Source organism: Colossoma macropomum, unplaced genomic scaffold, assembly GCF_904425465.1.
Source record: "Colossoma macropomum unplaced genomic scaffold, Colossoma_macropomum, whole genome shotgun sequence".
Taxonomy (NCBI): domain Eukaryota; kingdom Metazoa; phylum Chordata; class Actinopteri; order Characiformes; family Serrasalmidae; genus Colossoma; species Colossoma macropomum.
This window is the reverse complement of record NW_023494784.1, coordinates 1,513,778-1,657,956: the sequence shown is the minus strand read 5'-3', so window position 1 is coordinate 1,657,956 and position 144,179 is coordinate 1,513,778. Positions and strand designations below refer to the sequence as shown.

Here is a 144,179-nt window from a genome sequence, read left to right as displayed (position 1 = left end):
CACTTAGCATGGCTGCAGAGGGATTATAGAAACCGGCTTTATTGAGTGTTTTCGTTTTGTCTGAAATATTCTCTACATGCAGATGACGCAAGATTACAATACAGAACTCAATGCCTCTAGAGACCAAACCAGTTATTTAATCAGATCAAATCAAATCTAGACTTGCTGTGCTCTTAAATGAATCTGGAATCAAAATTACAGAGGAATTCCACCCATCTTTTAAAAATTTAGGGATGTTAGTCCATACATACATTCAGTCTATAACATTAAGATAAAAAGATAAAGGATTTATTATTGAAGATCAGTATTAAAATCTATGTGCGTAAAGAGCAAGGCAGAAATCCAACATTGAATGCTAATGATCTTTGATTCCTCAATCGTCACTGCATTAAACACTGACATGCTTTTGTAGTGAATTTAACCATGTGGGCTCAGGAAAACTTCAGATAACCCTTGTCAGTAAACACAGTTTGTCATTGTATCTACAAATGCAAGACTCCACTACGTGAACCAGAAGCCATGTATCAACAACATCCAGAAACGCCGCCGACTCCTCTGGGCTGAAGCTCATCTGAGATGGACTGACATGAAGTGAAAATGTGTGCTGTGGTCTGTTTTTGGAAATAATGAGCACTGTGTTCTCTGGGATAAAGAGGAAAAGGACCTGATTGGCATTGGGGTTGATTGATAAATGTCAAACAGTGCTGCTAACTAGGAGAGAGGAGCTGGTTAGTGTTAGCTTTGTTGCCATGATAACGGCTCTGCCCACCACAGAATATTTTCCACTGGGGCTAAGTTTAGATGATTAACAGTAATGATTGAAATCTGAGTGGCTTGGTTGTAGCTAACATTGGTTGGAGCTTCCACACCACCAATCAGTGACCCCTCTAAGCTATAAATGGGTGGAATGTGTTTATTTTTCCATTCAGGCATGGAATGGATGTTTGGCATGTTGTAATTTTGACATCGTCATCATTTTAAAATATTGTCATCATGTTTACACACTGTGGTATACCATGTTACCATCATACTGCCCAACCCTAGTCATGGTATGGGGGTGTGATAGTGGGTAACTTGCACATCTGTGACGCTGAGGGGTACATACGCATTTTGGAGCAACATATGCTGCCATCTAGACAACGTCTTTTTCCAAGACGTCCCTGCTTGGTTCAGCAACACAATGCCAAACCACATTCCTCATGTTTTACAACAGCGTGGCTTCAAGGTAAGAGAGTGCAGGTGTTAGACAGGCCTGCCTGCAGTCCACACCTGTCTCCCATTGATAGCATGACGCATTATAAGTGCAATCAAAGTCCTTATAGGAAAGTCTGTTCACTCTGCAGCCATCTTTGCACAACTGCTGGGCAGTTATTTCCAGCTATTAAAGGCCAGGCTTCTATCTCGTTCAACAGGGAGAGACTTAAATACTCAAAACTGAAGGTCAAATTACTGTTTCAAAAACAGATTTGAAATCACTGATCAAATCTAACAAAAACATAATAAATAGTTTGCCATGTTTGGCTCAATAACACAAAAAAAACGTTTTTTCTTTTTTTTTCTGGCTACTGCGCTTGCACAGATCTCTATAATGGGAGGAGCTTTCCCGCTTATGGTGTAACCAGCAAGCTGGCTCTTTCTCTTGAGGGGGAGGGCTTTCCCTGCAAACAGATGCCATGTTGAGTGTTACAAGCTTTCCCATACATATTTCAACCAGTGACCGGTCCTTAATGACGTCTCTGGTGCAATATAAAGGAGGTAATTATTAAAACATTAAATATTTCACATTGAGACAGGTTTTCAATTGCATACTGATCAACAAGGATGTGCAAATTATTGCTGTCTGTTTATTTACATTTTCCCTACTGTCCCAACATTTTTGAAATTGAGTTTTTACATTTAAGTATAATAAAATGAGTGTTTAATAACTGTGTGCCTGTAAGGGTTAAATGGACGTGAGTGACATAATCTGCACTCCATACTGTACACATTAAATATTCATGTCCTGCTACTTTGTGCTCGTTTTAATGCTGGTGTGCGAACACAAGCTGAGAGCATCTGTCTGTTTCACGGGGTTTTACCTCCTGGAGAGTCAATCATGGAAAGGGAAGACAATTTTCCTCAGTTTTTTGAAGTTCGATGTAGTTTATAAGCACCGGTAAATTTTCAAAATGTAGCACACTCCTCAGAAAACACACTCCTCAAAATGTACTCCTCAGTCCATACGTAGAAACTGAGCTGCAAAAACAGGCCTTTTTGAATGCATGGCTTCTGTGATGTCACAAAAACCAATACATTTGCATATCTGCCTATTTGGCCTATGGCAGTTTAGCTCCACCCATTCACACTGAAGTTATGAGGAGTGTTTCAGCCCGGGCTGATTCCTGAATTAGGCAACACTACAATGCAGCCAATCAGAACAGAGCTCATTTACTCACAGAGCAGGCACTATTTGGGTGGTGGATCATTCTCAGCACTGCAGTAACACTGACGTGGTGGTGGTGTGTTAGTGTGTGTTGTGCTGGTACGAGTGGATCAGACACAGCAGTGCTGCTGGAGTTTTTAAACACTGTGTCCACTCACTGTCCACTCTATTAGACACTTCTACCTTGTTGGTCCACCTTGTAGATGTAAAGTCAGAGACGATAGCTCATCTGCTGCTGCACAGTTTGTGTTGGTCATCCTCTAGTCCTTCATCAGTGGTCACAGGACGCTGCCCACAGGACGCTGTTGGCTGGATATTTTTGGTTGGTGGACGATTCTCAGTCCAGCAGCGACACTGAGGTGTTTAAAAACTCCAGCAGCACTGCTGTGTCTGATCCACTCAGACCAGTGCAACACACACTAACACACCACCACCACGTCAGTGTTACTGCAGTGCTGAGAATGATCCACCACCCAAATAGTACCTGCTCTGTGAGGGTCCATGGGGGTCCTGACCACTGAAGAACAGGGTAAAAGGGGGCTAACAAAGTATCAGAGAAACAGATGGACTACAGTCTGTAACTGTAGAACTACAAAGTGCACCTATATAGTAAGTGGGGCTGATAAAATGGACAATGAGCGTAGAAACAAGGAGGTGGTCATATCGGTGATCAGTCCTAAAGGCACCGTAACAAAAGCAGCTTGTTTAATTCTAAGGGATTAAGAGAGGTTAGAAAAGGTCATGTAAAAGAGAAATATGATTGTTTTTGGCACATAAAACCACACAAATGTTCTAAATGGACCTCAGAGGGAAGAATATAATAGGAAGTGTATGATATGGACCATCAAATACAAATATATTGAAATAGCTGCAGCTGTTAGTTCACTCTGTTTGTGTGAGACTGTGAAGGTTCACATGAGGCTCCCAAATGGATTTAATGATGACGTTTCTTTAATAATGACCCTTTTTTGTCCCTAAAGCTTTTATTTTCCCATGAAGAGCAGCCTAGCGTCCACACAAACATAAACAAACAGACAAACAGTCAGCCTCTGGCGCTCTAACACAGCAGCCGGAGTGTTTAATTTAGCTGTAATTATGTGTAATTGTGCTTTTGGGAACAAAGTAAGACTTTCTCACATCAGTGACAATGATGATGCTACATTTATAACACATTTACTGCACACAGCTGTAAATAATAGCAATAAGGATTATGATGATGACGATACAAGAGAAGCAATTACAATGACTAATTATTAATAATAAATGAAATACTATGTCAAATATAATTATATCATGCTACATAACATAGAATACATACATAGTAGTAATACTGTGCTATGGAAAAGTCAGAGACCTCCTTCATTTATTTAACCTCCACTCAAACTGACCATTGAGAACAAATCATTTTCAGTGTATGGAAAAAAGCTTAATACAGAAAAATCACACAGACACACATCATTTTCTGAAGTAATCAAACACATTCAGTGGTGTTGAGGTCTGGACTCTGGGGTGGTCAGTCCATCGTTCAGCTTCTTTGTTTGATGTGTCCATCTCCTTTTCTCAGTGAGGTTCTTCTTGACAGCTACACATCCTTTCAGACCCACAGCGCTGAGTCGTCTTCTCACAGTGGAAGGATGGACAGAAACACCTGTGGATGTTTTCAGATCTGAAGCAGCTTGATTTTCTCCTCTCTCTCAGAGATGAAAGCTTTAAGTGCTGTTTATCTGATGGGGGCAGTTTTGGTGTCTATCAGGTCTTCCAGGTGGTTGTTAGGAGTCTCATTTTCTCTGTATAACTTAATGATTTTTTGAACTCCAGATTTGGAAATTCCTGTTTTTTTTCACTTATTTTCCTTTGACTTTCTCCTTATTTAGTGCTTTATCTCATATCTAACCTCTTCAGAAAGACCTCCTTAAAAATGAATGACTTGTAATGGCTGTTTTGACTGTAAAGTCTGTAAAGTAAATAAATCATTGGCTCTCCAGTGCCGGACAGGAGTGGGTAATCGGGTGAGTCAGGAGAATTTCCAGAGGTGGCTTTTGGGCCTTTTACTGTGATCTAATATGTAAACAAGACAAACTATAAATGTTACATCCAAGTGTGCGTCTGTATTAATTTGGGGGTTAAACCAGCCCCCCCCACCACCTCAAGTGGTTCAGCCCCGGTTTGCTGATTGTAACTGTCCACATCAAATGACGTGGCAGTTCCATCCAGATGCCTGTATGGGTGCAGGAGCAATACAGAGTTTGTGGTTGGCTGGTCTGCATTATGTAACACCTGATCTGAGAATAAGTCTCACCCTGACCCCGGGGGTCTCTGACTTTTGCACAGCCCTGTATGTCAATATTAGTATAACAGTAAAGAACATCATAACAATAACGATATCAAATAACCATAAATCTCCTTCACCCTGAAAAAAATGTATCTAGAACACCACTATTGTCCTTTATTGATTCAGAGTCTGTGCTGAAGCTCCTGCTGGAGTTCTGTTTTAATTACACCAGGACGGACGTCGGCTCACTGGTCAGCGTAATGTTATTTAGAGGAATCAGAGTGGCTCAGTATGAATGGTCACCGGCGCGGCTCTACCTCCCTTCCCTCATATCCGTTTATAAATAGATACTGAATTAATGTTTTCTCGTGTGCCAGATTATGACCTAAAATAGAGAAACAAATCTCAAAGCTCTTTTTAGAACAACAAAAGCCAGAGAACGAGTTTCAATAACTTTGGAGGCCAAATAACAAGCTGAATGAATGAACAGATTATTATTATTATTATTATTATTTTTATTATTATTATTAGCATTAAGTGACCTTTATTAGTCCCACAACGGGGAAATTACACCACCACATTTTAACCCATCTGTGCAGTGAAACACCACATACACACTAGTGAACACACACTCAGGGGGCAGTGAGCACACTTGCCCAGAGCGGTGGGCAGCCCTATCCATGGCGCCCAGGGAGCAGTTGGGGGTTAGGTGCCTTGTTCAAGGGCACTTCAGTCACGCGGCCTTGAGCAAGGCACCTAACCCCCAACAATTAGCACAATGCTAACTGGTGAAAGTATTCAAGGTTTCTCTCTCTGAAGTTTTCTTTCAAGTTTCTTCTCTCTTCAAAATCTGATCTTCAGCATTGACTGAATCAAAGCGTTCAAACATTGAAAACTATTGTTTTTGATGTAGGTGCACAAACTGGAGGCGACTTTGCCGTCAACGCGCAGCGGCGCTCGGTGAATCTTAGCACTGTTTGGTTTCTAAGTGCGTCACAAATCACCGCTCAGCATTTTGTCATCACTGTGTTGAGTAAGACCCAGAATCAAACCACAGAAAGCAATAGCAGATCACACGCAGCTTGAAATTTACAGAGAAAGAAGCAGACAAATGCTAACGGTGAGTTAACTCAGCTAACGCTGCTAGCCTCGTCTTTTTTCAACTCGTATCTTTCAGCTTGAAAACACTGAGTTTGTGAAGAGTTAATGAACTAATACCAATGATAAATGGCGTTTGATGTCATTAACCTCTTAAAATCTCAGGCTTATTACACACAAAGCCTTATTATTCAGTCACTACAGGGACATCGGTGCAAACTGACTGAGCTATTCTTAGATTATAGAAGTGTTTAAGAAATTTACACTGCAGAAAGTTTCTTGTCAAGTAAAATGACCATAAATCTATATTATAATAAGTGCAAAACCATCTCAAAAGAAGAAATATTGGATATATCGACTAGAATTAAGATAATTTCACTTGACAAGACACTATTTCTTGCACTGTATACAAATAACCTGTAAAAGGTTTAATTTCAGCCCGTAAATATGTCAGGTCATGCAACATGTGCCCATGTTTGGCGTTTATTAGCTCTCACTGTGACGCATTCTATGTAGTGAAGCAGTGCTTTGTAGTGTACCTGCTATGATGCAGCGCAGTGTGGCATGTCCATTGTGTAGTGGCCTTAATGGAATATCTACTAAAATATGGAATTTAATCCATTTGTATTCTATTTTTTCACAGTGACCTCAGAATAAAGTCGGTCACACCAGTGACTTCAGCTAAAAGCTTCATATGAAATCATGAGCTGAATGAGAAAATCTCTGATAACTGAAAGACACAGTGGACTCACCATGAGCTTTTCTTCATAGATCCTTAGAAAACAGGTAAAAGGAAGTCAAGTGATGTCATCAGTGTGACTTTTATTTCAAAATAAGAGATTTTTGTTAGGCGGTAACACCAGTGACACGACTCCTGGGGACAACTTTCATTATATATTTTATAATATTTATTTGCCATTTGTTTTCCTTATGTCATTTAAACCATATATTTCATAGTCAAGTATAGATTATTGCAGTTAAAATTGCAGAAAAATGTGTTTTTACCTTAAAATATGGCCTCAGCCTTCACACACGACTGTGAGGACGTGCTCTTCTGTGGTGCATGGAATTCTATATGATTGATTAAAAAACAATATTGCTCAATTTATGGTTCAAGAAGGTGTAATTGTTGAAATAACTTATTGTTTTATTTTAAAATCTAAAATAAATTCTAACGTTTTTTAAGTGTAATATATCTGTAAACGCTAGGGACACAGAAATGGACGTTTCTGTAGAATGACTCAAAAACAAAGACACTGCTGATACAGCAACAACGCCAAACACTACCTTACCGGCAAAAACTGCAGTTATAGAGCAACAATTAATCGTGTATCCTAAAATAAATCCTGCAGCACCTTGTTTCCTCATCACCTGAGCTTTTCTATGTTATGGCTATAAATAAGAAGCCAATTTCAGCTTCACAAGCAACTCGTGTTGGTTTGTTTATGCAGCTGGTAAATATTGACGCAGGTGTCTGAATTCATTCACTTCATTAATTCACTGATTTATGAGTTTTACCGCTATATAGCACAACATTAATAAAGGGGGAGGGATGCATTCTGGGCACAGTCTCTCTTAAGCTCCTGGTAATAAGTGTGAGAAACGGTAGTGCTGCAGTAAAAATAGCACATTGACTCACTAACACATTCTCAACCACAACCTGCTCAAACACAGGTGTTCGCCTGACAGTACTACACACCTAAAAATGATGTTCTTCAAGGGTTCTTATAGTAAAGAAAATGGTTCTATATAGAGCCAAGAACACTCAGAGAACCCTTTGTATGATTAATGGGTTCTTTGCATCATGAAAAGGCTTTTCAGACGGATGGAGAATGCGCTGTAGATGGTTCTATATAGAACCCTTTTGAAAAGGGCTCCATTTAGCACCAGAAAGGGCTCTTCTATTGTTGGAAAGTCAGGCTTGTTATAATAAAAGAACCGCCTTTTTGGTGCTAACTAGAAACTAAATGCTAATAAAGCTGTTTTGCAGTTTTTTATTAGCATTTCTATAAGCATTTTAGGTTGTATGTAAAATTAGGACACTTAAATGTGAGTTTTATTCTTTTTATTCAGTATTTATTATGATTATTATGATTTGTTGTTCTTTCACTTACCTAGAAGCACGATGCTCTACACCTACACAACACTACAAGCTAAATGCTCCATGCTGAACTAACACAGTACTGAGGCCCTGTGAGCTTCACACTCCAGCTTTAGATCATCAAACCTTTCTGTTCCTGTTGATGCTGTTTTTGGAAAAATGACAGCATCAAAAATGAGAGTGCACTTCCTGTTTTCAGGCCAGTCAGAGGGCACTCACTCTGTGAAAACAAAGATTTCAGACAAATAGCCCATCTGTTGATGTACAGTTTGTTTTAGCCGTCCTCTAGGCCTTCAGAAGCTAACCAATGATGAATGGGGTAGAGGGGGCTAATAAACTGTACTGCAACAGATAGTGGAGCTATAAGGCAGGTGTTTCTAATAAAGTGGCCAGTTAGTGGGAACATAAGGTAGGTGTTTCTAATAAAGTGGCCACTTATAGGAAACACAAGGTAGGTGTTTCTTATAAAGTGGCCCTTCAGCGGAAGCACAAGGTAGGTGTTTCTAATAAAGTGGCCACTTAAAGGAAGCACAAGGTAGGTGTTTCTAATAAAGTGGCCAGTGAGTTGAAGCGCAAAGTAAGTGTTTCTAATAAAGTGGCCAGTGAGTTGAAACACAAATTAGTTGTTTCCAATAAAGCGGCCAGAGAGTGAAAGCACAAGGTAGAGGATTATAATGAAGTGGTCAGTGAGTGGACATTCAACAGTAATGTTGTCACATCAGTGTACTGCAGTGCTCTGGGTGAACATGGTGCTGGACTGCGAGTGTGACTGCGTCTCGGCCTGAAAGTGTGAAGAAACGTCATGCTGCCGCTCACGCTCACACCTGTCTGCTGCCATGGCAACAGAGAGAAGAGAGGGAGCTTGTGTATATGTTTGAGAAGGGGGGAGGGGGGTAGCTTTCACGGTTTGTGATCCACAGCCACCACATTCAGAGCAGAGGTCATTTCCATCACCTCTTAATAGAGATCCTCACTCACCATCCGCCTTATTCAGGGCCGGAACCAGGACCAACATTTTAGTGAGGTCCATTTTGCAGAAAAGTGACGTACGCGTCATGGTGACTAAAAAAAAAAGAATAATATGAGTATTGCACAAACCGTCAGTTCCTCCTTTTCTGTTTGTTTTGCTTCTTTTGCCCATTCATTTGTCACCATTTCTCCATTTCTCTGTAAAATGCTGTGGCTCCATGAACAGATTTGAATCCAGTTAGACTGTTTGAATGTATTTAATCATTTAACTACTTATTTATATTATTTACATTTATTTTCAGCTGAAAATAACCTGTATACTAAATCAGGTGATAGTTTCACATTGGTTTTATTTTATTTACCTCTCTCTCTCTGCTCTTGCATCTCTGTCCTCATTGATTACTGATCGCATTAAATATACGTCATAAAAGTCTCTACCAAACTCCAGCTAACAGGAAAGGTAGCTAATCATACCGTTAATGAGATAAAATACAGCCTAATGTACCTGCTGATGTCTGAATACTGTTAGCTACATGATGCTATACCATCAGTATGCTAGTTAACAGTGAACCTAGTTACTAATACAACTTTAATTTCTCATCTAATCGCTTATATAGCCAACGACAGAGCTTATAGACTAAACTGAGCAGCTACTGGAACTAAATTAAAACATCCTAACCTGGCTGGCAACATTATGAGTGGTCCAAACAAAAAAATTAAACAGAGCAACGTCCTCATAAACATGACAGGCGCTATTAATCGTGCTAATTAGCCGTCCGGACCAGCAGGAAAGTATTCAGTCTGCACCTGACGTTAAAAACCTGGTTCAGCGCGAGAAACACAATCAGACACATCAGCAAATCCATCAATGTGTGAATCACTTCTAATCTTAATACACATAAAATAAAATAAACCCCCAAAACACAGTAAGAAGGATGAAGCTGAAGTTGGCTTCCTATTTGCCAGCTTCTTGTTAGAGTTTTCCTGTTCCACCTTAAATGGTGCAGCAGTTACTGGTGCCTGAAGCTGCACCATTTAAGGTGGAACGAGAAAATTCGAACAAGAAGCTGGCAAATAAGAAGCTGACTTCAGCTTCGTGTAAGAAGGTGCTAACGCTAATCTATTATGAATATCTACACGGATTAAGGAATGCTGTAACTTACTGAGCTACAAAGCTTTAACCATCACTGTAAATAAATAACTACTACATAAAGTTAAGATCCTGAATAGACTATTAAATGAAATAAGCTTCATATAAAACCAGAGGAAAAACAATCACATCAACAGGTTCTCTGTGCCTCATTAACCACACGACCATATCTACATAAACATCACACAAACAATACACATCACACAGACATGAGTGTGGATCACTGCGTTCACTCCGTCATATAATCCCATCCCACTTTCTGAGTGTAATATTATTGAAATACTGTAATTTTAGACAGTATCTTTCTTGACCTGTCGCTCTCTAACGGTTCTGAATGCAGTCCAGCAGCGATGTTGACCGCCCTAAAGTGGCAGCACCGTTGACGTGTCTGGCTGGACCCAATGCGGCATATAGGTCTGTATATCTAAGCTCAAGGCTCTGAACACTGCATCTAAAATGATGTGTTAGCTTAGCATGGCAAATCAAATAAATTTCATAATTTGCTCTAATTGAAATGTTAATACTGATAATATTGTAATTTAATCAAAAAACAACACACTGAGCAGATTCCACAGATAAGCAAGTGTTGCTGGCACAACATCCAACCTCTGATTAGCATATCCGCCTTATCTGTTGCTCAATAGCCACTTTTGGTCAGTTTGTCAATCACAAGGTTTCAAAACGTGCCCCAAGATTGAATGCCACTTCACCACTTCAGCAAAGACCTTCCTGTTTAGAGCCTGCAAGCTAACAGTGTCCACCAACCACAGCAGGACAGTGCTGTTCAAGGAGCAAGAGCCTAAAAGCTGTCCAGCTCATCATCCTGGACAGCTGTTAGCCTCTTGCTAGCCCCTGGTTTGGATGCCCTCGCTGTGGGAGATGAAGAAACGTCCTGAAGCTCCAGGATCTGCTGGAGGACGGATGTTTCACCGCACGGCGCTTCGGCTAACCCCAGTTATTCTGGTCAGCTGAACTTCCTCCACTGCTTATAGCGCTGAGGGTGAGAAATCTCTCTCACCTCGTCGTCCTTCTTGTTTTCCCATCTATTTAAATGCCAAGGTCCTCTTTTCTGAACAAAGGCAAACGGTCAGATAAGAGGAAATTCACAGGGCCTTTCTCTAATTAAAGGGCATAATTATCACAGAAAAACGAATTTCCCTTTTATTAAATTGAGCTGTAATATGTAAACATTGTTGAAGTTTCAGAACATTCACTCCTCAGTCCAAACAGCCCATTTACGGAAACTAAACTGCAAAAAACTATTTTGAATCCACTTTTTTTAAAAAAAAATTGTGACGTCAGAATAACCAACTCATTTACATATATCTACCTATTCAGCCTACTGCAGTTTAGCCCCGCCCACTCAAGTGAAGTTATAAGGAGTGTTTCACCCTAGACCTTTTTTTTTTGTGAGCCACAATACAGGGTAGCCAATCAGAACAGAGCTCATTTACATATGTCAGTCTTAAAGGGACAGTAACAAAAGCAGCCTGTTTAATTCTGGGATAAGGAGAGGTTTGAAGATGATCATGTACAAATGAATTATTGCTGTTTTTGGTGCGTAAACATTAAATAAATGTAATATGTGGACTTCAGGGGAAAAAATAAGCCATAGACAAATGGTATTGAGTTAGAATTCTTAATTATAATATATAATGAGTAACTTTAACTGTAAACTAAACTGTATGTGCACTTTATTAGTTACAGAAATAGCTGCATGATGATTAATAACACAAACACATTAATATTTCCAGCGTTGTGTGGGTCACGTGGCCCATTTCATTCAGGAATACAGACTTTTTTTGTCCACCCTAAAACTAAAAGCGAAAAAGAAAAAGTGAAAAGCATATTTTTCGGCATTGCAAATATTGGAATTGTGATGTCACAAAAACTTTTGTAAATCTGCCCCTAAATTTGGGAAGTAAAAAAGAAAAAGAAAGTCAAGGAAAGGCGAGTTTATTTATACAGCACCTTTCATACACTGCTGTCATTCAAAGTGCTTTACAGATGAGAAAATATAGAGTCAGAAAATACAGAGTCAGAAAATACAGAGTTGTATAAAAAAAAGTGAACGAGAACAGAAATAAAAAAAAAATGAAGAAAACAACAGATTCAAAAGAGAAAATCATTAAATTAAAAATCAAATTAGAACTGGAATTAGGATGGTTTAAAAAAAAATTAAAAATTAAAATAGGAGTGTTTTAAAGGACTAAAGTGAAAGTATAGGAGGTCTCTAGCTGATCTATTGGTTGTTGAGGTTTAAGGCTAGGGTTGGGTTAGAGGTGTATATTTAGTTATGGTAACAAATAGGTCAGTGGAAAAACCCCACACAAACACAGAGAGAGAGAGAGAGAGAGAGAGAGAGAGAACTGGCTGGTCTGATGCGCAGCCGTCATCACAACACTGGCAGATGGCTGCACAGCACCAGCACTGCCGGCCAAACTCATCACAATCACTGCTCAGTCAGACTCACTCACATCGCTCACTATGTAAACAAACACTTAAAGGGCCCAAATCACAGGAAAAGGAATTTCCTTCACTTTTTAACTTTTTTTTTTTTTGAACCAAGAGTGTTGCTGGACAAACTGAAAATATGTCAACATTAAACACTTTAACTGTGTTGTCTTTATGTAACTATGAGGTTCAGTGAAAGAAAACTGTTCATGCTGAGTGAATGAGAGAATTCAATTCCAATGAAACTGAAATAAATTGCACTGAAATGTTGAATTTTTTGTTGCAAAGTCTTTGTATACGGACTCTACTGTGTTTGAATGAATGGAAATAGTTGAATTAAGTTCATACAACGGGTTAACTTTTTGTGTATGAACTGCAAAAAACAGCCCATTTTGAATTCTTTGTTTTTGTGACATATAATGTAAATATTGTCACAGCGGTTTAGCCCCATCCTTTCATGCTGAAGTTATAAGGAGTGTTTCAGCTTGCACTTCTTTTTTAAGTGAGGCACAATACAGGACAGCCAATCAGAACAGAGCTCATTTACATACAGTACTGTAGAAAAGTCAGCACATTATTTAAACTGTTTATTTGGGCAGTATGTGTGATATTATATCATTAGAATAAATTCATATAAACAGTAAAAAGTAACAATAATTTCTCATTTTCAAAAAGGTCTCCAGCCATCGCTTCAATTAACATACTGAAGTGTTGATCAGATAAACCAGGTACTGGATGACTGATTAGATAAACCAGGTATTGGATGATTGATTACATAAACCAGTTATTGGATGATTAATTACATAAACCAGTTATTGGATGATTGATTACATAAACCAGGTATTGGACGATTGATTGGATAAACCAGGTATTGGATGATTGATTACCTAAAGAAAGTATTGGATGATTGATTAGATAAACCAGGTATTGGATGATTGATTAGATAAACCAGGTATTGGATGATTGATTAGATAAAGCAGGTATTGGATGATTGATTAGATAAACCAGGTATTGGATGATTGATTAGATAAACCAGGTATTGGATGACTCCTCAAACAGAGAAAATGGTTGAAATGGTTAAATGAACACATTGACATACATTTGCCACTTATTGTATTAATATTATTAGATTTTATTCTAATATTAGTGCTTTTCTGAGCATATAAACACTTCCTGAGCAGATAAACAGCTTTTTAAATCTATCATGTATATTATTTGCACAGTACTGTATGTTAGTCTTAAAGGTAATTAAAGCCTTAATTCTAAGGGAGAAAGAGAGGCCACGTAAAAATGAATTATGTCTTTTTTTGGTACATAAAATGACAGAAATGTCATAAGAAGATGTCAGGAAACTAAATAGGATACAAGAAAAATGTAGGAGATGGGCCTTTCAAGGCTCTCTCTCACTGAACTCTGGTCTATTTTTAAATGTAGTCGTTTTGAAGCACCTCGCGCTCAGAGAAAGAAGCAGCGCCGTCTGTGCTGGTGTGAAATTTTTTCAAACAGTCAGTTTTGTGGAGGAGAATACACTCATTATCTCTTTGTGACACACACACACACACAAACAACACACACACACATATTATTCTCATCTGCAGAGAATTCGTCAGCGTGAATGACGCAATTCACTCTCTGCCAAGTGAACCAGCACTGTGAATTGGCTTAAAGTGCTTGTGATGTGACGCTGGTCATGCTAGTCTTTGATTAAGCTGTAGTACATTAATGTAAACGGTATTCATTACATGTCAACTTACATATCTGTAGCTTTTATTTTATTTTTATTAAACAGAATCATTACGCTTGCTGTATTTAAGCTCTGTTAGTATTGTAGGAACACTCTTATTTCAATAGGAAGTTTTTGTTGGAAACAAAGGGGTTAACATCTTGAAAAAACTGTCCAATCAGGACTGTTTTCTCTGTGATATTTAGGTACATACAGCCAAGCGAGCTCTCCCATTGGTTAGGACTTCGGGACCTGAACTGAAGGCCGTACACGATTAACGACTAACATAATTAGGAAGTGACAGAGGAACCAACCAATCACGTTTTGATTTACAATGGGACCAATTTAGTGAGTAAACCCATCACTCTAGGCCTTCTGGAAGTTCTAGATATGTCACTGAATATGAATATGAGCTTAGTCTAACCAGATTTCAGTCAGTTGTTAGAATTAGAATCAGGATCAAGCTTTACTGGCCAGGTTTGCTTATACATACAAGGAATTTGGTTTTGGTTACAGGAGCTCACTGTGCAGAGTATCAGACAGACATTTACATGTAGTGAATAAAATAAAATAAAACATGCATTCCTACCATCACTCACTCACACACACACAGTCATACCTGTAAACCTTACAATATGCAAAGTATGTGTCTTAAGGTAAAGTGCTGAGTGCAGCAGTTAAAGGGTGTATAGTGGCAAAGAAAGGAGTCAGTGAGGTAACAGACAGGTAAGTGGGGTAATAAGGCAGGTAAGTAAGATGTTAGAATAAACACTGGTCTGTGACGGAAGTTTCAGAGGATGGACTGTTGACTGTGATACTATATACCAGTATATTTACATTTAGGAATGGAAAACAGAGACGGCAGCTCTACGCTAGGACTCTTGACCGAAAGAGTCACTGTAAAGCTACATACAAGATCAGATATATGATAATATCTGGTACAAGATTCAAATATAACATCTAGAATGTCTTTTACAGGCTTCCCAGATAGCAGCATATATCGGTCCGCTGGCTTGATAAGGTCGGCACCCTGCTGACTGTTTGCCATTGCTGGTCCCCCCTCGGACCACCCAGATTACTGTCCTGCATACAAGCTCTAACTCGTTTTTAATCTCCTCATTTTAAATGCACAGAGACTTTTATTTTAGAAAATAAACTTAGACAAATATTACAAACAACTGAGAGGAAATAAAATAATGACTGAATGAAAGTGTTGCTGACGCTGAGCTGGATTAAAATGATTTACTAAACTAATTTACAAAGTATGACTAAAGAAAGGAAGGAGGGAAAAATCAGTTAATTGGACTGTAGGTGAAAAATGAGTTATGATGAGTGGCATTTTGTCTATGACTCTGCTTAAACACCGGTGGGCCGCCCAGAAAACGCTGAGCAAAACACCAGTGGACCGCCAGCTCTGCCATCAGCGGGCCGACAGTGGTCCACTGTCCTCTTGCTATCAGGGTTCATATATCTATGTTTAATCTAGAACGACTTGTGCACCAATGGGGTTAGCAGAAATTAGCATTCTCATTAAGGTTTTTGACTGTTATGACCCAAACTGAATACCTAGCTTTAATTCACTGGACGCCTTATGGTACTGATATACCTGAAAATCATGAATGCTAGTATGCTAGTATTTCAGAAAGTGAAAGCTGCGTCTATCAGCAGATAAAACACACGTAAGCTTTATTCAGCTGTAAAAACTGGAGGATGTTTCCTGCTGTTGGCTGCTCTGTGTGTGTAAATCCAGTTCTCTCATTGAAGCTAATGGGCATGCTATAGCATTAGCGTCTTGTGTTAGCATGGCACCACTGCAACTCGTGGTGGGGCCGAAGGTCTCCGCTGGACATTGTGTCTGTGCACAGAGGAATGATTGTGTGTGAGTCTAAAGCAGCCACACTGAGCTTAAAACATCCTCTGTTCAAGTTCCAGTATTTATAAAACAGCAAATATTCCCATCGTCACTAAATACTGCATATCTAACTAGCCGAATTACTGCTTACCCTTCACTGTCCTTGGCGTTTTCTACGGCCTGCTGTATGTTTTGCTCTTTTAAAGTACTCTTTTTCTTGCAACTCCTTAGAAACCCATTTTTAATGCAAAAATAAACACTTACTCACATTAGCCCTCGCTATACTACATTACCCAGAGTGCACATTATCCAGATTGGCCCAGAAAGTGCTACTAGCATCTTTTACAGTCCACTCTCTCATGCCTTTCTCTGGTTTTAGCACCTAGCCTACTGAATGAAAGAACCTTGCCTATTAGCATGACAACAAGGAAGATAACAGTTGGAGACAACTTATAATTACCTATAACACTTCAGTAATTTCCTGTAGTAAACAAGTAATTATAAGAATCTACATCAGAAAATCAGAAGTATTACTATAGATCTTTTTATAAGGAAAATTCTCCCAGACGCAACAATTCCACATCCCAGATAGCACCATGTATCGGTCCGCTGGCTTGATAAGGTTGGCACCCTGCTGACTGTTTGCAGCTGCTGGTCCCTCCTCAGACCACCCAGACTATTGCCCTGCATACAAGTTCTAACTTGTTTTTAATCTCCTCAAACAGATTTTGAATGCACACAGACTTTTATTTTAAAAAATAAACTTATATAGTAAGACATTATAGAAAAATATTACAAACAATCGAGAGAGAAAAGAATCATGACTAGGCCTGATATAAAATGATTTTATAGAAAATGTTGTTGCTGATGCTGAGCTGGATTAAAATTATTTATTAAACTAATTTACAAAGTATAACTAAAAAAAGGAAGGAAGGAAAAATCAGTAAACTGGACTGTGAGTGGAAAATGAGTGATGATAAATGAAATTCTAATAAGTCTAATAAGCTGCTTAACCACCAGTGGACCGCCCAGAAAACGCTGAGCAAAACGCCAGTGGACCGCCAGCTTTGCCATCAGTGGGCCGACAGTGGTCCACTATCCTCTTGCTATCAGCTAACACCAGTAGCATTAGCACAAAGCCTGCAGCCATAGCATCTGATTCAGCGTCTGTTGCTGCCTTTAACCATGTTAACAAATATAAAATACTGTATCACCACTACATTCTAAGCACTTCTTTCCACTTAATGCACTGCCTTTTCGAGGCATTAGCGCTGGTCGCGGTGCTAGCGGCTGTAGCACTGGATTGTTATTCCTTGTTTATTGTCTGTGAGAATGAAATGGTGAAATGGGATGATGCTCAAACCGAGCTGTTTGGTTTGAGAGGGGATTTAAGGATGGCAGGCTGATCCTGTTGATCCTCCATGTCTCTCTCTCTTTCAGGGCAGCCAGCGCGAACGCCGGGTTACAAAACAGACGGTTTTTACAGGGGTAATACAAGGTGGGATTATATTTCAACATAAACCTTGAAGCTCCACACTTCAAAATGTAGAAACATCCCAGATCTAGGATTAAAAGGAGTTGGATGTTATAATGAGGACCGCGTTAGTGTCCCAGGATACCCTCGGCAGACTCAGCACCTTAATATTCAGCACCATCACTAGCACACATTACATAAACTGCAGCAATCTCTGAGCAATCTATTCAGCTCAGTTAGATGTAAATCAGCAGTGATAACCCACCTCTCAGTTCTTTAGCATTAGCATTGTCCTATCACACAATGCAATCTGGCCTCTGAGCCCTATTCACTTGCTTTTGTTTACTTGATGAGGTCATTTGTTTATTACAACGCGCCTCCATCTCCAAAGAGTGACCTCACACTCTTTCAGGATTCTTGAATGGTGTTACCAAAGATATACATACCTAGATGCCACGTTGGGTCCAGCCAGGCACGTCAACGGCGCCGCCATTTTAGGAGGGTCAACATCGCTGCTGGACTGCATTCAGTACCATTACAGAGCAGCAGTTTAATAAAGATACTGTCCAAAATTACACTATTTCAGGAATATCACTCTCAGACAGTGGGACAGGATTATATAACGGAGGGAACGCAGTGATCCACACTCATGTCTGTGTGATGTGTATTGGTTGTGTGATGTTTATGTGTAGATATGGCCGTGTGGTTAATGAGGCACAGAGAACCTGTTGATGTGATTGTTTTTCCTCTGGTTTTATATGAAGCTTATTTCATTTAATAGTCTATTCAGGATCTTAACTTTATGTAGTAGTTATTTATTTACAGTGATGGTTAAAGCTTTGTAGCGGTAAGTTACAGCATTCCTTAATCCGTGTAGATATTCATAATCGATTAACGTTAGAACCTTCTTACATGAAGCAGAAGTTAGCTTCTAATTTACCAGCTTCTTGTTTGATTTTTCCTGTGACTGCTGCACTATTTAAGGTGGGACGGGAAAACTCGGACAAGAAGCTGGCGAATAGGAAGCCAACTTCAGCTTCGTCCTTCTTAGTGTTTGGGGGGGTTTATTTTATTTTTAAGTGTAGATTAGAAGTGATTCACACATTGATGGATTTGCTGATGTATATATATATATATATATATATATATATATATATGTGTGTGTGTGTGTGTGTGTGTGTGTGTATATGCATCATCGAGCCATCAGGCTAAAGTTCTAAAACATGGTGTGAAATAACTGAAAATATTTTCAAACCACCTGAAAAGCTACTACTATACAGGTATGAAACTGAAGCCCAAACCTGACCAAAACTGGTACCGCTAAATCTGACACCCGACCTGCATGCATACATAAAACAATAAACATAAAAATCACTACTTAATCACAAACCTGAGCTCAATGCACATAAATAATCGCCCCAAACTCAGCTCGAAACCTACTATATTGAACCGTGTCAAGCTCAGACGTGGTGGCAGACACAGACTCTAATACCAAAATCTCATTCATAGTAGGGCCTTGTTAAAAAAAAGAGAAATTTTTTAAAAAGATCCGAAAAATGAACCCAAAATGAAAAAAAAACCCCAAAAAGTTGTAAATAAACTAAACAAATTTAGGGAACAAATTTACAGATCTTCACTCATGGTGTGAAGATTCCAACAAACGGTCATATGAAAACAATGGCTAACCACAGCTGAAAGGAAGTGAGAGAGAAAAGGAGGAGGAAATCATGCCCTGCATGAGTTATATCCTCAGATATGAACAAAGACGTGAGAAACAAAGCAGTTTCTGCATTCACACGGATCATCGGCCATGAATAATACAAAAGGATAGAAAACAAGGCTGTAAAGATGTATAGATCTAAAGGTTAACTGCATCAAATCTGAATTTATAAATCTCAATTTATTAGACTGAATATAACATTATTCCATAAAGTATACACATTGATTGTTTGGCCAAAACAAAATTTGAAAGCTTTAAAAATCCCAAAATTTAGATTATTTTACTTACACTGTATTTTATTGCCACCTTTTTTTGTTTTTGGTGAATTAAAAAAAAAAAAATCTGTATTATTCCAACATAATAGTGCAGAAAATTTAGATTAGCCGATTCACTGAATAACTTGCTCATTCAAAATCATGTTAGCTACGTGAAAAATGAAAGTGTATTAACATTTTATTACCATCTTCACCAGTCATGTGAAATCAGCCACGGGACTAAATGGTTCCAGCTGACCTTTCCACTGGTCGCCTGGCCAGCTAGAAAGCGGTATGCAAAAACAACCCTTATAGCATAAAGGCTGCACCACTGGGTCAGATTAATACATCATTAAAGCTAACCAGCTTAGCACCAATCCACTTATCTGGGGAAGCACCAGTAAACCAGCCTAGTTTGTGCTCCAGTTTAGCCTGATCACAAAGCTGGTGCTGGATAAGCCTTGTGAACACAATGCTGCTGTAGCTGTTAGCCATGCTAGCTGGATGCTCTGTTAAACTGCTAGCTAGCAGGCTCACAGCACAAGGCCAAAGCCTCTATTAGTCATCTCCACTGAGGATCCTTTCCCAACCTCGGGAGACGTCTGTTTGCTGGCAACAGCACTTAAAATACCAGAGGGAGTTAGCATGAGTAGCATGATTAACATGGTTTTGACCCTAAGTGTAGCGATGAGCACGTCCTCTCAGGAGAATCTGCTTACTGGCACCTTTAATGCTCCAAACCCAGACAGCAGCCTATATCGGTCCGCTGGCTTGATAAGGTCGGCACCCCACTGACTGTTTGCTACTGCTGGTCCACCATCAGACCACCCAGATTACTGTCCTGCATATAAGCTCTAACTAGTTAGTATAACAAGTTAGCTAGTGTAAAATGATTGTATAGAAAGTGTTGCTGACGCTGAGCTGGATTAAAATGATTTACTAAACTAATTGACAAAGTATAAAGAAAAGAAGGAAGGAGAAATCAGTAAATTGGACTGTGGGTGGAAAGTGAACGACGATAAGTGAAATTTTGTCTATTACTCCGCTTAACCACTGGTGGACCGCCCAGAAAAAGCTGAGCAAAACACCCGTGGGCCACCAGCTCTGCCATCAGCGGGCCGACAGTGGTCCAGTGTCCTCTTGCTATCAAGGAAGGAGCCAGTTCAAGTGCGAACATTTCGATTACACAATTATATTTCGAGCAATTTGATTTGCTAGCAGTTTTGATTTGCTGGCATTTCCATCTAAAACGTATCAAGCAAACATATTTCTGTAACCCTGTGAACAAGCAGCAGCCCAAAGTTTCCAAACCTTTCCATGACCTCCTGTAGCTGTTGGTGTCACGCAGGGAGGCACTGCTTTGAGGCAAGGCTCAACCGCTAAGCCCTTACGTTGCAGTTTGCCCTGGGACATTTTTCTGGGTCAGTTGGGCAAGAGCAGGGTGCCAACACCGACGGCAAACCTCCTCATCCACTTACACAGCGCAGCGTAAGGCCTGAATATGTGTCAGTCGGACAAAACACAAGCTCTACTATCATCTGAGCTTAGCGTCCGAGCTCACAGGTGAATAAATCGCTGATGACGGAACAAAACCTCATATCTCCATTTTTATCGTTTTTTTAGTTTCTGACATAATTTGAAAAAGCCTGTTGTCCTTTACATTATGGGTGAAGTTCGAGATGACTGGACCAAAAGAATCGGCCCAAAACTTCTCTGAAAAAATTCTGGTTCCATTGACTTGCATTAAAAGTCTGTTTTTTCCTTCTCCTGTAAAGTTACCATTTTAGATGTATGAGGTTTTGTTCTGACAGCAGCGACATTCTCTACAAATCTGACTAATGTATATCTTGCATGCAATTTTTTTAAACCAGCCCAAAGCAGAAAATGCAGTGAACCTTTAAACATTTTCCCAACCCAAAAAAGCCAGAACACACAAATTACAGTTTTCTGTTCTTTTTATTTGCATACAAAACAAAATTGTGCATTCCAAGGTTCGAACTTATACAAAAAACTTTAAAAGAAACAAACACTGCATGACTTGAAAGCATTTGACACAAGTCAACCCAGGTCAAGCCCGAGATAGTGAACATGTAGGTCCCTGGAAGTTGTCGCTCAAACTCTTGGCCCCGCCCCCTCCTCTTGCCACTCGATGTGTCTGAGGCTGAAACGAAACTTCGCTTCCACACTATCGGCACTGCTGCTTCCTCTTCTTCCGCCGCACAAAACATCTGACAGCTTTCGCAGTGGTGCATTTTCTTTTTTAATATTTCAAAACACAACATTAAAAAAAGGGAAGGAGGTACGGGCCGTCTCGGGGCTGTACAGTCATTTATTCGTTTGTTTTTTTTGGTTTGGTTTCGTCCAATCAGAATGCAACTTAGGTTTGTCGAATTGGCTTTTGTCGTTTCCCATTACAAAGTTAACAGCTAAAAGGTGAAAAAAGAAGGCAATGTGGAATGTACAGTGCATAGTGGAGTCTTGAGGTGGGGCTTCATGATGAGCCCGCCTGCTTCTCCTGTTCAATGGCTGAAAAGGAAAAAAAAGACATTAATTACATCATTTTGTCTTTCATTTGTGTTTAAATCTGGACATCATATACATATAATTGCAAACCCAAGTGCCTATAGATGACTAAACATATTGCAAATCTAATAGGCCATACTAAGGTACTTACTCTCTTTTGATGGCAAAGGGTTTTTCTCCTGGGTCTCTGTCTTCTTCAGCTTGCTCTTGTCGAAGCTGGTGACTTCCTCCAGGTTTGGTTTGTCAGACATGTTTGCGGTTGGTCTGAAACAAAAGAGAACATGCTGAGCATCTCAATTCTGTCCTCCAGAGCCCAAAAACTGACCTGTGACCTCAAAACCTGGCCCAATTTATACCCTACTAAGATTCCTACCACAGACAAAACATTTCCAAAGGCCATAATTCAAGATTTTTTTTAAATGCATTCAAGACAAACAATTAAGACATCTGGACACATCTGCCAATCCGTCACTCAGACAGACTCTCTTGCATTTCGCAAGCGCTGCCCTGCAAAAGCCGTCCAGATTTCAGAGATGGACCAGCACGTTTCCGTGCGTGCTCACATCTCACACAGTTGCATGCATCCGTAAGGCTGCTGCATATTTCCATGCGCGCTGCTGGACTGGGCGCAGCTGCCCGAACAAAGACTGGACAGCTCATGCAGCTTTTGTCTGACGCACAGTGACGAAATCTTCCTTTAAAGCCACTAATAAGCTGCTGTGCTTGCTATGAAGTCAGCATTACTGCGTGAAATGGAGCCCTGCTCTCGGAAGGCCCAGAAAGAAAGCCAGAAAATAAAATAGTGCTGCCTTAAATGAGGCCAGGAATAGAGTGTGCATTAAAATCATGTACATTTACAGTATGTGGTGATGTGGGGAAGCTGAAATATCATATAAAGTGCACTTACCAGGTGGTTGCTGGTAAAACAGATGATGTGGCCTTCTCCAGATAAAACTGCACTGTGAGAGAGCGGAGCTGGGCACCACCTTATATAGGGGCCGTATGCAAACGAGGGGCGTGACGTCACACCCGCCGATTTCGAAATATCTGCTCACGGGAAAACAATCCCGTCGCGAGAGGCTTTAAAACGTGCATTTGTGTTAAAATGAGAGTAAATAGTTGTGACTGTATTTTTCAAAAATACGCGTTTTTTCAGCACAAAGGGACACGACGTCATCGCTGCACAGCACCGAGTGGCCAACGCCCTCTGCGCGGCTGAAAGGCTGTGAAGCAGTGGCACCTGGCGGCCGCTGGTGGTACTGCAAGTTGGAATATGTTTACTCCACAATGCTCTGGCTAATGATTCCCAGCTCTAGATCTGTAGTCCACCTGCACTGCGCAGCGTTGTTTTCCTGCCCTGACACAACTGATTCAGCCCTAGAATCACTTATGATGTGAAAACAAACACAAATTTGTACAGATGGAACTACAGGACTGGAGCTGGAAACACCCACGGTAAAAATTTGGGAACATTTGTACTGTTTCACTTTATTATTTCATGCAGAACTGGTTTATTTTTATTATTTCCTAAACTGATCAGGCATAACATTCTGACCACCTCCTTGTTTCTATGCTCATTGTCCATTTTATCAGCTCCACTTACTATATAGGTGCACTTTGTAGTTCTACAGTTACAGACTGTAGTCCATCTGTTTCTCTGATACTTTGTTAGCCCCCTTTTACCCTGTTCTTCAGTGGTCAGGACCCCCATGGACCCTCACAGAGCAGGTACTATTTGGGTGGTGGATCATTCTCAGCACTGCAGTAACACTGACGTGGTGGTGGTGTGTTAGTGTGTGTTGCACTGGTCTGAGTGAATCAGACACAGCAGTACTGCTGGAGTTTTTAAACACCTCAGTGTCACTGCTGGACTGAGAATAGTCCACCAATCAAAAATATCCAGCCAACAGTGTCCTGTGGGCAGCATCCTCTGACCACTGATGAAGGACGAGAGGATGACCAACACAAACTGTGCAGCAGCAGATGAGCTATCGTCTCTGACTTTACATCTACAAGGTGGACCGACAAGATAGGAATGTCTAATAGAGTGGACAGTGAGTGGACACAGTGTTTAAAAACTCCAGCAGCACTGCTGTGTCTGATCCACTCAGACCAGCGCAACACACACTAACACACTAACACACCACCACCACGTCAGTGTTACTGCAGTGCTGAGAATGATCCACCACCCAAATAGTACCTGCTCTGTGAGGGTCCATGGGGGTCCTGACCACTGAAGAACAGGGTAAAAGGGGGCTAACAAAGTATCAGAGAAACAGATGGACTACAGTCTGTAACTGTAGAACTACAAAGTGCACCTATATAGTAAGTGGAGCTGATAAAATGGACAATGAGCGCAGAAACAAGGAGGTGGTCAGAATGTTATGCCTGACCGGTGTATATATTACCACTGTTACAATAATAAGGCAATAAATTGATGTACTCTGCCTCCATTGTGTGTGTGTGTGTGTGTGTGTGTGTTAATAATGTGTGAATGGTAAGGAGGGGGGCAGATTTTATTTCCAACCTTTATTTAAAAAAAAAAAGCAAAGACAATCAATTATTGAATAACTTTTTACAGCATGTCAACCCCCAATATGAAACTCATATGAAACTTATACTTTAAACATTACAGATTCAAATCTATTCTAAAAAACGAATATCACTTTAATTGACAAGATGTATAAAGATTTGCATTGCTTTCAGGATTTTTATACAAATATGAAAGAACAATATAAACACAGTAGAAAGTTTGTGATAACCTTAGTTTTAACACACAAACGACAGGAGAAAAGAATGAATGAATGAATGCAGTTTACTCTTCTTTTCCCGGACATTAAACTTTAAACATTAAACATTCAGTTTCATATCTGAATCAGCATCAGCAGAAGTCGATATTCTGATGATTATAAGTAAAATATGAAGCAAAAATACTGAACAAACAAGAGGAAACTCACAGCTTTCACACAAACAGCTGAATGAACTAAACTCGTGGTCTGTGTGAAAACAGATAAGACCTCGTTCTGGACTGGGTTACAGTGCACAAGTCCTGTTTCAGTCTAGCAGCCATCACTGTCGGCAGAACATTGTTAAAAATGACATCTTGGAAAATTAAATCTTGTCACTATATCTAATATCTAGTGATGCACTGTAAGAATGGTATAGGATTATTCAACTTACTTAAACACACGTTTACTTAGCAAAAGTAAGCACAGCAGCGATATGAGCCGAGCAGAACTCTCAGATCATTAGGAACTGGTCAGTCAGTCCTGCCGAAGGTGGAGACTAAACATGGAGAAGCAGTGTTTAGATACTGTGCTGCTCTTAAATGGACCCAGTGGACAGAGATCATTAGAAGAGCCGACACTGGACACTTTAAACCAGCCTGAAAATGATCCTGTCTGAGCAGCTTTCAGCTCAGTTCAAACACTGTTAGCATTTATAGACCCTTTTCTCTGTAAAAGCACTTTATTATCCTTTATTATCCTAATTTAATGTTTAATTTTTCATTTAATTTTTATTGTTTGAGCAGCTTTCAGCTCAGTTTTAAACACTATTAACATTTCTAACCTTTTTCTCTGTAAAGGCACTTTATTATCCTTTATTATTCTAACTTTTAATTTGATTTTTATTGTTTCAGTAGCTTTCAGCTCAGTTTAAACACGGTTAGCATCTCTAGCCTTTCTTCTCTGTAACAGCACTTTATTATCCTTTATTATTCTAATTTAATTTCTAATTTGATTTTTAATTTCACAACTTTCTCTTTTAAATCTATTGTTTTAATCCAGTTTTAATAATGTTTTTAATTTCTATTCTCCTTAATGCATTTTTAAATGTATTTTCTCATTTGTAAAGCACTTTGAATGACAGCAGCGTATGGAAGGTGCTCTATAAATAAACTTGCCTTGTCTAGTATTAATAGTAATGGTGATTACATTTTTAAATTGCCATATTCTGTTGGAAATCTGCTTTTTTTAAAGACAGAAACAAGCAGTAAGTGGAGTAATCCTGCAATGTTCTTACAACAATCTGAAAATAAGAAATATTACAGTATATCAGTTAGACTTAAGCTGACTTCCTCTGCCAAGACAGTTTTCCAGTAGAACTGGTCCCCATTTCAGTCTTCTGCCCTCCTGCTGGTGAAGTATCTGGAGTAGATTTGGCTGTACATGGCGCTGTTCTCCACCCGGATGGCGTTCCGCAGACACTGCCAGAACCACGGTTCTGCGGCTGGCGCCCGTGGCCACTCGAGGACACTTCGGCCACACAGGCGCCGCCGCAACCGCAGGAAGTGAGAGTTCTGGAGGACGGGCTCCAGCAAGATCAGCACAATCACATCCTCACTTTCCTCCAGTAGCCGCTGGTGGGCCAGGTACACTGCCATCTTGAAAGAGCCACTGTTGACGTAACTGCGCGTGAGGACAAAGACAGTCTTGCGGCTCTGCTGGATACTCTGGGTCATGTTATCCAGCAAGGGGCAGCCTGGCACCCAGTCCCGCTCCTCCAGGCACACGGGTAGGTACCGCTCCCCCTGTTCCTCCAGCTGTACCCGCAGATGGTTCAGGACCCATTCGGATACCAGTGGGTCCTTGGTGTCGTAGGTCACAAAGGCATCGTAGATGCTGTCCACAGAACTCAGGTACTGGTATCCTTTGAATTTGGCTTTCATATAGAAGAACAAGTACGAAACATCCCAGTAGAACAAGTGCATTATGGTTGAGATGAAGGTTACACAAAAAATGAAGAAGGTCGTGAAGAAGTAGACCAGGAAGGCAACATCGTTGTCAATGCATTCCTTGATGTCGAAATGCACCACTGCTTTCCCTTTGACGGATTCAGGAATGTTGCATTTCACGGAGGTGACAAGATTTGGGATCGCCACATCGCTGCTGTCAATCCAAAGGATGAACTCGATTATGTCACACGTGCAGCGGAAAGGGTTGCCGTGGAGCCACAAAGTGCTCAGGTGGTTCTCTTGCTTGGACGGGAAGGTGGACTCATTGACGATGGCCAGTCTGTTCTGGCTGAGGTCCAGTCGCTTGAGATTCACAGCACCGATGAGAAACCTGTCGGTCAGTTGAGAGATCCTGTTGTGCCTGAGGTCCAGATACTGCAGGTAGGGGGTGCTCACGCTTATGTTATTGGATACATTTGTCAATCTGTTGTAACTAAGGATGAGCTCCTCGAGTTGTGTGAACCTTTTCATCAAAGTCCAGTTGAAACTCGTCAGAGTATTGTGGGCCAGTCTGAATTTCTTGATCGTGTGAGGCAGGTGGGCGTAAACTCTATCAGGGATATCTGTCAGCTCGTTGTGCGAGATGTCGAGGTACGTCAGGTTTGTCAATGATTCGAAAAGCTTGTCATAAGTTTTATCTTTCCATAACTTCTGGAGCTTGTTGCCCTGGAACTGGAGCTCGTTGAGAGATTTGCTGTACAACCTCTTTGTTGTTAAGGTAAAGATGCCGTTGGAGCTCATATTTAGGACTCTCAGCTTGTGCAACTTATTTAAAAAATATAGATTATGGGTAACTCCAGGCACAGTAAAATAATGTGTGTTGAAGCTGAGGTCCAGCACCTCCAACTTCTCCAACTCTTTAAAGGCGTTATCATAGGCCAAATCAATTTTGTTGTAAGACAAGTCTAGATATTTCAGCTGGGGCAAAGCTGTGAATTCGGACCCATTCGGAGCTGCTGCAAAGCCGTTCCTGGACAGGTTGAGGCAGGATATGTTCTCGTATCCTTTAAACTGCTCAGGGGAGATGAAAAAGAGATTGTTCTTGCTTAGATCCAGCACACGACCAGCATTGTAACACTCAGGTTTGACGAGCCTGTTGGACACCTCAAAATTTTGTTCCTTTTTAGAGCTGGACCCTGACAGTCCAGGAAGGGTGAAAACTGAACCAAAAGTGCTGCCCAACTGCCCGACCTCAGAGGTGCTAACGGGATAAAGACGGTTTTCCGAAAGATAGAGCAGTTTCAGACTCTGAAATTGCCTGAAGAGGTCTGACTTTGCACGTACAATGAAATTTATCCCTAAATCCAACACCGACAGATTTTGCAGGTTGTAGAGAGGACTCAGAGTTTCATTGTCAATTTCTTTGAAAACCAAACCTTGAATGTGGAGGATCTTAAGAGAGGTCAAGTTTGCAAAAGTAGGTGCTAGTGTCACAGATTGGGGATAAGCTTTCAGGTCGTAGTTAAATGAGAGATCAAGTTTCTTCAGTAGCGGCAGATTCATTAAAAAATGTCCACTCTCAATTTCGTGCATCAAGAAATTGTACGAAAGGTAGAGCTCCTGAAGCTTGACTATGTTATCAAACCATGCTTTCTTCATGTGACAAATTGAGTTCCCAGCAAGGTGCAGCAACTGAAGGTCCCGGAGATTGTCAAAAGCTCGTTCGTGTATCTCAATAGAACCATTCCGACATGGGATGCAGGGATATGGAGCGTTATGGCAGCGTGGGCAGTTCCCCTGGATTTTAAGAATCAACAGATTTTGCAGTTGTTTGAAATCATCCTCCCCAATATATGCGATGCTATTGGAAGCGAGTTCAAGCGTCCTTAAGGAGACGGGCAATCCTCTGGGGACATGTGTTAGATTATTGAAGGACAGAGACAACTCCCTTAACTTGGAAAGATTGGAAAAGCTTCCATGTTCAATCGTAAAAACTTTCGAACAAACATTCCAGTAGTAGCAGTTTTTGGACAAGTTGAGATGGAACAGGGCCATCGTGTTAGAGAAGCTGGTAGCATTTAGTGAGGTGATTCTGTTTTCTATCAACCGCAGATCTTTCAGGCTCTTCGGAAGTTGTTCAGGTACATGTGTCAGACCAACTCCACTGAGCTGTAGCTTCTTTAGACCCGTCATGTTTGCAAAAACTCCTGCTGTGATGTTCACATCGTTATTTTTATTCATCCAGTTGAGATTCAGGTCCTTTAGCTTTTGCAGTTTCCCCATTTTATCCAGTGTTAAATTCCGGATTCTGTTCTCAGACAGATCGAGGCTGGTGGTGTTTGTAAAAACTGCTGGCACCTCTTTCAGTCCCCGTCTGTGGCAGTCGAAGACCACTGTTCCTTCGGTGGTGTTCTGGCTCACGTCACATGGCTGAGAATTCAAGAACTTCTTGTCCAGATCGTTGGGATCTGGGCTGACTGGGAATGCCACCATCACCCAGCATGCTAGCCTGAACCAGTATCCAGTAGCATCCTGTAAGTGTATGCATAGGAGAACAATTGAACTGGGCAACTTTTCAGTAAAACCTTACTTGAACACTAATACATATAACCATGCCATAAACATGTCATATGCTGTTATGGCAGATATCATAATCTTTAATGTTATGAAAGCTTATATCACATGCTAATTGTTGTTAAGTATACTCTAGTTAGTCATCACAACATCAAACATTATTAAAAATACCAGTAATGATAACATGACACTTACTGGACATAATCTGTAATAACTCAATATAATGACAACATATCAGAAATGCCATTACATGTTTAATGCATGGTTATGTCAATGTTATGTAACATTGTTTACCCCCTTAACATTCCAGGTTTATTATATACTACGGCTTATTATTCAGTAACTACAGTGACTTCAATGCAAACTAATGGAGCTGTTCTTAGGTTATAGAAGTGTGTAATAAACCTGGCTTGTTAAGGGATTTACTGTTACCAGTTATTTTGAGTTCATAGGTGAATAAAGTGTCTAAAACATGCAAAACCAGGTTGTACGTCTTTTGAGAGTACAAAGCTAGATCATAGTGTCAAATCGGGCCAAACACACACAATAACATGCAATACAAGTTTTAATATTAGCTATTTTAAGAGATTATAAAGATAAAACACAAATCTGTTTCCTTACCATGTTAGCGATGCTCCATATATAGTTCTTGCAGAGTTACAGGACTCTTACGACTGAATGACTGGTGCTGCAGGATTCACAGAGAGCTGCCTCGATAAAAAAGGAAGTCTAACTGCCAGCAGCAGTGTCTCTAGTGTATGTGTACATATCTATCTATATATATATATATGTCTATCTAGATAGATACAGAGGTCTTCACCACCTGGCCATTCACATGCTAATATTCAACGTTCCGTTTCCCAGCCAGATCACATAGTGTATCAAACATAACTACCTGTTTAGGGAGTTTGAGGGACAGCTCATTGGTCAGACTCTGATCAGTGAGATACCACAGAAGCTATTGTTTTATTTTTGCACCTCTAAGTGTCAGTACATAAGGGGAAGTGCTGTTGACTCACTTCCCTTTTCTCTAGCATATATGTATCAGTCACATGAAAGTGTAAACCGATTTCACTGAATTCTGTCCACAGCTGAGATGTTTGTTTTTCTATTGCATTGGTGAAACAGACAGAGCAAAGGTCAGTTTTGTGCACATTATAATTGTTTGAACTGTAAGAGCTGAAGACTGAAGAGCAGGGATGGTTCATGACACTCAGAAGGCTGCAATAGACCTTATTTTGGACTGTAATGTTTTGATTTATTGTGGCATAGTTTCTTGTGGTTGGTATGAGGATCAATCAACACAACTAGAAGCCAGTTTGCAAAAAAATGTATTATACACATGTTCAAAAACAAGACTCAGCACAATTCAGTAGCTGATATGGAAATAAAAGTGATTCAGAGTGGTTTGGTGTGAAATGGTTCAGATGTCTTTACAGTGGTGGTGATAGGAACCAGGGGTCACCATGACTACAACACAAATATAGACATTTTATTTACTATCCAGAACCACCAGTGAACCTACACGAGTCTTCTGAGTTTATATGGAATGTTGATGATGGAAAATAGTGGAAAATCTGAAATAATAAGTTTTCTTTGGGGACTATTTTGCCTCACAACACCCTGTATATTATGTATCCCTCCACCATGAATGGAGTTTAAGTTCTCAAAACTATCATAAAACAGTGTCTCAGTCATCAGGCAGTGAATTCATAACCGTTTCATGTAGGAACTTTCTGTGAGGGAGCTTTTAGAGGTGGACGTCTGGTTCCTATCACCAACACTGTGAACAGTTCTGACTCAGTTTATCTAGAACGGAGCGTTTCACACCAAACCACTCTGAATGACCCTGTTTACAGCTAAATCTCTTAAATATACAACAATTTTGATGGCAGTCAGTGGAATTCCTCTTTAAGATGAGTATAAGACAGTAGTGACATTTTTCCCAAACTAGTGCCTGAATTTAAATTAAATGCTTTGAAAAAAGAGAAACACAATGAAAAATTCAGGTATTCTAATAAGTTTCATCTAACCAGATGTCACTTCGTTATGTACTTTAAATAATAAATGGGGAATTTGGGTACTTTTCATGGGACATTCTGTTTCACACATTTTTTGTGTGAGTCAAAAGAAAGACAGCATTAAGTTTCAAAATTGTCTTTAACATGGGCACACAATAATTACAGCAATACTCATTTAATAATAATTAATTATAAAAAAAGTTTATGTTAACTATAGAAGAAAAACAAAAACATTTTACTTTACAAAACATTGTCTTGGTGACCGAAAACGTCTTAAATCTTGCCAATATATCTAATATTTCTCATAACGAGACTGTTCAGAGAATATTATAAAATTATTTAATCTGTTTTTGACTTGTTTTTTAGTTATTTCATCTGAACTGTCTTATTCAAATGGCATATAAATCAACAAATTATTAATAACAATAGATAAAATTAGAAAGTGAAAGTAAAGTAAAAACATGTAAAAATGAGCTGAAGCATCTTAAAATATTCTTACAGCACTTTCAAAATGGGATCTATTAGATATATTAAATATGTATATACTAAATGCCAGATGATTTCACTGTTTACACTGTAAACAGCTTCCTGAAGATCTGAACTGTCACAGAGTTTCCTGAAAGAGTTTATTGTAGTGCTGCTGGCCCTCCGCTGCCATGACATTCCTGACACAGAACCAAAAGTACCGCTGCGCCTGAGGGTTCCTGGGCCATTCAAGCACTGACCGCTTGTACAGTCTCTTTCTGAGCCTCAGGTACTTGGAGTAAGCTGAGGAGAACTTCTCCAGAAAGATCAGGATGATTACGTCGTTCTTCTCATCCACAAGCCGCTGGTGGGCCAGGTAGAAGGCCGTCTTGAACTGGCCACTCCGGATGAAACGGCTGGTCAGGATGAACACGGTGCGCTTGCTGAGCTGGATGCTCTGAGAGAGGTTCTCAATGAGGGGACATCCAGGAATCCAGTCACGGTCTTCCAAGCAAAGCTGGAGCTGTTGTTCACCTCGTTCTTCCAGTTGGACACGGAGCTCCTGCAGAACCCAGTCGCTCACAGCTTTGTCGGTTTTATCGTATACGATGAAAGCGTCGTAGGCCGTGCTTTCTGAAAGAAGGCGACGATAGCCCTTGATTTTGGCCAGACAGAAGTGGTAGATATACCACACATCCCAGAGGAAGAGGTGGCTGGAGATGGACAACGTGAGAACGCTCAGGATCATGGAAGTTGTCAGGATACTCAGGATAATGGACAGGGAGCTGTGCTGGCAGGCTTGAAGGTTCAGAAAAATCACACTCTGACCTCGCTGAGTGCCTGGAGCAGCACAGTTGACATCGGTGGCCAGCCTGGGGATATTCACGGAGGTGCGATTGATCCATCTGACGAACCATGTGGCGTTGCAAGAGCAAACAAACCTGTTGTTGTTCAAATGGAGGACCTGCAGATTGTCTCTGACCCCCTCAGGAAAGCTTGATTCTTCAATGTACTTGAGCTGATTGTAACTCAGATCTAAGTTTTTCAGGCTGAAAGCATCTTGGAGGAAATTAGGAGTAAGGCTTGCAATTTGATTCTTGCGGAGAATCAGGGTCAAAATAGATTTTGAACAGTTGGACAGCTTTGCAGGCACTGTTGTCAAGTGGTTGCCACCAAGATTTAAGACCTTCAGTTTCTTGAGATTTTTAAGACCCTCCCAGATAAATGATTTCAATTTGTTGTTTGTAATGTGTAATTCTGTGAGTGTTTGTGGCAAGCCTTGGAAAACCTGCTTGGGAATGAAGTTGAGGTTGTTATTAGAAATGTCAAGCATTTTCAGATTCACTAGCTTTTGGAAGTAGTTGACATATCTTAAATCACCATCTCTCCACAGCATGTCTAGACGGTTGCCTTTGAATTCCAGATGTTCCAGAGAGAAACTTTCCATCTCCATGTTGGTGGATGTTGATATTTGATTGTGGTTCATTATTAATTTAGTCAGCTTGTTCAGATTCTTGGTGAAGTTCAGCATATGAGTTAAACCTTCAGCTTCAAAATAGTGGTTGTTGTAACTGATGTCTAGAACAACTAAATTGCTCAATTCCTGGAATGCGGTGGAGTACATCAGATCAAGGCGATTGTGGGAGAAGTCAAGGTACTGCAGATTCTTGAGATAAACAAACTCAGAACCATTTAAGGCTTGGCTCATGGCATTTCCTGATAGATTCAGGCACCTGAGCTCTTGAAGATTTAGGAATCTTGAATGCAAAAAGAAAATGTTGTTTCTGCTGATGTCCAAAGTTTTCCCAAAAGAACTGCACTGCGTGTAAAAAGGGCTCAGTGTCCCAAGTTCCTTATCCTTGTATTTGCAGCTGCGTGCATATTCATCATACTTGAAATAGTGAATCTCTCTCACTTCCCCACTTTGGTACTGAGCACCTCGCGACATTGGGGAAGTGTTGTCCTGTTTGGGAGCACCTTGTGCCATCGCCAAAGCAGCTGCAGGTCCAGCCTCAGAAGGAGATGATATTTTGTTGTCCGACAGGTTGATGATGTGAAAGTTTTTCAGCTCCCTAAGGATGCTTAAGTTTGTTATCTTTATGAAGTTCGTGCCAAGGTCAATCATCTCAAGTTTCTCCAAACTCGTCAAAGGGGAGATATCTTCACGTTTCAGTTCTTGGAACACAAAACCTCTGATTCTCAGGATCCTGAGAGACTTGAGTGAAGAGAAAGCTCTGGAAAGGTTTAGCGAAGAAGGATACCTCTGGAGCTCATAGTTAAAAGAGAGATCTAGTTCTTCTAGAGAAGGCAAAGAATGAGGGAAGGAGGTGTGTGTTATTGCTTTTGCCAGGAAATTGCTTGAGAGGTCTAACACCCGGAGATCTTTGCAGCTCTTAAACCATTCTCGTTGCACTGATGTGAGAGAGTTACTGTGGAGTCGGAGAATTTTCAGTTTTGTCAAATTCTGGAGGGCATTTTTATCAATCGCAAAGGCTGCATTGTTAGGGCAAGGAACACACGGAAAAGGTGCGTTATAGCAGCGAGGACAGTTGCCGCTCAAATCAAGGATCTCTAACTCTGTCAAATTCTGAAAATCCTTTTCCGTCACCCTGTGTATGTTATTGTTGTACAGGTACAGCTCCTTAAGACTGGATGGTAGTCTTTGTGGCACAGAGGACAGATTGTTTGACTTAAGTGAGAGCAAGGTCATCTTGTCGAGGTGCAAAAAGGCATCCTCTTCTATATAGTATGTCCTGTTGCATGGGTTTCGGAAGTAACAGTTTTGACCGAGGTACAGAAACTCTATGTTGGGTATTTCTGTAAGATTTTCCTTCAGAATCGAGGAGATGCTGTTAACCTCGAGACTGAGAAGCACAATGTTTGGAGGAAGTCCTTTAGGTATGCTTGAGAGCTGATTTCCATCCAGGTAAAGGGACTTCAGGTTTTTAAGTTGCCAAAAGCTCCCATTATCAATCGTCACACTTTGTGTGCACATGCGGTCCTTCGGGCCGACCTTGATGGGAACACAGTTGCAGCGCAGGTCGATCTCAGTGATATTGATGAGGTCTTGGAATGAGGTGTTCTGAATGTGAGGAATGTGGTTGATGGTGAGGGTCAAGTTGGTGGTATTTGATGGGATTCCCATCGGGATATTGGTCAGGCTTCTGCTGGTGCAGTCTACGGTCACTTCGGTTCCGTTGCTGGCCCTGGAGACATCACACGGCAGACTTTTGGGATACCATTCAGTCGCTAACCACACAGATGGACAGAAAAGAATCAGGCTGGAAATTGTCATGAACGTCCTCCCTTCCATCTAAGAGGTGGAGACAATTTGTATTACTCAGAGATCATAACAGAAGGTGGCAATGAAGTAATAACCTAAACACAAGATAATTCCACCCATTTTCAAAATTTCAGAACTGTTAACATGTAAACAAAGTCATTTGGAGTGGTTTGATGTGGTTCCTAAGAGTTTAATGCCTCTAAAATCACAGAAAGCTTTTACATGAAATAGTTTTGGCCTTTATTCATGATGGAGTGGTGCATGCAGGGTGTTGAAAAGCAAAAATCCCCAAAGAAAACATATTTTTTCAGATTAACCACTATTTTACCGTCAGCAACATGACTTATAAAAACTCAGAAGATACTGTAGACATCATGACCCCTGGTTCATATCACCACCACTGTAAAGAAGTCTGAGTTGGCAAGTTTCACTACCTTGAACAATTTCTCAGTAGAGATTTCACATGGGCACATTTAAGAACCTTAAAACTTACTGACAAGTGAACAATGCTCTTATTCACACTAGCAAAACAGGCATTATCATTCAATACTTCGGCTAACAATCTTCACCAGAGGATACACCTAAAACAAAATTGTTGAGGGAAAGTTTTCTTCAACAGTTCTGTGACTGGGGACTCTCCATTACATGACCACTCATCACGCTATTGAAAGTCATCGTGGGAGAAGATTCTTATCTTTCAGCATTAAGAACAGACTAGATTTAGAGAAGGTAGAGCTACTCACCACCTTTTTATTGGGCTCTGTCCTCAAACCCAGTGTCGTATCTTCTTAAACTGCCCTCTGTAAGCATAGAAGTTTCTGAGCAGACAGGCAATGTGGTCCTGAAAAGCCTTTCTGTGTGTTCTACATGCTGTGCTCTTAACCATGAAGACACAAAACCATAAACGCAAGTGAGAGTGGCTAAATTTAACCTGCATAACTTCCTCATTACTTAACCACCTAGATGCTTGAGTTCACGACAAATCCCCCATATAATATTCAAAGATGTGAAATTCAGTTTATTGCAAAGAGGGATATATTAATAAGTGAAATAATCTTAAATCTAGTCAGCATGTCTAATATTTCTCATTATAAGATTGTTGTAAGATTATTATAAGATTGTTCAATCTTGTTTTAGATGTCTGGTAACATTTTATTGTAGAGTAGTGTTAATCAGACACTAAAATGACAAAATAATTACAAACATTTGGAAAATAGTTGAATAAACTTCGCACAACCGTCTCAATAAAATTAAAAGCATTAGATATATTGGCTAGTTTTAAGATTATTCCATTTGTCTCAACACAGAGTCCTCACCAAATACTGAACCGTGTAAGTTTTTGTGAGTATAATCTGAAATCACTTTATCTCTTTTAGTTAATTATTGACATATTAACCAGCACACAACTCATTAAAATTCCATTACAAACCACAGAGGCACGTTTAGGTTTAATTTTCTTTCCATTTAAGAGATCAGAAATGTAAAAATAGCATTTAAAGTGTTCTGCCTGAGCGCACTCAGCTCTGATTTTCACATAAACGAAAGCAAAACCTCACGAGAGGAACTTCCCTTCCATTACATCAGCACTGAACATGTTATGAAAAGATTCATATTTTATATTAAAACAAACCTCTTGATAATAATAATAATAATAATAATAATAATAATACAGAAAAAATAACAGTTTAGGATACTCAAGCATTCAAAAGTTTGGGATTGCTGCTTTCAATAAAATAAAAACAAAATTGCTGAAAAATGTATAATATGATTATAATATGACGCTGATGCTCTACAGCTCCATAGATGTCAACTACTTAGTATGAAACTGTAAATAAAACCTATGAAATGTTAGATGTGTCCAGAATGATGAACAGAGCTGTAGAAGGTTCTAAATTGACTTAGAAAGCTGTAGAACATCAAAAATGAAATTCTGATAAATTTAGATCCAGAATGGATTTTGAACAAAATTATCCAGAATGAAGTTCTAAAAGAATTAAAATCTAGAAGTACTAATAAAATTAAAATCAAGAATGAAGTTCTAAAAGAATCGAAATTTAGAATGAAGTTCTAATAAAATTAATAGCCAGAACAAACTAATAACTGTATGCACAGAATATAGTTTTAATAAACTGATTGATCAATAAAAATTGATATTCAAAATGAAGTTAAAAAAAAACAGAATAATGTTCTGATACAAACGTCTCACATTTAAAACATGGTCAGAAAATCTCCAGCAGATAACTTTTTAAAAAGTTAGCTTTAAAAATAATTACAGTTTATTATTAATATTGGAATAAAACATTTAAACACCTCTGTGTGTCTAGATTAGTATATCAATCTACAGTCTGCGAATTATTACTGAATAAAATTCAATTCATTAATTATGAACATAATAAGTGCCAATACTTTTCAAAAGAGTAAATCTGTTCTGCATATTCTGTCTATTATGATATAATGTATGTAATTGTGTAAGTTTAAATGATGACAGCACAATACTGTGATGACTGGAAATATTTAATATGCTTGATAATGCAAATAAATCACATTTGACTGTAAGATGTTCATAAACCTCCTTATGCAAAAGATTTTTACACTGAATTAGTGACGTCGTCTGAAATTTCTTATTGTTTTCAACATGTTTATTTATATGTCCTATAGTTCTGATGGAGTGAGGCGTCTGTACATAAATAATCCGCTGACCAGACATTTATAATATAATCATAAGAACGCGTCTACCAAGGTTTATGAATAATAATATTTTCGTCTTTTAAAAATTCTATGTGTTGTAGAATTCCCTCTCTTTATTTTACATATTACACAAAATATACACAAGGCATGGATTATCAAAGCAGTTCACATTGGCCAGATTAGCTCGGTTACTCCGGTCACCGCTCCGTGTCTGGTGGTCAGATGTAACCGTGTGTCTGTGTATGGCTTTGAAGTAGCTGAAACTCAGCTGCGTTCTTTAGTCTAAAGTTTCTGAAAGAGGGTCTCGAGTGCTGTTGAATGACCACGAGCCAGATGTTGGGATGATGGCAAATGCAGAGGTGCTTTGGTCAGCGGCGCTTGCTGCCCGAGGTTTGGCCCAGAAGGTTTCAGCAGGTACAGCAAGCATGTCATGACCTTCATCTCCATCTCTTGTGCTGTGGTGACATGCAGGACGTGTTGCACCATCCAAACAGCTGCACGCAGAAGTTTGGGCACTGCTGGTCACAATTTATTGATTTTCTAAGTGAAAAGGAACTTAAATGTGTCACATTTTCCTCAATGCACAATTATAATATTGCTGAATTTAACACTGTTACATCCCGTGTTTGGTTGTCTCTCTCAGTGTTTTTCAGTTTGCTGCATTACTGACGTCCTTCTTTTCCAGGCATGTGATTGGCTGTTCCTGTCGGCGGAGGCTACTCAGCTCCCCTTGCTGTCCGCCAGTTGACAGACCAGTTTTGTTAGCTGTGATTTGCTGGCCTACAGGTACACTGCAAAACAATAGCATCTAGTCAAGTAAAATTATCTTAAATATAGTCAATAAATCTAATATTCGTCCTGTTGAGATTGTTATAAGCTTAATTTAAGATTATTTACCTTATTTCTAGACATTTTTTACTTGTTTTAAGTAATTTTATCCAGTAAAATTATCTCACTATCCTGGCAGATAATTTTGCTTGTTTTTGCTTGAAACCAGCAAAATTAACTGCCAGTTTAGTTAATTTAAAATTACTAAAAACAAGTAAAAAGTCTGGAAATAAGCAAGATAATAAGTCCACAACCATCTCAAAACGGGTAATATTAGATATATTGACCAGATTTAAGATCACTTAACTTGACAAGATACCATTTTTTTGCAGTGTACATGTGGGTACATAAAAAAGTTATGTTTTTTTTTTTTTTAATAAAGGAAATGAAGGCGTGGCCTGCCTTTTTTGTTTGACCTGTTGGACTTTGTTTATCGGTAGTGTAGTGAGGGTAGTGTTTTTGTAATTTTCTTTTCTTTTTTTTGGCAGCTTAGCTAGTTAACTGTAACAACACAATGGACAAAAATAAAATAGATCTACACTTGGCAAGGTGTTCCTTTCATCAGATGCTGCTTTTTTCATGCCTTTGGTGATGATAGTTTAAGAGTTCAATTTTTCTTTCAACAGACCACAACACTTGTTTCCAAAGTGGCTCTGGACACGTGGCACATTTTGTTTCGACTTATTTGTTTGTTTGTTTATTTAATATATTTATTATTGCAAATAAATGACAATTGTGCATTAACATTGAAAGAAGTGTGTCATATTTAAGTTGCATGTATATGAAAGTGCATGTGTACTTCAACAAAACATGCCGTTTGACCAGGGTGCCCAAACTTGCATACAACCGTATGTCCACTTAGCCTCAAAAATGAAGTCTGAATCCTTCATTCCACAACTGTAGACTCCCGAAGTGTACCCAGTGTCCACCGATGTTTCACGAATACCACTAATGCAGCTTCCTTAAGTTGGTAGAGCTGTTTGGACTGGACTGACCTCACTGATCTCCAGAGTTTGAGTGGTCATTCTTTGCTTTTTTTAGTTGGTAACAACACAGAAGCCTGTGCTGTGAGATTGAGGCAGCTTTTCTGAATTTTGTAACTCCTCTTTGTGGTCTGAAGACTCGTCTATATGAGTTTAGATTCTTTCAAACAAACGTTCAAAGCTCCCTGAGCCAATAAATGATTTTTTCAATGGAAATTCCATCTTGAGGCAACCAGAGTGGGGGTCCTGTGACGGGGAAGTATCAGGGGAAGCTCACAAGAAGAACGTCAGAACCTCCAGAGACCTCTGGTTTGGCACCTAAAACTCTGTGCTATGCATGAATGGTTAGGATCGGTGCAGATGTACTGAGTGCAAAACACAAGCTTCACCTTCGTCTTCAACGTGCTACACTGTGGGAGGAAAAGCAGAAGGAAAGCATGATCAAAACATTGTTCCTCTCAAAGAAACTGCGTGCGGTTCAGTTTCAGTTCTGAAACAGCTGACACTGTCAATGTCAGATTTTCCAGTTTTCAATTTTCTCCCTTTTCTCCTTACTTGAAGTACACTGTCAATCAGAAAGTATCAAGACTCACTGTCTAATGAGCGAATTCAGCTACTTTAATAATGGAATTCCACAAAATTTTCAGAATTTCTTGATAACGAAGTGGTTAAGATGATTAAGTGGTTCGGTGTGAAACGCTCTGTTCTAGAGAAACTTAGAGTCTGAATTGTTCACAGTGGTGGTGATAGGAACCAGACTTCCACCTCTAAAAGCTCCCTCACAGAAAGTTACTACATGAAATGGTTATGAATTCACTGCCTGATGACTGAGACACTGTTTTACGACAGTTTTGAGGAAGTTTTGGTCTAAAACATATTTTAAACCCATTCATGGTGGTACTGTGTGCGTTGTTAGTCCCTAAAGAAAAGCACTGACCAATAGAATGGGACGCTCTGGAACATCTGCACATGATCCTAAGGTCTCCATGCCCAATGCCAAGCGTGGGCTAGAGGGGTATAAAGATATGAGTTGGAGTGACCCAGAACTGACCATCCAACATCAGTACCTGACCTTACTAATGCTCAATCAGATCCTCACAGCAATGTTCAACATCTAGTGTAGAGCCTTCCCAGAAGAGTGGAGGCTGTTACTGCAGCACAAACTCACTATTAATACCCTTCATTTCAGAAGAAACGCTGGATCAGCGAGTGTCTACAAACCTTTGGATATTTAGACACTGACCCAGAAAAAGGCTAAACCTGGACTAAAGACATTCTGCTGATGATTGGCACTGCAGTTTAGTCCAAGGCTAAGCTTAATCCATGTCTGGGAAACCAGTCCGTAGTATATAAAAAATGAAATTATTTCTGCATATTCAAATGAGTTAAGTATACAATTACTGTATTATCATTTACTCTACCTTACAGTAAAACGTTATATTAAAAGAGAACATTTTTTATAGTCTATGGAAATCAGTGTGGTATAAAGACACTATGTACGTTAAAATAAAGTACCTCTCCGCCATGCATGGTGTTTAAAAAGTTACTTTTCATGTCAAAACCTTCTCAAAACTATTGCTAAACAGCGTCTCAGATATCAGGCAGTGAATTCATAACCATTTCATGTAGGAACTTTCTGTGAGGGAGCTTTTAGAGGTGGACGTCTGGTTCCTATCACCACCACTGTGAACAGTTCTGACTCTAGAATGGAGCATTTCACTCCAAACCACTCTGAACGACTGTTTCCATCTTAACCATTTAATCATGCAGAAATTTAAAAAAAATTGAACTGAAGTCAAAGATTGTATCAGTAACTTTCTCCCTTCAAACCATTCAAAAAGCCCTACCTGTAGTTTCTCTAATCTTGGGCATCCTTTGGCAGCCCTCCCGTCCTGCACCGCTCGGTGGCTCTGCAGCAGGTGGAGTGTGGTGCTTCCGTAAAAATGTAGGATCTACATTCTGATGGATGAGTTTGCTGTGTGGGCTTTGGCTGTAGACTTTCTCGTCTGTGCTTGGGAAGCCGAGACCCTTCAGAGAGGACTCGGAGAGCAAGTGGACGTTCTCCGCGGTGCAGAGTGGCGAGTCCATGGGCGTCACGCAGCTGCTGCTTCCGGTGCTGCAGCCGGCGTCGATGGAAGAGCACTGGGAACTCTGCAAAGAGTGAATACCTTCACTCTGGAGCGAAGACATCCTCTTCGTCAAGTGGTACTCGTACAACCGCGTCACCTCCTTCTCAGCCGGGGAAGCCTTCATTTGCTGCTGCTCGTTGGCGGCTTGCTCAATTAAATATGCTTCTTCAGCAGGAGAGCGAGCATTCGGGTCCATCCCGGGTGCTCTGGGTTTACCCGGGTTTATCGTGCTCGAGTCACCAGACTCTATTTTGTTGCTCTTTTTGGGTGTCAGGTTTGCACAAGACATGCTGCCGTCGCCGATCAACTCTGAGTAAATGTGGTCCTTCGGTTTGTTGTCTAGAATCTGTTGTCTGGAATCCTGAAACGGAAACGCGTTGAAGTTGTTGAACCTCCCAACAATGTCCTCTGCGGTCTTCATATGGCGAGGTTCGTTTTCGCCAACCCCACAGGTCCCGTCATCAACCTTCCCTTGCCGCTTGCCCATCACAGCATCCATGTGCATTTTGTTGAAGTACTCAGTCAGTGATTTGGTCTCCATGGTTTCCGGTTCCATCTCCAGGTGGTCCGAGCGGAGGGTCTGAGAAGGAGGAATGCCGGTGGACTGATGCTCATCCTCCTTGCTTCTGGATATGGCCCTTGCGTCACAAGCGGTTAACCGAAACTCGGTCTTCTCTTCGGACAGCGTTTGATACCCTTCAGCTGTAGCTACAAACATTTTCAGAGGGTTTTCGGAGAGTTTCTGAGCTGTCGCCAGCTCGGAGCTCTCCGTCATTTCAGAGGAATTTGTCTCATTTCCAGAATCTGAAGCGGACTCGGGGCTAAAGGACCGAGATATTTCTACACCTGTGTGCCACAGAGAGACCAGAAAGACAAATAATTTTTTAGTAGTCACACCGTACGACTCGCCTCACACATATTTTAAAAGTTTTTATTTGTACAAAACCTTTTGAAGACTATGAAACCAACAGATGTGTACATAGATAATGAAATAAATGAACAACTGGTTCACAAAACAAACAAAATCTCCAAACGAAACAATGAGTTCACGGTTATGTCGCTAATGAAAAACACACAATATAGAAACGTAGGAAAATGTGGGGTGGAAAAAAAAGGAGGCTGGGAAGTCAACAGAAATCAATGGCTGGTGCACTGTCAATGAATGAATGTTACAATAGTGTAAGAACCTGAACTATTGTCCGATTGTGGGTGCGACTGGTCTTCGGATGCCGCCAAGGCCTCCAGTGCCTGCAGGGTGGAGACCACGGCGTCATCCAGAACTTCTTCCGTCCCCCTGCTGACCTGCATCGGCACAGCATCGATCAGAGACACCGGGATGTCGCTCTGGTTCTTCCTGTCCCCCGCTTGTGTCCCCTGGTGCTCATCTTCATCCGAGCTGTCCCTGAACCCCGGCGGCGGGGCAGCTATGGCCAGGTTTAGCGACTGCAGGAGGACGTCGTTGTCTTCCTCGTCGTTGCCCTCTGGTGGCGGTGGGAGGGAGGTCAAATCAATGATATCGTCGCTGGATTCAGAAAGGGAAAGCAGCGAGGATGCTTTGTCCCTCAATTCCCCCATCATCGTCATGTCCTCTTCACAGCTGACATCATCTTCGTCCTCAGCATCGTCCGTTGTTTCGGCATAGCAGATGTCGTGCAGCAGTGGCTCCTCAATGCCCTCGGTGGTGCCAAAGATTTTAGCGTCGCCGTAGACCATGTGGGCGCCATACTGGAAGCCGTCCACCATGTCCATCGACGGATCCAAGGGCTTATAGTCCTCCTGCTGCCCATACACGGACCTGTGCTCGTCCAGAACCTCTGGGATGTCCTCCATCAGCCTCTGGTAGCCCAAGTTCTGCGGGTTCACACTGTCCAGCAAAGGGTCCCCGAATATAAAGGACACCTTTGCGCTCCGGGGAGACTCTTGGGGCTTGGGTCTGGCGGTGCTAAAAAAGGGCTGAGGGTGCCCGTGGGTGTGGGCATGGCTTCCCCTGATCGCCCGCTGTGATTGGTGGAGCTCGGTGATGTAGATTGGGGCGACATTACCGTCTCGCCTCCCACAGACGCTGTATTCCGAGTCCGGCTCTGACAGGTCCCTGCTGTGGTCCTCGCAGCCGCTACACGACCCGTAGTTCCACTCAATCGCCTGGTAGTTGTGCTTTTCACGGGAGTCATGGCCTAAAAACAGAACAGACACAAAATTTTCACTTTTTTCCCAACTTTACTGAAAATTTTCAATTGTCAAGTAACTTCCTGCGAAGGTTTGGTAGCATAAAACTATTTACATATAATACTTACTACTATATTATTTACATATTTATATTTATATATACTAATATGTATAATTAGATTAAGCATCTTTCTCGGTATGAAGAGCAGGTTTTGAGTAAATAATGATTTAACTCTAACTTATTGTTAAAAGCACATGTGCTGCAAATGAGATCTCAGCAAGTGAAATCATCTTAAATCTAGTTGTTATATCTAATATTTGGGTGTAAGAATATTAGAATATTTTAAACTTATTTCTAGACAATTCAACTTGTTTTAAGTGATTTTAGATAAATTATTATATTCTATTGTCAGATAATTTTGCTTTTTTCAAGAAATAATGCTCATAACAAGCAAACTGATCTATATTTCACACAAAACATTACTTAAAACAAGTGAAAACATCCATAAATAAGTTGAATCTTATAATATTCCTACACAATTTCAAAATGAGAAATATTAGATATATTGACTAGATATTTTAATTTAAGATGATTTTACTTACCGAGATGTTACCAAAGGTTTGAGTGCTTTCATCACAATAAGGGAGATAATGTGTGTTGCCCCAAAATAGAGCTTATAGCAGACATTTCCTCATGTTTGCAAAAAACATTCATTTATTAAAAACATTTAAATAAGCTAAGTGTCCTAGTTTAGGTCGATCTTAGCAACGATCTAATGCTTCGTCGGTCTCCCTGTAAGTGGCTGAGATTATGAATTGTCTCTTACCCCCTGTGTTGTTGTTGGCCATGTTAAAGATGGAGCGCCGTGAGTCCACCAGCAGCCTGTAGTAGCCAGCGGTCAGACACGCCAGGTTCATGGCATCACTGGACTCCATTATAAGTGTGATGGGCTGAGAAAACAATGAGAACTTTGTGAAAATGGAAAGTAGAGGAAAAACGACTTGCGGACAAAAACCCATTAAGCCATGCTTCCCGTCTGAAAGCAGAAGGAAAATTGTTCTGTTAAATTTTGTATCAAGAATCTGGCGAACAGCTTCATATCACTGAAGAATTAGGGGTGGGTGATAATAAATAATTGCCCCCCTCTTTGAAGATCATATGATTCCCTAAATGTAACTAAAGCCCAGCAGTGAGGAGCTGAACTTTACCCTCCTCTGCTGTCACTGCAGACTGGCAGGGTCGCCTATAGAGCAGCGCTGGTAGCTGTTAATGAAGTGATGCTCTTTTTATTTGAGGGTCCCATTTCAGAGGTCAACCACTACCCTGTAACTCAGTCCTAAGGGGCAACACTCGAAAACAAGGGGTAGAACGTAAGAAGAAGTAAGAAATGGGACTGGGCCTAAAACTTCAACCTACATCAGACTTTCTTGCTTATGTTAACAACTAGTTTCTTCTTAAGACTCTAGTAGAAAAGCTTTAGCTTGTTTTTTTTTTTTTGTTTGTTTTTTGTCGATAAATCGTAAAGTGCCTCTTTACACCGTGGTGTGGTGTAATTCTATTTGGGGATTAAGCCTAAAAAGTCTGCACTGAAAAGGATCTTCAGTGGTGAATCACCATTCGTACAGTAACTAGTACTTATCCTGAGAAACCCTGTTTGCAGTGCTGCTGCAGACGATGAGATTTGGATCAAATTAAACAGATCAAGCTTTCTTTATTCATCCATATCTGTCTCCATCCAAACACACCTTCACGTCCAGCACGTGTAACTCCACCCTGACGTTCCTCTCGTCCTCCGTGTACATCTCGATGCGGTTGACGTGGCTGAAGTCCGCCAGCAGGGCCACCAGGTTGGTTTTGGTGTTGATGACGTGGCTGATGCCGTGCCGCGGCCCCACCAGCAGGGTCACCTCCGTGTGTTTTTCACCTTGCTGGTGACAGAAACACAGACACCAACGTCAAAACTAGTATCTAGCACTCGGAACACGCTGTGGTTTGGTCTTGTATGTCATTAGTATTCGCAAGACCTATAAGAAAATCCTACGGGCTGCTTTTTAAGCAGGGGTTCTCAACCTTTTCCCCCCAAGGCCCACCTGTTTATGACTGCAACACATAGCAGGACAACTAAAATCAACCTTTTTAAATATGATTTTCTTTTTCTCACTGAAAACCTGAGAATTAAGGCCTGAAAAAGATCAGATTGTCCATTCCGGTTATCAGTAGATCTGCAAAATTTGCACTTACGTTAAAAAAAAACATATGTTAAAATAATATTCAAAAAGAAAAACAAAGAAAAGAAATGTACGAGGTAGATGTGGACTATGATCTGGAGCTGCAGTCCATCATATGTTCCCTGAAAATACTCCACTGGCTTCCCCAAAAGAGGAATCGCTTGGTCTCTTTAGTTTTAAGGGTTTTAGCGCCTCATCTGAAACAGTCAAACCACACTAACCGCTCCACTCAGCCGGGCTTACTTGATATCTGCTTCTTTCATTGGTTCATCAGTTTAAACACTCAGGTCACTATGATTTTATGGCCCATCCACTGTTTTTAACAGCAGCTCATGCTGAGAGTCTGTAAAGAATCAGACATTCAAACAGGCAGATTGTGCTGAAAGTACAGCGGCGATGTGCTGCTGGAAGAGGAACGCAGGTTCTGTTGATGAATTCAGAGAACGCGCTCCCACCGAGAGGGTTCGTTTGAAAGCGAGTACGAGGCCTGCGAGTTTTGCCAGAACACAGTTCAGCTGTCTGCTGCAGTACGGGTGGAGTGTTCACACATATCAAAACGGAGCAACTAAGTAAAAAGGTGTGATGAGTCCACGCCAAACAAGCAAGGTGTGAACGCGCCCTGAGAAACTTCTCCATCTCCAGCTCGCTAACTGTCTGCATTGCGCACCTGTGGCTGCGTTGGCTCAAACCGATGATGTTTAATGAGCTGCGACTGCAACGTTTTTATTTGTACGTCTCTGCTGTCATTTAAATCAGTTAAAATTTGATTGTTAGATTTTTAATTATTATTATGACTTAAAGTGATGTTACCAGCCCACCGCGAACTGCTGCCGCCACCCTGTTCTTCAGTGGTCAGGACCCCCAAGGACCCTCACAGAGCAGGTACTATTTGGGTGGTGGATCATTCTCAGCACTGCAGTAACACTGACGTGGTGGTGGTGTGTTAGTGTGTGTTGTGCTGGTACGAGGGGATCAGACACAGCAGTGCTGCTGGAGTTTTTAAACACCTCAGTGTCGCTGCTGGACTGAGAATAGTCCACCAATCAAAAATATCCAGCCAACAGCGTCCTGTGGGCAGCGTCCTGTGACCACTGATGAAGGACTAGAGGATGACCAACACAAACTGTGCAGCAGCAGATGAGCTATCGTCTCTGACTTTACATCTACAAGGTGGACTGACAAGGTAGGAGTGTCTAATAGAGAGGACAGTGAGTGGACACAGTGTTTAAAAACTCCAGCAGCACTGCCGTGTCTGATCCACTCAGACCAGCGCAACACATGCTAACACACCACCACCACGTCAGAACGCTTCTCAACCAATCAGCGTGCGTGGCCGGAACAAACTGTTGTATATATATATACACACAAATACAGCTTCTGCTATGAAACTTTGGTGCTGGCAATGATTTGGTTTGTGGGTAAAATTATTGCTATATATTAGTTATTCAGCAGAAACCACCAATTTGCTGGGTCAGTCCAAACATTTCCAGTGACTTCAAGCTTAAATTGCCCATATTCTACATTTTTCCTTTTTTTTCTTATGATGTTTGTGTGGTTTTATGGACCGATAACTATTAAACAGGCTGTTTTTAATGACTGTGCTTTTAGGACAGGTACATAAATGAGCTCTGAGTGTATCATATTAAATAATTAGTAGGAAAATAGAAAGCGAGCTGTAAAAAGATCAGGAAGTGTTGTCCAGAATGATGAACAGAGCGGTATAAGATTCTAAAATGACTGTAAAAACTGTAGAACAAAATACTAATACTTATAAACTTCACTTTTTAGCCACGTCTTGATTGAAACATACAAACCAAAGGACATTCCACATTTTAATAATTGCTTATCTTTCACAGTGAAAAGGCTGTGCTGTCTTTTATCCTACGTCTCTGATACCGACCTAAAATCCTAACATGAAGTATTTTAACTCTTTCACATCGTTATTGCAGTGTTTCATTCTGCGCATGTAGATTCAGTGAAGTGATCACAGACTCACGAGCAGAGTGGACTTAAAGACTCTCCCTCCGTACAGCCTGAGGTCACAGAGATACTTCAGGTAGTGAACCTTCGCCTGCAGAGCCGTCAGCTGGAAACAGAACATCCACAGTGTTTAACAGAGCTGAGGAGCGTGACATCTTAACAACAGCAGAACCCTTTTTGGTGCTTTACAGAACCCTTTTCAAAAAGGTTGATTTTCTAAGTGTAAGTGAACACGTCCTCTACAGAGACACACTCCTGCACACCTTAATACACAGTCACTGTTCATTTACTGAATTTAACACATCGGGAAAAAATAAAACATATGGCACATTTTATATTTATGTTTTTATTAAATAGGAAGCGAAAATTTGCAGAAAATTGTTTAAGTTTGTTCACTGTGGAGGATGTTTTATATTTTCACTTAGAAAATAAACAAAATGCGTAAAATAATGTAATGTTCAATGCAATGTTCAAACCTTTGCATATGACATTATAAACACACACACACACACATACACATATTATATATATATATATACATACATATATACACACACACACACACACACATATATATTTATATATATACACATCTCACTGCTGTCGGAACAAAACCTTGTATCTCCATTTTTGTCGTTCTTCAGTTTTTGACATATTTTGAAAATGGCTGTTGTCCTTTACAATGTCTGTAAATTTCATGATGAATGGACCAAAATAAACGGCTCAAAAAGACTTTGAAAAAAGTCTGGTTCCATTGACTTACATTGAAAGTAAAGTATGTTTTTTCTTTCTCCTGTAAAGTTACCATTTTGGAGACATGAGGTTTTATTCAGACAGCAGCGATATATATGTGTGTGTGTGTGTGTGTGTGTGTGTGTTTGTGTGCTTGTGTGTGTGTGTGTGTGTGTGTGTGAGTGTGATTTATTTATATTTCTATTGTTATTGTTTTTTATAATAATATACACAGCCCAAAACACTCAAGCACCTCTAGCAGCAGCATATCAAAAAAAAGAGGAACAGTCCACAGAGTTTATAAAAATAGTATTACGCAACTACAGATGAGCTGAGTTTGAGAAATCTACGGTTTCGTTCCACTTTTCACAGCTTTCAGAGAGCCATGCACTTCCTGTTTTCGCAATTTGATCTCATGAAAACATCACAGAAGTACATGAAGGTTCATGGTGGAGGGATACATGCAGGGCACTGTGAGGCAAAATAGTCCCCACAGAAAACTTATTATTTCAGATTTTCCATCATCAACATTCCATATACATTTAGAAGACTCGTGTAGGTTCACTGGTGGTTCTTGATAGTAAATAAAATGTCTATATCTGTGTTGTAGTCATGGCGACCCCTGGTTCCTATCACCACCACTGTAAAGACATCTGAACCATTTCAGACCAAACCACTCTGAATCTCTCTGTTTATATCTTAACCACTAAATTATGCAGAAAATTGGTGGGAACAGATTTAAGCAGGATGGTATTAAAGTGATAGTTCAGTGAAAATGTATATTAGATGTTACTTTATATGATTCAGGCATGCAGTTAGCACCATGCTAATTGGTGTACATTATCTTTTATTATCGACTAAATTTAGTGTAAGTGGTGGGGTGTGGGGGGCAGGGGGGCTTGTTTTGTCTCCAAACCATCGCTTTAAAAGGCTTGAGTGAGGAAGCTGCCTAAAGCTGTGAGCACTGTCCTTGTCTTTCCACAGATTTTGATGAATAACTGTCATTAGGAACGATCCACTGCATATTTTTAGGTGTATTTATGCCTGTAGATAGGGTTTTTTGTACACATTCTTCTTTTCATATTGTATGTATTATTATAACTGTCTCAATTTGTCTAAATTTCCTTCGGGATCAATAAAATATCTATCTATCTATCTATCTATCTATCTATCTATCTAATACAGAGTAATTTTTTCTCGGTGCAGTCTGCAGAAGTTCCACTAGGGGGCAGCCTGCGCCACATCAGCCCCTTCAGTGATGAGTCACTACAGCTGAAGATTCTGTAGTGTGAGCTGCTACAAAACATAAACCATTCCAGCTTGTGGTTTTCTCACGTTTCCTCTTAGTGTGCATTCCTAGCTGCATCATCTGAGGCATGTGCAGCGCCTCCTGCTTTAAAAAGACAGATTAATGGTAATAATCAGGATACAGTGGAAATGGGGCAAATCTGTGTCTGTGTGTGTACAGTAAGAGAAAACCTCATAAAAAAGACTTATAAAGTGCTAGATAACAAAAAACAACAAAATGGTCACAATACCATTAAAAACACTAAAGGACCCAAATCTTCCAATTATCTTTATTGTTTAGCATTTAATTAAAACTCTACGTCTCGTGGTGTTTATCTTCTAATTTGATCTAATTTGATTTCTTCTGATTATGAATAAATATTAATAATTTCTTGTATAACTATGTTTTGTCATTTGTCTGTGAAGCACTTTGAGCTGCCACCAGCATGAAAAGTGCTATATAAATAAAAATTATTATTATGATTTTTTCCTGAATTCCTCTTATAGTTTATACTGCTATAATTCATTTTCTCTCTTTATCCCTTATAATACAAGAGGCTGTTTTCCCTACGATTCCTTTAAAATTGATATATGTAAATGAGCGCTGTTCTGATTGGCTGTCGTATTCTGCCTCATTCAAAAAGCAGTCTGGGCTGAAAAACTCCTTATAAGGTCAGTGTGAGTGGGAGGGGCTAAACTGCTGTGGGCTGAACAAGTGTTGGTTTTCATGACATCCCAAAAACAATGAATCTGATAGGCTGTTCCTGCAGGTCAGTCTCCTCATATGGACTGTATTGTTTGGAGAGCGAACAGTATATTTTGAAACTTTGTCCCAATCCCATTTCTTACTTTTACCCTATCCCCTTGTTTTTTTACAGGGTAGTGGTTGAAATCTTCCCTCTGAAATGGGATCCTCAAATAAAAAGAGCATCACTTCATTAACAGCTACCAGCGCTGCTCTGTAGGCGACCCTGCCAGTCTGCAGTGACAGCAGAGGAGGGTAAAGTTCAGCTCCTCACTGCTGGGCTTTAGTTACATTTAGGGAATCATATGCCTTCAAAGAGGGGGGCAATTATTTATTATCACCCACCACTAATTCTTCAGTGATATGAAGCTGAAGTCAGATATTCATCAGATTCTTGTTCGAATTTTCCCGTTCCGCCTTAAATGGAGCAGCAGTTACATTCTGGCGCTTCAGGCGTCAGAACTGCTGGACTATTTAAGGTGGAACGGAAAAGTTAGATAGCTAGCTACCGAGACATTAGCACTGTTAGCGATATTTAATGCTTGTTATGAAAAAAAAACGACCAAAATACACTGAAACGACATTAAACTAAGATAATAAGATGGTTATTGTAATTTTTTAACAGAGAAAATTCTCAAATTTTTGGGTTTCTTTGGTCTCTTGTTCTCCATCTTGCCAGTTTTTCTTTTTTTCCTCATAACTCTCTGTTTGGAGTTTCTGAAAAACCTCAGTTTGGAGGGTCATGTAGTCCGAACACTTCACCTTCCCCCTCTATCTCAACAAGAATCAGGACACCCTACCCCTAGACGTGAACATGTAAAACAGAGGGGTAGGGCGAGGGGTGAAATGGGATTGAGCCTTTCACAATGTTTACATACGAAGTCTTAAATTTAAAAAATTATATCAGTGCTCTTTAATGATTTATTTCTTTATTTAGTTTACCTTTTTACCAGGTGGCACCAGGTTCTGGTTGGTTTTCAGGATGTGTGTGATGGCCTTCTTGATGTTTTTCTCCTTCATGCTGGAAAGCACTGCTGGAGGAAGGAAGAGAGCCAAACCCCATTCTTTCCTACAGAGAGAGAGTGAGAGAGACAGAGAGAGAGAGAGAGAGAGAGAGAGAGAGAGAGAGAGACAGACAGAGAGAGAGGCATAAGAGACAATATATCCATAGAGTTCATCAGCTGCACTAGATGAATGTATTTGTAATTGAAAACATGTAAGAACATTATTTATTTTTATTAAGTCCTCTTATAACGTCTGTGTGGGTTTATGTACAAAAACATAATTTATTTTAACATGAGCATTTTACAAACCTCTCTTGATCCCTTAGAATTAAACAGGATGTTACGTTACGTTACTGTGACTGATATATTTAAATAACCTCTCTTCTGATTGGCTGTCTTGTATAGTGTCTTGCTCTAAGCTTTCAAATTAGGACTGAAATCCATTGTAGGCAGAATGGGTGGGGCTAAACTACTGCTGGGTGGGGCTAAACTGCTGTAGGCTGAATGGTGGAGCTAAACTGCTGTAGGCTGAATGGGTGGGGCTAAACTACTGCTGGGTGGGGCTAAACTGCTGTAGGCTGAATGGGTGGGGCTAAACTGTTGTAGGTTTAATGGGCAGGACTAAACTGCTGTAGGTTACAGACTGTATGGACTGGGGAGCGAATGGTTTGTTTTGAAACATGTTTACGTACCACATCAAACTCTTATTATAATAAAAAGTTTATTAAACATCCTGTTTTCCATTAAAAGGGCCCTCTGATCTCTGGACTGAGCTCTGTTGTCCATTATCTGCCAGGCGAAGCTCGGACATCACTGAGCTCCTCCAGCCTGGCCTTTAGTGCAGCGCGCCTGCTGTGCCTGTGTAATTTAATGAGCTCCCACATTGTCTGAGACGGTCAGTGATATTTCACTGAATCCAGGCGCTTCTGGATGTAAGAATATAAATCTAGCGAAGCGTTCACACACGCCTTAATCAATTCAGATTATTTTGGGAAACTGCCAGTGCAGCGGAGAGCACAGTGACGATATAAAGCCATGTTGTGTAACATTAAAGAATCTGTTTCTATACTAAATCAGTTCAAACAGGATACATTCACATAATTACTGAATTATTTCTGACTCATAGCTCATAGAAACAAGTGGAGAAATTGTGTGGAAAGTGCAGACTGTAAATATTCAATCCACACCACATCTGAGTTTGTAAGTAGAAGAGAAGGTCGTTTTGATGAAGTTAGTCTCGTTTTGCAGAAAGAAAAGTTTCTCATTTGTCGTTACTTTTTGACATTGAAACAATCAGAAAACAGTGCAAACTCAAACCTGTTCATAAAGAATGTAAATAAGTGTTTTGCCTTGTCGCCTCCGTCTGTCTCCCTCCTTGTTTACGTCCTCACTGCTCTGGCCATATGCTCTTTGTTTGGGTTTTCTGTTTCATGTGTCTCTCCTGTGTTTAGTCTGTAGCCCTGTGTTCTCATCATTACCTCCAGGGCCGGACTCACGAAGGCTTTCTTAAGAAAAAACTAGCTCTAAAAGCAGCCTGGACTGAAATGTAGGCTGAATGAGTGAAGCTAAACTGCTGTAGGCTGAACGGGTGGGGCTAAACTGACGTAGGCTGAATGGGTGGGGTTAAACTGCCATCGGCTGAATGGGTGGAGCTAAACTGCCATAGCTGAATGGGTGGGGCTAAACTGCTTTAGGCTGAATGGGTGGGGCTAAATTGCCATCGGCTGAATGGGTGGAGCTAAACTGCCATAGCTGAATGATAGAGCTAAACTGCTGTAGCTGAATGGGTGGGGCTAAACTGCCATCGGCTGAATGGGTGGGGCTAAACTGCTGTAGGCTGAATGGTGGGGCTAAACTGCTGTAGCTGAATGGTGGAGCTAAACTGCTGTAGCTGAATGGGTGGAGCTAAACTGCCATCGGCTGAATGGGTGGGGCTAAACTGCTGCAGCTGAATGGGTGGAGCTAAACTGCCATCGGCTGAATGGGTGGGGCTAAACTGCTGTAGGCTGAATGGGTGGAGCTAAACTGCCATAGCTGAATGGTGGAGCTAAACTGCTGTAGGCTGAATGGGTGGAGCTAAACTGCCATAGCTGAATGGTGGAGCTAAACTGCCATCGGCTGAATGGATGGGGCTAAACTGCCATCGGCTGAATGGGTGGAGCTAAACTGCTGTAGCTGAATGGGTGGAGCTAAACTGCTGTAGGCTGAATGGGTGGAGCTAAACTGCTGTAGCTGAATGGGTGGAGCCAAACTGCTGTAGGCTGAATGGGTGGGGCTAAACTGCTGTAGCTGAATGGGTGGGGCTAAACTGCCATCGGCTGAATGGGTGGAGCTAAACTGCTGTAGCTGAATGGGTGGAGCTAAACTGCTGTAGGCTGAATGGGTGGAGCTAAACTGCTGTAGCTGAATGGGTGGAGCCAAACTGCTGTAGGCTGAATGGGTGGGGCTAAACTGCTGTAGGCTGAATGGGTGGGGCTTCATGTGTCTCTCCTGTGTCTAGTCTGTAGCCCTGTCTGCTCATCATTACCTCCAGGGGCCGGACTCACGAAGGCTTTAAGAAAACCTTGCGAAGCTCCTTAACCCAAACACTAAGAGGTTCTCAAATTTTCTCTTAAGACAATCTTAATTAGTTCCTTTAGACTCTATACTGTGGTACCTGTGTGGGTGTCGTCAGTGAAATTCCCTCTGCTAGCTGTGGGAACCATGGAGTGTGTGGGTGTGTGTGTGTGTGTGTGTGTGTGTGTGTGTGTTCTGTGTTATGTATTGATTGTAAAGCGTCCTTGAGCACAGGAAAGGCGCTATATGAATAAAAGTGATGATGATGATGATTTTAAGCTCACCGTAAATGATGACGAGATACATTTTGAATTTGTATTAACTGTTATTTCTGTTATTTGATCCACTCAGAGGAGCAAAATGGAGAAAATACATCAACTAGAACAAGAACTAGAGGTGATGGAGGAAGAAACAGCCAACAGGAAATGGGGTGACGGAGGAAAGCGAGAGGACGAGGAGCAGCAGAGGCAGCGCTGAGTTTGATGAATTTAGGTACTGACCTCGTCACTCACAGCCTGAGATGAGTAAGAGTCTGTCGTAAGAAGTGAGGGATGTTTCTGTACTATTGTATTCTGGGTGTGGGTCAGTCTGGAGGTCCTGTCAGAGCTCGGGGCGACAGAGGACTGAACTTTCTACATTTGTAAAAATAAAGGCTGCAGCATCAGTATGAGGGCATGAGTGTGTGTCTGAGAGAGGATGTGAAAAGAACAGCGAGTAACAAAGTGTTCACTAACTTCAGCCACAGATCACAATCATCACAGTAACATCATCAGCTCAGCGTTTAACAGCGCTACAAACACGTAAACTAAACGCTAACAGCTAAGCGCTAATCACTGCAGCTACAGACGAATAACCAGAGAACTTGTAGAGAGGAGAACTTCCACTCTGCAATGTCATCCGGGTTTCTCAAACACTAGAGGGCGCATTTGAGCAAAATCATAGTTTATAAATGCTGAAACATTTTTAATGTAAAAGAATTCATTTATTTCCTGAACAGCATAAAACATTTTAACACTGCTGTTATATTTTTAAGAGCTTTTAAACTTGAGTTATAGGAGTTTAAAACGGCGCCTCATGTACATTCATGACGTCTGTGAGCGCGAACAGCCAATGAGCTGCTCCGCTCGCCAACCAATCAGCACTCAGTAGCAGTAATGCCCGCCTTCTGCTGCCCAAAACCTGTTTGCTGTAGAATAAAGGAAAAATACAGGTGAGATTTCTTTGTTTTTTTAGTGAAATCCATCCTTCTACTGTCTAAAATTAAAGGAAAGTTCTGGTTCAGTGATTAGAAACTATTTTAACACTTTGTTTTTAGCCGTTGAGCTCCATTTACTCCCATTCATTAAGGACTCACTCGTGGGCGCCCTCTGCTGTTTAGCAGTCCTGTTTTTGATATAATGGGGGAAATAGGAAGTGGCCAGACTCCTCATAAACTGGCTCTGGAATAACTCCCTTAAACTGAGAGCTAACCCGCTTTTGTGAAAGTGAAACTAACTCGAGTACTCGACTAACAAGCACAGCACGGCAGCGCACAATAAACTGAATTAACTCCACTGCTGAGAGTTTCTCCTGAACGTGAGGTGATCAGTTTATTGAGGTGATGGAGTGTGAATTTGGTGATTGTGCACGTTGGAGTTGAGGTGGCTCAGAGCCAGACTCAAACCGGCCGGTGTACTGACTGTCCGGAGTTACCACTGCACCACCGGGAAGCACAGGCAGAAATGGGAAAAAACACCTCAACCAATGGGAAATAAAAAAAGGCAGGAAAAAGGCAAACAAAGGGGACGCTGAAAGCAGCTCAAACAAAGGCTGAGATAGAAAATCTGAAATAAAAGATAATCAGAAAACAACTAAACATCTCCTCTGTGATTCTGAGAGGAAGGTCAACTTTATGTTTCACCTGTTTGCTCTTTGTGGAGCGAACACTTTTGTTTGGCTTGGAGCCGCTTCTTATTTAAGCCTTCTTTTTGGTTTCTAAGTAGTTTTGGGGCGATTTCTCTCTTTTGTTTTTCCAGCCTTCTTTTCTATTCTTTTCTTTTCTTTTCTTTTCTTTTAAATACCCACCTGGGCTAAGTACCGTACCGGTCACCCCTCTACAGAGGTCTGACAAAGGGCTGCTGTTTGCCACAGCCTTAAGTAGAGGGGTCCACAGGTGTGCCAGGTTGGGCCTAATCAGCCCGAGGGCTTCTGGGAATTGGAGTTCCCTGAACTTACGGCACCTCACTGCCGTTGCCCTCTGCTGGCGGCCGGCGGCGCAGGCTGGGCCCTTACAGTTCCTTCTCTAATGCAGCCTTTTATGATAAAAGAGTAAAATACTGATCTACTAGATCTCGAGTTTCCCTGTGCTGGAAGCTGTCTGTGTCGCCTATATTAGGAAAGTACCTGTATAACTGTGCGGCCGACTGATTAAAGCAAGTAAAGATTAATGTCGGAATTTTTTGACGTACCCTTAGTGTCATTCGACTGGGAACCACTGCTTTATATTATATGGCTACTGTCTTGTCTCTCCTCAACTATTGGCCACACTGACCCCAGAATTTGTGGTGATGTTTTCAGAGAACGTGCATATGTCCGTATTTAACGTTGAGCGTAAATGAGCCTTTAGCCCTTCGCAGGTTCTGTTTCTTGTTCACAGTGTTCTGAAGTATGCAAGATTCTGATCTTCTTGCTGTTTAGTGTTTTTCATTTATAGACTTCTCATCATTCTCAGTCACTTCCTGCACTGTTAAATCTTCAGAAAACAAAACCATCTTGCACTGTGATTCTGCTCCTGCGTCACTGCAGTCAGAGCTAACGGTTTAGAGGAACTCACTCGATGTATTTGAGGGAGACCTTCTGTGTGTTTTTGGTGCTGAGGGTCAGAATGTACATCTGCAGCGCCGCCAACCGCAGAGCCGTATCGTACTTCAGCTCCGAGCCGAACCGCTCCTGAACCACATCCTTACAGCTCTGAGAGAGAGAGAGAGAGAGAGAGACAGAGAGAGAGAGTGAGAGAGAGAGAGAGAGACAGAGAGAGAGACAGAGAGAGAAAGCAGAGGGAGAGAGAGAAGAACAAGAGAGTCAGAGAGAGACAGAGAGATGAGAGTGAGAGAGAGAAGTGAGAAAGAAGAGCGAGAGGAGATAAAAAGAGGGCAAGTGAGAGAGACAGAGAGGGAGAGAAAGCAAGAGAGAGAGAGAGACAGAGAGAAAGAAGAGAGCAGGGAGTGAGAGAGAGCAAAGAGAGAGTGAGACAGACAGAGAGAGAGCGGGAGAGAGAGAGAGGGTGAGAGAGAGAGAGAGAGAGTGGCAGAGAGAGAGTTTTTTCAGTCTACAGTGTAAATGACTCATGTCTCTGATGGTTTTGAGCATCAAAAATAAGCCGTTATTTTTAATCATCCACTGCGAGGCTTCTGCGCATATAAGGTTTACCTAGAAGTGCAGCACTAAAATGATAAATTGGGATATTACTTAGGGTCAGAATTTATTTTTAAACTATACATAAATATGCACTTATGCTCACAAACAGAGGGGGGGGACATTTACAGTTAATCTGCCCCAAAATTAAGAAAGCATAACTCAATGCGCTGTACTGTGTGGTACAAAAGCATAGAATACGATACTTATTCATAATAATATAGACTATATGGCCAAAAGTATGTGGACTGTCCATTATTGAGTTCTGGTGTGTCAAACAACTGAGGAACTCAGTGGCTTTAAACATGGCACCATCACACTCCTAAAAAAGGGTTCTTTAGGGGTTTTTTAGTAAAGAAAATTGTTCTATATAGAACGAGGAACACTCAAAGTACCATTTGCATCATTAATTGAAATGGTAAAAAGTTCTTCAGATTGATGGAAATGTATTGTATATGTTTCTATATAGCACCGAAAAGCTATTGTTACAATGTGAAGATTGTAAGAATAGTAGAACCCTTTTTTGGGCCATTTAGAAACCCTTTTCAAAAAGGTTCTATATAGAACCATGCACAGCATATTCTGCATCAATCTGAAAAACCATGTCACCATTTCATTAATGATGCAAATGGTTCTTTGAGTGTTCATGGATCTATATAGAACAATTTCTCTTTACTAAAGAACGCTTAAAGAACCATCTTTTTAGGAGTATCACATGCAACCTGCACCACAAGTCATTTTATGAATTTTCCGTCCTGCTAGATCTGCCCGGGACAACTGTCAGTGCTATTGTTGTGAAATGGAAGCGCCTGGTGCAACAACAACACAAGATCTGAGCATCGAGAGCTTCGTTAAATGTTTTTTTCAGGATTTCGGGATGAGCTGTAACACTGACTGTGAGCCAGGTCCTCTCGTCCAACAACAGCATCTGACCTCACAAATGCTCTTCTGGATGAATGGGCAAAAAATCCCACAGACACTCCAAAATCTTATAGAAAGCTTTCCAGAAGAGTGGAACGTGTTAGAGCTGTGAAGTATTAATGCCTATGGATTTACAATGGGGTGTCCAACAAACTTAAATGGTGAATTATCATGTGATGGTCAGGTGTCCACATACTTTTGGCCATATAGTGTATGTTCTTGTACAATAATATTTAAAAATATTTTTATATGCTATCTTTTTGAAACTTGTTTGAAGTACTTTACAAAAAGGCTAAAATAGGGAGATACAAACAACAAAATGAAAAAAAACATAAAAAGAAAGATAAAGTTAAATGAAGATAAACATTTGGGAGAAATATCCCAAATTCCACAACTGAAAGAAGACGAATTCTTCACTCAACATGTAGCTCACAATTCATATTAAATTATGTATAAAAATGATAAGTATGAATGGAAGATAAAGTGGTTACCTGTACATAAAGGTACTCGAACGCCACCGGGTCACGCCTCAGCAGGTCCACCGGATCCTTCGGCACGAACGCGATGCGGAAATAACACTTCATCTTGTGTGACCCCGGCCTCTGCGTGACCTGAACGATAAACGACACGAGACAGAAAGATTTAAGGTGAGATTGAAGCAGTAGACCACTGGAACAATGTGATGTTGAATGAGATCACAGCTGTGATTTGGCTGCTGTAGATCATCACAGCCGTGAGTTTTACCCCATAACAGATCGCCTCTGGTGCTCTACCGCTTTTAGACCACTGCTTTGGTCAGAAAAGTAAATGCATGTTTTTAAGCAGTTTCAGTAAATTACAGTAAAGCAACAGTTGTTGTTGCTCGGCATCCAGTGGTTAGCTGCGTTATTAACAAACATCAAATAAACAAACGCCACTCACCGCCGCCCTCTAAGGGCGTTATTAACGAAGAATAAATGAATGAATGTCCTTCAGCAGCTAAATAAATCAATATTTCTTTTTGTTTAAACATTGACTGCTATTTTAATATCTTTCACTAACATCTCTTGTTTCAGTTTTTCAAAGAAAAGGGTGGATGCTGTGAAATCGTAGACGGAAGCTTGGCTGTGTTTATCGTTTAGTAAATGTTACCTGAATATGACATGAACTTTTCCAGCCTAATATCCTGTGCACTGTTATGAAACTGTCATTTTTTCCTTTTGGTATAAATCTTTTTGCTTAAAACATTAAGTGTGTTTACATGCACTTAATAATCTGATAACTGCAGAAAATCAGATTTTGTCAGTAATCCGATCAGCGTGTTTACATTCACTTAAGTAATCAGATAATGGGGAAACTCTGAGTCTACATGAGTCAGACAGTAATCAGATTTCTGCTTTAGAACCAGCCAATAAACCCACAGAAGAAGACGTGACGTAAACATAACGTAATGTAAAACTCAAACTTCATGCTGCTACTTTTTTTAAAACATCGCGCCGCTTTACCTGAAAATATGAACATACATCATCTAGAAGATGAAGGATTTTAAATCCTTCATTTCGCCAAGCATGTGTTTGGTTTCAGTGTCGCTACGAAAGTGTTTTGCTTCGTCTCGCGCTGACGCTGCTCACTTATATCCGGTACCACCGTCTGTTTTCACACATGCAGACTGAGAAATCCGAAAGAAATCAGAGTAAGAGTTCACATGCACTGAGAAATCTGATTACTGAGCTCAAATCCAGCCTCTTTATCAGATTTCTTAATTGGATTTCTAGACCTTACTCCAATCTAAGAAATCAGAGTGTGCTGTTTACATGACCATTTGAATAATCAGATAACTGCAGAAATCTGATTATGATCGGATTATTGGGTGCATGTAAACCCACTCCTTTAACTCTGAAAACTGTCAGGAATCCACAAGAGGATCGTAGGTTTTGGTCTGAATGGGTAACACAAGACGTTGCTTCCGAATACCACACAAGAAAAGGTAAACCAGCATAAGTGTTTCAGTTATAACAACAACAATACATCTTAGTTTACCTTTTCTATGATCTTGGACTGCAACACTGCTGCATTTCAGACAACTGACTCAGATAACCGGGTAGTGCTATAAGCAGCAGTACTAATGGTAGCTTTGCTCTTATTATTACAGTAATAATGTCAGTAATGTGAGGTGATCACATCAGCAGGACTCTCCATAAAATTAACCATCTTAAAAACATTCAGTCCTGCTGCAGCAGGTGATTCGCAGTGGGACTGAGTGACCCCAGCTGTGTTCTACGCAGCATCTGTAATTGGGTTCCTCAAAAGGAGGATCTCAATGCTAAGATTATCTCTCAGTCGATACGAATCTTCTTACTTTTGTTTAATCATTTCTCACTCAGAGAAATTCTGCTGTTGGCTGTTTTTGACATTGAAACAAACAGAAAAAGCTCAGAAGCTTCGATCCGGTTTATACAGAATGGAAGTCAATGGAAATGTAATTCTTTACTTAACTATGTAATTAATAATGAAATTAATAAGGTGTAACTATATTTAAATAGTATGTTTGTAAACGTAATAGTTGGCCATACTTCTGGGTGGATGACTCGCATCCAGTCGGCAAGGAAGCAGCTCAATTTACAGTACAATTTACCATAAATACATACATTAAACGTAAAGCAAAAAATGGTAATAACTGTAAAATCTGTCTGTGTTTGAGGCTGTAATGTGAAATGTAGCCGGTGCTGCCAGGCTTTTGACCATTTTTTAGATTACATTTTTAGCATTCTTTTAAATTTATGGTCGGGTTTTTGGGACCCTGTGCTGCCAGACTATTGGTCATTTTTCAGGTAAATTTTTTTGACATTCTTTTAAATTTTTGGCCAGTGTTTGGCACCCTCTGCCGCCAGGCTTTTGACCATTTTTATATTGTTTTTTGGCATTATGTTAAATTTATGGTAAGGTTTTCACCATTTTTTCTGATTAAATTTTTGGCGTTTTTTAAATTTAAGGCCAATGTTTGGCACGCTCTGCTGCCAGGCTTTTGACCATTTTTCAGATTAGGTTTTTAGCTTTCTTTTAATTCATGGTAAGGTTTTGGCACCCTGTGCTGCCAGACTATTGACCCTTTTTTAGATACATTTTTTTTTTAATTATGGCCAAAGGTTGGCTGCCTTTTCTGCCAGGCTTTTGACCATTTTTTCAAACTAAATTTGTTGCCATTCTTTTAAACTTCTGGCTAATGTTTGGCACCCTGTCCTGCCAGACTTCTGACCATTTTAATTATTATTATATTTTTTTTACAGTGTATTACTGTCACATATAGGCTGGGGATTCCCCTCCTGCCTCCAGAGGTTGCCATCTCTCCAATATTGAAGTTCTTTTCTACATCTGTTTCTCCTCTGGGGCTCATTAGTGAGCTTTAAATAGACTATCCGTGTTGTCTTTCCTTGTGGAGTCTTTGTATTTTCTCTACTGCAGTTCTCAGCCTGCTTTCTCATTATCCTTCGGTTAGTTAGTGTTTTTGAACCCTGGACTGTTTTCTGGATCTCGTTTTTTGGATTACTCCTTGGATTTTTTGCGCCTGTTTACATCTGTTAGTCTGGGTCTAATTGGATCCTTTCCCTTTGTCTGAGTCAATCATTATAAGAATTAATCCCACAGAGGGATCCTCTATCTTTGGCAACACTTGCAGCTGTAGCTAAGAACAATTTAGCAAATCCTTTACTCTTCCAGAGTTACAAAGCACAATAGCACCAGTACGTGCACTTTAAGGTGGAACGGGAAATCAGCTACTATTAGCGATTTTTACTCAACAATCCGATTATAATCTGATTATTCAAATGGTCATGTAAACAGCACACTCTGGTTTCTTATATCAGAGTAAGGTCTAGAAATCCGATTAAGAAATCCAATAAAGAGGCTGGATTTGAGCTCAGTAATCAGATTTCTCAGTGCATGGAAACTCTTACTCTGATTTCTTTCAGATTTCTCAGTCTGAGCATGTGTGAAAACAGACTGCGGTACCGGAAATAAGTGAGCAGCGTCGGCGCGAGACGCAGCGAAACACTTTTGGAGCGACACTGAAACCAAATACATCCTTGACGAAATGAAGGATTTAAGTATTCTTCATCTTCTAGATGATGTTTGTTCACATTTTCAGGTAAAGCGGCGCGATGCTTAAAAAAAAGCTGCCGCATGAAGTTTGAGTTTTACGTTACGTTTACATTACGTCTTGAGTTTATTGGCTGGTTGTAAAGCAGAAATCTGATTACTGTCTGACTCATGTAGACCCGGAGTTTCCCATTATCTGATTACCCAAGCGCATGTAAAAGTGTTGATTGGATTACTGACAAAATCTGATTTTCTGTAGTTATTTGGTTATTAAGTGCATGTAAACGCACTCAATCTGTTGCGTAACTACGCCAGATTGTAGCTGCCACACCGTTTAACTTCAGCCACATCAGAAAAAGTTCATGCGAATCACTGTCAGTATACTGAAATCCTATAGGGATGCTAGCAGAAGCTAGCATTATCATTGAGGTGGTATTTTTCAATTTACGAGTTTTGACTGTCATGGTTCGCCACTGAACGCTACATTCTCCTTCAACTCTTACGATTCTTATCTGAATAAAAGCATCTGATAAGTATTCAAACGTGCTGTTTTTGCAGTTTTCCTGTTAAAAAATGCTTAAAATGAAGCAGAATGGAGAGGATGCTTATACACCCCAGGAAACGAACGTATATATACGTATATGTATGAGCGATTTGAAAACATGGGATAAGCACAAAGGCAGATGGTATAGAAAACAGCAATTCCATCTTTATTTATCACTAAATGAACAGCAAAGACAAGTTTTTACCTTCTGAGTCAGAGAAAAGGAGCCAAACTGAGGTAAAATATCTAGATAGCCAGCTAACTTAAGCTTTTAGCTTGTCCTCCTCATCAAGAGTCCGTATATAATCCATGCTCTCCACTGTAATGATGATTTGAAGACAGTTATCGGTCCCACTTTATATTAAGTGTCTATAATAACTGTGTAGTTACATGTGAATAACATATACAACAATAATGTAACTACTAATAATTAAGTCACTGTTACAGATGGATTACAAAAGTACTATTGTATGTAATTACACATTTGTATTAACTTCAGATTTGCCTAATGTAATTACACAAGTGTATCTTTATAGTTGTAACAGCCAGTAGTTACACAAGGGTAATAACATAAATGTAATTACAGTAGTAATCAGACTGGAACAGCAGTTTATTTCATTTTCCCAAGTATGTAATAACTACAGGAAAGCTCCTGTGTAGTTGTTATAAAGGTACAGTGTAATTACAGAATGGTATTAATCGATGTTATGTGATTAGGTCACCTTGTTACAACACAGTTATTCCACAGTAATTATGTAAAACATACTTCCTTTAACTGCTGGAAAAGACTTCTGATCTGTAGTGCATTAAAAAGATACACTTGTGTAATTACATGAGGCAAACCTGAAGTTGATACACGTGTAATTACACAGGCTGTACTTCTGCAATCCATCTATAACATTGGCTAAATCATCATTAGTTACACTATTGCTACATATGTTATTCATGTGTAACTACACAGTTATTAGACACACTTAATATAAAGTGGGACCCAGTTATCTGGCTGCAATAAGATATTCAGCTTCCTAATAGTATCGTTAGCCGTCTGCTTTCCTTCTGCATTCACCAGATAATGATAAACACATTTCAAAACCAAAAATCACCTCAAAGCAGGTGTAGTTTTTCAAAAACTGCCTTCCACCTTTGAGATACACCGTCAGCAGGAGGTTTTCTAGTCTTTAAACTGGAAAATATCACTCTGGAAATACTGCAGCCCTTTAATAACGTCTCTGACCAACCAACAAGTCATGTTATGCTGGGTCAGGCAGAGTTTGGCCATGTTCACCGCCAGATCCCACACATTCCTTAACCAAAAGTCCCTGCGAACCATGTCAGAACCAACAGAGAGCACAGTACCTGAGTTAGCATCTCCTGCTCGTGCAGCAGCATCAGCTTGGTGCTGGAACCTTCCGTCTTCTGCTCCAGCATCAGAGAAAAGTGCTCGATGCTTTTAATGGAGAGCTTCTCTTGCAGGGTCAGGAGGACGTCCTTTCAAAACAAAAACAGTCCGGGCTCATTAACGTGTCTGGGCAAATGGAAAGGACGTAATGGAACACAGGTGAACGGGTTAATTGTGTTTATCCGTGCACAAGACTGAGAGAGGGAGAAAATGAATGCGCCTTCGGATCTTGTTCTGGTCATAATTAAAGAAAGTCAGGACAGAGCGCTGATCAAAGCTGCAAATTCCTCCAAAATGTGGGCCGCTCAGCCTCGCGGGTAATTCACATTGTGACTGAGGACGAATGTCAATTAACACGCCTTTAAAAAGCTGTTAGTTACATCTGTGTTTGCAAAAAGAACCACTGGAAAAGTACCTTGATTGAGGTGTTGCAGTCGAACTTGAAGGATTTCGTCTGTCCGTTTTCAAGGTACACCTTCAGAACGTTTGGCATGAAGAGAAGCGAGTTGTCCTTCACGGTTTCCTGCGAGCGGTAGAATAGCATTAGCATATGCTAATCATTAAACAGACTCATTACTTACTCTCCCAGAAACATCCACGTCCATTAACCTACTCCGTTCTAACAAAGCACAGTAGAGCTGTTTGATTCCAGAAATTCTGGGGCTGTATTACACAAACTTACTCAGTCTGAAATCTGATCTGTTTAGTCTCCATGGCGACTTCAGTATAGACTGAATTTAGTTCAGTATCTATTCCAGAATAACAGTTCCTGACTTCATAATCTCATCATTAACTCCAGATAAGAAAACAGCATCACACAAACATCCTAACTAGACTAAACCTCCTAATTCCTGTCCTAACTTTAGGATGAACCCCAACAGGGTCCTCACTTCTGTTTAAGGTCCGTTACCAGCATAATGAGCTCCATTTATTTCTACTGTAAAACGCTGCTTTCACTGTGAGATGATTTTCTTTTCTAACTCTGCGTTTTAAAGATCTCAGACGCTGCAGACTCGATCTCCACCGCCCCTCTGATCACCTTCGTGTGTTAATGTTGATGATGAAATATTACAGTGATGGTGGTGAATAATGAGGAGACGGAGCTGAACGTGAGTCTGTTTATTAGGAGGAGTAACGTTAGCGCGCTCGGCTAAAGCATTTGGGAAATGGAGACTGAGACTGGGGAGCGGCAACGCTCTGATAAACAGCAGGGGGCGCGTTCACAGTATTCACAACGCTTTAGTTTTGTTGACCTTCTTTTTTACTGTATTGATCACTTTGATTACGTGTTTACATCTCTCATCACTCAGTGCGATGCTAGTCAGCGCAGGCGTCTGTTAGCTGAAGTAAGAGAACTGGCGGTTCAGCTGTCCAGTAACGCTGCGTTCGCGGCAGTTTGAGAAGATGCAGTGGAGCTTCACTGCACTTGGAGAAAGCTTGTGTTCGCCTTTGTCCTCCTAGCGCTGGTAGTATCGTGTGTTTGGCGGAGTCCTAATTAGTGGGTGGAATCGGAGAAGACTAAACTGGGGAGAAAATGGGAAAAAATTCCCAAGTTGACGCGGTAACTACATTACCAAAAAAACAACGTCTTAATTACGACCAGCGAAACACAACATTTCTGTGGTGCTTTTGTTTTTACAATGTTAAGTTTTCAGAATTCATAAGTAGAAAACATCACTAGAGTATATTCTGTGCATGACTGTTGTGGCGTACTGCTCAAGAGAAACTGCAGTACTGCACTTTGTAAATACACCACAGAAAAATAATATTTTTATATTTTGCAGTGTGCAGCACTTCAAACCAAAGGACTGCTTGAGCGATTTGAAAGCAGATTACTAGGATGTCCACCAAAGCAGATCTTTATTCAGCACTAAATAGGAACCATTTTGGGAAAATATCTAACTGCGATTTTTCTGACTAATATTGCAACTGCAATTTATTTTGTGATTATTATCTATAAGGTATAAAGTTCAGGCTCGACCCCTGAATGTAGTGCACCAGACTGCCAGTAAGTTGTGGTTGTGATGTCACAACACATGGAGGTTTGGTTGCCTGTGATTGATCTACCTCAGGTCGCCCAGCTGCGCTTTTATTTCATTTTTACTTCAGATTTTGTCACCCTAACAGGCCACTGTTTATTCAAAATATGCCAAAACTGCAATAGCAACATAGGCATTAAATACTTATTCAAAAATAATCCAAATTAAAATAAATTTTGGGGACTGTAGTGCATCTCAGGGCGAAACGGGCTACTAATAATAGAGAATTAAAATAATTTCGCGGGCTGAATAGGACTGTGTCATGGGCCTGACTTAGCCCATGGGCCTTGTGTTTGACACATGGGATCTAACTCATCTAGAGGCAGTTCACAAACTCTGTGTTATTAGGATAAAATTTCCCGTTTTGATAATGTAGGTTATAATATTAAAAAACTGCAGCTCTTGCAATTAGAAAATTTCGCTTTCTTAAACTGCGATTCTGATATAAAAACGATTCAGTCTGAGAAAAGTAGTCTGAGGAAAGGTATCTGGATAGCAAGTGACCTTGTTAACTTACTCACGTCTGAAGAGTTCATTTCTGTGGTTTGAGAAATTCACCCTCTTCACTGTAGTGATGATTTGAAGGGAGTTTTTACAGTTAAAGACCTGAATAACGATATTCAGCTTGCTAGCAGCAACATTAGTATCTACTTGAGTGCGCTGAGCTGCTACTGTGACACAGCGTGAGCAGCAAAGCGGAATGTTCTATTTCATTTTTTCCATAGATACTAGGGATGCACTGACATTTTGCAGATGCAAAAATGGTCAGAAATTTCAGTTGAAAGGGAAAATCGGCTGACAAATTTGACCAAAATGACTAAACAGGCCTGTAGTGACTTACAAATCATTTGTACGCTTCTAAAAATGAGAAATAGTGATTAAAAAAGCTGCGTGTTTTCTTCACTCTCCTGTGCCAGTCAGCGCGGACGTGTTCAAAGAGTTTAAGCAGCAGATTAACAGTGCAAATATCATCCATGTGGAACTATTCTTAAAAACTTTACATCTTCAAACTTTTGCATATGACTGGAAACTGTTGTTCATGCTTTTATTTCCTCTCTTATTGATTATTGCAACTCGCTGTACTTGGGAATCTGTCAGTCAGGGTTGTCACGTCTGCAGTTGGTCCAAAATGTGGCCGCAAGGCTCCTGACTGGCACTGAGAAAAGGGAGAGCTTCACCCCTGTACTTGCATCATTGCACTGGTTACCAATAAAACAGTATAGAATTAAATTTAAAATTTTATTATTTGTTTCTAAAGCATTGCATGGCTCGGCTCTGAGCTATATCTCCGACCACCTCTGCTTCCATTCCACCTCACGAGTTCTACAATCTTCTAACCAGTTGCTCTTAGCCATTCCACGGTCTCGGAAGAGACTTAAAGGTGACCGGGCCTTTTCTGTAGCTGCCCCAAGACTCTGGAACGGTCTTCAGCTTTTCATTAAGGAATCCCCCACAATAGAGGTTTTTAAGTCAAATCTTAAAACCCATCTATTTTCTCAGGCTTTTGAGTCTTTTTAATGATTATGCAGTCAGTATCTGTTCTGTCTTGGTTGGTTCTGTTGTGCCAGTGTAGTTCTTATATTTTGTTTATTTTGCTCATTTTTGTTTTATTGCTTTCTATTCAATTTGTTTTGTATCAATATATTGTAAAGTTTTGATTAGTTAGTAGTGGTTATTTTAATTGATATTATTGTGCAGCACTTCGGCCGAGACTTGTCTTTTAAATGTGCTATAGAAATAATGACTTGACTTGACTTGACTGTATTTCACGGTTTCTGCATTAAACATTGGATAAGAAATATAATCTCTGTTCATGTCTCTCAAGACCTTCTCCACTACAGGCATGACAGCACCTGAAAACATGACAAACAGCAAAACAACAGATCCTTTTGAGCGCGCCAACTCCATCTGCACGCCACTTGTTTATGAAATGAATGCCAAAGAATAGAATAACAAAGAATAACTACAAATAATGGAATTCATTGCTTTGGATGCCAACTGTTCTGTGTGGCTGAGGACGCTGGATGTCATGGCACATTCTGCAGCTACAGACTGCAATCATTTTAGTACGTTTACTTTATGTAAGCTGTTTGTATTTACTGTCAGCTATTTTGGGTTTTTGTCACTTTCAGTTTCAGCCAAGAATCTAATAGATGCACAAACAACTTCTTAACTTCACGTACTTTGCTAACTTTCTAATGAATAAATAATGCACATTTTTTGGATCTTTCACAGCTCCTCGCTCGCTGTGCTCAGTTCAGCAGAGCCACGGAAGCAGAAATAGTGCAATTTTCCACTTACAGGTACTTGACCGTTAATAATGACCTCCTCGGCGAAACGCACTTTGACCGGGTTGGACTTCAGCTTGGCCTTTTTGGCAGCGCTGATGAAGGCAGACTTGGGTGACTGTGGAAAATAAAGTGACACACATGAGGAGGCAGATGACTCAGCTACGCTGCCTCACTTAACAACAAGAACAGAGAGATGTGACCCACTGCTAGCATACTGCGTCTCACTAATGGTCCGTGGCCTGAAGAACACCGTTCCCGTAGCACTCTGAGCTGGTGTGATATCGTAAGAATGTAAAATTAGAACTCAAACCATGCGTCGCTCTGTACTGTGTTTATCCCTCTGTGAGAAATGAATGGGACGTGTTTGTGTTTGAGGGGAAGTCCCTGTAGATGCTGAGTCACAGCACTAGCTATTCCTAGCGCTGTCTACGTTCCGCTAGCTTCGACAGTTTGTGCCTCTCAGATCGTTTATGGCCACGAAAAGACTTTCATCCTATACGCTGAAGTGAACCCAGTTACAAACAAGTGGAGATCAGGTTCTGCTATCTTTAGCGTGCACTGCTATTGTAGAATAAAGCGCTAGCTTTGTTCTCTATGCTGGAGGAAACTTGAGCTGAGGGTAACGTAAGTAGTAAAATCAACAGAAGAAACATAGCTGGGTTGTCTTTTAAGTTTAAGTAGATGATGTCTGGTTCAGATTCGGGACACAGAGCTAATTGTTCAGTTTAAGTGCTAAGGCCTCTGGAATATGCTAACTACAAAAAGCTTTCATCTCCAATTAGAACAGCACAACTACATCAAAATCAAGCCTTTGCACAAATTTGTCTGCAGGGTAGCACTCCAGTGAGCTTTTGCAAGTACAACCCCATTTCCAAAAAAGTTGTGACGGTGTGCAAAATGTAAATAAAAATTCAATGATGTGCAAATCATTTAAACCTTAAATTTAATTTAAAACAGTACAATAACAACATATCAAATGTTGAAACTGAAAAATTGTATTGGTTTTTGAAAAATATATGCCCGTTTTGAATTTGATGCCAACAACACGTTCCAACAAAGTTGGGACAGGGGCCTGTTTACCACTGTGTTTCATCACCTCTTCTTTTAACAACACTCTGTAAGCGTTTAGGAACTTCACCTCAGTCCATTCTAAATGAGCTCGGGCCCAGAGAAGGTGGCAGCATTTCTGGATGCTGTTTATATACAGTTTCTTTTTTGAGTTTAAGAGTTTTAATTAGCACTTGTGGATGCAGCGCCAAACTTTTTCACAGACAGTGGTTTTCAGAAGTGTTTCTGAGCCCATGCAGTGATTTCCACTACAGAATCATGTCTGTTTTTAATGCAGTGCTGTCTGAGGGCCCAAAGATCACGGCCAGTGAATACTGGTTTTTGGCCTTGTCCCTTACATACAGAGATTTCTCCAGATTCTCTGAATCTTTTAATGATATTATGTACCATAGATGATGAAAAACAAAAGTTCTTTACTATTTTATGTTGAGAAACGTTATTCTTGAATTGTTGCACTATTTGATTGTGCAGTCTTTCACAGAGTGGTGAACCCGTCCTCATCTTTACTTCTGAAAAACTCTTTTATACCCAATCATGTTACTGACCTGTTGCCAATTAACCACCAATTGTTTTTTTTTTAAGCATTACACAACTTTACCAGCCTTTTGTTGCCCCCGTCCCAACTTTTGTGGAACGTGCTGTTGGCATCAAATTCAAAATGGGCAAATATTTTTCAAAAAAAAACAATAAAATTTCTCAGTTTCAACATTTGATATGTGGTCTTTATACTATTTTCAATGAAATATATGATTTAAATGATTTGCACATCATTGTATTTTGTTGTTATTTACATTTTTCATCACGTCCCAACTTTCTTTAGAAATGGGGATGTACCTTAGGATGTTTCATGGCAACCTAAGCAGAGAAACACATCTTGAGTGTGTTTGAACAAGTTTGAAACATTCACATTTATAAATAAGAGATTTCCATCAATCCACCCTCCTTGGCCACTTTATCAGAAACCCCTCTCAGCTCCACCTTGCTGGAGGACAGTTACAGACTGTAGCTCTGGGATCATCAAAGTCCCATCAAAGTTTTACCAACAACACCTATTTAAATGTACAAGGGACATTCTAGCAATACATATTATAGAACAAGGGTATTTGTAACAAGACAGCAGGCAAAAGTGTGTCAAAGAGGCTGTGCTTGATAGCCACCATGTTCCTTTATAGTAGCAACTGGCTAAGCACATGATGGCATAATCAAGTCAATTTTTAATTTATTCTTTATTGATTCTTGGCAGTAGTGTCTCTCATTTTTACCACTGCAAATAACTGCCAGCGCCTCTATGTTGCCACCAAGATTGGTGGCGTATATTGACTGTTCCACTGGGCTTAGCATCTGTTTCGACAACTCAACCTTAGACATGGATATGTGGACCTTTTAAGAGGCCTTTGAGTAACAAATCTGTCACTTTTTATGATTTTTCCCTTTAGCCTAGTATAGTTTCATGCCAGTTTCCTCCCTTTCAGTGATGCACACAAAAGCTACTTGAGTGCCAATAGCTCCTCCTAGTGGGGAATCTTCAACTTGCTAAACATGAGAGAGAGAGTTAGTGAATTATAAGCCAGGCCCATGGGTGGGGGCACAGCCCAAAGAGTCTGCAAGAGTTCGGCCCCAGGTCAAATGTGATGACGTCTCTTGTAGCTAATTTGTGTTAGCCATCCTCTGGACATCAACGGTCAGTTTCTGACTACAGAACCACTCTTGGTTGGATATTTTTAGGGTGGTAAACATACAAGTTAGAGGTTTCTAATAAAGTGGCCAGTGCATGGAAGTACAAGGTAGGTGTTTCTAATAAAGTGGCCAGTGCATGGAAGTACAAGGTAGGTGTTTCCAATAAAGTGGCCAGTGAGTGGAAGCACAAGGTAGGTGTTTCTAACAAGGTAGGTGTTTTTAATAAAGTGAACAGTGAGTGTTTTTACAATACACATTCAAATTCTGTCAGGAAGACAAAAGCAACATGATTTTGTCTACATAACTAAAGAATAGATGAACGTTCAGAGATGTTGGGAAAACTTACAGGATACGGCTGAACAACCGTCAGAACAATGGCCTCCTTACAGCTCCTAAAATGAGAAAGAGAAAAGATTAAACAAACCTTTCAAGCTATTATGCCTGTTTGGGACCGAACGTTGCCGCCTACACATATCTGAGATAATTGGCTCTTAACAGTCAGCCAAAATACGCTTTCTGCCCTGATTTAAACCTTAGAGTTTTTACAAATGGTTTTGTGAAAGTTGCAGTAAATTCACATCATCCGGTCTGCTCTAAAACCCTGGAGCAGGATTATTTGAAGGCTTTTCTGTGAAGTACGTGTTCGCACGTTGCCCACACAGAAACGAAACGCTGTGGTGGTTTGGAGAGTTTTAAGTTAACAGAGATAATATACGGCGCTCAGGATCGCTGACGTTTACTTCTCGAGGGACGCAGGCCAACCTGAGTAGGAGCGTTTCACAGCTGAGCTGGAGAACTCACTCGAGCTCGAGCTAAAGTGCTGCTAAAGACGTGTTTTACTCCAGTGACAGGAGGGTGAAGGAACTGCTAGCCTTAGCCATGTGGCTAAACCTGCTGGGAAGCAGAGTGAGTCAAGACACTGAGTCTCTGAGGACATCTAGAAGTGGTGTGCCAAGACGACTGGAATAGTGGCTGAGCCCAATCAACAGCTAATGGACCCCCTGAAGAGATCATATCTTCTTTTGCTACTGAAGAGATGTGGATGTGAGTTAAGCTGGAAAACGTGTTTGAAATTTGATGGCTGAAAATGTGCTGCGTGATGTCAATAGTGGACAACAGTGAAGACTGCTGTGATGACAGACTACCACGACTGACTTGTATACTGGAATCCCCAGAGCCAGATTCTTCACATTCTCAAGTCATTGTTGAATGTGATGAAGACGAGGAATCACCAGTGATTGTTGGTGTGACAGCAGATACTAATATTACGATAGAGCTCTTGAGGTTTGCAGCAGAAATAGACAAAGCTGAACCAGAAAACTATGTAGAACTATTACTATTAGTCACTTTAAAATGTATATACTCTTCACAGATTATCTCTTGTTTAATATAAATATATTTGTACATAGCATTGTACATTCTGCTTACATAGGTCCCTCCTGTCTCTATATTTCATGTATATTTTGTTTATATTATATATATTTCACTTTCAGTATTTTCTTGTATTTACTTTCTGTAGAGTGACTAATGAGCCTCACCTCATTTCAATGCACGAATGTCCTGACATGTTGTGCAAATGACAAATAAACTTGAAACTTGAACAATCTGACCACATAATAGTGTGGAAATAGTAGTTTTGACTTAAACTGTTACATCTCAGCTGACCAATCACCAATTTCAAATCTGAACGCTGTGTTGTGTCAGCTATGGTTTTATATGATATGAGAAGTTATTTCAATTTTTAATGAAATATCATGTTAAAATACTCGCTTCACTGCTCTCTAAGATAACTGGTGAGGAGATACCGTATATTCAATTTAACGTCATTACACGTGAAAATGACTAAAACGTAATTACCTTGACTGGTTCATATTTATATCTGGATTATCTGTTACAAATTACATATTTTCAGCACCTACCTTCGCCTAGATTTGATTAAATAACCCTTTAGTCCTGTTCAAACTAGCTAGCTAAATGTGTAACAGTAACAGATTGTTAAATGACAGTAGTGGGCTAACACATAAATATGGCTTGAAACCCCCTAAAGTTAGTTTTTTTTTAAGACTGTCATCTTATAACATTATGAGCAAATCACAAAGCAGAAAATGGGGAAATGGATTAAATTAGACATGGTTCCTTAAAAATATGCTTCGAACCCATTCAAATGAGGGTCATCATCAAGTGAAAATAAAATTCTAATTTAAAAATACAGAATTAGGTCAGCTAACCCTCATCATATACTAGAATAAGACTAATTTACATACCAGGCCACAGTCGAACAGGGGAAAGAACCTGCAAGTCAAATATGTGCAAGCAGAAAACAGCACAGTTTGTTTTTTGGTTGCCACAGCAACCTCGCATGCTTAAAATCCTATTTTTTTCCAGCTGTTAAATGCTGTTTCACCTTTGCAGCTGTTTTCAGACTGTTCTGTGCAGGTTCACTGCACTCCCAACTTGGTGAGTTGGTGTCTATGGCTGTGCTAAAGTACTTCACCTCCACATGCTTTGAGGTGAGTTTTAGCATCATGCAACTGGTGAGGCAAATACGCCATTACTCAGCCACATTAGCCTCATAGCTCCAGTGCTGAAACTAAAGAAGCAACTACTTCGAACACCAAACAAGTCTTGGCTGATGGACTGCATTTACAGTGTGTGTGTGTGTGTGTGTGTGTGTGTGTGTGGGGGGGGTTGCTGGCGGGATTGTGTAAACTTGATTTTTAGCCAAACGACTCCTTTAAATCTCTGCGGGTGCTTCACAGAAATTGTAAGGGTCACATGACAGTAGCTGGAGTGTGGAGGTGTGAATTGGTGTGAAACTGTGGGGATAAAGACATTACGGTGTTGTTAGCAGGCAGATGGTGCCTCACACTTCTCCTCAGTTTAGGGATTTTTCTTTATAAAGTCTCTTTTAGGCCTCTTTCAATTTGTCTTCACTGTTTTCGTTGTTGTTGTTGTTGTTGCTGTTGTTGTAGATGCTGTTTAGACCTGAAGTGCTCTCCTATACTACTGTTCGAAAGCTTGGAATCATTTGTTATATTAATAGTTTGTGTTGTTTTATATACAGACACCAAAAGGTGTTTTTAGATGTTTTATTTAAAATTCAAATATTCAAGAATTTTGAGTTATTATATACTGTAAATTGTACACTTTAATTACTTATTTACCATAATGATACCAGGTTATCTACCTCAATATTTGATCCCCACTTTTCACTTTTCAAATGTTTTTATGTGTAATATGTGACATTCTGGTATTAGAACTTCATTCTTCATTAGAACTTCATTTTTCTTTGCAGAACTGAGCCACACTGGTCAGCTTTGGAGCATGGACAGACTCATTAAAGTCCTGCCACAGTACCTCATTGGGGTTCACATCAGGTCTTTGCCTAGACCAGCCCAAATCCTGTTTCTTTTGAGCCATTCAGAGGCGGCTTTTGTGCTTTGGGTCATTGTCTTGCTGGACAATCCAACTGTGCTTGAGCTTCAGATCATGGACTGATGACCGGACATTCTTCTGCAGGACTTTCTGGCAGAATTATGGCAAGTTGCTCATTCTCTGAAGCAGCAAAGCATCCCCACACCATCACACTACCACCATCACGTTTCACTGTTGGTATGATTTTCTTATTGTGTAATGCTGTGTTAGCTTTACAAAGGATGTAACAGGACCCTGATGTTTACTGAATGTCCAAATATCTAGGCAGACCTTCGAAACAGTGAACTGGGCATGGTGACCTTAGGCTCATGTGTAGCTGTTGCAGAGCATCTTATTCTATTAGTCGATGCTTTTCTATGGAGATTATACAAACTGAAGACCTGTGTCAAAAATTGGCGGCCTTTAAGTAGCTGTTCAGCTTGTATAACCTCCATGATAAAGCACTGACCAATAAAATGGGCGTCTCTGGAGCAGCTGCACATGATCCTGAGAGGGGTATAAAGCCCCCAGCATTGGGCTGTGGAGCAGTGGAACTGTGTTCTCTGGAGTGATGGAGCTCCATCCAATACCTTTGGGATGATTATTGATCCAGAACTGACCATCCAACATCAGGACCTGACCTCACTATTGCTCAATCAAATCCTCACAGCAATGTTCCAACATCTAGTGTAAACCTTCCCTGAAGAGTGGATGCTGTTAATGCAGCAAAGGGGGACAAACTCCCCTATTAATACCCTTCATTTCAGAAGAAACCCTGGACCAGCAGGTGTCCAACTTGTACTGTTCTGAACTTTGATGTCGATCCAGGTGTCGTTCACATTCACTTGGCGTTCAGAGCTACAATAGGAGCCCATGGGACCCAGACTATATATCTGAACACCTACTTTAAAACCTTAAAGTTCCACTGATCAAAACTTCTGCATAATTCAGTCAATCATTCAGAGTAGTTTGATGAAAACTGGTTGATTGTACAGGTTCAGAGTTCTTTACAGTGTTGATGACAGGAACCAACACAAATATAGTCATTTTATTTACTATTCAAGACCACCAGTGAACCTACATGTGTCTTCTGAGTTCATATGGAACGTTAACGATGGAAAATAGTAGAAAATCGGAAACAATTAAGTTTTCTTTGGGAGCTGCTTTGTCTCACAAGATGTACCCCTCCACCTCGAATGGATTTGTTGGCCAAAATCTTCTCAAAATTGCCATAAAACATCAGGCAGTGAATTCATAACCATTTCATGTAGTAACTTTCTGTGGGGGAGCTTTTAGAGGTAGATGTCTGGTTCCTATCACCACCACTGTGAACACTTCTGACTTAGCAAGTCTCTCAGAGCATTTAACATCAAACCACTCTGAATGAGTAACCCCTTATGATTTATTCATTTATTTAAATCTTAACTATTTAATTATGCAGAAATTCTGAAATATCTCCCCATAAAGCTTGTTTTATGAGTGCATCAGTGTGGAGCTTAGTCAGAGTCCAGTACCTGACCAGGTCGATGACTCGCTCTCTGGGAGCAGAACTGACAGCCTCGTCGTTTATCATGACTATCTCGTCTCCGGGAATGAGTTTGCCCTCAGAAGGACCCCCTGTGGAAAAAAAGGTTTAAGTGTTTAACTCTTTATTTCCATCACGTTCAGACAGTTCCGAGTCCAAGTCAGACAGTAATACAGTACAAAAAGTCCACAAAAATCCTTCTGTTCTGGTCTTACTGGATCTTAGTGCAGCTTTTGATACTGTTAATCACTTGAATATTGGGCCTCTCAGGCAGTTCTTGGTTCCACTGGGAAATCATTCACTCAACATTTCTTGTGGAGTCCCTCAAGGTTCAGTTTTAGGGCCTTTGCTTTTCTCTTTGTGCATGTTACCTCTGGGTGATGTCATTAGGAAACATGACATCAATTTTAAGAGCCATGCTGATGACACAATTACACATTTCCAATCCTTCTAATAATCAAGACTCTGTAGACAGACTAACCAGCTGTGTGTCTGATATTTCTCAGTGCATGTTGCAAAGGTTTCTACAACTAAATCAAGAAAAGACTAAAATACTGATTGTTGGTACAGAAACTCAAAGAAAGCTGCTTTATGAGAATCTTCTAGTTGAAGCTCTTTAGCTTCATCTACCAAACCTGTGGTAGGAAACCTGGGTGTGATCTTAGACTCTGAGCTCTGTTTAATCTGCATGTAAACAGTCACTAAAGCAGCTTTTTATCATAAGAAAATCTCTAAAGTTCAGCCTTTTCTCTCAGAGCGACGCAGAGAAACTCGTTGCTGCATTTGTTCAGCAGAGTTGATCACTGTAATGATCTTCTTACTGGAGAAAACAATCCATCCTCTAGAACCCGTACAGAACTCAGCAGCACGGATCCTCACAGCACCAACACAGAGAGCTCATATAACCCCGTTTACACACTGCACTGACCGCCTGGATCTGTTAGAGAGAGTTTAAAGCTCTGCTGCTGGTTTTTAAAGCTCTAAATGACCTTAAAGCTCCTGACCGTCTGTCTGTTTATGACCTCAGATCTGCAGATTCTGACCTTCTGAACACCTTCAGTAAAACACAGAAAACGTGGAGAGACTCTTTCAGTTATTCTGCTTCTAAACTGTGGAGCTCAGTTCAGCTTTTATTAGACAGTCGAGCTCAGAGCTCACTTTTAATAAACATCTGAAAACTCAGAGCTTCATTAAAACTGTTTGGTGAATGAATCTTTTTAATTTGATCTGTATCGTTGTCTTATATGATTTTAAATTAATACTCATAATTTCTACTATTCTATTACCTGTCTGTAAAGCACTTTGAGCTGCCAGCAGCATGAAAAATACTACAAAAATAAAGATCATTATCATTACTATTAAAGCAGACTAGCATTTTTTTAATTCTCAATTTCAAAAACTTTGAAAGAACCAGTTCATAAAAAATGCAGTTCGTAAGAAATGTAATTAGATTGCATCATCAAAACACAGCACACCTCAGACCTGCGCTACTTGCTTCAATTATAAAACAATTAATTACAAGCGATGATTGAACTGAGATAACGATGCAGGCACTGTGCTTATGAAAGAGATGAAACATTAATAGAACCCTAAGCTCAGCTTTGTGTGTCCTATGAAATTTTCATGATGCAATATAGTGACACATGCATGTGTAATGTGGAAAGCAGAGGGCAGCACAGTGAACCTCGGCCAGGTTACCTGGGGTGACGGAGCGGACCACCACCGGTTTCTCACTTCCTGCCACGAAGCCGAAGCCCAACACCGGATCTCGTCTCATCTCAACCTTCCGGGGCGCTGGGGGCACTAACCTATCCCCGTCCAGACCCAGACGCACCTCCTCCAGTGAGCTGGTCTGAGAGACGTGACTGAAAAAGCATGAGAGAGAGAGAGAGAGAGAGAGAGAGAGAGAGAGAGAGAGAGAGAGACAGAAAGAGAAAAGAAAGAGAGAGAGAGAGAGAGAGAGAGAGAGAGAGAAAGAGACACAAAGAGAAAAGAAAGAGAGAGAGAGAGAGAGACAGAAAGAGAAAGAGGAAAGAATGGGATGCATTGATACTGATATTGGTATCGAGTATCGGGTATCGGCCCAGTACTAGTATTTACTCGTACTCATAAAAAATGCGCTGCCAGACCATACTCTCTTTATCCCATAGAATTAAACAGGTGGCTTTTATCACCGTGCCTTTAAGACTGATATATGTAAATGAGCTCTGCTGTGACTGGCTGCCCCGTATTGTGCCTCATGCAGAAAGTTCTCATAGCTGAAACACTCCTTATAACTTCAGTGTGATTGGGCAGAGCTAAACTACTAGAGGTTGGGTGGGCGGGACTAAACGGATATAGGTTGAATATGTGGATATATGTAAATGAGTTGGTTCTTATGACACCACACAAACAATGAGATCAAAACAGGATGTTGTTGCAGCTTAGTGTTAATATTTTACATCAAACCTCCTTTATTTTAAAATGTGAGAAAAACTCCATGATACGGCCCTTTAACATTCGCAAAATATTTAGCATGCAGTGCTGTTTAAACTTTGTTTTAACTGTAAAAAGTAAGTGTACGCTTGTTGAACATTAGATAATAATTTTAGAGAATGTAAGACAGACTGTGGCTCTGTTAACTTTAGGCCAATCGTTTGTATTGGATTGCGACAAATGATTAATATTATCGTTACTATCTATTTTTACTGTCATTACTAGTATTATAATTAATATTGATAATAATTTTAGTTAGTTAACTGCAAACAAGCACTGTTTTAGGTCATTAAACATTTGTGCTACTAGACGTGAGTTTGATGGTACGCCAAAGATCAAACTGATGAATGACAAAATAGTCTATGAATTTTGCCGGCACTTATTTTATGATCAAATTTGACTTTGGATTTAAAAAAGTTAATAAAAATTGGCCTAAAGATTGGCCATCAATAAACCTGGCTGTAAAGAAATTAGAATATCAAAAATTCAAGATAGGTGCTTCTCTAATTATTATTATTATTATTATTATTATCATTATTATTATTATCATTATTATTATTATTATTATTATTATTAACATTTGTAAACACTTTCTGGGAAATAAAAACTGTTTAACTGTTTACCGCAGATGTTTCCACACAGTCACCACAGTAAGAGGACTGTGTCAGTGGAACAGACCCATTGGCTTGTTAAATTGCCATGCTGCGCCCTACTTGATGACATATTGTCTCTGGCCTTTGTGTGCTTAAGAAACTGAATTAGCAGCTCAGCCAGGAAGAGGCGTAATGATGTCTGAGACACGGTCAGCGCTGTCTGGGAACGTGGAGGTCAGCTGTGCCCACTCGGACCTTTGGCCCTGATTATCACATTATTTCCTCGAGCCCTTCATTAGCAAGTAAAACAGCTCCCGGCGAGAGCCGTGCCTTTATATCAGGAATTATTTGCTGAATTATCAGGGACTAGCCTGGCTGTAACGTGGCTGGTAGAGCTGAGATATTAAATCCAAGTTTTACTGTTTGTATGTCTAATATTCAAACATACATAACTTAAGTAAATATTATATCAAGTGTCAACCAGCCTCCATATCTTACGGTGCTCTGAACCAGTGATTCTCAATCTGGTGGTCTTGAGAAGAAGGTACACAAGACTGTTCTTATGCATCTTTGAGTATATATTTTCTATAAAAATCCTCCACACGTTATTCTGAAATTATAATAAAGCAATAAGGCACAAGAGGCCGTGCGTTACAGTGATTTTATCACGGGTAAGACGTGTTATTAGGCAGAAAAAAGCCTTACCAGCGATAAAACCACTGTAACGCACAGCCTCAAGTGGCTTATTACTTCTATAAAATGATGGCCAACATAAAATGTGATAAAATACACAATTTTTCAATAATTAATTTATTATTAATAATCAAGAAAAAACAATTGTTCCACCAAGAAGCGTAGTTCCTTTATGTTGCTGTCGCCAAGCAACCATGGACTTCGGAAAGAGGACAAGAAAATGTCACCCGTCACCGTATATTGCAGTCGTTTGATGAATTTAATACAGTCATGCATATAATATCACAGTTTTAATCAAAAACCTTCATTTTACAGTTTTCCCTCACCAAATTACCACCACAACTACAATGCTAATTTCCATTAGCGCCTTTTTGAGATTTCCAGTCTTATTTAGCACCAAGCTAACTGTGCTGTACCTCCTTTCCCCCCCCACAATGGGGCTGAAGCTCAAATGGCTCTCTAATCTTAGAGTCATACACAGGACTTAAAACTGGCTCCCGCACCCAATCAGTGCGTGACATCACTAATAAATATTCATGTGAGATTCAGAGTTTAACGCTATTTGAAGCAGAACTACAGCAAGTGTGGTTAGAAGTGTGTAAGACATTCAAGTGACATTCTTTAGTCCTTTATATTGCAGTTTAACAGTGAATCATGTAGTAAGTACTTTAATTAAGAACCTTTTAGCCTGTTAGCTAGCTAGATTAGCATAGTTCTAGCTGTCAGGCCCTCAGTTTAAACTGAACTGGGTTCTCACTTCAATAGTGTAATCAGCTGTCCATGCAAGCAGAACTACAGTCAAAGATTATTCCATTAACAGCAGAAGGGTTTGGTGTTTTGGTGCAGTAATGCAAAATTCAGTTGTGTGTATATTAAAGCAATAAGCCACAAGAGGCTGTGCGTTACTGCAGTTTCATCACAGGGAAGGGTGTTCTTAGGCACGACGCAAAGCGCAGTAAAACCCTCTTCCCCATGATCAAATTACAGTAATGCGCAGCTCAAGTGGCTTATTGCTGGTATAAAACGGCAGCCAACATAAAATGATAAAATACAGTATTTTTCAGAAAATAACTCTTGTTATTATTATATTATATAATAATTGACATAAACAAGTATTTCACCAAGAAATGTAGTTCCAAGCAACCATGGACTGCTGAATGAGAGCGCTCGGTCACCCGTCGCTGTTCACTGCGGTCATTTTAATTTTTTGTCACATAACAGTGAACATATGATAACACAGCACTGCTTAATACAGAAACCTTTGCTTTTTAAGTACTTTTTGGTCACCAAATTACCAGCGTGAGTCTTATTTAGCACCAATCCAGCGGCGCCCTCTTCTCACACTGGGGCTGAATCTCAAACGGCTCCCTGCTCCCTACATAGTGCACTACATAGGAGTTTAAATACTGGATCCTGCAGCCCAACAGAGCAAAATACAGCTAAGAAACAGTCATGTGGGCCTCAGACACATCCACACTCGATAAATGATGCACTGTTTGGCTGTAGAGGCTAGAACTTTCATAGCTAGAACACTATTAGGGCATACGGAGGCATTTGGGATTCAGCCTGGGTTTGACGCGACAAAACGGACAAGCTTGTAAGACATTAAAGTGACTTTTTTGGTCTTTTGTACTGCCGTTTTACAGTTAATCATATCGTAAGTGTTTTAATTCAAGCCTGTGATATTAATGATGGAGTTGTTTAGCATGTTTGCTATATTTTAGCCTGTTAGCTAGCTGACCAGCCTGGTTCTAGTTAAGAAAATAAGCCGTCAGATTCTCAGTTTAAACAAAAAAATGGGTTCTTACTTCATCAGTGCACTCGGTGCTCCACGTGAGCAGCATGAGAGTCAAAGATTATTTCACTAACACTAAGGGTTTTTCGTGTTCAGTTCCTGTGAGGGGGTCATTGGAGTGTAATATTGTGGATTTTAGAAAGGCTTTGAATGCGGCTCAACCAATCAGATTTTAGGACCAGAACTATCTGTTTTATAAAGAGTGTTCTACAACAGCTTCGAACATGGCCTAGCGGCTAGGCGCTAGGCTAGTCACTAATCGTGATCAGAGGAAAATGTGAGTCTGTACAGCAGCCTGTTCTGTTGAAATCAGCCATGTTTTATTCCCCCGCGCTCTCAAAGCTGCCGCTCTGTTTGAGTAGCCCACATTGTTAGCTAATTAGAGCCATGGGCCGGGCAAGGCCGTCACCATCACTCCTGACACGCGCTGCACTTTGCGCTGAAACCCTACAATTAATCTTTCAAGCCGCAGCGAGAGAAGGAGCGAGGGGAGGCCGCGCGACCCGCAGAACATCCCTACACCGAGGTTCGCGTTCACCTCACAGATTATCACTTACAAAACCGCAAACACGACCCTGAGCTGTGGCTGGTTCATTCACTTCATCTCTGCGCAGCGACACGGGGGGGCGAGGTCGGACCTCCGAGACAAAAATATGAGCGGGACACGCGCCAGCACAAACGTGACGAGGCCAACAGATTGTGTGCGGTGCAGAAACATACGGGTGCCAGCTAGCAGGAAGCGCGCTGTCTTGTCTCCAACCATGGCCACCTGCTAAAGATGGCCCGCCTCCCGAGCCCCGCGCTCCGAGGACCCTGACGGGCACTAATCACTAGCATTAGCCGCTCATGTGGCTCCGCTGTAACGGGGGTTTGCCGCGCTCACACTGAGTTAATGCACACGCAGAGCTCTCAGCGGGAGGCTAATCAACAAGTACTGTCTCCATTCTGGGCTCCTCGGTTGCATTCGGTCGGACCGTCCAGGAGAACGTGCAGAGTGGAGAGAGTCACAGGAAGACCAGAGGAAGGGACGGCTAATTGGGAAGGGTCATTAAAAATGCAGCACTCTGCTGGAATTGTTGATTCTGGTCCCAGTTTCATCCTCAGGGGCTTCCTTAGCAACCGCTTCTTCTATCTCCTGAACAGTTTAGCAGCTACACTCTTAAAAATAAAGCCTCCTGAATGGTTCTTGGTTTTAATTGGTGTCGAACGTTTACACTTTGTGGAGGTTCTTAACTTTAAAAAGCTTGTTTTCGAAAAATGAGACTGGAAAGAACTGCGAACTGTTCACTGCATCTTCATTCTAGTCCATATGTGTCATATTTTTCACTCTGAGATTGTTGTAAGAATAACATTATTAAAGATTATTCAGCCTGTTTCTAGATTATTTATGACTTGTTTTTTAATCATTATGTGTAGTTAAAGCAGACAATGTTGCTCATTTCAAGCGTTATTTCTTTCATTAGAAATTAAGAAGTCTGTCATTAGACTAAACTACACCAATTTTTCAAAATGTTCTGCATAATTCAGTGATTGAGATGTAAACAGAGAGATTCAGAGTGGTTTGGTGTGAAATGGTTCAGACGTCTTTACAGTGGTGGTGATAGGAACCAGGGGTCGCCATGACTACAACACAAATATAGACATTTTATTTAATATCCAGAACCACCAGTGAACCTACACGAGTCTTCTGAGTCTATATGGAATGTTGATGATGGAAAATAGTGGAAAATCTGAAATAATAAGTTTTCTTTGGGGACTATTTTGCCTCACTGCATGTATCCCTCCACCATGAATGGATTTAAAGGCCAAACCTACTGCAGAACAAAATCTCAGACATCAGGCAGTGAATTCACAACCATTTCATGTAGTAACTTTCTGTGAGGGAGCTTTTAGAGGTGGACGTCTGGTTCCTATCACCACCACTGTGAACAGTTCTGACTCAGTAAGTCACCACCACTGTGAACAGCTTCACGTCTTGTAATTTTGACCCATTTCGGCACCTGTAAGAGTGTAGCAAAGTCAGTCTACCAGACACAGTGACCACAGAGTTAAACTGTGGTGGACTGTCCCTTTAACATTGGGTTTCAGTGCTTTTTTGACTCAGCAGTGAATCTTCTGCTGTCTGTCTTCCGCCTCGTGAATCATCAGCCACCGATTGTGCCACATCTAGAAATTACACCTACATCACAACTTCGCTCTGACATCCTGACAAACGCTGATCACACCAGGCTTCAAAAGCCTTCTTTTCCAAAGCGCACCACAGTCTGATTAGAAGGCTGAGGCTTCCCCCACGCTGGAGCTGACCAGCGGTTAGATAACCAGCGTTTATGCCTGGAAGGGATGGACTGTACCCAGGCTGGAGATGTTGATTATTGTTATTCCATCCAGTCACATGAAAAACAACGCTCGGCCCTCACGTCAGTGTCTTTCTGGGTGAACTTGCACGCAGTGCTAGTCTCAGAATCTCCTCTTACCTGGAAGATCAGGTTAACTAGGTGACCAGGCGAAGCTCAGCATGTCCTACTATTGTTACTGTCGCCTTTAACAGCACAGAGGGCCAGCGGTCTGCCTTTGTCAGCATCCTATGGCCTATTAAACAACTACCTAAGAACAGCCCTGCAAGACTTTTCTAAACTAGTCTGGACTCAAAATCTACAAATTAGTGTTCATTACCTTCTTACTAATTTAGTGCTCTAACTTCCAGTACTATTAGTTGTTTATTTAAAGGGTCCATATCCTTCATAAGGGGGCATGTTATATTTTATCCCCCTCACTGAGGTCCACTTACAATGTTTGTGTGGTTTTATTTACTAAAAACATTCGATACATTTTTGCATTTTTATTTTACCGCTTTTTACCGCTTATTTTACCGCTATCCCTTACAATTAAACAGGCTGTTTTTGTAACTGCGCCTTTAAGATTGATATTTTTAAATGAACTCTGTTCTGATTGGCTGCCCTAATGCAAAAACTGCATGCAATAACTTCAGCATGAATGGGCAGGGCTAAAAAGCTGCAGGCAAAATAAGGCACAAGTAAGGAATAAATGTGCGAATGTGTTGTTTTTTGTGACAACATATATGGACTGTGTGGACAGGGGAGTGAACAATATGTTTAATACTACATCAAACTTCACACTTTTACTTTAAAAAAGAAAGGAAATTTCATTTTTCCATGATATGCCTAGACACGAAAAACGTTTTTTTCATGTATGGATACTAAGCTGCAAAAACAACCCATTTAGAATTCACTGTTTTTGCATATTTATACACATCCTTCAGCCTACAGCAGTTCAGCCCCGCCCATTCACACTGAAGTGATAAGGAGGGTTTCAGCCTGGACTGCTTTTTGAATGGGGGCAGCCAATCAAAACAGGGCTCATTTACTTATGTCGTAAAGGCGCAGTAACAAAAACAGCCTGTTCCATTCTAAGGAATAAAGGGATTTAAAGTCATTTAAACATGCGGCTCCACAGCTGAATTAGATTAGTAGGTAAATATAAAATAATCCTCCTTTACAGTAAAATAAAGCTCTGCTGATCGTTCAACACAGTTTAACAATAAATGGTCTTAAACTCTGGAGTTAATGTAGAACTGCTAATTCACCCTTTAACCCTGAAGATCAGCGCAGACTGGTCACCATAGCAACATAGACGATCTCACTTAGCTAGTGGCTAACGAAAAGGCAAAGAGAAAGATTTAAGACGAACATTGATAATTTGGAGACGACTGGACTTATTTGCATTTAGAATCACTCCAGCTGGTTTCCTGATATGTTTAATCTGCAACGAGAAACTGAAACACTAAAAAGTCACGAAACTGAAGTCAGTTTCTCCTTTGCCAGCTTCTCATTCGAATTGTCCCGTTCCACCTTAAATGGTGCATCAGTTACATTCTGGTTTACATTTAAGGTCGAACAGGAAAATTTGAACAAGAAGCTGGCGAATGAGAAGCGACTTCAGCCTCGTAAAATTCGAACGTTGAGAGACATTTTACAAGAAACTTCTACTTTTGAGGAAAAGTTTCCTGCTGGAGATGTGAGAAAAGCAGCTGTAGCTGAGCTGAAACTTAAAGCAGAGTAAAGTAAGTCTGTGTTTTCATTTATGTTATTTTTAGTCTATACTGGCACATCAGCACATACTGAGAAAGATTTACAGCCAAGATGGTAAAATGGACATAAAATGTTGTGGCTCCCAAGGTGGTTTAATTTTTGTTGAAAGGACAAAATGGCTCATCTTAACATTTGGGTTGCGACTCCTGAGTAGACCAAAAAATAATAAGCAGATTTAAAATGTAAGAAAACTGTAGGATATTGGCTCTTTAAATAGCCTGATTTATGTGGTATCTACTCTGTCAAGCCATAAAAACACAATAAGCATGATATCGGTATCAAAATTCTGACAACCCTACTATAAATATTCAGAATACATTATGGACAGCAGGGTCCATTATTACAGATCACCGTCATCTAGATGACAAAGCAGCACTGAAACTGCTATGGAAAGCCACGTGTCTCCGAATCACCGCATGACCACGTTTAAAGCCTGTAATTCAGAGCAGCTCTCACCCACACACTGTCTGTCAGGCCAGCCGTCCCCTCTTCAGCAGCAGATTACGGGTCCTCATTCAGAACCAGCTTTCATCCCAACACGGACGAGCGGCCACAGCAGCTCCCAGTGCAGCACGGCCCCCCGTTAATAATTCACCTGGCTAAACAATTAACACTTAAAGGCATCACGTCCAGGGCTTTTAAAGGGGAACTAAGCAGATTTTATTCTGCATAATTCAGTGGTTGAGATGGAAAGTCATCCAGAGTCGTCTGAACTGTAGAGATACTTACCAACTCAGGTTTCTTTACAGTGGTGCTGATAGGAACCAGGGGTCACCACAAATATGCCTTTTTATTTCCTATCCAAAACCACCAGTGAACTTTCTGAGCTTTTACATTTTCTATAAAACATTATTGATGGTAAAATAGTAGTACATTTCCTTTGGGGGACTACTTTGCACGACAACACCCTAAACATATCCCTCCACCGGGAACGGATTTTAAGGCCCAAACTACCGTAAATCAATGTCGTAGACATCAGGCAGTGAATTCATAACCATTTCATGTAATAACTTTCTGCGGAGAAGCTTTTAGAGGCTCATAACAATTCAGATTGAGACCATTTTGTTTTAAGCATTTAATTACACTGCAAAAAAATTTCTTGTCAAGTAAAATTATCTTAAATATAGTCAATAAATCTAATAATTCTTCTTGTGCAATTGTTGTCATCTTAATTTAAGATTATTTACCTTATTTCTAGACATTTTGTACTTTTTTAAGTAACTTTATTAGGTAAAATTATCTCACTACGTTGGCAGATAATTGTGGTTCTGTTAAGACGTGCTCAAAACCAGCAAAATTACCCGCCACTACAGTGGGACAATTTTGCTTGATAAAATTACCTAAAACAAGTAAATAATGTCTAGAAATAAGGTAGATAATCTTATAATAAGTGCACAGCCATCTCAAAAAAGGAAATATTAGATATATCGGCTAGATTTAGGATTGTTTCACTTGACAAGGCATAATTTTTTGCAGACATTTTGGAAAAAACACAGTAGAATTCCCCTCTAAAGAGAGCGAATCGCCGGAACACTGCCCGAGGTACGGTTATATCGAGCTGTGGCAATTTTCTTTGCTCTATTTTGAGATCTGGTGCCACGGCAGGACACGCTTTGACCTGGTCAGATGCAAGGAGAACATTGGTGCAATGGAGAAAATGAACAAGAAACAAGCAACAGCTGCTCTTCTGCAGCTCCTTTTCTTTCACAATTAACAATTCCTGAATTCTAGAGGCTTCAAGAAATGCAAATGTAAATATGACATCATTCAGTAGAGAAAAAACTAATGAAACAGCCACTTGCAGTTAGAATAGTAAGAGAAGTTGCCTGTTAGGAGGTAAGTTGTCTGCTGGGAGAACCCGTGCTGTGGTTCTAGCGTCAGAAGTGCACGTACCCGAGCGAGAGTGAGGCCGAGGCTGGCGTGCAGCGGAGCGAGAACGGGACGCGACCACGCAAGCAGAAAGACCCGGAGCCTTCTCCCGAGACGCATTCCTCCGCATCCCGAGCATCCGTCAAGCGCTCTGCTCCACTCTTACGTAAGCTGCCCCCTTATGCTAGCGAGGGCCAGATGCCATGTGCCACAAGTTCCCTCCCTCCCTCTTCCCCTCCCTCCCTTCATAGGGTAGCTAATTAAAAAAAAAAGGTATTCATCCACCCCACTCCACCCCCAACATGACCACATGGAAAGGCACGGGACACACCACTGCCTCGAGCCACGGCAGCAGCCACAGAGCCGTCCGAGAGAGCCGGACCTGTCCTGAGATGAGAGCAACACGGAGGAGCTTTGCAGAATTGTGCGAGCAGCGTTGCTCTGCTCTGCTCTGTGGTATTTTTAGAAGCAGAGAGAATGCATTCTGCCAGAGGAAGCGGCACGAGAAACAAAGGCTCGTCCTCCTCCCACAGAAACACGAATCTCCAAACGAGACCGCCGCGAGCGCACCTGTTACATTTGCAGCCCGGTTTTAACCGCCGGAGTACGAGGGGAGGGAGGAAGCCCACCTTTAGGCTTTACATGGTGAAAGTCGCATAAGGTAAAGCGTATGCAACTCACTTGAAACTGAGCCGCAACAATGGCAGCCATCTTAACTTAATGGAGCAAGTTTCATGAAACAGCCAATCAAAAACGCTCATTATGCATCTGGGGCCGCATTACAGAAACCTCCTGTCATTAGTCTGAAGATCTGACAGGTCAAGATAAGATTTTAAACAAATTCATATTACTGAAGCAAATCTGATCTTAAATCAGGAATTTTATCTGATCTTACAGCATCTTATCTCCAGTTAGGAGATCTTAACCTGCTCGATGTTAACAGTCAGCTGTCATGTCTGTTTCCTAGCAACAGACCATACACACACGGCTGAAACGTAAACACATCAATAAATAATGTTAAAAATGTGAGTTAAGCTGCTGTTACTGATGTAAAAAGGTCAAACTAAGCTAAAGAGTGATAAACTTTAAGCTGTGAATACTGTAAGAGTGCCCCCTGCTGTTTATCAGAGCATCGCCACCCCCCAGTTTCAGTCTCCATTTCCCAAATGCTTTAGCCGAGCGCGCTAACGTTACTCCTCCTAATAAACAGACACACGTTCAGCTCCGCCTCCTCATTATTCACCACCATCACTGTAATATTTCATCATCAACATTAACACACGAAGGTGATCAGAGGGGCGGTGGAGATCGAGTCTGCAGCGTCTGAGATCTTTAAAACGCAGAGTTAGAAAAGAAAATCATCTCACAGTGAAAGCAGCGTTTTACAGCAGAAATAAATGGAGCTCATTATGCTGGTAGTGAACTATGCTGCTGACTCAGCTGCCTAAAAACCATAGAAACGGACCTTAAACAGAAGTGAGGACCCTGTTGGGGTTCATCCTAAAGTTAGGACAGGATTTAGGAGGTTTAGTCTCAGCACTGCAGTAACACTGATGTGGTGGTGGTGTGTTAGTGTGTGTTGCGCTGGTCTGAGTGGATCAGACACAGCAGTGATGCTGGAGTTTTTTAACACCTCAGTGTCACTGCTGGACTGAGAACCAAAAACAATCAGCCAACAGCGTCCTGTTTTAGAAATAAATTGAATGTACCTGTTGTCCTTTACATTGTCTGTGAATTTCATGATAAACGCCCAAAATATACTTTGAAAAATTCTGGTTCCACTGATTTACATAAAAAGTAAAGTATGTTTTTTCCTTCTCCTGTAAAGTTACCATTTTAGAGACACAAGTTTTTATTCCAAGTGCAGCGATATGCAAATGAGGCAAAAGTGCAAAAGAGCAGTGACCGCCCCTTTAAACTTACAATCTACTGCGTCTGTTTTTTAAATCACATCACTTTTTAACTCCAAAAGAGAGTTTGTGACACCGCAAAACAGTAAATCTGCCCCTTTTGGCAGATCTCAGTTGTTTGGCTCTCAAAGCGCCTATAGTCCACAGAAATTCATGTGTTTATTATACATATATCATTATACATACATATATGTATATTTAATCAACATATTTGCATATATTTCAATGTATTGCTATATCGCTTCTGTTGGAACAAAACATTATGTACCAAGATTTTTTTTTAAGTCATTTTGGAGCATTTGTGTTGGTCCGTTAATCAAGAAATGTTAACATAACACAGAGAGTAACTGGAATTTTCAAATTTTCAAATGTAAAAAGATCTTTTCCCTGCAGTTTTGGAGCATTTCTGCTGGTCCATTAATCGTAAAATTTTCACACAGTGTAAAGGATCAGCTGGTGTTTACGAATTATGTAAAAAACAACAAATGACAGAAACGATATATGTGCATATGGGTCATTCTACAGAAACGTCCACTTTTCTATCTCTCCATAGGAGTCACTGGTGTTACTGATCGTCACTGGTGTTACACATAATAAATCATTTTTAATGAAAATGCATTTTACAAAATGGGTGCTACAGAGCATCAAACCACATGGTGTTAATCATGGAACATCCACTAAAATATGGAATTTAATCCTTTTGTATATTTCTTTTTTTTACAGTTACCTCGGTGAAGTGAAGGAAGTCAAGTGATGTCATCAGTGTGACTTTTATTTCAAAATAAGAGATTTTTTGTAATGCAGTCACACCAGTGACACGACTCCTGGGGACCACAACTTTCATTATATATTTTATAATATTTATTTGGCATTTGTTTTCTTTATGTCGTTTAATTTATATATTCCATTGTCATGTATAGATTATTGTAGTTAAAATGGCAGAAAAACATGCTTTTACCTCAAAATAAGGCCTCAGCCTTCACACATGACTGTGAGGATGAGCTCTTCTGTGGTGCTTGGAATTCTATGTAATTGATTTAAAAACCAATATTGCTAAATTGATGGTGTAAGAAGGTGTAATTGTTAAAATAACTTATTGTTTTATTTTAAAATATAAATAAATTGTAACCCTAACATGTTAATATATCTGTAAACACTAGGGACACAGAAATGGACGTTTCTGTAGAATGACTCAAATGTTTTTTCCATGATGGATCACATTTTGGTCACATTCTGATTGGATAAAATATTTGATCTGTGTTTGGGGGGAGAGGACGGATCCTCCTTCCGAATTCTCCGCTGAGCACCGACACGTCTTCTTTTCTGAAATGAAAAACTCCTCAAATCTACCCGACTGGCGTGAAAGGCACATTCAGCATTCAAAGCGGTGAATTCTGCGGAAAGGTGACGTGTTTGTGTGCATGTATGCTAATGTCCGCGTCCCCCAGAGTCTCCGAACGAGCGGCGTTCGAGTGTCAGGGAGATCAAAGCGCCCCCCTGTGTGAAGGTGTCACTCCCACTCTATTCCTCTCTCTGTCTCGCGTTCCTTCATGTGCTGAAGTGAGCGCGTACGCCGAGCGTGTGTTAAGTCTGAGGAGGAACCCATCAGCATTCTGTCTGCACACTGAGCCCCACTAGAGCTGCTGCAAAGCAGGAACCCGCGGCGTACTCACTCGATGAAGCATTCGCGGCCGTCTCTACTGGACGCCATGTCCCAGCCGTTCAGGGGTCCCTGGGAGGAGGTCCAGCCCCCGGAGGACGAGGGACACCCGGAGGTTTTGGTCCTGTGGCTGCGGGGAAGAACACAGAAGGGACTCATTCAGAGATGGAGGCTTATGCAATTCATATAGAACAAGTACAGTTTTGTGGTTCAAGATAAACCATGTGAAAAAAATGTTTTCAAAATGTATTTATAAATTATATTTTCACATTGTAGAAAAATGGCCAAATAATGTATTTATTAAATATTTCGCTGCTGTCGGAAGAAAACCTTATATCTCCATTTTTGACATTTTTATACATGTTGTCCTTTATATTGTGTGTAAATTTCATGATGAATGGACCAAAAGAATTCAGCCAAAAAGTCTGGTTCCATTGACTTACATTAAAAGTAAAGTAGGTTTTTTCCTTCTCCTGTAAAGTTACCATTTCAGAGATATGAGGTTTTCTTCCGACAGCAGCGAAATATTTAAAATGCATTTATTAGTATTAGTTATTATCTGTGTTGAGTTGAGTGTAATGAAGGTTCCAGATGTAACTAAACGTTCTTCTGTGATCTGCACTGTACTTTACATTAACCATGTACGTCTGCAGTCAGACTCTCACACACAATGTATTTCACATAAACAAGATATCAGATCATAACTGCATTTTCACAGAGTATCAATACCCACAACACTCACTTCTGTCCTGTTAAAGGATCATTTGATCAGATTTAAAATGAAGATACTGGAACACAAATTCTAAAGGTATCAAGCAAGATGAAGCTTCGTCCACAACCACCCCAGCCGCACTGATTAGCAACTATGGAGTTTTTCAGGGACAAGAGTTCCTGGTGGGCCAGATCAGTCACCCAACCTGTACCCACTGAGCAGCAGATCTCTACCTGAGAAGGTAAACACCACCTGAAACAAGCAGGAAGTGAAACAGACTTCATTACAAGCTTAGTACAGCGACAAAAAACAGACCATATTCGAGATGTCTGTGCAGAGGATCTGCAACCAAATACTGGCCTTTACAATTTAATTGAAGATTACACGAACTTGTCCAATTGCTTGGTCTCCTAAATCTGTGCTCTAACCATAAAGTGATGTGATTCCTATTTACAGTACTGTGCGATGTCAGAGACCACCATTGGTTTATTTTAATTTACATTCAAATCAGACATTTAGTACAAGTTATTCATTTTTCAGAATCAGGAAAAAAGAAAACATTAACAGAAAATTACACAGAAACCTGGAAAACTCAGTATCATTTTTTCAGTGTTTGCCTTTATTCCAGCTTCCATTCTCTTCAGGAGACTCACTTTCAGTTCCTCAAAGAATCTGCAGACACACCTCCAAAGTTCAGTCTTAGAAGCTGGTTGATCATTTTCTGAAGTAATCAAACACATTCAGTGGTGTTGAGGTCTGGACTCTGGAGCGGTCAGTCCATCGTTCAGCTTCTTTGTTTGATGTGTCCGTCTCCTTTTCTCAGTGAGGTTCTTCTTGATCAGCTACACATCCTTTCAGACCCACAGCGCTGAGTCGTCTTCTCACAGTGGAAGGATGGACAGAAACACCTGTGGATGTTTTCAGATCTGATCAGCTTGATTTTCTCCTCTCTCTCAGAGATGAAAGCTTTAAGTGCTGCTTATCTGATGGGGGGCAGTTTTGGTGTCGACCAGCTCTTCCAGGTGGTTGTTAGGAGGCCCATTTTCTCTGGAGCTTTTAATCTTTTCCCAATCCTTCTGCAAGTGAATTATTTTATATCTAATCTCCTCAGAAAGATCTCCTGAAAAATTAATAACTGGTGCTGAATGGCCCTTAATGGCATTTTAACCTTCAAATCCAGTGTGCTGGAGTACTATTACTATAAGAGTTACTATTACTGTTACTGTCCAAATACTTATGAACTGTACTGTATTTCACTGCCATGTTGGAAAAGGGTTAGCATAAAAACACTTAATTCTCATAAGAGCTCCTTGGCTCTTAAAATGTAGCAGTCTTACACAGGTGGTCTTTCTTTTGGACCAGATGGCTCGCTTACCCTGAACAAGCTTCAGGAAAAAAACTGGATCATTTTATCTCTGAACAGCAAATATCACTGCATTCATCCAAAAATACAGTCCAAGATACTGCCCACATCTTTGGCCAGATTTACGGATGTCCCGCAAACACACATTTAGGTCATTTGGTGTGATCATACCATAATGTGCAAGGCCCAGAAAGAACATGGAGGAAAAATAACCACCTGGTTTCCACAACACTTTCATTCCCATTTCATAACTGATATCTGATATGATACCGTGCTGTGCCACAAAGCGCTATGTGAGGTTCTACCCACAACCATTATGTTTTAAAATGACTCAACCTACAAACGGGCGCTATGCAGAACAGAGACCGTTCTGCCCCTGCACTGTATAGTTCAGTGTTTCTCTCTGCTGTTCACACCTCATTCAGCTCAAGAAGGGATTAATTAGCTAATAATATCAGGTATTTTAACCAGGAAACCACAGTAATGCAGTGCAGGGGTTGCAGGACTGGAGCTGAACTCTGAACTAACTGAACTAGCAAACTTACAGAATCACGTCTGTCGAAACACAATGCCGTTTTCCGACCTGCGACATTCAGTCTGATATTTAACGCTTATGTTTCTCCATTCAAACGTCATTTAAATCAGAAACAGAGAGTAAAGTTATACCGGCGGTCTGCAGCTCCGTTAGGGGGCGACTGTTTATCTCTCAGCTGATAACATCAGCTAAAGTTATCTGAAGGCCTGCATTGTTCACATCTGTGTTAATTAGCTGATGTCGTTACCCTCCTATGATGACAGAGTTCATCTCCTCTTTATGAACACCATGGGATCCTTTACCCACCCTGACGTGAGGAGCCGGTGGGCTTCTGTGCTGTTAAATGCTTTGAGAGACCCCAGAATAGGGAGAGGGGCTGAGTATGAGATCAATATAAATGGCAGGGAAATATAAATTTGGTAACTTTCCGCCAGTTTAAGTGGGACTGTATAAGGATCAGAGCCTGTTTTATCGACTTTGTTGTGGTAACATTTTTTTCTCTTCCAAAGTAAGGAGAGTAATTTTAGCCATCTTTCACCTCTAGTTACGTTCGTGCGGAGCAGCGAAGCCAGAAATTCGGTCCCAAATATGGCGGCAACAACAGAGAAATCACGTGACTGAAACCCTCGGATACTCTGTATGTGAGAGATACTCTGTATGTGAGAGATACTCTGTATGTGAGAGATACTCTATACGGCCCAATTCTGTATATGAGCTAACAGGCGCTAACGGCCCAACTCTGCATATGAGCTAACAGGCGCTAACTGCCCAACTCTGTATATGAGCTAACAGGCGCTAACTGCCCAACTCTGCATATGAGCTAACAGGCGCTAACTGGCCAACTCTGTATATGAGCTAACAGGCGCTAACTGCCCAACTCTGCATATGAGCTAACAGGCGCTAACTGGCCAACTCTGTATATTAGCTAACAGGCGCTAACTGCCCAACTCTGCATATGAGCTAACAGGCGCTAACTGCCCAACTCTGTACATGAGCTAACAGGCGCTAACTGGCCAACTCTGCATATGAGCTAACAGACGCTAACTGCCCAACTCTGTATATGAGCTAACAGGCGCTAACTGCCCAACTCTGTATATGAGCTAACAGGCGCTAACGGCCCAACTCTGTATATGAGCTAACAGGCACTAACTGCCCAACTCTGTATATGAGCTAACAGGCGCTAACTGCCCAACTCTGTATATGAGCTAACAGGCGCTAACTGCCCAACTCTGTATATGAGCTAACAGGCGCTAACTGGCCAACTCTGTATATGAGCTAACAGGCACTAACGGCCCAACTCTGTATATGAGCTAACAGGCGCTAACTGCCCAACTCACAAAGCATGTAAACACTTACTCTAAAGAAGTAATAAAAAAATGGCTTCTTTACAAAAATGGCTAAAGCCTGAGTAGACTGATAAATCAATGTGATAAGCCAGTAATCAATCTGAGCATTAATTATCTCTTTAGAGGGATGACTGAACTGTGTAGTGCACAGGTTCACGAGTGATAAGCTCAGCTCTGGTGTTGTACTGGACTTGTTCATGTGTTCCATGGCAAATGACATACATGCTGTTAACTGACAATCACACAGATACTCACTTTATAGTCAAATCTGTGAGGTTTTGTTATTAGAATATGGCGAATTGTTGGCTACTGTCCTGTTGCGGCTCCACAGCTGAATTAGCTTTGTAGGTAAAAATAAAATTATCCTCCTTTAACCCTGAAGATCAGCACAGACTGCTGGTCACCATAGCAACACAGACAACAGTCTTGCCTAGCTAGTTTAGAAAGATAAGACAAAGTGAGAGATTTAAGACCAACATCGATAATTTGGAGACAAATGGACCTATCTGCGTTTACATTCACTCCAGCTGGTTTCCTGATACGTTTAATCTGCAACAAGAAACTGAAACACTAAAAAGTCACGAAACTGAAGTCAGTTTCTCTCCAGCTTCTCGTTCGAATTTTCCCGTTCCACCTTAAATGGTGTAGAGGTTTCATTTCTGGAAAATTCAATGAGAAGCTGGTGAATGAGAAGCGACTTAAGCCTCACAAAAAGTTGAAAGTTGAGAGACATTTTACAAGAAACTGTTCTACTTTTGAGGAAAAGTTTCCTGCTGGAGATGCGAGAAAAGCGGCTGTAGCTGAGCTACAGCTTAAAGCAGAGCAAAGTAAGTCTGTGTTTTCATTTATATTTTTTAGTCTATGCTGGCACATCAGCACATACTGAGACAGATTCACAGCCAAGATTGCAAATAGAACATAAAATGCTGTGACTCCCAAAGTGGTTTGATTGTAGATGACCCGTTTTGGGCCATGAAAGGACAGTGGGACTGTGGGAGCAACAGTGGACTGAAGCAGACAGTAAGTGTGAAACGAACTTTGAAAAGCTTGCATTCATATTTTAATTCATTTGAATAATTCAATTTTTCAAGAAACATTAAGTAACAGCACGAAACAGTGTGAATGAAATGAAAATCACAAGAAAGATGTACTTATACAATGTATATCTGTCCTAAATGTATTCTGAATATGTTTCCTTTCTATGTATTGTAATTGGAATGAATTACTGAATACATTTAGGACAGTGTATTCAGTATTCAGTATTCAGCCATCGCTACTTTTTCAAAGTATTCTGCCCAAAACTCTCAAAGACAAGCACAGAACTTCTGAAACCAGCTACCATCAAAGCTGGTTTTAGCTGGACTGTTCAGCAGGGATTCTTGTACTTCTGTCCAAGAAATAGGCAAAATGATTAATATTTATTCAGGAGAACGCTGCGTGTGTGAGGGTAGACTTAAAACGGTGCAATGATTTACTCTGGAAAGACTAAAAAAGTGAAGGTTACTTTTTCAAAAACTCAGGACAGCTGTAAAAATTGAAATCAGTCGAGCTGCGCCGTTAGACAAGAGTCTCGCGCTCAGCGGCGAGGTGATATAATAGTGATGGTTGAAAGTTGTGTCACTTCAAAGAGCCTGTATGACTCAGAACAGTCTCTTAGCATTCATTATTTAAAGCCAGTCTCATCCCTCTTTCTTCATCCCCGTCACAAAACCCAAACCTCTCCGCCTGTGTGTACAGAGAGAGAGAGAGAGAGAGAGAGGGAGAGAGATGGAGAGAGAGAGAGACGGAGAAAGAGAGAGAGAGACGGAGAGAGAGATGGAGAGAGAGAGAGAGAGAGAGAGAAAGTGCTCTGCAGAAAAGCAGAAGCAATCCAGATAACGCCTTTTCACCCAGCCGTCAAAACGAGTCAACTTAAGCTCTGAATGTTTGCTCTGAAGCCAGTCTGGAATCGCTGCCCCAGCAGGTCGATCGTGGTACTGCAATAAAAAAGCTTGCAAGGGCGGCGCTACGTTACCGACACCTGTGGGAAGTGTGTTTTAAGCCCTATTTGAGTTGGATTAGTATTATCTGGGGACGTGCTGTATAAGCGATAGAACACAGAGGGAGTGTGTTATCGCGAAATAACATCACGGCTGTGATTTGGTCGCCGTAGATCATCACAGCCGTGATGTTATTGGCGATAACACACTCCTCGAGTGTTCTATTGCTTTTATACAACAGTTAAATAAATAAAGTAATAAATTAATAAACTGGGCCGTGAACGCGGCGTTTAATATGTTTTAATGTTCGCAGTTCCTTCACCAAATTATAGTTCCTTAACGAGCAGCTTGTTGCTACGTCAGAGTAACGAACTCTGCCCACTCGCCAAGTTTGTGGAGAAAGTCCCACCCTTCAAGTAAAAGAGCTGGTTATATCACGAGTAGAGAAGGGTGATGACACTGCAGTGCCAGCTGGAAGGCCCCTGCGCCCCCCAGATGTGGTAGCCAGGATGACCTGAAAAAACGTTTTTTTGTGTGTTACTGTGCCAAACGCTACAAACTGTCTATGAAGTTTTGTGCGACTGTATCAGTGATTTCAAATAGGTTTTTTAAAATGGTAATTTGGTGTTTAGTTTTGACTATTTCGGTCTCTCCCCATTCAAAAAGATAGAGGCCTGGTCTTGTATGGCTGGAAATAACTGCCCGGTGGCGTTTCAATTATGGCCCTCTAGTGCCTGCAAACTCAGTAGACATGCCTGAGGGGCACTACTCACTACAGATTCTCTGGTAGTCTAATGGGCAGCTAAATGAACTTTCAATATTTGCATCTTCTTTCTGAAGGCAAATTCTAAGTTTAAGTAAATCAGAATCTTTACTTTGCAATTGTCAATAAAAAACTTATTTAATCTTATTTATGTAATTTGCTTTATAATATTAACACTCTTAATTGCACCCAAGTGAACTGTCACTCTATATACTATATTTTATACTCTATACATTTTCAGTACTCTTTTGACCGCTGGCCACCATCACCATCTACTTTATTAGAAAACATCCAGCCAAGCGTGGCTCTGTGGTCAGAAACTGACCAGGGCTAGAGAATGGCTAACACAAACTGTGCGTCAACAGATGGACTACAGTCTCTGTCTGAATCTGAATTTCGCTGCTTTTGGACCAAAACCTCGTATCTCCATTTTTGTCGTTTTTCAGTTTTTGACATAATTTGAAAATACCTACAGTCCTTTATATTGTGAGTACATTTAAAGATAAATGGACTAAAAGAAATGGCTGAGAATTACTTGGAAAAAAGTCTGGTTCCATTGACTTACATTAAAAGTGAACTATGTTTTTTCCTTCTCCTGTAAAGTTACCATTTTGGAGATACGAGGTTTTGATCCGACAGCAGCGAAATATTGGCGGGGGTTTCCGTGTATTCTGCACATTACTGAGCTGGATTTTGTAGAAAGCTTGAATCAATGAATGCTTCATACTACAGTGTTTTTTCCTTTCATTTTTCCAGGCCTGAATAATCGCTTTTGGCGAGTGCAAGTAAAAACTTCTGTTTTATCTCCTAATCCGTCTTATCGTTAGAGCCCAGTTTTCGAGGCGGATTTAGGATTTAACAGCAAAATCAAGGGAAACTCGGTCATGGTAATGACGACGGGTTTGGGCATGTTTCTCTAACCCAGAAACTCGAACACAGCCATCGGGGAATTCTACTCATGACTCAGGATGTTACTGTACATGTACAGTATTTCAGAAGCCTGTTGTTACCTCTCACTTTGAGCCTGTTACTCTGCTGCACGGTGAATAGAAGTGAGTGTGAGACGCTGAAAGTCATATTTGAGTTTCATGGCGAGCTTTGGATGATAAAAGGGTGATAATGGAGCGGAATCCAAATGTATTTCAGGCTGGTTCTGTCGGATGTGGGCACAGAGCCGAAGGAACGTTATTACTCTCCTGCTCCAGAATATTCCCAGAGCTTTAGAAACACTCTGACCGCCTGCGTCATTCATGAAAGCCAGAAAAATGACCAAAGCTTGGGTAAGCTAAAAACTGCAGTGGTTAAACCGTACATTTTTTCCGTGATTAGATGAGCAAAATGCAGGAACGTCTAACTTTTCCTCTGATAAACAGCAATGCTGGCAATGCTATAGCAGATGCTAAGTGACATTTCATGCTGGATAGTACTTGAATAAGCACTTCTTTTTGCAGAAACGTTTACATAATAAATGTTTTATAGTTCCTTTCTTGACTTAAAGAGGTACTTTAAGCCAGAAACGCTACAAAAGAATAGCAGGGTTGCATAATACTTCATGCTAAACATGTTAGCATGTTCTATTCAGCCCAGTTCAGCTTCATTCATGGTTAGCTACACAGGCATGTTTGGGAGTTTAGTGGTAGTCTGAATCATGGGAGCATTTCTGGGTCAAAACCAAGCCAGGTTTAAAAAGCAAAGCTGAGAATAATTTTGAAACTCACACAAACAAAAAATGACTCCTGCATGCTTGAAATTGCATTAGAGCTGCACAATATAATGTTTCTTAATCGTTATCCTGATATCGTTCTTTGCAATACTGTTGTCGCAGAGGGCTGTAATGTGCAAATGAGCCCTCCAACCAATCACAGTGTGCTGTGAGCATCCTGACCAATTACAGCTTCAGATTAGTTTCTGTGGGTGTTTTGATGAATCAAAGTTTTCATGTAATCCAACAAGAGTCAAAATAATACAGAACGGCCTTTAACAATGTCATAAAAGATTTCATTGTGTTTTAGAGTATTGTAATTGTAATATGTAGAAATATGATTTGTAGTTGATATTTATCATTATTCTGATAAACTGCATCATAACATGCTGTTCTGAGCATATTGTAGACTAGAGGTCTATGTGATTTTTTAGTACTGCTCACACCTGCAATATTTCATCTGGCTCCTGCAAAAAACCTGCATGAACTTCTGCAAGGTAACTATAGATGTCTAGATATCCCTACTAGAAAGACCAGCATGGACCAGCATGGCTTGTTACCAGCAAAACCAGCATATCACCTCCATTTTTTCAGTTTTTGACATGATATGAAAGTACCTGTTACTCTTTACATTGTGTGCAAATTTCATAATGAATGGACCAAAAGAAACAGGCCAAAATCACTCTGAAAAAATTCTGGTTCCATTGACTTTCATTAAAAGTAAAGCGTGTTTTTACCTTTTCCTGTAAAGTTGTCATTTTGGAGATAGGAGGTTTTGTTCCGACAACAGCGATTTGTTGTGTTTTGATGCTGGTATGCTCGTCAACCAGCATGACCATGATGGGGTGACCAGATAAACCAGCAACAGACCAGCATAAACCAGCATAGACCATCTTAGACCAGCTTGCCAGTTTTTTCAGCAAGGATGTTACTGTGGGCAATAGATAATGCATCATCGAGACTCACAGATAACTTAGCAATTTGGTAGAAATCTGCTCCAACTTTTCCTTGATGTCCTTATTTGGAAGCCACTGACATTGACTCATACATTATGCTGACGCACTGTCTACAACATGGCTGTGGGACGCAGTTTACAGGTTTTGTGACTATCTTCAGCTATCAGGTATGAGACCATAACACAGTGTGTAGAGTCAACCTGGTACGTTAAAAACTGCATGGTTAAGACGTGCTTGCAAGACCTTTTTCCAAGATTAGATGAGCAAAACACTGTCTGACAAAGACATGCTTAACTCGTCCTCTGAGAAACGAGTGTCAGGGACAGCTAGCAGTGCTACAGCAGATGCTAATTGACATTTTATGCTAGTTAGTGCGTGATTGAGCGCTACTTTTCAGAAAAATGTTCATGTAATATAATTTTTTCTGTTCTTTTCTATGATTTAAAGAGGTATTTTAACCCAGAAATACCACAGGGATAGCAAAGTCATATATTTTTCATGCTAACCATGCTAGCATCCATTCAGCCCAGTGGAGTTTCATTCACATTTCATACTACACAGCTAGCAATGTGGCTCTTCCCACCTGTGTTGTTCAGGATTGTATTGCATGGAAATTTTTGAGTGGATATGAAGACACAACCACTTCAGATAAACAGAAGTACTGTAGAAGAATCTATCAGGTAAACAAGACAAGAGGACAATGAGCTGGAAAGTCAATACTGATTTAATTCCAGCCATGACCACAGCACTCAGAGCAGGCAGCGTCTCCTGGGCCTGGCGGTGATTATTCCCTTTTTCTTCAGAAAACAAAGAGATGAATCGACTCACGGTTTGAAATGACGCATCCTCAGAACTGCACATCGCTCGGGCTAAACGCTTCACACTCATCTTCCTTCAAAACGCTTGGCTAATTTCCCTGATTTATTTTTTTCCTGACTACAGGGTCGTTCCGTGTTGGTTCTGTTGACCATCTGTACTCCTCTGCGAGCTGAGAGTTTGTGTGGAGTCCCGGCGCCGGACAGTGAAACCGAAGCTGCTTCGTTAATAAATGATGGCGCCTCGGTCACGTAGCGCGGGAATGTGAAGGAACGCGTGCTGCACAATTCATGAGTAGCATTAGCTTAAACTTAGCAGAGTAAGTGCTTTGGCATTGCTGTTTAGCCAGGCTTAGCAATAGAAAACAGGGGACAGAATCAGAATCACTTTGTTTGCTATTAGATGTAGAAGGAAATTCGTTTGGTGCAGTTGTGAACAACATTTTCAGCAAAACTCAAAAAAGGTACAGTTACATTACAAATGTTGACACTGTGGAAGTTACAATAACACATGATACAAATGATATATTACAACTTAAAGTACATGTTTACAGTATGTACAATTGAAGAAGTGAGGAGTGGAGATATGCTTTATGTACATTTGCAATGTTCTACAGTTACAGACTGTAGTCCATCTGTTTCTCTGATACTTTGTTAGCCCCCTTTTACCCTGTTCTTCAGTGGTCAGGACCCCCATGGACCCTCACAGAGCAGGTACTATTTGGGTGGTGGATCATTCTCAGCACTGCAGTAATGCTGATGTGGTGGCGGTGTGTTAGTGTGTGTTGTGCTGGTACGAGTGGATCACACACAGCAGTGCTGCTGGAGTTTTTAAACACTGTGTCCACTCACTGTCCACTCTATTAGACACTCCTACCTTGTCAGTCCACCTTGTAGATGTAAAGTCAGAGACGATAGCTCATCTGCTGCTGCACAGTTTGTGTTGGTCATCCTCTAGTCCCTTATCAGTGGTCACAGGACCCTGCCCACAGGACGCTGTTGGCTGGATATTTTTGGTTGGTGGACTATTCTCAGTCCAGCAGTGACACTGAGGTGTTTAAAAACTCCAGCAGCGCTGCTGTGTCTGATCCACTCAGACCAGCACAACACACACTAACACAACACCACCACGTCAGTGTTACTGCAGTGCTGAGAATGATCCACCACCCAAATAGTACCTGCTCTGTGAGGGTCCATGGGGGTCCTGACCACTGAAGAACAGGGTAAAAGGGGGCTAACAAAGTATCAGAGAAACAGATGGACTACAGTCTGTAACTGTAGAACTACAAAGTGCACCTATATAGTAAGTGGAGCTGATAAAATGGACAATGAGCGCAGAAACAAGGAGGTGGTCAGAATGTTATGCCTACCAGATATACTCCCACAGAGGCGCTAGCAGAAGGAATCCCCCAGGAAGATTGTCTCAGTTTGTCACTGCTGTTCATGATTGTTACCGAATTTTAACCTTCATAACCTAAGCCAGTTTTTGGTGCTTACATTCTAAATGAGTCAAATAGTAGATGTACATTTTTTTAACGAACATCAACAAGAATAATAGGCGACTGCTTAGTTTAAAAAGCTGTGGTGACCGTGTTTTGACAGTGCCCACCCCTCGAGGCATAGACAGTGGGTAGATAACATGAAATTGTTTGCTATATAGATAAAGTGAACCAGTTTGTCTTTTCTGAAGGTGTAGACACGGAGTGCTCAATCCTGGTACTGGAAATCTACCACTCTGGAGAGATCCAACACACCTGGCTGTAATATAGAGATGCCCCTAAAGGCCTTCATTACCTGGATCAGTAGTTTTAGTTTAGGGTGGCAGATCTCCAAGACTAGGATTGGAGACCCCTGGTTTAGACGGTGAAAAGCTCCAGAACTATGAAAGCACAGAGCCATAAAATTATCCCTATAGCAAAAGGTTTTGCTTTTTTTTGAAAGCTGATGTAGAGTCAAGATAGTTGAAGGTAAAGGTAAACATCAGGTGGGTAATGCTGAGGGACAGTGGAGCGTTGCAGGGTTGGTGAAATCCTGCAGCCACACAGCAGCTGTCTCCTGGAAAGCAGGGATAAGCTCAGATATATCCTATTTGCTATACATTCTATTTTTATGAGCAAACACATGCTCTTTTTGGAGGACATTTCAGTTTTAAAGCTGCAAGTCACACCACTTTCCTTTCCTTCTTCTACGGTATGGAACGCACAGGGAGCACACTGCAAAAAATCATATTTTTGCAAGTGAAATGATTTTAAATCTAGTCGCTATATCTAATATTTCTCATTTTTAGATAGTTGTAAGAATATTATAGGATTATTTAGATTAACTTAGTAACTTAAAAATTATTTAACATGTTTTAAGTCATTTTATTATGTAAATTTAGCTCACCATATTGGCAAAAAAGTTGCTCAAGAAATATGACAATATAATGTGATAATTTTACCTAATAAAATGACTCAAACCGAGTAAAAATATCTTGTAATAAGGTAAATAATCCTGGAATATTCCTACATGCATCTCAAAATGAGAAATTAGATATATGAACTAGACATTTCACTCGCCATGATATGAGAAAATTAGATATATGAAAAATGAGAAATTAGATATATGAACTAGACATTTCACTCGCCATGATATGTCATTTTTTGAAATGCATGGACAATAAATATAAATCTGCTGGTTTTTAAAGCACATACTTTGCAAAAACAATTAAATTTTTTTTTTGTTGTTGTGGCTCCTGACAACAGCACACGTCGAGTGTAGTCTGTACCAGAGTCAATTTAAATTTTCTCTCTAAAAATTCTCTGGTTAGCACTACTGGAATTCTAGCACGATCGGAAACAGGCGTCATGGCAGCCCCAACTGGGTTTTCAGGAAAATTATAGACAGAAGTTCCAACTGTGAACAAACGTTCTGGTGGAATCTTCAACAGCGTTCGCATTAAAGGTGAATTTAATAGAATTTATGGTAAATTAAAAATAACTTACAAAGCATCTAAATCCAAATAAAAGAATTACCCAACGTAATGGACCAGATTCATAAACTTGGTAACGAAATAAGAGCTGCCCAAAAAGTCATTACAGTGGTGATTAAGCGCTGGTGTCTTAGACAAGAGCCAATCAAAATCGACATGTAAATGAGGCTACAAATAATAAAAACCCCATGCCAAGGGAAGCTCGGGTTGGCTGTCGAAATGAATACAATGAAAGAAATAAAAAAAAAATAATAATAATAATCAGAGAAAGCTAACATTTAAGGGAAGAAATACTCGCAAATAATGGTAAATTGTTTTTTAAAGATGCTTTTAACTTTTAACAAAGTTTCTTTATCAGAAAATATTGTTGATACTAGAAAAAAATGACCTACATAAAGATTTCTTAAAATTCAACTTTTAATTGTTGGACTTATATTGCAGTGTGTAAGATTTAATTTCTCACTGATAAGAATTCAGGCATTTTTCCAATTCAATTTAATTGCAGTAACTATTGTTACTAAAATGGCCTGAATTGTATTGTGGTACGAACATGTAATTAGAATCTATTTATCAAATTACTCTTCACTTATTTGGGATATAAGCCAAACCTTCCATGTGCTAGGGGATGGGGGGTGCTGTGTTAGGAGGGGAGTCTGGTGAAACGTCAAATTTGATGCAGGAAGAAGAGGCTGTTTTAAGTACAGAGCCAATCTGTACAATCTACACCTACAACAGCAGTTAGAAGGATTAGTAGAGAAAATTCCCATCAGAGCGTTTCATTCAGTGCGTTATTTTATTGGGGGATTGTGTTGTGTTATTAATCATCATTCAATCACATTGAAATGGCACTCTTGATAACCCGTACAGAAAAAAACATTTCAAATGTATTTATTTAACATATTTTTGCAATTTATGAAAATACCCAGAAATGTATTCATTAAATATATTTTAAAAACGCATTTTAAGTCTATTTTCCAAATATATTTATTAAATATACTTATAAAAATGGCCAATTTTTTTGTTTTTGGTTTTGTTAAATATATTTTTTAAGATTTATTTGTATTTGTTATTATAAGTTTTCAGTTGTATGTAGTAATGAAGGTTATAGATGTGACTAAACGTACTGACTGTGATCTGCACTGTACTTTACATTAACCATGTACGTCTGCAGTCAGACTCTCACACACAATGTATTTCACATAAACAAGATATCAGATCATAACTGCATTTTCACAGAGTATCAATACCCACAACACTCGCTTCTGTCCTGTTAAAGGATCATTTGATCAGATTTAAAATGAAGATACTGGAACACAAATTCATTTCTAAAGGTATCAGACAGTGAAGAGCATCAGACAGGATTCTGGATATTTTCATACATTTTCAAATGTGATAAACACATTTACATACATTTATTTTTGTCTATGTGTAATATTTCCCCAAACATGTTAAAATAAATGTATTTTAATATGCAGCGATATGGGAAAACTCACCAGCAATTCCTGTTTATGAATGAGCAAACGTGTTACCTGGTGGTGCGTTTTATAATTCTAGCCCACAGTCCTTAAGCTCAAAACGGTTTACAGGTACACTACCTTCACTTTCTCAGGAGGAAAATGCCGTATTTGTACATTTCGATAACACAATAAAAAGACTGGGCTGTATGGAGTCAACACACCTTACAAAACACAACTGCAGCGCGTTACGGTACAATGATGTTCTCTAAATAAAGGTACTGAAGAGGGTTCCACCCCAAGTGACAGCGTTTGTACCCTGAAATGTACCAGAGAGGGAACCCGCACAACAGACACAGCCTTTACTGACGTCTGGTTCCTCACCATTTTAATGCTGGGTTTACTTGAATTTTATTAGAAAGTGGTCAGCGCACTCTCCACACGCCGCACCAGACTACCGTTAGATTCAGAGTGAAGATGCAGCTGGTCGGACAAGAGACGCCTCACAGCACAAAGAACAGACTGAATTCCTGCAGCATCTGTTGCCATGGCGCCTGACGTTCAGTCAGCTCGTCTGTCTGTGGGAAACAGGCCTCATACCGTCTCACTGCTGATCGGGGCCTCAACCACTCTCAGCATTTATCACTCACACATCCTGAAAACAATCACAGATGTATATTTAATGCAGACCGGACAGTACTGTTCCTGCACACTGACCACTGTAACTGGAGACTCAACTGATACGAACATTTCATCACTAGCCACGTTTACATGCAGCCTAATAATCCGTTAATAATCTGACTAATAGCTCCATCGGAATATAACACGTCCACGTAAACACCTCAATCAGAATAGAGTCCGATTGAGGCCATTCGGAATACAGTTTGTATCCGATTGAATGAGGTGGGTAATCCTGTAAATAATCCGTTAAATAGAAGAATAAAATCCGTGTAAACGCCTGTATCTGATTACATTCCCTATCAGAAAGTTTAAGTATGTTCTGCGCATGAGGTTCTACCAGCGGTAGAAGAACCAGAGGCTTGTAGGGTTTGAGAAGAGTTTTGTAGGTGAATAGGTGAGAAGAAGGATCTTAAACTGAATAGTTTATGGGAAGCCAGTGGAGGTTTTGGAGCTCAGGTGTAATGTGGTGATGTGACTGGGTGTAAGTAAAGGGACGATCAGCAGAGTTTTGAACTGTCTGGAGTTTATGATGTGATGAGGAGCTGACGCCTGCAAGAAGAGAACTGCAATAGGCTAAAAATGAAAGTATTTCTAGTTTCAGCAGCTGACTGGGAGAGAGATGGTCGGATTTTTGCCATATTGCGTAAGTGAAAGAAAGAGGTTTTAACAAGGGAGCTGACATGAGAGTCCAGTTTAAGTGAAGAGTCAAGGATGACACTCAGATTACGGACCACAGAGGAGGGAGACAAGACAACATCATCAGTTGAGAGAGTGAGGGGGCCAGTTTCATTTAGAGCAGATTTAGAACCAATGAAAATGAGTCCCGTCTTATCACTGTTAAGCTTTAGAGAGTTGTGTTTCATCCAGTTCCTAATTTCTGAGAGGCACAATTCCAGATTGCCAAGAGGGGGGTTAATGGGCGAATTTGTCCGAAGATAAATCTGAGTGTCATCCGTTTAGCAATGAAAGTCAAGGTTAAAACGACAAATAATCTTGCCAAGAGGGAGCATGTAAATAATGAATAATAAAGGCCCAAGTTCAGAACCTTGCGGGACAACAGAAGTGGTGGAATGATGCCCAGAGAGAGTAACAAATTGTTTACGATCTGTTAGATAGGAAGTGAACCAGTCAAGAGCAGAGCCTACAATACCCAGGTCACTCGGTCTACAGAGGAGGATGGAATGGTTAACAGTAAAATTCTGATAACTGATGATATCAGCTAATATAATTTAAAGTGCCTCTTTACAGACTAATGACTCTCATATCTGTAAACTGTCAAATCCACTATATGGCCAAAAGTATGTGGACACTCCTCCTAATTACTGAATTAAGGTGTTTAAGCTGTATCTATTAACAGGTGTATAAAATCAAGCACATAGCCATGCAATCACCATAGACAAACACTGGCAGCAGACTGAATCATACTGAAGAGCTCAGTGACTTTAATTGTGGCACTATCATAGCCACATTTCAGCCAGTTTGTGAAATTTCTGCCCTGCTTTAGCTGCCCCTGACAACTGTAAGTGCTATTATTGTAAAATCGAAGCATCGAAGAGCTCAACAGCTCAGCCATGAACTGGTAGACCATGCAAAATAACAGAGTAACTGCTGTGTGCTAAAGCATGAAGCACATACAAATCATCTAATCTCTGTTGCATCACCTATTATAGAGTTCCAAACTGCCACTGGAAGCAACATCAGCACAAGAACTGAGCTTCAGGAGCTTCATGAAATGGGTCTCCATGGCTGAGCAGCTGCACACAAGCCTAAGATCACTATGCGCAATGCCAAGTGTCGGCTGGAGTGGTGTTAAGCGCCACCACTGGACTCTGGAGCAGTGGAAACGTGTTCTCTGGAGTGATAAACCGGAATGCGTAGTGCTCATTACTGACTTGTTCAGATAGCACCACCAAACAGGATGCAACTTGCTAAGAAAATAATTGTTTATTGGTGATATTTGTTCCATTACCTTGTGGTTTTTCAATTGAGTTGCATTGAACAGCATGAATATAAATAAATAAATACATAGATTTTATAAAATAGTAAGCAATAGTAAAACAAAAACAGGAATAATAATAATGGAATTTATTCGTAATATTTGTAGTAATCATATTTTTAAACATTCAGTAAACTGAGACACTTCTTATTCTTATTCTTATAGAATATTAGAAAATGAAAATATCCGACAGCCCTAATTCCACACTATTGGTCAGCGGAGTGTCTCAGGGAGCCCCTGCTGGAGCCTGTGTGCCACACAGAGACAGGTGTATCTACACTGTGGTTCCTCCCTGTGATAATTTCATCACAGTCAGGCTGCAGAGCATTCTTCACTCTGCTTTGTAGCACTTCCACTTTACTATATATGATATTAATTTTTAATTTCTCACACAGTGGATCTATGTAATTACTACAGAAATACAAAGAGCACTGAGCACAACTGTAGAACACCACCACGTTCACTGGATAGCTTGTATTGCTTTGCACTGTATGAATAATTTAACCCAGCAATTCCCAAGAGTGGAGACGGCAGGTGAAATGAATCCTGATACCTGATAGCCAATCAGCGGGTAGGTTGCTGTAAGCGATCAGGAAGGTCCCGCCCCTTTTATGAACAGAATATACGCTGTATGTCCAAAAGCATCCGGACAGTCCTTCTAAAGAGTGAGTTCAGCTACTTTAAGGTCACCCACTGCTGATACAGCTTGTATAATCTCCTTAGAAAAGCACCAATATAATTGGGCACTCTGGAGCAGCTGCACATGAGCCTAAGGTCACCATGCCCAATGGCAAGCATGAGCTAGAGGGGTATAAAGCCCCCCAGCATTGGGCTGTGGAGCAGTGGAACTGTGTTCTCTGGAGTGATGGAGCTCCATCCAATACCTTTGGGATGAGTTGGAGTGACCCAGAACTGACCATCAAACATCAGTACCTGACCTCACTAATGCTCCATCAAATCCTCACAGCAATGTTCCATCAAGCCTTCTCAGAAGACTAGCAGGACAGGGGGACAAACTACCTATTAATACCCTTCGTAGCTGCTACTCGTCCTGTTAGACTGACCCCACATAGTAATTATTTCTAATCTCTATTTTATACAGTTAGCAGTTTTAATTATTTCACAGCACTGTGAACATATGCTGAGGTTACAGACCCTGTTATGGTGTAACTGTAAACTCTTAAACTCTTAAAAATGATGGTTCCTCAAGGATTCTTTCGTAAGGAAAATGGTTCTATATGGAACCATCAGCACTCTAAGAACACTCTGCATGATTAAAGGGTTCTTTGCATCGTTAAATGTTTCTTCAGATTGATGGATAATGAGCTTCTATATAGAACCTTTCTTGAAAAGGGTTCTATATAGCAGCAAAAAGTTCTTCCGTTGTTATAGGCTTGACAATGTAACAATATAAGAACCCTTTTTGGTGCTATATAGAAACCCTTTTCAAAATGGTCCTATATGGACCCATGAATGCTCAAAGAACACTCTGCATGATTAAAGCGTTCTTTTTTAAGTGTGTAGAGTATTAGCATTAGTTTTCATTCATTCATTAGTTTTATTAATAGCATATTCCAGGCCTGTATGTGTACTTTTTCAGTATGTAGCGCTGGTTCTAGGAAAGTTACAAGTGCTGTAGCACAAATTAAAATACTTCAGTACTGAAATAAAAACTACATCCTTGTTCTAAAAAGCATTAATCCCAAGTAGTGGAACAATTTGACATTTTAACTGTAAAGAAACAGAACCAGCATGTAAAAGGTTTGAATTTTAATGTTCATTTTGTGAAATATACAGAATTTACATGGACCCTCACAGAGCAGGTACTATTTGGGTGGTGGATCATTCTCAGCACTGCAGTAACACTGATGTGGTGGTGGTGTGTTAGTGTGTGTTGCGCTGGTCTGAGTGGATCAGACACAGCAGTGCTGCTGGAGTTTTTAATAATAATAATAATCATTTTATTTATATAGCACTTTTCATGCCAGTGACAGCTCAAAGTACTTTACAGACAGGTGAAAATACATAGTTATAGAAGAGATCATTAGTATTTAATTAGAATCAGAAGAAAATGTGGTGACTTTACATCTACTAGGTGGACTGACAAGGTAGGAGTGTCTAATAGAGTGGACAGTGAGTGGACACAGTGTTTAAAAACTCCAGCAGCACTGCTGTGTCTGATCCACTCGTACCAGCACAACATACAGTAACACACCACCACCACGTCAGTGTTACTGCTGTGCTGAGAATGATCCACCACCCAAATAGTACCTGCTCTGTGAGGGTCCATGGGGGTCCTGACCACTGAAGAACAGGGTAACAAAGTATCAGAGAAACAGATGGACTACAGTCTGTAACTGTAGAACTACAAAGTGCACCTATATAGTAAGTGGAGCTGATAAAATGGATAATGAGTGTAGAAACAAGGTGGTCATAATGTTATGCCTGATCGGTGTATTTTCTCCACAAGGGGGCCCTCAAGTAGTGATTTGTGCATCATTAAAAGAGGTAAAGCCTACACATGAACCCACACCAGCAAGACTATCACAGATTTCAAACCAGGAAGCAAAACAGTTTTTAACCTAAAGGTAAAACTCAGTGTTATTTAACATGTGAGTTTTAACATAAAAGGCATACAGGCTAAAACAGCAGTACAGTAAGACAGTAAAGAGGAGCATTTCAGCTTCCCAATAAAAAAGTGACTCGTTTTTTCAGGCAAACTGTAAAATCCCAAATCATAGCTGGCTTTAAATGTGACATTACAGCCTTGAACTGAAAAACTTTTCCGCATTTTGTCCTTGGGATGTGTACTCGAGTACTCAAGGTGCCAGTACTTACATACTAAAATCACGATTTGGGTGTTCATTACATTTCATAAACAGGCTAACAATCCAGGAAAACATTTGGGTCATTCTACAGAAACGTCCACTTCTCTGTCTCTCCATAGGAGTCACTGGTGTTACTGATCCTCACTGGTGTTCCACATAATAAAGGAAACACCAGAGACATTTTTAATGAACAATGCATTTTACAGAATAACTGCTACAGAGCATCAAAGCACATGTTGTCAGTCATGGAATATCCACTAAAATATGGAATTTAATCCATTTGTATTCTATTTTTTCACAGTTACCTCAGAATGAAGTCGGTCACACCAGTGACTTCAGCTAAAAGCTTCATATGAAATCATGAGCTGAATGAGAAAATCTCTGATAACTGAAAGACACAGTAGACTCACCATGAGCTTTTCTTCATAGATCCTCAGAAAACAGGTAAAAGGAAGTCGAGTGATGTCATCAGTGTGATATTTATTTCAAAATAAGAGATTTTTGTTAGGCAGTCACACCAGTGACACGACTCCTGGGGACAACTTTCATTACATATTTTATAATATTTATGTGCCATTTGTTTTCTTTATGTCATTTAAATCATATATTTCATAGTCATGTATAGATTATTTTAGTTAAAAGTGCAGAAAAACGTGTTTTTTTTCTTCAAAATATGGCCTCAGCCTTCACACATGACTGTGAGGACGAGCTCTTCTGTGGTGCTTGGAATACTAGATAACTGAAAACCAATATTGCTGAATTGACGGCTAAAGAAGGTGTAATTGTTAAAATAACTTATTGTTTTATTTTAAAATATTAATAAATTGTAACCCTAACATGGTTTTTAAGTGGAGAATGACCCATCTATGTTTTTCTAGCAGGACTGAAATGTGAGGTGTGAGTCAGTATATTATTCTTTGCTACTAAAAAACATCAGTACCTGAATGTGAACTCGTAGACAAGGATGCGCTGTTCAGCAGAGATAGCGTAGCATAGCTTTTATGCTAACTAGGCTAACCACTCTAGCTGATGTTAGCTAGATCCAGAAGCAATGAAAAACATTTCTCTCTGATAAACTAACGTTGGCACGTCATACAGTGGAGAGAAAAGACAGTGTAGAAAACTATGAGTCCTCATCAGCAGGCAGCGTTGTACTGGTTAGCATTAGCACATTAGCTGTTAGTCACCCAACACAAAAAACCTACCAATTTGGCTAAAGTCTGTTTTTTTCCTTTTCGTTAATATTTTCTTTCCTACATTTAAACAGATATCTACAGAGCCCCTAAGGGGCCGTGGTTAAAAAAAAAAAGTTAATGTTTTGCGTTCCCTCGCAAAATATATGCTCGTCAGACAGCAAGCAAACGTAGGACCAGAGATGCCCAACCACATTGCCTACATTAGAGCTTTGTTTTTAGCATAGCTAACGTTTAAAGCTGTTTTCCCAGTTTGGCCCAGTTTGGCCAGATTTTGAGAAGCGACGCTATGTCTTTATATTTCAATCCAAGATAAACGATTAATGAGCTGCTTCATGTCTGAGCTCAAGCAAAGCACAGCTTTTGCAAGCGAATGCAAACCGTTTGCGTCATAATGCAAAACATTTACAAGGGAACGCATATTTTTTTGCGAGGGAACGCAATCCCTTAGGGGCTCCGTAGATATCTGTTCATTAAGTCTTATGAATGCTGGAATGCACAACCCATCTACACATATTTAGATTTAAAAGCTGTTTTCTAGTGAATTACCATGTAGATGGACTACAAGTACCATAAACACTAAGATAGCCTGGCTCGCACAATGGGCAAATGTTTGATGTTGCACATGCCATGTAGTGAGAAATAGTTCAAAAATTATATAACTGGCCACAACTACCATGACCTCTAAGACTTGATAGTTTTTTGTATATATATTTGTACATCACACACTTTTATTTCACAACTGTAAAGTCTTTTTGTAATCACACCAGATGAGTTCCTCCTAGAAACAATACTGTCACACTTCCAGCGCTGATATGTACATTATTAGGTGTTCATAATGTTTTGTGTCTCGATCAAAGCAGAAAGGAATGCTCAGGAAAACTGCTTCAGTATTTAAACTCCTTCACAAAACACTAGAGCACATTAGCATGTGAGGGCTATGAAGTAATTGGCTGACAGATGGAAAATTACCATCCCGTCTCAGAAGAGCAGCCAAAAGAAAGAGTGCACCCAGTAATGGGGCATAGATATGAGGCCAGGTCAAAGGTCAGGCAACCAGGGATACTCGCATCCCGTAACGGTCCCCTTTAGCTCAGCTGTCTGTATGGGAGATGCTAATGGGTTCTGCAAGGACGCATTTCTGAACTCTTCCATCTGTTTTTACCACCACAAAGAGAAGCATCACGCTAATCTGCGCTGGGCTACAGCTTCTTTCACTAATGGCCACCGACTCCACAGTGAGCGACGGTAATAACCACCTACTGCCTCCTTTTAAAGGCTGCGTGAGTCAGTCGTATGTGTTGACACTGTAATACAGGATTAATCAAAAAGTACATTTAGCTAACATGCTTTGGAAATCCAGAAATTTTTGAAAATTTCTGCATAAACAGTTAAGAAGTAAACAGAGTAGTTCAGAGCGGTTTGGTGCGAAACGCTCCGTTCTAGAGAAGCGTACCGAGTCAGAACTGTTCACAGTGGTGGTGATAGGAACCAGACGTCCACCTCTAAAAGCTCCCTCACATGAAATGGTTATGAATTCACTGCCTGATGACTGAGACACTGTTTTATGACAGTTTTGAGAAGACTTTGGCCTTAAAATCCATTCATGTTGGAGGGATACATGCAGGGAGTTGTGAGACAAACAAGTCCCTAAAGAAAACTTATTATTTCAGATTTGTGACTATTTTACTGTCATCAACATTACATGCCCTGCTGAAAAAACAGCTTAGGCCAGTAGGCATTCCATGCTGGTCTAAGCTGGTTTATGCTGGTCTCGTGCTGGTGTAGTTGGTCACCCAGCATGGACATGATGGCTGACCAGCATCCTAAACACAACATAAGCTGGTGACCAGCCATGCTGGTTTTTCTAGGAAGCTATACAAACTCGTGTAGGTTCACTGGTGGTTCTGGATAGTAAATAAAATGATCTATATTTGTGTTGTAGTCATGGCGACCCCTGGTTCCTATCACAACCACTGTAAAGACATCTAAACCATTTCACACCAAACCACTGTGAATCACTCTGTTTACATCCCAAACACTAAACTATGTAAAAAATAAGACTGAGACTCTTACAAACTGCTAAAATATTTCTTCCTTTCTGGAAAAAACAGCACAGAACAGCACAAAGTCCAAGCTGGCCTAAGCTGGTTTATGCTAGTTTCTATACAATTAACCATTTCACATCAAACCACTCTGAATGATTTGTTTACATCTCAACCACTGAATTTTGAAAAATAGGTGGAATTTCCCTTTAAACACCTGGTTTTTGATAGTATACAGAACTACTGTATGTAATTCTGTATGTTGAGTCTAATTATCCCACTGAATGCACTTGGACACCAATGATAGCAATACTGCAGCCAATCAGATCCTGTATAAAGCTTCTGACAGAAGATTGATTTTCCATTCCATGCTTTTGATTTGATCTCCTGGTGATTTCAGTGATTGTTCACTCAACTACATCAGATTAGCATTAGCAGAAGTGTCTATATAAGGTTTATGAGCAGAGTCTTTAAGTATCAGTCCTCAAATAAGGGCATTTTTAATCTGCTCCGTTACAGACTGAACTCTCCCTGAGCTCCGTCAGTGTCCTGAGCAGGCAGACACAGTTCATAACAGAATAACATCCACCAGCGAGCCCCATCAATACTCCTCCCTGCAGCCGTCACACATTCCTGCAGCTAATCAACTGTTCTGACTGGCTTTCACCATCAGTAAACCGTACAAATGGACCAACCATCCGTCTGCAGTTACAGCCTGGAGGATCCAGCCTTGCAGTTCAAGGGACGGCTCAGCCAAACAGTGCTGAGGTGGCTAACCAGAAACTTTCAGCCTCAGCTTAAATTTCTCGTTAAAGCTAATGCTAAAAATGATGGCATCATGCTAGAGCTAATGCTTTAGCATAATGCCATCACTGTAATACGAGAATGCTCTGACAAAACTATACCAGATTAATTCTCTTACGCATCATCCAACATGCAAAAAGAACCAACAGCCCAGATCACAACTGACCAAAAACAAATGTGGGTGGTGGGTCATTCTCAGCACTGCAGTAACACTGATGTGGTGGTGGTGTGTTAGTGTGTGCTGTGCTGGTCTGAGTGGATCAGACACAGCAGTGCAGCTGGAGTTTTTAAACACCTCAGTGTCACTGCTGGACTGAGAATCGTCCACCAACCAAAAATATCCAGCCAACAGCGTCCTGTGGGCAGCGTCCTGTGACCACTGATGAAGGACTAGAGGATGACCAACACAAACTATGCTGACACACATGAGCTGCTGTCTCTGACTTTACATCTACAAGGTGGACTGACAAGGTAGGAGTGTGTAATAGAGTGGACAGTTAGTGGACACAGTGTTTAAAAACTCCAGCAGCACTGCTGTGTCTGATCCACTCAGACCAGCGCAACACACAGTAACACACCACCACCACTAGCGATACAAAACTGATAAGCACACACTGCTTAGACGTCTCTGATGGGGCTCTATAGGAAGGGTCTGTATTTTACTGTGTGTAAAGATAGCGTCGGCGCTAAGATCAGTATAAAGATACCATCGGACCACTCAGATTACTGTCCTGCATACAAGCTCTACCTAGTTTAATCTTCTCAAACAGATTTTAAATGCACAGAGACTTTTAATTTGGAAAATAAGACAAATATTACAAACAACCGAGAGACAAAAAATAATATGAATGTCCTGATATAAAATAATTTTATAGAAAATGTTCCTGATGACACTGAGCTGGATTAAAATTATTTACTAAACTGATTTACACAGTATAACTAAAGACACGGTAAACTGGAAAAGTGGGCCGCCCAGAAAACGCTGAGCAAAACACCAGTGGACCGACAGCTCTGCCATCAGCGGGCCGACAGTGGTCCACTGTCCTCTTGCTATCAGGGTAGTAAACTGATTTCCACGCATGATAAACAATGTTAAATGTCTTATTTCATTAAATTTAAATGAGTAAAGTGTAGAAACTGAACCTATTTTTTTATTTCTATAGCAACGCTGTGCTACATGACGCTATATGGTTTCTCAGCGCTGTGGTCCACTGCAGCCTTTTTTGAACTACACACTACACAAAAGCAGATATCTTTCAAAAACCGTGAGAAAATACAGCGTGTCCCAAAAAACTGACATCATTTGAGATGTGAGTATCTGAGTAACTACACGTCCTGGCAAACGAAACTAAATAGGCTTCATGTTGAACAATATAAGATTTATTGATCAAAATTTGAACAAGAAATTCAGAGGGATGTAGATTTTATAACCGATTTCACAGCTTCACAAATGTAATATCTTCTGATACTGGTGGTCATCCAGATCCCTTTGTCCTGCACAGACAGCCTTCCTCTTTGAGATTTTTGTCCAAATCTGCTTTCCAGTTGGTGCATTTTTATTGAATTTTCTATAAAATGCTGCACTCTTGTTTGATTCTAACACACAAAATGCCTTTTCATTTCTAGTGAACGCCGTTCTTCAACCTGAAAATAAACAACATTAAAAATTAAACACATTTTGTTCAAATTTGAGATCATTTGAGGGAGAACTGGCTGTTATTAGACTACGAAATGATGTCAATTTGTTTGGGACACCCTGAATATCAAACTGAGGAAGAAAGAGTAAAATAAGCCTTTTAAGGTGGGCCGCTAGCTTTCGCACTCTCCTAAACCAAGTTATGGCTTATAGTATGATCCCGCAACAGGTGGCTAACGCAAGTATGAAGCAGCGTCCAGCTCTGTTACAAACAACGGTGTAATAAACCTTCATAACATGCAGAGTCAACAAGTTTAGAAAAGCTTAAATAACCAACTTCTACCACTTTTGGCTGGGACTCGGAGCAGCAGGAGAGCGCTGACCTTAAATGAGGGAGAGGAACTCGGGTAGCTGACGTGTACATATTTCTAACTCTGGGCTCGTCTTAATTCACTTCCATATCATTTCTTCCAGCATGGCAGTCCAAATATAATTACACTGGTGTTATTTGTCTGGAAGCATAAAGGCCTAGCCGTGACGCTAATGCTAAGCAGTGTGCATGAGTCCTGCTTCCCAAACACGGGCAGAAAGTAAACCTTCCCCGCTTTTAAAAACTCCCCCCGTGTTCATTCAGCGGGATTTAATTCGGCCTGGCTGTACCGACAGCGTGTGATTATAATTGAAGCTGTGATTGTGAGCGCTGGAGCAGTCTACTGTGCGCTCGTCTTGCTGTGTGGAGGAAAGAAAAAACCTTCTTTCCTTGCCCTTCCTCACTCCGTGGCCCCTCCTGCCCTCCGCAGCAACGGCCATTATTGTGGCCCGCTCCCCCTCGGGCCGGAGACTCGCTCTGAATGCTTTTGCACCTTATTATACCGTGTTCCTTTTGTCCGAGCTTTTGAAAGATTGAGCCGAATCATCGCCTGCAAGCGCTGTACCTTCCTTTATTTTTTTTCATCATACCAGCTGGTCACTGAGTGGGCCTTTTTTTAAATCTTCACAATGCATGACCCCAACTGCCTCCTGCTTCAAAAGAAGTGTATTTTTCCCCGTTTTCCGCTCCTCTCAGATCGTGACGAGTATTTGCTTTAACTAAACCGTCTTCCCTGCAGGTCAGCTTGTTAACTGGGAATTGGGAAGGACAAAATGGAGCTTTTTGGTCAAGAAGGTTTACGAAAGCTAGTTTAGCCAGCATAGGCTAGCATAAGAGCTTAAGCATCACCAAATCCCTGATAGTAAGAGGACAGTGGACCACTGTTGGCCTGCTGAAGGCAAAGCTGGTGGTCCAGTGGCATTTTGCTCAGCATTTACCGAGCGGTCCACCGGTGTTTAAGCAGGGCATTAGACGACATTCAACTTAGTGTCACTCATTTTCTATTCACACTCCAATTTACTGACTTTTCCTTACTTCTTTTCTTTAGTTATACTTTGTAAATTAGACTAGTAAATAATTTTAATGTAGCACAGCGTCAGCAACAACATGTTCTATAAAATCATTTCATATCAGGCCTAGTCTTTATTTTTTTTTCTCTCAGTTTGTAATATTTGTTTATTTTCTAAAATAAAAGTGGTGGTGTGTTAGTGTGTGTTGCGCTGGTCTGAGTGGATCAGACACAGCAGCGCTGCTGGAGTTTTTAAACACCTCAGTGTCGCTGCTGGACTGAGAATAGTCCACCAACCAAAAATATCCAGCCAACAGCGTCCTGTGGGCAGCGTCCTGTGACCACTGATGAAGGACTAGAGGATGACCAACACAAACTGTGCAGCAGCAGATGAGCTATCGTCTCTGACTTTACATCTACAAGGTGGGCCGACGAGGTAGGAGTGTCAAATAGAATGGACAGTGAGTGGACACAGTGTTTAAAAATTCCAGCAGCACTGCTGTGTCTGATCCACTCAGACCAGCACAACACACACTAACACACCACCACCACGTCAGTGTTACTGCAGTGCTGAGAATGATCCACCACCCAAATAGTACCTGCTCTGTGAGGGTCCATGGGGATCCTGACCACTGAAGAACAGGGTAAAAGGGGGCTAATAAAGTATGCATATATACATATATATACATAGACAGTTGCTGTATTCAGATGATGTATAAAAAATGGAGATGTATGTTTTTTGGACAGCAATTAAAAGGTAACCCATGTATATTAAGAGTAGAGATGGCATGATACCAACAACATCGGATTTCGTTTCCAATGTTGTTTCCAAAGCAGACCACCTGAAAAAGCCTTGGCCGATACTGATACCAGTCCAAGATTTATCCTCAGCTTTACAATGAAATATTTGTAATTGAACTTTTCACTTAGTATGATCTTTTATATCTGATCTATCATGCAGAAAGTGCTCAAACGCTCTACTACCCCACAGGAAGAAATATACAGCTAACAGTATGACTCATACAAACACTCAGAGTTGAAATGGCCAGATTTGTTGCAGGATCTGACTGGATTTACTCCTTTTTTCCCAAATCCAATCAAACATTTTTTTACTGACCTAATACTGATACTGGGTATCTGATTGGTGACGTCTCATACAAACCATCAGATCTCTCACACATGCTTTAATCTGAGCAAATACATGTGTATTTTTCTTCTGTGAGGCTCTAGCATTAGATTTTGGGTGTTTTATGTTGCGCGGACGTCAAACCACAGATGTAGCCCATTATTAACGTCTCAAATAAATTTCATAACTTGGCGTCTATGTTTACTGGCAGCAATGAAACGAAGGAGCTTAGCCTGTGCGATGTGCAGCCTGCTGTGGGACTTCGCTGAGTAATTTAGTTTTTATGCTAGAAAACATCTTCCGCTGCAGCGAAAGCACACCAGGACCGTGAATTAAACATGATCTTCCCATGCTCTCCCAAAGTGCTTCTTTTTATACAGCCTCCTGAACAAGATGGAGGAGCCATCTAACCTCGGGGAACCACACACAACACAAGAGAGCGTAAGAGGGAGCTGCGTAACTTCACCATCCCTCCATATCTCAGATTATTCCCCTCTAAAATTTCCCTTCTGCGCTGCATCGCAGGTGCATAACTCAGCGTCTGAACCCTGAGGAGCATCTCTCTCGTTCTCTCATATGAGAAAAACATGCTAAAACTCACATCAGTGCTAACCCAGCAAATCTGACAAGTCATTTGCTGCAGGATCTCCCAAAGGCAGCTCTCTCCATCCAAACAGCAGAAGACTGTGGGCGAGTCAGGTTTGGACTGTGGAGGATGAGCCAAAGCTCCATGTTCAAGATAGAGACGTACAATGAACACCCACATACGCAAAAAACGGTTCAGGATTCGTGTTTAAAAGCTTTAGGTCGTGTTAAAATGCACATCTACACATTTATCTGTCTGACTTCAGCACGGTTTTTCAAAATTTCTGCATAATTCAGTGCTTGAGATGATTCACTGTCGAGAAACGTGTTGATTTTGATCTCTTCACAGTGGTGGTGATAGGAACCAGGGGTCGCCATGACTACAACACAAATATAGACATTTTATTTACTATCCAGAACCACCAGAGAACCTACACGAGTCTTCTGAGTTTATATGAATGTTGATGATGAAAATAGTGGAAAATCTGAAATAATAAGTTTTCTTTGGGGACTATTTTGCCTCACAGCGCCCTGCATGTATCCCTCCACCATGAATGGATTTTCAGGCCAAAAGTTTCTCAGAACTATCATAAAACAGTGTCTCAGTCATCAGGCAGTGAATTCATAACCATTTCATGTAGTAACTTTCTGTGAGGGAGCTTTTAGAGGTGGATGTCTGGTTCCTATCACCACCACTGTGAACAGTTCTGACTATGTAAGTTTCCACTCTGAATTTTTGAACTTTGTTTACTTCTTGATCATTTAATTATCCTGATAATAAAATAGATTTAAAGCATAATCAAAATATTCTTAAGCATTCTCTCCCTGCGTCAGACCAGCGGGTGGCTCTAGGATTTTAGCCGCTTCTGTAGATGACACCAAAAGTTCAGGCAAAAGGTAATGAAATTAGAAATAGACGTTAGGTGGGGACGTCCCCCCAACCTCTCTCCTTGCTTTGAAGATGAAAGCAGATTAAGATGATGAGGGCGGCAGAGGCTTAAAGCTAGATTTGCTAAATCTGTTAGCACACGGTAGCAGCGTTAGCCTGGACAGAGTGAGCAGCATGGTCACTGATTGGGTCAACTCGTAATACGACCAATCACAAGTGGCTTTCCAGCGTTATGTTTATCCCATAGTAAGACGATGATTATTGAGGGTGTTGCCATGGAGACACCAAAAAGTTAGTTTTGCAAAATTACTTTTAAAAACTGACTGAAAGATTCCTCTTCAAGATGGATTATTGGACAATCTGACACAAGACGTACATATTGTACACAGCCCTACACAGAGTCTACATACATAGAGAGAGTGTTCACGGCGGTGCTCGCTCCACCATTGATGCTTTAGGAAACCCAGCCCAGTTTGGTCGCGCTGTAAGCTGTGAAAATTTAAGATGCAATTTAGAGCCTAATGGGGCAAACTTTATCCCTTAAATGGGCAAGAGCATTAATTAATTATTTACAATTTTCTAACACATTAAGGCTACATAATCTGAAAATGCCTGTTGTCCTTTACATTGTGTGTAAGTTTCATGATGAATGGACCCAAAGAAGCGGCCCAAAATAACTTTGAACAAATTCCGGTTCCATTCACTTACATTACAGGCAAAGTACATTCTTCCCTTCTCCATTTCGGAGATATGAGGTTTGGCCACCTGGCTCTGCTGCTTCTGTAGCCCACAATGATACAATTCATATGACTGTTCACATGATCGGTTGTTTCTATTTAGAACTAGTTTTGAACTTCTATTTAGAATCAGCTTATTATTTTGCTGTTATGTATTACTATATACACCGTTCAGGCATAACATTATTCCTTGTTTCTACACTCATTGTCCATTTTATCAGCTCCACTTACTGTATAGGTGCACTTTGTAGTTCTACAGTTACAGACTGTAGTCCATCTGTTTCTCTGATACTTTGTTAGCCCCCTTTTACCCTGTTCTTCAGTGGTCAGGACCCCCATGGACCCTCACAGAGCAGGTACTATTTGGGTGGTGGGTCATTCTCAGCACTGCAGTAACACTGACGTGGTGGTGGTGTGTTAGTGTGTGCTGTGCTGGTGCGAGTGGATCAGACACAGCACTGCTGCTGGAGTTTTTAAACACCTCAGTGTCGCTGCTGGACTGAGAATAGTCCACCAACCAAAAATATCCAGCCGACAGCGTCCTGTGGGCAGCGTCCTGTGACCACTGATGAAGGACTAGAGGATGACCAACACAAACTGTGCAGCAGCAGATGAGCTATCGTCTCTGAGTTTACATCTACAAGGTGGACTGACAAGGTAGCAGTGTCTAACAGAGTGGACAGTGAGTGGACACGGTGTTTAAAAACTCCAGCAGCACTGCTGTGTCTGATCCACTCATACCAGCACAACACACACTAACACACCACCACCACGTCAGTGTTACTGCAGTGCTGAGAATGACCCACCACCCAAATAGTACCTGCTCTGTGAGGGTCCATGGGGGTCCTGACCACTGAACAGGGTAAAAGGGGGCTAACAAAGTATGCAGAGAAACAGATGGACTACGAAATATGAAATGATGAAAATATATACCAACCACAGCCAAAGTCTAAATAATAACTAAAAAAAATAAGGGAATTTGTTATCTTGGATGACCAACCGTTTCTGCCGTTCTGGCTACATACTGTAATTACTGTAGTATTTTGGTTTCAGCCAAGAATTTTCATTTTGGTGCATTACTAATTGCGACACTGCGTTTTGTCGAGTCGCCCACCCCAAATCAAGCCCTCTTTTCCAGTCTGTCCTGTTATACAGCGGCAGAAGCTCAGCTGGTCGATAACAGACTCAGGAGGGAAGCGATCAATCCATTTACATTTGCTTCGAGTGAATGAAACATTTTTTTTGCTGAAGAACAGTCATGTTTATACTTTCTCTTATTGAACAACCTTACTAAAGCGAGACCTGTGGTCAGCCTTGTCCAGCCGCAGACTGAAGTGCGTAGGCCGCAATTCCCCAGCAAGAAAAGCCACAGACAGAGCTGTAGTGAATGAGGACTGAAGGTGACACCATTCAAAGTAATGAATGCATGATATAATGCAGCAGGTCCACCATACAGTATTTAAATCCAATGGGCTACGATCAAGCTTACACATACTGTACCTGCATAAAACACTACTATCTTAATACTAAGGGGAATTTTCAAAATTTCAGTATAATTAAATGTTTAAAATGTAAACAAAGTCATCCAGAGCTGTTTGATGTGAAATGGTCCATTCTAAAGAAACTTAGAGGTGGTGATAGGAACCAACTGCCCACCTCTAAAAGCTCCGTCTCAGAAAACTTATTACATGAAATAGTAAAAAATACACCTAAGACAACGTTTCACGATTGTTTTGAGGTTTTGGCCAAAAACATGTTAAAAATCCATTCATGGTGGAGGGATACATAATATGCAGGGTGTTGTGAGGCAAAATAGTCCCTGAAGGAATCTTATTATTTCAGATTTTCCACTATTTCCACTACTAACTGAGACTGAGACTGTTATAAACTGCTAAAATATTACAAAGTCTGTGCTGGTCTAAGCTAGTCTATGTTGGGTTATGCCGATCTTGTGCTGGTCCGAGACCAGAATACCAGCATCCAAAACACAACATATGCTGGTTTTGCTGGTAACCAGCCATGCTGGTCTATGCTGTTTTTTCTAGAAGGGTTTTTATACCCGTTAATATCAGTTTTGTCCAGCTGTAATCGCTAAACTGAGGTTTTACAAACGTGATTTCACAAACTAGTAATTTTGAGTTATTTATTCTGGTCCATTCATCATAAAATTTACCTACAACCTAAAGGGCAACAGGTATTTTCAAATTATATCAAAAAACTGAAAAACGTCAAAAATAGAGATACTAGGTTTTGTTCTGACAACAGCGATTTACTTTGTTTTAAGACAAGCAGACAATTTTACTAAATGAAAAAAAACGATGCCTACTCTAAATATGATTCAAAACAGATGAGAAATATTTAAAAACAAGCTAAATAATCTTATAATACTCCTACAACAGTCTCAAAATGAGAAATACTTTTGTAGTTTTTAGTTTAGTTTAGTTTATTTTGCACAATTTAAAATACACACGAATAGACTAAGATAACATACAGTGCAGGGAGAGGCAAATAATAGGCGTGTATAAAGCCTCCAACTAAATAACAATAACATTACACAATATAATGAAAAATACTAAATAATATACAACATAATAATGACATAAAACAAACCTCAAATAACTTACATTAAACAAAAACATTTGAATGTGTAAGCATGTATGTGCGTTGTGTATGTGCACAAGAGCGTCCGTGCATATATAAAATATAAATACATATGTTTATGAAATGATAGAGATTATACACCCATATTAACTCCTGAGCAGCAGTAATAATAAGCATCACAATAAATAAAACAATAGAAGAACAACTACAGTACAGACATTAAATGATCTTTTAAGTATCTTTTATAGGATTTTAAAGAAGAACAATTTTTGCCACATTGGAAAGCCTGTTCCGTATTTTAGTGCCCCTAAATCTTATTGAACAGTGACCTCTACAAGTGAGAAATTGAGGAGGATGAAGATCTGAAGATTGACGAGTTGAATATGGATGAACGTCTGAATTTACTGTGAGATCATTTTTAAACTGCTCTGGAATATTCCCTTCACTCGAATGTATCTTATGAATAAAAACACCTATTTGAAAAATATTGATATCACAAAGTGTAATAATTTGAAGTTTCTGAAATAAAGGAGCAGATGATGTATATAAATCTGATCGGGTTGCAGTCCTAACAAACTGTTTCTGAAGGACCCAAATTTTGGAGAAAGTACTATATTACAAACTATATTACAATATCGCTGCTGTCGGACCAAAACCTCGTATCTCAAACTTTACAGGAGAAGCAAAAAAACATACTTTACTTTTAATGTAAGTCAATGGAACCAGAGGTTTTTCCAAGTCATTTTGGGCTGTTTCTTTTGGTCCATTCATCATGGAATTTACAGACATTATAAAGGACAATAGGAATTTTCAAACTATGTCAAAAACTGAAAAAGAAATACGAGGTTTTGCTCCGACAGCAGCGATATGAAAGGATATTGCATGTATTGAGTAGATTTAAGTGGCTGATTTAAGAGCCTTTTACTTTTCATAAAAGCATGACTTGCATCCTTTTCCTCCAGACTGAAAAAGTGACCACGATGGCCTGATATTCTCACACGTTCTCCTCCATCTTCAAACGAGCTTCACAGTAATCACTCATTAATCTCTCACATGCTGAGGCCTCCATCAGAACGCGCTAAACGCCTTAGCCGTGTTTCTCAGGAGTGTGGTCAGTAAACAGGACAGCTGCAGAGCAAAAATAAAGCTTTCCTATATGATGGTGATGATCGTTTTAAAAAGCTGGACGCTTAATTTCTGGGTTAAGCCCTCAGACGCGCTAAATGCTGAAGTGGAGCTATGATGGCCCAATCCTTTAGGAGGATTATCCAGGGTCAAATCAAGAAAATCAAGCCCACTAGGTGCTGCAAGCCCGGCTGACCAGCTGATGAAACCCGATTAGCCACAGAGAAATGTGTGCAGCTTATATTTTTATGGCCCAATATGGACGGATAAAGCTCTAATATGGGTTAATGTTTTTCCACAGGCGGCATCAGCGGCGCATTGTATAGCTTAAAATGAGGCCTGGATTGATAACAAGGCTGGACTCCTCAAGATAAACAAGCCAGTCTTTAGGGCCTGTTTTTAGGAATCGCCATGACAGCAGTGCTGCTGGACTTTATACACCCCTCAGTGTCGCTGCTGGACTGAGAACCAAAAACATCCAGCCGACAGCGTCCTGTGGGCAGCGTCCTGTGACCACTGATGAAGGACTAGAGGATGACCAACACAAACTGTGCAGCAGCAGATGAGCTATCGTCTCTGACTTTACATCTACAAGGTGGACCGACAAGGTAGGAGTGTCCAATAGAGTGGACAGTGAGTGGACACAGTGTTTAAAAACTCCAGCAGCACTGCTGTGTCTGATCCACTCAGACCAGCACAAAACACACTAACACACCACCACCACATCAGTGTTACTGCAGTGCTGAGAATGATCCACCACCCAAATAGTACCTGCTCTGTGGGGGTCCATGGGGGTCCTGACCACTGAAGAACAGAGTGGAGAACCAGATGGACTACAGTCTGTAACTGTAGAGCTACAGAGTGAAACTATGTGGTCAGTGGAGTTGATAAAGTGGACAATGAGTGGAGATACAAGGAGGTGGACTTAATGAAGTGCCCACTAAGTATAGATCAGTGGTCTCTAGCTCTGGTCCTGGAGACCAACCATCCTGCAGAGTTTAGCTCCAATCTCCAGCCAATCAGGTACTTGGGAAGAGGTTGATTAGCTAGAACAGGTGTGGCAGATTGTGGTTGGAACTATAGGCTCTGCAGGATCTAGATCTCCAGCACCAGGGAGTGGAGAACACTGTTATAGATGATAACAATCAGCACTACTGGACTTAACCTGATACAATCTGATAGTTTACCATCATCCAAACTCCAAATCAAATCCACTAATACTGTAGAATATCTAGATCGAGGTGCAGAGTCCTGGTCCTGGAGATGTACGGTTCTGCAGAGTTTAGCTCCAGTCCTAATCTAAAGAACCTGATCCAGGTAATTAAGGCCTTCTGAACATTAGACCCAAGTGTTATGACCAAACTCTACAGGGCAGTAAACCACCAGAACCAGGTTTGAGCACCCCTGATCTAGATGTTATAGATGTTCTAGATTTTCTGCACCTTCTAAACAGTTTAAATGTTCCAGAACAGAGGTGCTCAAACTTGGTCCTGGAGATCTACCACCCTAGAGAGTTCAGATCCAACACACCTACACTCTTAAAATAGACGGTTCTTCAAGAGTTCTTTAGTGAACAAAATGGTTCTATGTAGACCATTTTTAAAACGGTTCCAGACAGAACCATATTCAACACATTCTCTATCAATATGAAGAACCATTTTACATTGTGAAGAACCTCTGAATCATGCAAAGGGTTCTTTGAGTGTTCATGGTTCTACACTCTTAGAAAGGATGGTTCTTCAGGAGTTCTATAGCAAAGACAGTGGTTCTATATAGAACCATGAACACTCAAAGAACCATCTGCATGCATAAAGGGTTCTTTGCATGGTGAAATTGTTCTTCAGATTGATGAAGAAGTAGCTGTATATGGTTCTGTATAGAACCTTTTTAAAACAGGTTACAGCACATTCTCCATCAATCTGAACAACGATTTCACCATGCAAAGAACTATTTAAGCAAAAAAATGGTTCTTTGAGTGTTCATGGTTCTATATAGAACCATAAACCATCTTTTGTAAGTGTGTAGATCTCATGTTCAGATGCTCCTGAAGGCTCTTCATTATCTGGATCAGGTGTGCTAGAATAGAGATGGAGCTAAACTCTGCATGGTGGTGGATCTCCAGAACCAGGTTCTAAAAGTTCTGCAGCAGAGCGTGTGCACCAACAAGGCAAGACTAACCTGATAACTGGATGTTCTACACTGATCTAAATGTTCTAGAGCTTATAGATGTTCCACACTTTGCAAATGTTCTAAATGGTGCAGACGGTTCCTTAATCTTGCGCCTGTGGAACCACAGCGCTGTACTCTAGTGTTCCTGACTTCAACACTCATGATCCAGCTCATTATCAAGCTCTTTGTGATCTAGATCAGATGTTTGGAGGAACATCTGAAACAGTGTTTTGTGTCTGGAGTTGAGAACCACCAATGAAGACATTATAAATGTTCTAGATATTCAAGATATTTCACATTATGTAGATGTTGTAGATGTTCTAAATGCTCCTCTAGACTATCTTGTTGCCATTCATTCTAGATGCTGATGTTCCTCATGTTGTAGATGTTCTAGATGTTGCAGGTTATCGAAGATAACGTTCTGAATGTTCTAGATGTTCTGGAGGTTCTCCAGCTCTCTGGAGCGATGTCGTGCCTGTCTGCTCTCTCTGAGGTGACTCACTAAATCCGGAGGTTCCTCTCCGGTTCTCTCCGTTTTTGGGGTTTTTTGGTTCCGCACATGCCTCACGGTTCCGTCACACGCGCGCGGAGAGCGACCTGAACGCGGACCTGAAGGAGACCCGGGCTCGCGCTAACGTGCACCGATCCGGTCCGGAAACGGTAAAACGCAGTCAGGCACGAGACGAAGCACTGAATATAAGCACGGAGCGCGAGCCGCTCGTTAAGTTTTAGTTCGCAGGCTCGCGTGCCGGAGCGCATCATCATCATCATCAACACCATCATCATCATCATCATCATCACCATCATCATCCTCAGTGAAGCCGCAGCTCTTACCCGGTCAGTCTGCTCATCCTCGCGAAGCTGAACACGTCCATGGCGGCCGCACTGAGGGCTCGAGCAGCTCGCCCGCGCGCCCCACACACACACCATCATACACTCACCACCACACACTCGGCGCGCTCTCAACCAGCAGCGCGAGCACGGAGAAACAGCGCGCGCCACAGAGAGAGAGTGAGAGAGAGAGAGGAGAGAGAGAGAGCAGCGTGGGTGTTTTACCGCGAGAGGGAGGGGGCGTGGCAACGAAGGGAGTAGAGAGAGAGAACGAGCGAGAGAGAGAGAGAGAGAGAGAAAGAGAGGACCCAGAAGAGCGTGGGTGTATTTCTGCGAGAGAGGGGGCGTGGCGACGAAAGAGAGAGAGATTTGAAGGGAGTAGATAGAGAAATGAGAAAGAAAGAAAGATGTGGAAAGAGAGGGGGGTGGAGAGAGTAGGAGAAAGAGAGAGAGAGAGAGAGACTGTGGATGTCCAGAACAGTGTGGGTGTATTTCTGAGGGGGGGGGGTGACAACGAAAGAGAGAAAAAGAGGCAGTGAGACAGAGAGAGAGAGAGACAGTAAGAGAGAGAAAGAAACAGTAAGAGAGAGACAGTAAAAGAGAGAGGCAGTGAGACAGTGTGAGAGAGAGAGAGTAAGAGAGGGAAACAGTGAGAGACAGAGAGACAGTAAGAGAGAGAGAGACAGTAAGGCAGTGTGAGAGAGACAGCAAGATAGAGAAAGAAACAGTAAGAGAGAGAGTCAGTAAGAGAGACAGTAAGAGAGAGACAGTGAGAGAAAGAGACAGTAAGAGAGAGAGTCAGTGAGAGAGAGACAGTGAGAGAGACAGCAAGAGAGAGAGACAGTGAGAGAGACAGTGAGAGAGAGAGACAGTAAGAGAGAGACAGCGAGACAGACAGTGAGAGAGAGAGTCAGTGAGAGAGAGACAGTGAGAGAGAGAGTCAGTAAGAGAGACAGTGAGAGAGAGAAACAGTGAGAGAGAGACAGTGAGAGAGACAGTGAGAGAGACAGCGAGACAGACAGTGAGAGAGAGAGACAGTGAGAGAGAGACAGTGAGAGAGACAGTGAGAGAGAGACAGTGAGAGAGAGAGACAGTGAGAGAGAGAGACAGTAAGAGAGAGACAGTGAGAGAGACAGTGAGAGAGAGACAGTGAGAGAGAGAGACAGTAAGAGAGAGACAGTGAGAGAGACATCTCTTCACGGATGGCAGCTCACCACCTGAAGCTCAATCCTAGCAAGACTGAGCTGCTGTTCATCCCTGCAACTACAGGTCCTCATCACGATCTTGCCATCTCATTCGAGAACTCTCTGATTGTCCCGTCAGCAGAGGCAAGAAGTCTTGGTGTGGTTCTAGATGGCCAGTTATCGTTCTCGACTCACATTGCGAACCTGACTCGGTCATGCAGATTTCTCCTGTTCAACATCTGGAGGATCCAACCCTTTCTCTCTCGAGAGGCCACCCAGGTGCTAGTGCAGTCTCTTGTCATTTCAAGGCTTGACTACTGCAACTCGCTCTTGGCTGGTCTCCCAATGCAGCCATCAGGCCTCTGCAACTCATCCAGAATGCAGCAGCAAGACTCATCTTCAATCTCCCAAAGTTCAGCCACGTCACCCCACTGCTGCGCTCCCTTCACTGGCTTCCTGTAGCTGCACGCATCAGATTTACAACCCTTATGTTTGCTTACAAAGCCAAAAATGGACCAGCCCTCCCTACTTGATGGCAATGGTCAAATCTCGAAGCCCTTCAAGCTTCGAGTACAGCTCGGCTTGACCCGCCATCCTTCAAGGCGCGTGGAAGGCAAGCATCTAGACTGTTCTCTGTGCTGGCACCCAGGTGGTGGAACGAACTCCCACTGGCTGTCCGAACAGCAGAGTCTCTCGCTGTCTTCAAACGCAGACTGAAGACCGTCTCTTTATACAGCACTTAAATGAGCACTAAATTAAGTATTGATTGTAAAGTATTGTACTGCACTTATGTATTGTGTTGTATTGTATTGTATTGTATTGTATTGTATTGCACTGCTCTGTGTTTAACTCTGTCCCTTTTTCTCTAGGTGTCAATGACTGTCTGATTCTAGCAGTATCTGAGTTTAGGACTGTCTTTCTCTCTAACCTGTTGGTAACTAGCGAAGATTCTTTCTCTGGATAGACAAAGCACTTTTTGTAAGTCGCTCTGGATAAGAGCGTCTGCTAAATGATGTAAATGTAAATGAAATGAAAAACAGTGAGAGAGCCAGTGAGAGAGAGACAGTGAGAGAGACAGCGAGAGAGAGACAGTGAGAGAGACAGTGAGAGAGAGACAGTGAGAGAGAGATGTGGAGTTTTCACTGTGTTTAGTAAAGCAGTAGCTGTGTGGTTTATTTACTAATAAGTAAGTTTAAAGTTCGTATATCTGAGTCTGTCCACTCTTGGCTGTCTTGGTCACGCCCCCAGGCTCCTACGCCCCAAGCTGCCACGCCCCATGCCCCCAAGCTGCCACGCCCCCAGACAGTTTATCCCAGTCATCTCAGGCTGAATGAATGTAGATAAACTCCAAACCTCCCAGCAGACTAACAGTTTTAACACTGCTTGAAATCAGTGGTAAATCTATACAAATCATCCCACTGGAACAGAAGGTTCTATCAGTGTTCTAAACAGTTCTGAGATATTGAGATTTCGGCTAGCAAAACTGTGTGGAACCCGCCTCACTCATACATGACAATGACAGACACGCTAAATGTGTTCTAAATGTACGATATGAAAGTCCTATCACTTCTGTAAATGAGGTTTTTTTGGAACAGGTCAAATGCAGACAGAACCTTCTAATCCTGAGAACCCACATTCTGCTTGGAGTTATCAGGTTCTATAAGACAAAACATGAAAAGAAGCAACAAATTTCAAGTAACACAAACAGTTCATACTCGTAATTTGTTTATAAAACATAAAATTAGTGTTCTGACCATGTCCTTATGTATCACAAATCTGCATTTAATATTTCTTTGACATTTATATTTATATTTAATTATTTTTATGACATTTATTTCCTGTTTTTCTTATTCAAAAAAAGCACTGATTGATAGATTAAGTATAAAGGTCAGCGCTAAATGTTTTCAGTGCAGAGGTCAGTTTTAGGAACCATTAGTTTAAGTTTCCTTTAGTCAGACAGAAACAGCTGCTGTAATAAACTGTCCCAGCAGGTCAGTGTAGCCGGTCAGTGTAGCCGGTCAGTGTAAAGGCAGTGTGAGGTTTAGTTTTATATCAGAAATGAGACTCTAATGAGCCAAAATGTCTAATTTTGGGAGAAAGAAGAAAAAGACGAGTAAATGAATTAAATTAATGCTTATGTTGTAATTAAGACCCCATCATTTCAAATGTTTACTATTTAATCACCTTGAAGGTTTAATATTTATCAAATTTAAGACTGTAAGACTTTTTAAAGAACTTCTAAGAAGACAGGCGGAGTTTCAGCAACATGTTTTCACGTTTCATAAAGTTTTATAAACTTTTCCCGCCGTCATTGAGCAGAGCAGCCTCATGACAAAGAAGCAGAACCTGATTGGTGCTCTTGTGTGTATGCAAAGTGTTGATTGGCTCACAGATAGAACCCTATAGAACTAAGTTAGAGATTGACTTTGGGGATGGAAAATTCTTGTTATTCATTTCATGAGATCATTTTACTTAATAAAATTACCTAAAACAAGTAAAATTGTCTAGAAATAAGGTAAATAATCTTAAAATAATTGCACAACCATCTCAAAATGGGAAATATTAGATATATCGACTAGATTTAGGATCATTTTGCTTGACAACAGACCATTTTTTGCGGCGTAGTGTAACAGAGGGAAGGAGAACTTGTTTCCAGTCTGAATTTGGACGCTGTAGTTGACTGGAACCAGTTGCAGCATTAGCAATACAGCATTAGCACAGATGTTACAGCAGAGCAGGTCTTTACGAATCACTGCAGGCCGATGTTTTCTCCTCACTGGCGGCTCTGGTTGTTCCACACACGCTTACGTTCTGTTTTTCCAGCCACCAGAAACCAGAGGGGTCAAAAAGACAGCAGCAGAGCAGACGGCAGCTGTGAAAGCAGACAACTTTTCAATAAAGCAGCCCGATCGATTCCTGCCTTCAGTGGCAGAGACTGGCCATGCAGCGCCAGCCGAGCCTGATTTAACTCCATTCAAACACACAGCAGGTCCTCAGAAAGAGACCAAGCCTGCTGTGGTCAACCTCCCAGGGAACAGGGCTGGGAAAAGACCCCCCACTCGCTGAAAACATTACTTTTGAAACACAGAATAAGATACAGTCATAAAGTAACATCATTACATAAACAACAAAACGTACAACAGGTGCAATAATGCCTTTAGAGGGCGGCGCTGAGCGACGTCTGTTTATTTGATGTTCGTTAATGACGCCTTTAGAGGGCGGCGCTGAGCGACGTTTGTTTATTTGTTGTTTGTTAATGACGCCTTTAGAGGGCGGCGCTGAGCGACGTTTGTTTGATGTTTGTTAATGATGCCTTTAGAGGGCGGCGCTGAGCGACGTTTGTTTGATGTTTGTTAATGATGCCTTTAGAGGGCGGCACTGAGCGGCGTTTGTTTGATGTTTGTTAATGACGCCTTTAGAGGGCGGCGCTGAGTGACGTTTGTTTGATGTTTGTTAACAACGCCTTTAGAGGGCGGCGCTGAGCGACGTTTGTTTATTTGATGTTTGTTAATGACGCCTTTAGAGGGCGGCGCTGAGCGACGTTTGTTTATTTGATGTTTGTTAATGACGCCTTTAGAGGGCGGCGCTGAGCGACGTTTGTTTATTTGATGTTTGTTAATGACGCCTTTAGAGGGCGGCGCTGAGCGACGTTTGTTTATTTGTTGTTTGTTAATGACGCCTTTAGAGGGCGGCGCTGAGCGACGTTTGTTTATTTGTTGTTTGTTAATGACGCCTTTAGAGGGCGGCGCTGAGCGACGTTTGTTTATTTGATGGTTGTTAATGACGCCTTTAGAGGGCGGCGCTGAGCGACGTTTGTTTATTTGATGGTTGTTAATGACACCTTTAGAGGGCAGCACTGAGCGACGTTTGTTTATTTGACGGTTGTTAATGACGCCTTTAGAGGGCGGCGCCGAGCGGCGTTTGTTTATTTGATGTTTGTTAATGAAATACATCAAATACATCATACAGTCAAAATATGTAGCTAACCAGCTAACTCTAGCTTTAGCTCAGTGTCCTCATCATTTCTGTGGGGTCAGTAATCCAGTCCGTCAACTGAAATGATGAGGTCAGTTACCTAAATTACAGTTATGCAATAAAATATACAGCAGTAGTTTTTCAGAAGCTGCGTCATTAGAAGGTGTGTTTTCTAGCCTTTAATCTGGAAAATCTCTCTCTAGGTTCTCACAGCGCCGCTGCAGGAGCAGAGCAGACATGTTTTTCATGTTGGCCGTAGAGCCGCTTTAATAATGAACAGGTTTGAAATGAGTTTGATGATAAAGGGAGGCTGAGGCGTAATGAACTAATGGAGGTGAAACCTGCTGGTTACGGATCAGACGAGCCTCGCCTCATTATTACGGTTCAGCTGAAGGGTGGAAAAGATCCTTCACATCTATAATCACACACCCCGTCCACAGCGCTGTCGATGGTTTGATGTTATTCCTCCCTCTTCAGCCCATCACCTCTGCTGCCTCGATCGCTCCACCTACACTTCACGTTCCTCAACAAAGGGTCCCAGACCTCCTCACTAATTTCATTCCTAATTGGACCTGCTCCAATTAAATCACCATCCCCTTTCACGAGATTACGAGAAGAAAACCACGGAGGAACAAAGGAGAGTGGGTGGAGGTGTTGGTGCGTTTTCATCTGTGCATTGAGCATCGTTTTGTTTCTCTGGTGGAGCTTCAGGACACAACGTAGTGCAGGAACAACGACCCAGCGAGGCTTTTGAGTCGGCACACATTCGTCTTAAAGAAACCGTGTTTTCATCATCATCTTTAAAGCACACGGCTCCACTTCAGTGTGATGAAGATGAAGGTTATTATAATGTCCTTTCCAACTGTGTTCTGAAATGTCATCCTTTCAAGGTGGACTCCCCCAATTTTTCAACATTTCTGCAGAGTTCAGTGGCTGAGACATTTCAACAAAGGCTTTCAGAGTAATTTGATGTGAAATGGTTAATGGTACAGACTCTTCAACACAAATACAGCAAAGTAATGATGGTAAAATTCAAAATCTAAAAAATATGTTTTCTTTGAGGGCTATTTTGCCAAAATCTTCTCAAAACTATCATAAAACAATGTCTCAACATAAACATTTCATGTAGTAACTTTCTGTGAGGGAGCTTTTGGAGGTGGACGTCTGGTTCCTATCACCACTGTGAACAATACTGACTCTGTAACCATCTTAACCATTTAATTATGGCAGTAAATGTAAACCAGCCTGTGTAACATGAGTGAACACGGAGTTCAGCTGCACAGTGAAGTTTTGTTTGTGTTTATAGCTCATAATAAGTCATACTCTGTCCTGAATGTGGTTTGAGCAGGTTGAGAGAAGTCTGGGGGATTTATTTACAGAAGAGGATTTGGGTGACTATTGACTTATAGTATGTGTTAGCAACGTCAGCCTCGAAACTCTGATGCTAAAACTGAGGAAGGAAAATTTGGATGCAAAACATGTCTTGGCTGATCAGCTACATCCAGAGTAACTGGGAAAACTGTGTACATTTGATTTTTCATCAAACCATTCTTTTAAACACTGTTTATGCACAGCGCCCCCTTGGGGATTTGTAGACATAACATTGACTTAAAATTTGGCTTTTTCTGCAGTTATGTATGCTACTAATTTTATTTGCAAAGTAATCAATGACTTTTTTTTTTTTTAAATGACCAGGGGTCGCAACTTAAATGTTAAGATGAGCCATTTTGTCCTTTCAACAAAAATCATACCACCTTGGGAGCCACAATGTTTTATGTCCATTTGGCTGTAAGTATGTGCTGATGTACTTGTATAGGGTAAAAAATATAAACGAAAACGCAAACTTACTTTACTCTGCTTTAAACTGTAGCTCAGCTATAGCTGCTTTTCTCGCATCTCCAGCAGGAAACTTTTCCACAAATGTAGAACAGTTTCGTGTAAAACGTCTCTCTGAGGCTGAAGTCACTTCTAATTCGCCAGCTTCTGTTCAAATTCTCCCGTTCCACCTTAAATGGTGCCTGAGGTGCCACATTGTAACTGCTGCACCATTTAAGGTGGAACGGGAGAATTCAAACAAGAAACTTCAGCTTTGTGACTTTTTAGTGTTTGTCAGTTTTCTCGCTGCAGATTAAACGTATCAGGAAACCAGCTGGAGTGATTATAAACACATATAAGTCAATTCGTCTCCAAATTATCGATGTTCATCTTAAATCTCTCTCTTTGCCGTTTCGTTAGCTACTAGCTAGGTGAGATTATTGTCTGTGTTGCTATGGTGACCAGCAGTCTGTGCTGATCTTCAGGGTTAAAGGGTGAATTAGCAGTTCTACATTAACTCCAGAGTTTAAGACCATTTATTGTTAAACTGTGTTGAACGATCAGCAGAGCTTTATTTTACTGTAAAGGAGGATTATTTTATTTTTACTTACTAATCAGATTCAGCTGTGGAGCCACAACAGGGCAGTAAAAGAGCCGCAGGTTGCCGACCGCTGTATTAGACTATTTGACAAACAAACATGGGAAAAATGTGAATTTGATTTCTGATCTCTTCTGACAGCCCTAGCTGAAATGGTTCTTCAGCCCACAAAGAACTACTGAAAACCATGCGAGAGACTAATGATGTATTTCTGGTTTGGAAAAGCCATAAAGCTCATTAAGAACCATTTCAGAACTTCTGCAGTTGCACTAATGAGATGAACCTCTTTGGAAGTTGAGAAGGTAGAGTCTGTTTCCAAATGATTGCCCAAGCTAGCAATGGACCATCATTGGACCATCATTACATCTTCATCCTGATCGGCCATTTACGTGCCGCTCTCTTGTCGCTTATCACCGTTAGGCACCTCATTGGACGGTTTAAAAAGCTCTTCTCAGCATCCAGTGCATCTGATCTTGCCCAGAAATGCTCCTCTGCCGGGTCCTGTGCCAATTATCGTTCATCAGCAGTTCAGGAATTAGCAATTACGCAGCTCTTTGGGTTTAAAGATGTTTATTCAGGCCCTGAACAGGAATCGTGGCCTCCTAATTTTTGGTCACTGACCAGCGAAGTGTCTCAATCTTCCACTTCACCCGTGTTATCAGATAACACCACGCTGTCTTCCCATGCTAGTCCACTATCAGAGGGCATTTAATCAGTTTGTTAATGAGCTGGGTGACCTCATGAGGGGTCGTCATACTTCGCCCTGCTGCTGAATCTTCTTCTCACGTCATATCCATCAGCAAACACGCAGCAAAAGGAGGCAGCATTAAAGGCCGTGTCTTTCACGAGCTAAGCTTCCTCGCAGAAACCACTCGACCGCGTGGAGGAATATCGAGAAGCTCCAGCAGCCATTTCATTCAGAAGCTCGTGATAAACAGAATGAGGAAACCGGGTGGGAGGCAATGATTTATAACTGCTCAGCTCCACGCGGAGCGAAAATCTGATATTAAAATGCCAGCACTAGTTAGCGTCGGCAGATGAGTCAAAGCGCCTTTGCTAGAGGTGAAGAACACAGAGAAAACTTGTCATTTCCACTTTGGTCAGATGAGCCATTTGTCATGCATTTAGTGGAAAGCACTGCTGCACAATCTCAACATCTGGGCCTCAATCATACAGAACACAGAGCGTCTTTGTTTGATTTAAGCTACACTGAAAAAAATGGTCTCTTGCCAAGTGAAATTATCTTAATTATAGTCAATACATCTAATATTGCTTATTTTGTGATGGTTGTGCACTTAGAGGATTATTTAGCTTATTTCTTTTACCTGCTTTAAGTAATTTTATTAATTAAAATGATCTCACTGTACTGGCAAATAATTTTGCTGGTTTCAAGCTCATTTCTAAAAACAAGCAAAATTATCTGCCACATTAATGAGATCATTTCACTTAATAAAATCACTGAAAACAAGTAATAAAATGGTCAGAAATAAGTTAATTTTAAAATACGCTCACAATAATCTCAACAGGAGAAATATTGGAACCAGATTCAAGATAATTTTACTTGACAAGACACCATTTTTTGCAGTGTGCTAATGCCGCTGTGCAACGTTACCATGTAGTAAACAGTTCATCACCTTGTGGAGGAAAAATGCATTTAAGTATACTTTTCAAAAGAGCATTGAATATTAAACATGCACACTTTACACTTTAGTGCATGCTAAACATATCTAAATTGTAAATAAGAGATAATAAGATGATTAAATGAAGCGCCTCCCTTTGCTCTCAATACAGCCTCAATTCTTCATGGCATGGATTCCACAAGATGTTGGATTTCATCACATGGTTCCTGCAGATCTTTCAGGAGAACTATCATGCTGTGACTCTCCTGTTCTATCACATCCCAAAGGGGTTCTACTGGATTCAGATCTGGAGGTTGGGAAGGCCTCTGAAGAACACTGGACTCACTGTCATTATCGTGAAACCAGTTTAAGACTTTCACTTTGTGACGTGGTGCATCATCATGCTGGAAGTCGCCATTAGGAGATGGTAAATTGTGGCTGTGAAGGGATGAATATGGTCAACAACAACAAGACTGTGGCATTCAAGCAATTATCTCTCTCTCCAGGTTGCTTTATTTTGACTGAAATAGCGAAAGAAACACAGCAACGATGCCAACTTTTTACATTCCAGCTGTTTTTCTCTCACTTCCCTGCTTCTTCCAAGAAGCCCCCTGGACTACACACACATATCCAGCCACACCCACAGAACCAAAGTCCATTGGAGAACCAGAAGCATTTCAACCCATAAACAGAACCCGAAACACAGACGCCATAATATAACTCAAACACCCAAAGTGTGCCAAGAGAACATTCCCCACCCAACTACGCCACCTCCACCAGCCTGGACTGCTGGCAAGGCAGGTTGGGTCCATGGATTCATGCTGTTGGTACCGCAGACCAGCCTAGTTTTTTTCCAGTCTTCAGCTGTCCAGTTTGAAACTGGAAATAGGAAATTGCCCCTAGGTGTGAATCTGCCCTGGGATGGACTGGTGGCCTGTTCAGGGTGTTTCCTAGCTCCAGCTCCCCCCGTGACCCAAAAGGATAAGAGGCTCAGATAATGAGTGAGTTTGTAGAATGTTGAGTGGTCACTAGTGTTCAGAAGTTTGGGCTCAATGTTTTCTACATTGTAAAAGCAACCAAGTTTCAGATACACACACACATTTCCTAAGCCGCTTTTCCTTCTGGGCCATGGGGGGAGCTGGAGTGTATCCCAGCGGTCATTGGACAGGTCATCAGTCCATCGCAGGGCAGAGAGACAGACATATACATTCACAATTAGGGGCAATTTAGCGTGTCCAACTGGCCTGACTGCTTGTCTTTGGACTGTGGGAAGAAACCCACAGAGACACGGGGAGAACATGCAAACTCCACACAGAGAGGACCCTGGTCACCCGGCCGGGGAATCGAACCCAGGCCAACAGCAATACTTACTGCTACACAGTGACACTCGAGTCATACATAGATGTATAATTAATCTAATCTGCTCATCCTGAACAATATAAACAGCTTTCACATAACCGGTAGGACATTAAAGAAAAATGTAGAACCGTCATCCAGAATATTCCGCCCAATGACCGCTGGGATAGGCTTCGGCTCCCCCCACAACCCAGAAGGATAAGCGGCTTAGAAAAGGTCTGTGTGTGTGTCTCCAGAATGATGACCAGAACTGTAAAAGATGCTAAAATGACTGAGAAAGATGTAGAACATCAATAATTAAGTTATAATAAAATTGTTATCCATTTCAAAAGGGCAAAAAATGATGTGCTGACAAGCAAAAACATCTAGTCAATATTCTATAAAACATAATCCAGTATATTTCTCTCATTGCAGTCTATCATCACACTGCCACAATAATAAAGTAACTTTCTGTTTATTGTAATAACACTAGTGATGTGTTTATTTTTATACATAAATTACAGACAACAAATCGGCCAGTGCGATGTTGGACCTCGCAGGGTTAGAGTTAGCGCATTCTGAACAATTACTATTTTAGTACTTTATTGTGAAAATCTCTGCTTGTGCTGCCTAAGTGTAACAGGAGGTGATATAATAATTATTTATAATATCTAATTTAGAACTAACTGTGGACAGTACAGGACACAGCCAGTCTGAATGAGGCAGCTAAGACGAATCTGAGAGTAAACCCAGTGGAATATGTAGGTCAGAGAAGGCACGAAGGCCAGAGATGGACAGTGAAGTGGACACAGTGGTCTGTTTAACAGCTCAGCAGTTTTTTTCCCTCCTCCGTCATCCAGGCTGAGCCTCAGCGCGGGAACAGCAGAGCTGCACTACATGGACAAAATCGGAATATTGAGATTAAATTACTGTGAACTGCAAATACAGTATATTAAAAGCTCAGTAGTGAGGACATAACACAGCCTGGCAACAGCCAATCAGAGAGCTCAGTGTGAGATTAAGGAGTGGCTTGATGGAATTTGACAAATGCAGGAGTGACTCTGTAATGTATGGACCAGAACTTCAACACATCACTGTTATTTTGTGCGTGCCTAAAAATACAGCCAGGGGTGAACACAGTACAAACGTCTGTACTGGGGTGAAAGTAGAAGCTCTCTAGATTAAATATTACTCAAGTAAAACAAAGGAATTGGCCTCCAGAGGCTGTGCATTACAGTGATTTTATTACGGGTAAGTAATAAGTAATGAACGACAGTTTACAAACTATGATTTTCCCCTAAAGCTCCACAGGAGCCCATTCGTTTGTGGCTCGATTGGAAGCGAATTCTCCTCACTAGAAATTCTCTGTTAGCACTTCTGCGTTGGTTGTGTTGATCTCTGAAGGGCCGGAGCTTCAAATAACAGCACTGAACTTTCAAAATGTAGAAAACTGTATGATACACAGTCAGTCAGGAGAGTGTATTATTATTATTATTGTCTGTTATTGTCGAACGTGAACCCCTTTACCGCCCCATGTAAAACGTTCTAGATTCTTAAATTCAGTGAAGGTTTGGCAGAGTTCCCTGTGCTGTGCTGAAGGAACATCTAACGTGTGCTTAAACTGGACAGATTTGGCCTAGAAATGTAATTAGGTGTACTTAAGGATTTGGGTTACTGCAGCTTTTTCAGACACGTGCTGGACTCGCAGATCCAAAAAAGTCCCCTGGAGAACATCAGAACTGGATAGCGAGTGTTTATTTTCATACATTAGTGTGTGCCCTGAAATGCACCAGGACACTTTGGGTGTCTGAAGTTTACTTCATTCGTTTTAGAACTGGAGCTACGAGGCTAATGTAGCTAACAAGTAATGGAAGCTCATATGACACCAATTAGCATAGTGCTAACTGTATTTATAGGCTTATGTATGTGGTTCCTGACCCTGCACGGCTTTCTGTTATCTGTTACCACAGACAGAAACATGGAAGCTTCTATTACTTGTGAAGCCTCGCAGCTCCAGTGCTAAAACTAAACCAGCTAAAAGTTCAGAAACCAAACACGTCTTGGCTGATCAGCTGCATAAAAGAGGTTCCCATCAGATAAACAGCACTTAAAGCTTTCATCTCTGAGAGAGAGGAGAAAATCAAGCTGCTTCAGATCTGAAAACATCCACAGGTGTTTCTGTCCATCCTTCCACTGTGAGAAGACGACTCAGCGCTGTGGGTCTGAAAGGATGTGTAGCTGATCAAGAAGAACCTCAATGAGAAAAGGAGACGGACACATCAAACCAAGAAGCTGAACGATGGACTGACCACCCCAGAGTCCAGACCTCAACACCACTGAATGTGTTTGATTACTTCAGAAAATGATCAACCAGCTTCTAAGACTGAACTTTGGAGGTGTGTCTGCAGATTCTTTGAGGAACTGAAAGTGAGACTCCTGAAGAGAATGGAAGCTGGAATAAAGGTGAAGAGTGACTCACTGAACACTGAACAGCTGAGAGTAGATTTAGCTGTTGAGGCTTTTGTGTAACTTTCTGTTAAATTCATGTTTTCTGTTTTGTTTTAAGCTAAAAATCTTATGACTAAATGGTTGTTTTGACTGGAATTTATATAAATGAAAAAAAAACTTTTGCACAGTACTTCTATTACGTCTATTTCAGCGACATACTTAAAAAAGATGGTTCTTCAAGGGTTCTTTAGTAAAGAAAATGGTTCTATATAGAGCCATGGACACTTTGCATAATTAAAGAATTCTTTGCATAGTAAAATAGTTCTTCAGATTGATAGAGAATGTGCTGTAGATGGTAGAAAGAGGGTTCTTTGAGTGTCCACGGCTCCATATAGAACCATTTTCCTTCCTAAAGAACGCTTGAAGAACCATCTTTTTTAAGAGTAGTTAATGTAAATCAGTAAAACACAGTGCAGTGTCAGTGTGATGCTGCTGTTTAAGACTGAAACTGAGCGGGTCTTCACTGCCCACAGCACCGTGTATGTGTACTGAAATGTGGTCAAACACGACCACAGGACCCCCCAACAACACCGCCCACTGTAACCAGCCCACCAGCATCGGCATAAGGCTCACCACTGCACTTCAGCTTCTACATGAAGACCGGAGAGTCAGCCGAGTTCTAAAGTATCCAGTAAATATCCAGTAGGTTAATTTAATCATCCTTAGACTGTGATATTAACTCATTATACTCTACTTCATTTCCTCACTCTCACAACTACATAACTTACATATTTGTTATGCAGTAATTGAAAAGAGGGGTAATTCATGGCAGTTGCTGAATAATGTATAATGTAATATGACACAATTTTTACAGAATAATTTATAGTGGTTAATTTCTAGTAGTTACTGAATCATTTATAGGATCTTTTTAAATAACATTTATAGAATAATTTATAGTGGTTAATTTATATTAGTTAATGAATAATCCAAAGTAGATACTGAATATTTCAGAACAGATACGGAATCATTTATAGTAGGTATTGAATAAATCATGGTAGATACTGAATCATTTATAGTAGATACCAAATCATTTATAGTAGGTATTGAATAAATCATGGTAGATACTGAATCATTTATAGTAAACAAATCATAGTAGAGACTAAATGATTTATAGTAGATACTGAATCATTTATAGTAGGTACTGAAACATTTATAGTAAGTACTGAATAAATCATAGTAGATACTGAATCATTTATAGTAGATACCAAATCATTTATAGTAGGTATTGAATAAATCACAGTAGATACTGAATCATTTATAGTAGATACTGAATCATTTATAGTAGATACTGAATCATTTATAATAGATACTGAATCATTTATAGTAGGTACCGAATAAATCAGTAGATACTGAATAATTTATAGTAGTTACAGAATGAATCATAGTAGATACTGAGTCATTTATAGTAGGTACTGAATAAATCATAGTAGATACTGAATCATGTATAGTACATACTGAATAATTTAGAGTACATACTGAATAATTCGCTGAAGTTTTAAAATGAATAACTGAATAATAAGCTGCAGTGTAAGGTGTTATTCATAATATTAGCCTGATATAAAGATCTTTAACACAATTAATAAATATTATTGGCCTAAAAAAAGAACCCATTGCAACAAAAGTGACCAACTTGACCTTCTGTTCTGACACGGCCTACAGCTGCCTTACAGAACGTTTAGTTATGAGTTAAACTGAACACCAGCAACACTAATCATGTTTTACTGTAGCTAATGTTTAATATTAATTATGTCCGTCCAGTGGAAAAGCAAAAGTGATCAAACTGATTAAACAAACTTATCGGCATCACTGCTGGGTTTGTGATGTAACTGCTGAATTCCTGATGATCTTTAAACACATGGGGAATAAAAACGAGAACATTTGAGTGGGAAAAGAGGGAAAAGGCCAAAGCCGTGTCCGGTGTACTCACTGTATGACTGTGAACACTCCCAGTTCATCGCTGGTCTCCATCCGCCGCTCTTTCTGGGACGTCCCGAATCCTTCAGTGTCTTTTAGATCCGTTCAGTTGTTTGATGTTGCTGTTATTTATTTTTTTTTTCACGTTTTTTGTTTGTCTTTGTGGTTAGCCGCCTCGCACAGTGCTTCAGACTCTGAGCCAGG

At 40.7% G+C, this 144,179-nt stretch overlaps 4 protein-coding genes across 6 annotated transcripts; all 4 read right to left on the bottom strand.

The window, feature by feature from the left end:
• Window positions 1-21,825: 21,825 nt before the first annotated feature.
• Window positions 21,826-23,090, bottom strand: tmsb4x (thymosin beta 4 X-linked). The gene is made up of 3 exons (XM_036575532.1): window positions 22,920-23,090; window positions 22,164-22,276; window positions 21,826-22,015 (listed from the first exon to the last, which is right to left on the bottom strand). Exons 2-3 carry the CDS (start codon window positions 22,261-22,263, stop codon window positions 21,981-21,983), a joined length of 135 nt encoding a protein of 44 aa, XP_036431425.1. The 5' UTR covers window positions 22,264-22,276; window positions 22,920-23,090; the 3' UTR covers window positions 21,826-21,980.
• A 1,458-nt stretch (window positions 23,091-24,548) lies between these two features.
• Window positions 24,549-30,128, bottom strand: LOC118811359 (toll-like receptor 8). Its single transcript, XM_036575521.1, has 2 exons — window positions 29,883-30,128; window positions 24,549-29,219 (listed from the first exon to the last, which is right to left on the bottom strand). The coding sequence occupies exons 1-2, from the start codon at window positions 29,883-29,885 to the stop codon at window positions 26,130-26,132; spliced, it is 3,093 nt and encodes a 1,030-aa protein (XP_036431414.1). The 5' UTR covers window positions 29,886-30,128; the 3' UTR covers window positions 24,549-26,129.
• A 988-nt stretch (window positions 30,129-31,116) lies between these two features.
• Window positions 31,117-35,872, bottom strand: tlr7 (toll-like receptor 7). 2 transcript variants are annotated; one of them, XM_036575505.1, is made up of 2 exons: window positions 35,774-35,872; window positions 31,117-35,060 (listed from the first exon to the last, which is right to left on the bottom strand). In XM_036575505.1, the coding sequence occupies exon 2, from the start codon at window positions 35,058-35,060 to the stop codon at window positions 31,887-31,889; it is 3,174 nt and encodes a 1,057-aa protein (XP_036431398.1). In that variant the 5' UTR covers window positions 35,774-35,872; the 3' UTR covers window positions 31,117-31,886. The 2 variants fall into 2 exon arrangements, with proteins under 2 accessions (XP_036431398.1, XP_036431403.1); XM_036575510.1 differs by having other exon boundaries at window positions 35,777-35,863.
• Window positions 35,873-39,702: 3,830 nt separating this feature from the next.
• Window positions 39,703-129,136, bottom strand: frmpd4 (FERM and PDZ domain containing 4). Of its 2 annotated transcripts, XM_036575486.1 has the most exons (17): window positions 129,031-129,136; window positions 91,820-91,936; window positions 78,401-78,567; window positions 76,692-76,794; window positions 72,110-72,155; window positions 69,029-69,133; window positions 65,104-65,211; window positions 64,646-64,777; window positions 59,163-59,282; window positions 57,170-57,306; window positions 51,740-51,866; window positions 48,050-48,139; window positions 45,571-45,753; window positions 44,652-44,775; window positions 42,846-43,832; window positions 41,377-42,504; window positions 39,703-39,939 (listed from the first exon to the last, which is right to left on the bottom strand). In XM_036575486.1, exons 1-17 carry the CDS (start codon window positions 129,069-129,071, stop codon window positions 39,935-39,937), a joined length of 3,720 nt encoding a protein of 1,239 aa, XP_036431379.1. In that variant the 5' UTR covers window positions 129,072-129,136; the 3' UTR covers window positions 39,703-39,934. The 2 variants fall into 2 exon arrangements, with proteins under 2 accessions (XP_036431379.1, XP_036431387.1); XM_036575494.1 differs by lacking the exons at window positions 91,820-91,936; window positions 129,031-129,136 and adding an exon at window positions 86,824-86,918.
• Window positions 129,137-144,179: the final 15,043 nt, after the last annotated feature.

Bases quoted from the DNA above. Each gene is read 5' to 3' on its own strand.
- tmsb4x (XM_036575532.1), bottom strand. From the start codon at position 22,263: ATGTCTGACAAACCAAACCTGGAGGAAGTCACCAGCTTCGACAAGAGC. The intron at 22,016-22,163 runs GTAAGTACCTTA...TTTCCTTTTCAG, and splicing joins CCCTTTGCCATCAAAAGAGA to CCATTGAACAGGAGAAGCAG.
- frmpd4 (XM_036575486.1), bottom strand. From the start codon at position 129,071: ATGGACGTGTTCAGCTTCGCGAGGATGAGCAGACTGACCGG. The intron at 91,937-129,030 runs GTAAGAGCTGCG...TCTTCCCCGCAG, and splicing joins AGGATGAGCAGACTGACCGG to CCACAGGACCAAAACCTCCG. The intron at 51,867-57,169 runs GTGAGTTCCTCT...CTCTCTCTGTAG, and splicing joins GTCTCCCTCAAATACATCGA to GAAAGAATGGGGTTTGGCTC.
- tlr7 (XM_036575505.1), bottom strand. From the start codon at position 35,060: ATGGAAGGGAGGACGTTCATGACAATTTCCAGCCTGATTCTTTTCTGT.